Source organism: Lutra lutra, chromosome 3, assembly GCF_902655055.1.
Source record: "Lutra lutra chromosome 3, mLutLut1.2, whole genome shotgun sequence".
Classification (NCBI taxonomy): domain Eukaryota; kingdom Metazoa; phylum Chordata; class Mammalia; order Carnivora; family Mustelidae; genus Lutra; species Lutra lutra.
Window position 1 is genome coordinate 144,679,472 of NC_062280.1, and position 144,179 is coordinate 144,823,650.

Below are 144,179 nucleotides of genomic sequence, written 5' to 3' on the forward strand. Positions count from 1 at the left end.
CCATGGCACCCAAACCCAGCCCGAATTCTGTACGACGACGAACTGGTTTCCTGTCGGAGCAGTAATGCTTCCTTGAGACCAGACTCCAAGACGGGAGGGTCGGGCAGTCCTCTGCGGTGGGTGGTGGTGGGTCACGGCTCAAGTCTCCTAACTAGAGGAGGGGATCCAGCAACTCTAAATAAAAAGGGGAAAGGGGGAGGCATCTGGTCAGATCCCGGAGAAAAACAGTGGGAGGTGAGTCCATGGATAATGGGGGTGGGAATAGGAGGGAGAAGCAAAGCGTGAAGGTGTTGGCAGGGGTGGGGGTGAGGGGGGGGTGTGGGGTGGTGGTGGGAGGTGTAAGAGTGGAATGTCAGGGAATGGGGTGCGGGGAGCGGGTGACTGGGGAGTGGGGGAAGAGAATGAGAGGTAGGACAGCTGAATCCTTTCAAGAGGAGAGGAAAATGGTCTTAATTTGCCACAGGCAAAAACAAAAAGGAAGATTACACAACATCTTTAATGACAGTGTTTCTGTCACTCACCCTGATAGCAGTAATTATGTCTATTATGCAGATATGATGGTGAAGGTGTTGTCCTACTAGCCGGGGCTAGCGAGGGGATTCATGGAGGAGGTTTTGCCTGGTAGTCTGGATATTCCCATTTATCATTCTGCAAATACGTAGTTTCTTATGAAATAAGCTCTTCAAACGAACTAAAACAGGTAGACATTTTCTCCTCCAAGCTGTGTCCTTACTACGTCCTGTGTTTACTTTCCTGCTGTTGGAGGTGGGTGGACACTTGCTTGGCATGATCTTTAGCCAAAAGAAATGATTTGCACACATGTTTTTAGATGAGAAATAAGGGAATATATTGCTTGTCTAGAAAACAACTCAGAAACTCATCTCAAATTTAGGTGACAAATGAGAGGGGGTGTGGGGGGGTGTTGGGTAGGAGCTCACATTCCCCAGGGCAGCCAGAGCGCAAACATGGCCTGCTGTTGGCATTGGAAAATTTTACCTCATTTAGATATATTTATCCAGCACCTTTCATGGGTCAGGCACTGGAATAAGGCTTTGGATACAGAAATGGTTTTTAGGAAGGGGTCTAGCGTCTAGTAGAAAGATTGATGATTAAATTCATTCATTCATTCATTCAATTCTTGACTCCCTTGCATGTGCCAGAGACTGTTCTAGCTCTTGGGGTAGGGGTAGGCTGAGCAGATGAAGGCCTGAAATCGAGGAGGTATGTGTTGAGTGGATGGAGGAGGCCCCCATCGGGCCTGCGGGGGTGGTCAGGGAAGCTATCCCAGCACATCTGTCAAAGCCTGGAAGGTGCTGAGGACTGACTTCTGGCTGTCCTTTTAACTGAGACTTTAACATTGTTTCATGATAGCATCACATTTGCACTTCCTAATCACTGCAAAGTGACCTGGCAGAGCCAACCAGCGTCTTCAACAAAGGAAGGACCTTAAGATGTAGTTGTTTGGTAATCTATCTGCTCATTCCTTCTGTCCAGACTCGTCCACCCTGCAAGTGTTCTCTCCTGTGGCTGATGGCCCCAAAGGCGTGATCCCCGAACTCCAGGTTTTCTGTCCACCTGCTGGCTGCTTGTGGCCACCTCCCAACCTCAGTGACTGGTGTCTTCCAGGCATCTTGCTAGCTTGGGGCCACCCGGCCTTCCTCTCCTCACTGTCCTCATGCTGACTTGTTCTCTGAACTGCCTCCTCCGTACCACTGCTTGGGACGGACTCTCCCTGTGCCTATGACCAGAGCTGGTGTATTTGGCCAGGGTGGGAGAAGCGAGGGAGGACCTGGTTGTCTCCCCAACGCCTCGGGGACTTCCCTTTACAGGCAGGGCATGAAGTCCACTGGCAGGGAGAGGAAGAGGCTCCTTTTCCCGATCACTCCCCGGAGGGTTTCTTGAGCTCTCCTACTAGGCTTGCTATGAAAAGCAGGTGGGTTCCCTCCAGCTCTGGTGGATTTCAAGTTCTTGGGCTGTGAGGATCCACTAGACACTCCCTCCAAGGACTCAGGACAGAAGAAGAAACATTTCGACAGCAGCTGTGCTAGGTCTGAGTGTGCCAGGGAGAGTGGGAGAGGGGGCCGCCCTCCTCCCTTCAGAGGTAATGGGTTCTGGCAGGGGTGGGGGTGTCAGGCTACTCTGTCATCTTGGTAGAGTTCGCACTCCTGCCGCGGGACCCCCGCTTTTGACCCTCATGTTGGTATTTTCTCTGTAGCCAGCAGAAGAGAGACAGAAGGTGGCGGGGTTGGCCTGTGTGTGTTCTGTTGGTGTGGGAGGCTCAGCGTTTACCCCACGATTCCTGCTAAATGAATCACATTAACCTAATACTTGGAGGCAGCCTCCTCCTGCGTGCACCATGGCTATACCCAAAAGCAGGCAAGGAGGACCTTCTGAGCCAGCCTCTCTCTTCCTCGGCAGGGCCCCACTCCAGGTCCCACCTCCTGCCTTCTGTCCGGACGCTGTCACCCCTGAAACGGAGACATCCGAGGGCCATCACTAATTCACTAGGTGTCTTCCTTCAGCCTGGACATGCATTTTTAATTAACTTTTATATCAAGACTCAGGTGACACAGCCCTACCCTCTTCTTTGTCCTTATGGAACATAGCTGAAGTCAGCTGTGAGCTGTTTTTCCACACAGAGGAGCTCTCTCCACTCTCGTCCCTTCCAAGGAACATCTGCTACTTATTTGAAGCCTATTTGAAATAGTTCATGGGATTGATTTCAGATTTAGTGCCTTCCATCTGCTTGTTAGAAGTGTACCGGTGGATTAGTTAAGTCTGGGCCTTTAATCTTATAGTTGAAAAAAAAAAGGAGACTCAGAGATGTTAAGTCATTTTCCCAAGGTCACACAGCAAGACTGTGGTAGGGCCCAGATTAAAACCTGGGTTGTCTGAGTGCCAAGCATAAGCGCCATCATCACACTGTGAGGTGTCTAAGATGATACATCTAAATCCAGGCGAGGGCCCAAACCCTCTCAACCCCCAATTCCAAATGAAATCATGAAACCTCTCAAGGGACCGAATCTCTAAGAGAAACACTGGAGTGCGGCCATCCGTGGAGAGAGTAATAGTCTTTATTATTATTTGGTTCTTTGTTGTTTTAGATCTGTAGTGATAAAAGGATTAAACTTTCAAAGCAGAAACCGAAGGCACAGGGAGAAAAAGAGAACATAGCAAATAAAACCTCAAGGAAAATAGAACCTGGCATGTAAGTCCTAAGTTACTGTCGTTTGCACGGAGAACGCTGTCAGTGGAATACAGAGAGGCCTCAGGGCCCATCGGGAAAGGCCAGGACTCCGGAGTCCCACAGACACCACTGCGCATCTCAGTTTTAACATTTACTCAGCGTGACTCTGGGGCAGTTCATTTCCCAGAGTTTTGGTTTCCTCCTCTGTATTGGAGTATGGATGTGGCAACTGAGTGAAAAAAGTCCCCATAGGCACCCAGTGGTGTCTTGTATGCAACAGGTGCTCAGTAAGTGCTGAGAGGTGTGACATTTCACTTTACTTGCAGGGCAGACCCTGGCACACTGAGGCTGGCCCCACCCCTGAGCAAAAGTTCTGGAGCTGGACCAGAAGATTTCTGGCTCCATCTCTGGGGTCTCATAGCTCAGTTTTGCTCGGTCCCCAGGACTGTGGAGGGGCCCAGACTGGACCAGGTGACACAGGTTTGTCCTTCCTGGTGAGGCTTTAGAGCCCCTTCCTCTCCGTCCACCTGCTTTCTAATCAGGTGGTTGGTATGTGCCTTAGCACATGCGCAGTTTTGCCCCCAGGGGACATTTGGCAATTTCTTTCTTCCTCTCTTTCTTTCTTTCTTTCCTCCTTCCCTTCCTTCCTTCCTTCCTTTCTCCCTTCCTCCCTCCTTTCCTTCTTTCTTTCCTTTTTTAAAAAAGATTTTATTTATTTATTTGAGAGAGCGAGAGAGAGCAAACAAGCAGGCAGAGAGGGAGAAGCAGGCTCCCCGCTGAGCAGAGAGCCCGACATGGGGCTTGATCCCAGGACCCTGGGATTCTGACCTAAGCCGAAGGCAGATGCTCGACCTACTGAGCCACCCAGGTGCCCCCATTTGGCAATTTCTGGAGACATTTTTCGTTCCATAACTGGGGGTATGGTGGAGACCAGGATTCTACCAAGCGTTCCACAATGTCCGGAGCGGACCTCCCATAACAAAGAATGACCCAGCCCCAAATGTCAACAGTGTCGAGGTTGAGAAACCCTGTTTTACTACACAGCTGGTGTTTATCCCGTTAGGCAAATATTCAGGTCTGTCTTGGGGATGCAAAACGAAGCTTCACAAAAAATGGGAGAAAGAGCTCTGACTTAGCGGACAGCTTCTTTATTGAGTTTGGAGTGTATGGTGATTTTTTTCCAACCTCCTCTGTAACCTACAGGTGTCCTAGGCCAGGACGTCAATTTGACCCTTCAAGCGACACCTCTTGTTGCCTCTCCCCCTCCTTCTGGGAGCAGGATCCTGATTTTCCTTGCGAAACCGCCCTCTTGTACTCACTGTCCCTGTGGTTTGGGTGGAGCTGACTGCAGGTGTGGGGATGTGACCATTGTACCGTCTGCCCGCCATGGCTGGTTCAGCAAAGGACATGGGCCAGTTAATGACAGAGCTTCCAGGAACTGTGGGGGAGGGTTTCCTCTGGGTGGGCTGAGAAGAGAGGATACATGCTTCACGATGCCGAAGGTACCGTACTCACATACAAGGAGGTCTGTAGTAATGGACAGCATTCCAGGGAGGACAGAACAGAGAAGTAGTGAGCCCCAGTGAGACCATTCAGGCCACCCACCCAAATACGTCTGTACTCTTTAGTTATTTGAGCCAATAACTCTCCTCCTTGTTAAAAAGCATAAAATAGCTTTAATTGTGTTTCTGTCCTTTGTAACAGTTACAAACCAGGAGGTTGGATACAGAAGCTGGGAGGAAGCAGGAGCCCTCTGAGAGCACTTCCCAAACCTCAGAGTTTCCATAGAACCATATTGCTCTAGAAGCATTTTTCTTTAGGGAGGATGCTTTGCAGCTTTTATTTATTATTATTATTATTATTATTATTATCATTTTTGCCTGTCCAACATCTGAACCTCTTTCCTATAGGAGTCGTAGTGGAACTAGAGTTGATGGAACAGCCAGATCTGTCCCCCCTTCCCAAGAAGGCCAGGCTTGGGTACTTAATTGAGGTGTGGCCAATCAGGGTCTCTGGCTTGGACTTGGACTCTGGATGAGAAAGGCAAGGAAGGGGGGATGGTGGGGGAGTTTTTTCCGGTAGCAGCAGCCATGGATTCCAGAGTGGTTGCAGCCATGGTCACCCCATTGGTGTTGTCTTCCCGGTGCCAGCTTTGGTGTCCAGTCAGTGACCAGCAGTGACCACAGGAATGTGTCCCTGGGTGGTGCTGGGGTGTAATTTGGGCCCTGGGTTCAGTTGCCCAACTTCCCTTTATTATCCTGAGGCTGCCTCTCTAGCCTTCTCTCGATTCTGTCAGCGACTCACTCTTCTCTAGATAGATTATTTCCTGCTTAACCTGGTCTGCCACTTCCTGTTGCCAGAACCACAGAGAGGCCTCCTGAGAGACGTTCCCCATGCTTCTCGAGTCAGCAGAGATTGCTGTGTGACAGTATCGCTCAGTGGCTTGAAACAATGGGTATTTATTATTGCTCAATAATTTGGTGGCTGGAAGAGGATAGAATTTCATTTTTCTCTCAGATGATGGTATGAGGTAAATGTCCCAGATTGGCATGTGGGTCTGCTCCACACAGTCATTCAAGGATTTACACTTCTTATGTTTCACTTGTCTGCCACGCCCTAGGGTGTGGCCCTCATCTGGGCCTGGTTGTGTCCGTGCCAACGTCCAGCCAGCAAGAAAGGAAAAGTGTGCAAGGGAGACACACCTGCGGTCTTGGGGCTCAGGACAGAATGGTATGTGCCCATTTCTCACATTGCACTGCTGACTGCAGGGAGGGGTGGCTAGGTAGTGTGGAGGGGAAGGTGGACCCTGGTGGACAATTAACGGCCCCTTCATAATATCATTTTGAAGGGATGAATCAGATAGTGGAAATTTGAAACAGAGGAATAGGTAGGTGGAAAATCTTTTTTGTTTTTTAAAAGACTTTATTTCTTTGAGAGAGAGAGAATGAAAGAGAAAGAGATCACGAGCAGTGTGGGAAGGGGTAGAGGGAGAAGTAGGCTCCCCACTGAGCAGGGAGTCAGATGTGGGACTCGGTCCCACGACCTTGGGATCATGATCTGAGCCGAAGGCAGATGCTTAACTGACTGAGCCACCCAGGCACAATCCCTCCACCCCCGCACTTTTTTTGGATTATAGAGGTGATTCAGAGTCTTTCAAAAAATTTGTTTTGGTACATACTTTGATCTAGACAAAGGGAACAAGCCAGCAGTGGCGAGACTTGACTTTGCATTCAGGCTCTGGTATGTTCTAACTTTCCATTTCTCTTGGCCTGAGTTTCTTTTTGTAAGATGGGGATTGTAATAGTTGTCCTCTAAGATTACTGCGAGGATTCAATGAGATAAATGATATGCCCAGAACTGTCCTTGGCACCTATTGGGTGCTTGGTAATAATTGAGGTTCCCACGGTCAGTGTGCGAGAGCATGAGTAAGAGACGAGGAGTTTAATCTTCTGCTACTCGCTGGCTCTGGGAATTTGGGAAAGAGTCCCTTAACTTCTCCAGATCTTGTGAGCTTTGTCTGTAAAAGGGCTGATAACTTGAGAGAGAGAGCACAGCAGGAAGGGCAGGGAGAGGGAGAGAAAATCTCAGTCTCTATCCTGAGCACGGAATGTAAAGTCCAACCCGGGGCTGCATCTCAGGATCCTGAGACCATGACCTGAGCTGAAACCAAACATCAGATGCTTAGCTCACTGTGCCACCCAGGTGCCGCAAGGGATGATATGTTTCTATTGGACATCTGTGGTTTCTTTAAGAACCCATAAGGCGGGGCACCTGGGTGGCTCAGTGGGTTAAGCCGCTGCCTTCGGCTCAGGTCATGATCTCAGAGTCCTGGGATTGAGCCCCGCATCGGGCTCTCTGCTCAGCAGGGAGCCTGCTTCCTCCTCTCTCTCTCTGCCTGCCTCTCTGCCTGCTTGTGATCTCTCTCTGTCAAATAAATAAATAAAATCTTAAAAAAAAAACCCATAAGGCTATGGAATTTGTCCATATAGTATTTCATATTTTGAATATCGCATTTAATCCTTCCACTGTCTTGTAGGAAGTGTGGACCTTGCCGTGCACCGTCTGTAACAACACTGGGCAATTTATTTAACCTTTTTAGCTCGGCTTTTCCATTGTGGGGAATTATGAATCATTTCTGTTTTGAAAGATTGTTACAAACATTAATTGGGGGTCATGTATGGGAAAAAGCATTCACCAAGAGACCCAAGAGTTATTAGGCATTATTGTTTTGCTTCAGTGTGAGGATCAAGTGAATGCCGTCTTTTGTATCTTGAAGAACAAATTGCCAGAAACACTGACATGGAAACAGGATCTTTCCTCTCCGCTGCATATTCCTCAAATACTTATAATCCTTTGTGACGCCACAATTAGCTGTCACTGGAGAGGATTCTGATGTCGCAGAGAGAAGATTAGGGCTTCAAGCAGAATGTAAATGGGAGCGGGTGACCATTTTCAAGAAGTTTGGGTTTTTGGATTTGTTACTGATATTTTCCTTTACCCTGCCGTTCTAGTGACAGCCAGTTAAAGAGAGATGACAGTCTGAATGTCTTGCAAAAAGAGTCTGGAGAAACTTCTAATCTCTGGGCTTCACAAATGTTATGCCGTAGTGACTGTTGCATAGAAACACTAGTATGTATGTTATGGAAGTACGAGGTGGGATGCCTTGTGGTGCTATGATGAGTCTTCACGTGTGCTTCTGTTTGGGTTCACCCCAAGAACAGGCTACCAGCTGTCCCTCTGCAGCCCTGTTCAAATCCTATGTGATAGGGAGGATAGCTTAGGGCAAAGCCATCTAGGTTTGCAGGTAAAACTCAGTCTAAGAGAATACCTTGCCTATGGTGCGAGAATCAAAGACTTGGGAGTCTAGGAACTTGGGTCTAATCCCAGCTCTGCCATTAATTAGCTGTGTCCTTGGACAAGTTTTGGAAATTCTCAAAGACTCGCACCATTGCTAGATGATCTTTTAGGTTCCCCTGGTCCTAAATTCTGTGTTGCTAGGGCTGCCTTTTCAGATCCCAGCAGACCTGGTTTGTTTGAGGCTAAGTGCCCTGCTTACTACCTTGGAAACCTTTAGTCCAACACTGGAATAAAAACAGCCCTGTGAGAACACATTGTGCAAAGGAACAACAGGGATCAGAGGGAAGAAAACAAATTATTTCCCTACACACAGTACATGTATGCTCAGAGATCAGACATGAATTCTTAGCTGCTGCAACAGGGGAGAAAATTCCATTCAATGTGTATTGATCGAGTGACTGAACGTGGGAGAGACTGAACGGAGATCTGATGACCAAGGACACAAGGCCCTGTCCAGCCCCTTCCTCGAGCGACGGGCCCGGGTTAGGGAGAGCAGGAGCGGCCACACGTGTGTGCATGTGCATGGAAGCACACACACACTCACACACTCATGATAATTAATAGACACGATACTTCCCAAAGCACTAACTGAGTTTAACGCAGGATGTTAGCCTGGCCCCTCAGGGCTACCACGGTGAAGAGCGTCCCTGCCCTCAAGAAACTTCGGGAAGGCAAGTACCTGAACGAGGATCATAGAAAAGGCAGAGAGAGAGAGGAGAGCCAAATGGTAATAATAAAACGTATTTACACTGGGCTTTATTTACTAAGTCCTTTTGTACACAGTGCACATCCTCTCTCCTAGGTGGCATCTAGAACATTCCTTCTGGTTTGGCTTCCACTTCCCAAGCCGTCTTCCTCAGTCTCCTCTGTGCAAACTTTTCCTTAACTTGCCCCAGACAGTGATCCCTCTGGTGACTTACTGACCTCAGCCATCACGTACCTGCTGCTGATGCATGCTGGGACGTCAGCTCCATGCTTGCTGGAAATGTCAGCTCCATGAGGACACAAATCTGGCCTATTGTGCTTCTCCATAGTTATTTCCAGTAATTCGCACAGTGCCTTGCTCATTATAAATCTTTAAAAAAAGAGGTATAGTTAATTAAATCTGTATCTCTAGTTCAGAGTTCTTCCCCATTTGTTGTCCTAGAAAACCAACTGCCCCTTTGCAACCCCGTTTTGCATGCTCATGACATCTTATACTCAAAGTGTCCAGAAAGAATGGCTTACCTCCAAGTAATCCTCCCCCAAACTCATTTTTCCATTGGGATAGCCCTATCTCAGTGAGTCCTACTTCTGTCTGCCCCAGTCACCTAAGCAGAAACATAAGAACTTTCTCAGACTTCTACTGTGCCCTACTCTTTCCTTTACTCTTCACATTCAGTCAGTCAACAAATCCGAATGGATCCATCTGCTCGTATCCTTTCCCACCTCACCTGGATTATTTCCACAATTTCTTAGCTGCTCTCCTCTCCTTCTCTTAAGTGTTCATGATATTCCAGCATGAATTGTGAGTTCCAGCCTCATCCTTATTTTAACTCAACATTTTTTGTTATTGTTGTTTTCTCTTGGGCTTAATTTCCTCAGTTTTTAAAAAACCACTTTTATCTTGCTGCATAGTACGGGTGTATTTTTATAAGCAGCCTAAAATACCACCGAACAAAGTGGTAAATAATATATACACACTATGTTATTTTGAAATCTTTTGATTCCAAGTGAAAGAAAACTCAAACCAGCTTAAATAAAAAAGGAGGACACTTTTGGCTCATGCAGTTAGCACAAGAATGATTTCGCCTTCAAACGTGGCCAAATAGAGAGTACAGACACAGTCATCATGGCTCTCTCTGGTTCCTCACCTGCTGGCTCTGATTTCCTCTGTCAAATCAGAGATCTTACCTTGATCAGTAATCTTTACTAGTGACTTAAAAAAAATATAATCAAACAGCATAAGCAGATTGCATTTTTCCAAGAAGACCACCTATCTTATACACTGCTCTTGTGATATGACTTTGTCACTTTTCCCCTTTAAGGGGTGGAGTCTAAATTCCCTCTTACTGCATCTGCATAGGTTTGTGAATGTTTGTGAATGTTAAGTGATGCTATATGACTTTTTTTAAAAACAGATTTTATTTATTTGAGTGAGAGAGAGCACATGCTAGGGAGACAGAGAGAGAGGGTGAGCACACAAGTGGCGGGGGGGAGGGACAGAGGCAGAGGGAGAAGCAGGCTCCCCCCTGAGCAGGGCTCGATCCCAGGACTCTGGGATCATGACCCGACCCAAAGGAAGGTGCTTAACGGACTGAGCCACCCAGGTGCCCCATGCTATATGACTTTTGAGTTTTGGTCATAAACGGTGATAAGGCTTCTATCTATTCTTTTTGGAGCCCAGCCATCAAGCCATGAAGAAACCCAGCAAGCTATGGAGGGGAAACCCACCTCGGTGATGGCTGACTCCCCAGGCAGCACAGATCTTCAGGTAGGTGAGTGAATGAGACTCCAGGTGATTTCAGGACCAGCCACTAAAGTCCCCTCCAGTCTTTGAGTCCTCCCAGCAGTGCTGCTCACCCTGCATCCCGTAAAACATTACGAGGCAAAGACATGTTGACCCTTTTTCCGCCTGCCCAACTTCCTGGCCCACAGAGACCATCAGAGATAATAAGATGATATTTTAAACCACTACATTTTGAGGGAATTTGTTGCACAGTAATAGATAAATGAATACACAGAAAAGCATCCCATGTGGACATCCCATGTGGCCCCCAGGTTTCTTTCTTCCTTCTTAAGACATGCTTTTAACGAAATGAGGTCTATAAGTAATATTTATACTCATCTTACACAGCAGGGAGCGTTCCTGTTATGAATACTTCATTTTACAACAAGATCCTTACTGAGCTTGGGTGACCTTTTCCAAGGAGCCGTGCCTCAGATATCCATAGATTCTAGAATCGCTTACCACAAGCAAGCCAAATCAGGGACTTCCTGCTAAGACACTTCCATCGATAAGGTCTTTCCTTCCTGTAATGTTAAATGTTATCACATTTACAGAGAGACTAGGTCTTTTCTTCCCTAAGGGTCCCCCTAGTCGTCGGGAGAGAAATGGATCACAGACTTAACTCTTTCTTCCTCAACCATTCCACTGAGCAATTTCTCTTCTGATAGAGGCAAGATGTCTGTCTTGAGCCCTAGTCCCTGTTTACCCTGTCAGTAAACCAACAGAAAAAGAGAATGCCTTTCTCTTGCTCTTTGAGAAAGAGTCTCATTATAGCACTGGCTGGCTCTGATTGTCCAAACCAACATTTAGGACGATGGTGACTCAGTTCTTACTTAAACTACAGGGATCCAGGAAAATTAGGGTGGTGGTGTAAGAAGAAGGGGGAAATGCTGGGCCTGTAAAGATGAAAATAATAGCTGATACATATACATTGTAATTATAAAAATATATTATCATGCACTTAAAAATACGTATAAAATTATATACAAGATTTCTTTCTAAATTGATCTCACTTCGGTCTCTTCTACCTCCTATTGCTGGAAAGAGATTTCTAAAATGCCAGTCCAAACATTCTGGTATATTAGCTTCTTGGGGATAGAGCCTATATATTGTTCACTGTAAGAGAGTAACGTCACCTGCTATAACCATCTCCCACATCTCAGTGGCTTAACACAGCAGAAATTCATCTCTCACAATCACATAATGGATACTCCTGGTTGATGGGGGGTTTCCCGCTGTGTGGCAATGCAGGGACTCTGACTCCTTCCTTTCTGTGGATCTCCCATGGCTTAAGATTTGGGAATCCTGTATGCAGCCAGAGGATAAGGGAAGAGAGGGTGAGGAACCCATACTTCTTAGCGTTGTGGCTCGGAAATGACATGCATGACTTCTGCTCACTTTCCGTTGTTGAGTCCTGTGTAAAAACAGGGGACACTGGGAGACGTTGTTCCTGGTTGGGAAGCCAGTTCTCTGTGACAACTTTATGAAGGGGCTCGGGGGCGGGGGACACACAAAATCTGGCGGTCAGCTAGCTATCCCGGACATACTGACTTTTGTATTCCTAGCTCCTAACCTGGTGTCTGACACCAAAGTTGATGTTTAGGAATGCCTGTGGGGTCAATTATTTTGTCTAAGCCTCAGATGGCCATCGGGTGCCAGGACAAGTGGGATGCTATGGCATATGAAAAAGTAGACGACAAATAGCAAATGTGGCCCTTGGAGCGGGCACAAGAAGCTGGGCGAGGTGGGATTTGGGCTGATCATGAAGCTCCCTGTCCTTGGCCCTGTGCTGGGAAGAAGCCTCCTTCTTGGTGAGCCCTCTGGGGGAAAGTGCAGTTTAATGATCATTCTTTGAAACCCTTTTGGGAGGGGTCCTTGGTGGGGAAAAGGTCATTTCTGCACTCTCAGTAGTTTTCAGTCATGCAAAAGGTAGGGTCTTGACTACAGTTTTGATAGAAACTATTGTCTTTTAGGGAAGCCCAGCTGAACCAGCTCTTACATTGAGAAGCTACAGCTGGAGCAGGTGATGGCTGCTCTGTGTAACGATCCAAAGGCTGTCCAGGAGGCAGGCAGAGATGTCTCTCTGCCGCCGATGTTGCTTTTGGGAAATGACTTCTGTTCTGCGGTGGATCTGGACTGTGCAGTGCCCTCAGACTGTTGTTCTGGGGACCGTTGGGTTTGGCTCTGATGCTCACAGGGCATGACAGGGGAAGAGAACGCTGGCAGTCCCTCGGCTCCCTGCTAGAGAAGAGGCCACAGCAAAGATGTGGACTGGGTTTGGTGAATCTCAACTCGAGGTCTTGGAACATTCTAGATTTTAAGACATATCAAAACCGAACACATAGCTGATGACCTAGGTCATTGTCATGGGAGGGAGGTGTTCCTTGGAGATATGCAATTTTCTATATGTATCAATAAAGACTTTCTAATATTAGAAAAGGAGCTGACCATTTGGGGGTAATTCTTGGTAATTTATTTATTTTTAGAAAGATTTTATTTATTTATTTGACAGAGAGAGACACAGCGAGAGAGGGAACACAAGCAGGGCAAGTGAGTTAGAGAGAAGCAGTCTTTCTGTGGAGCAGGGAGCCTAACGAGGAACTAGATCTCAGGATCCTGGAATCATGACCTGAACCGAAGGCAGATGCTTAACGACAGCCACCCAGGCACCCTAATTCTTGGTAATTTAGGGAGGTAGATATATATCCCTCGTCTCAGCCACTGCATGGGTATTAATTAGTCTGAGAAAGGCTTGATAGGGAGGAGGGGTCTCCACTGAAGGGAGTAGACTTTTCCACTGTCATCACCTGGGAAGAAGCAGTCTGGAAATGGGAATTTGCTAGGTGAGCTTTCTATGGAGTGAGAGGAACCTTCTCCCTCTCTTAGGCCCTGAGCTCTGAGACATTTTGGTAATCCAGGCTGGTGGCTTTTAGCTAGACAGGAAAGTCTCTTGTAGAGGAATGTTTATCAACCCCTTAAAAAATAGTCTTTGCCTTATTTGATAAACATAGAAATCTCATCCAAGAGAGAAGAATGCTCTGAACAGATACCCAGAGCCTGAAAGGTTGAGATGTGCTGAGGAATTGGGTGTTGAGTGTCTTAGCTGTAGGGCAGTCCAGGGTGGGCTCCTGGAGTAGATTTCTAGAAAGGGCACTGGTCACGTTCCACCACACGCACTGCCCATCTCCGTGCATTGCAGTCCTCTGTCGTTCGTCAGTTTCTTCCTGTAGCTCACAAGCTCCCTGAGGGCAGGCATGGAGGCTGTGACTCTTACCACGGTGCTTGGGCTTGGTAAGGGATGTGTTCCCCTAGAGATCCACCTCTGTATCCCCAAGGGCCTGGCACAAATTCAGGGCTCTGCAGATGTCCGGGGGGAGGCTCACCAAGGGATGAACTCATCACTGATGAAATAGAGACTCCTCTTCTGTCACTGAAAGCAAGAAAAAAGCCATAAGAGCCTTAAGCAGTCAAAGACCAACGCAGAGTGGGACCATGGAGTGTCAAGAAGTAGGTACATCTGCTTATGACAAGTTATAAAACAAGGGGCCATGTCATAAACCTACATAGTCATTCACCAGTGTCCTCCTTGAGGCTGAAACACGGAGTCTGAAAGAAAAGGATCAATGGGGTAAAGAATAAGAGATTCTCTTTCAGGATGAATTCATTTCTCTTCTGCCAGTACTGACTCACTCCTGGGGCTGGGGGGAGGGGATTGGCGAGCCCTGGGGGCCCTGGAGTGAAGATGGAAACATGTGATGCTAATTTTACTACTTGATTATATTTTTGTTTTAGGTGATTTTGCCAAGTTTTTTATTTGCTCACAGCGGTGTTAAAATAGAAGCAGTTGATAATATTTAAGGATTTAGAGCCCTCTCGGAGTGTCATACCATCCTAATTTTTCCCAGAGAAACATGATACTCCTGGAGGCACAGAGTTTGGTGGCATAATAACCACAGAAGCTACTATTTTGGGAAAATTTATTGTGTACCAGACAATGGGCTGACCCTTCCACTGAGTGACCTCATTGGATATATTGACTTCCCCTTTTATTTAATTAATTAATTTTTTTTCAATTTCCCCTTCTACAGATACAGAAACCGAGACTGAGGTCGTTTGGGAAGGTCACAGAAGCTTGCAGAAGGTCACAAAGCCAGTAGGTGGCAGGCCTGGGGTTGGAACACAGGCTGTGGGCAAACTGGTGAGGTTTCTCTGTTGACAGCCTCCTCAGGAGGAGTGAAATGTGATTTTGCCGGGTCCCAAAATGGTAGAGGACATGGACTATGAATCAGAGCATAGCACCTTTAGAGAAGCCCTGGACGCCTGTGAAATGCCATTCACTCCCCAGACTTAGAATGTGCTTATTGTCCTTTCCATCTTTCTCAGAGTTCTGGTTCTTTCATGTGGGGCTGGTGTGGCCGAGACACTTAGCTCGAGATGCCCCAGTGTGGAGCTGCAGATTGCTGCTCCCATCCCATCCTCCACACTATTCCCGTGGCTAGTGTTACCCATCCTCTTGGCCTTGCCGGTCTCTTGTCCCAGTAGACAAGCGCCCAGCTCCTTGGGCTCCAGCTGACTTCCCGTGGGCCCAGCAGGGCCTTGTCTATGTGCATGCCGGTCATCTCTCATCTCCCTGCTCAGGGCACTTCGGTGGATGCCCATCGTTGTGCAAGCTGGAAGTGGGTGGGGGCAGGGGGAGTCCTGTGGGGGTGAGGCTTTGGCCAATGGGAGGTAAGAGCTGGTGGGTTAATTACTCCCTCCCCAACTCCCACCATGGGGTGAGGACAGGGACTGAACTCTAGATTTTTGTGTAATGCCTGGGGTTTAATGACTATTAAAGAAATATATTTTGAATGAATGCCACCTGTGTAACCAGCATTTGTACTTAGTAGAGGAAGGTAGCTCAGTGACTAGCTTCCTTGGATTGGTTCTCCTTCCTTCTCTGCTTCCCTCCCCTTCTTCCTCACTCCTGCTCCTTGTAATACTTGGGGGATTATATTCCCTAACAACGTTTTGAATCTTATGAGCCCTCTGCCTCAGATTCTCCATTCTTGGAAATCCAGGTTAAGACCGGTGACTTCAGTCCTGGGTCTGCAGACTGGGGCAAGAGACCCTAAGCAGTCACTCTCGAAGTTGCACTGGGGGCCACGTGGTGTCGCTGTTGGAGACGAGTCTCACGGGGTTTGCTTCTCACCCTGCACGGGCTTCAGGGGAGACTGGAAAGATGGCAGCCCCCTTCCTTGTTTGGTGCTGTGCTCAGCCAAGGTATTCTATACGGGCTGCTTGTGTTCATCAATGCACATGTCTGTGCTCACCCAGACGCCCCAGGCAGGGCTACTGTGTAGGGTGGCTGGGTCCTGGGAGGGTTAGTGCTGTTGTCAACCCCTGTTGACACCAGGGGTGCCATGAGCCTGACTGAACACCTTTCTGCCCTTGGGCTGAGCCCACATCCTCACCCACTTCCCTGGCTTTCCCACTGAGCACCATTTTGAAGCATGCTTTTGCATTTTCCATTTGGCTTGTTGTTGTGAAACCCGAAAGTTGGCTCATTGTGTCCCTAGAGAAGTGCTGGTCATATCGTTTGGTATTTGTTGTTCAGAGCCCTGTGTCTGACTGACCACAGATGGTACCACTGTCCCCTTCCCTCTGGGCAGCAGATGCTTTCTGTCTCTATAGAATTTGTGTGTAACTTACATAACCAAGAATAGACCCCAGATAGGATTCTCAGTGTTGGTGGCAAGGGTGGGGGAATGATGATTCTCCATGAGGTGACCAGGAGCTCTCTGCAGGCATGGGATGGCTGCCATAATTTATACCAAGGCAGGTATCTATTTAATCTCTGCCTCAATGGGAACTATGCTGCTTTAAGAAGAACCACATCCAGCAGAAAAGTAGATATCAGGGGCGCCTGGGTGGCTAAGTGGGTTAAAGCTTCTGTCTTCAGCTCAGGTCATGATCCTGGGGTCCTGGGATTGAGCCCCACATCGGGCTCTCTGCTCAGCAGGGAGCCTGCTTCCCCATCACTTTCTGCCTGCCTCTCTGCCTACTTGTGATCTCTGTCAAATAAATAAATAAAATCTTAAAAAAGAAAAGTAGACATCAAACTCATGCTGAAATTACATGAGTTGGTAAACAAAATCCCTGTTTCTTATCATCCGTATCAAACATTTAAAACCATTCTGATAAAAGTTAACAAAGTGCCTGTTCACATGTTTCTCTATTGTTTGTGTTTACAAAGAGCCCCTGGCTAGTCTAGTCTAGTTGTAAGGAGTAAGCTCACGGGCCTGGAATTCTTTTTTTTTTTTTTTTTTTTAAGATTTTATTTATTTATTTGACAGGGAGAAACACAGCAAGAGAGGGAACACAAGCAGAGGCAGTGGGAGAGGGAGAAACAGGCCTTCTGCTGAGCAGGGAGCCCTATGTGGGGCTTGATCTGAGGACCTTGGGATCATGACCTGAGCCAGAGGCAGAGGCTTAACGACTGAGCCACCCAGGCACCCCTATCTCAGGCCTGGAATTCTTGAAAACTTGCAGAAGAGAAGGAATTGTTGCCCCAAGGGGTAAGGGAAGTCTGAGGTCTCATTTTGTCCTAATTTGTCTTACTTGGCTATTCTGCCTCAAGGCATTTTTTTGGTAGCGCTCACTTGCGCGGTGACAAGGGAGAGTTTAGTTGGAAGTCGATAACTTTCTTGTGGACCAAGGCTGTGCTGAAGACCCACAGAACTGATGCTCTCTGAGGAGGCCCATTCTGGTCCTCATTAGAGAGGCTTGGCAAGTTCACATGTATTCTTGAGGCCACAACTGTCCAGCTATAAACCGAGAGACTCCTGTCTCTCCACCTTCCTTTCAAGGCCGGCAATGATAAGACTTTGAACTAAACTCTCTGTACAAAGGGCATAAACTCCCCTCCCAGCCCCCTCTGCTCTACAGCGTCAGAGGAATTCCCCCAAGGAAGCAGGAGAAAACCCGAGGACCAGTTTTGAATTGGTTATGAGTTAGATGGGTATTTCAGGGTTGGCTTCTGTAAAAAAATTCTGAAACTCTGAAAGTTCTGAAAAAACTTCCACCCAGCTGGGTTCCACATGTAGAAAAGGAGGGCCTTTCATAAAATACCCGATACAGGATGTTGACCTTTTGAAATCCTTTGGGAAGACCATTTCAAAGGGTGGGTATTGTCAAAGGTCATCTAAAAGTAGAAAATGGTAAATAGAGTTTAATCAAAAAGGGCTGGAAGGACGCCCTCTAACCAAACGGAGGTGATAGACAAGGCCAGGACTATGTCAAATCTCCAGCTTTCACCTCTGACTCACACCCCGAGAAGCAACTGTTCATCTGAGCCCTAGGGGGTCAGGGGTACCTTACATTCACACATTCTGCCCAAGCTCTAACACTTTGAGCACTAGCCCAGGCCTTGTCAGCTGCCCCACCTGATCCATGAACCGCACACCAATGGTATTTGGGTTTTTTCTGAGGTCAAATTGCCCGAAGGCTGCCCTTCAGTGTGTATTTCTGGGACTGCTTTGCCGGCTCCTCCCTGAGTACATGTTCACCCTCAGAAGCAAGCAGATGACTAAGAGCTACAGGATACTTTGCAATTTCCTTTCCATTCAATTCAACAATTATTGACCAAACACCTACTATGCATCAGAGACCAGGTTCCAGGAATAGAGACAGTCCTCCGGCCGGGATGCCAAGACAAAGTTTCGTCTCAGAGCAGTGTTGGAAACATAGGATATAAAATAAATCGCCACAACAAAAGCCACATTCCGGCCACCAAGGATGTAGTTTCAAGCAAATGCATATATATGTGACTCTCAGACATCTGTAAGTGGGATTTAGGTCCTTATCTCTGAACACCCTCCTCTCTCTCCTCCACACCCCACAGTTGTCCCATGCCTCTTTCTAATTCCCCAGAAACCTGCTCCTTGGGACTCACCTTCAGGCTGCTTCTGCTTGTCCCTGTCCCTGCTCTCAGGTCTGGGCCAAGGCAGAGCACCAACATGTAGAACCAGAGTTCTCTTCAGAGCTCTCCTCTGCTCTTCTTCAGATGGGACAGGCATGAGCTGAGGCAGGACATTCTGCATCTTGGTCCTTCCCCCACACAAATGACAGAGATCTAGCTCTTATCCCAGAGAAGGCCATCGCGACTGGAGACAGCACCAGACAGGCAACCACAATTCAGCGTGAGAGGTGAGGGGCTGTAGGATTCTGAAGAGATCCAAGATGGAACAGGGAGGAAGCTCTAGCTAAGGCTGGAACTATGAATCAGGGTTCAAACCCAGTCTGTGTGGATTTTGAATAAGTTACTTAGCTACTCTGCATCAGTGTCCTCATTGGTAGCCTGGCGATTATGCCTTATACGGTTGTTGTAAGACTGTAATGATTTAATAAACGTGAATTCTTGCAATAGTGTTCAGTAGTGCTCAGCAAACATATATCAATACATTGAATCACACATTATTGGGGTGTAGTCACAAAACAGCTTTATTTTCTCCCTCACTGACCCATGCACCTGGAGGAAACATCTCCAGACTTTCCTGGGGGCTCTGAGGAAAGCCATGGAGTCATTTTCACATCTAAATCACGATGTGTGCTCTCATATACGGGTGGATGTTCCAATCTTTCTGTCTCTGCTCCAGAGGGGGCTGACCGCCTGGGCAGGGCTGGGAGACAGTCCCTTCTTTCTCCTTCTTGCTCACCTCCTCCCATACTCACCAGTGGTGGTTTTCTATCCTCCCTGGGATGGGCTGCAGGGAGAGGCCATGAGGGGAGTGGGGACATTCTCTTGCCTCTGGCACCGGCTCTCCTAAACCTAAAGTGACAGTCCTCTGTGCTAATCCTCCCTCCCAGGACCCCTATGCCCCCCACGGGTATGGGGAGTTTGACTGTCTGAAGCTCGCAGCCACTCTTCCTTTCCCAGGGCTCCAGGATGGTCCCCCTCACAGCACAATTCCATGTCTTATCTATTCCTTCAGTGTCGCAGCTGCAACCTTCATTCTAACTTCCTCCACAACTCTTAGTCACCAACATCACCACTGGGCGCTACGAGGGGGTGGGTGGCTGGCAGGAGCACCTGTCGGGAAGGTGGCAGATGAGATGGCAAAGGTGGGCGGGGACTCCTTCATCCTGGTGGTTTATGACTGTGACTCTTGTCTTCCAGATCCTGCCATGATGGGAACAAGGGTGCAGAAGGTTAGGTCCCGTCTCCCTTTGGGAAAGACAAGCCTGTGTTTCCAGCTATACAATACAAGGTGTCTTTCCTATACATGTTCTCAATGAAAACTCACAACCAAATCCAATCTTTATTATATTCTTTCCATTTCTAGGGATAAGGACACAGGTTTAGGAAGCTAAGTACCACCCAAGGTCACATAGCTAGGAGGTCGCAGATTCCAATGTAGTGATTTGATTTCTGTTTCGTTCCTTCCATCACATCATAAAACGTGGAGTGGGGGAAGTGGGTCGGGGAGTGCTGTTCTGAAAGGCTGGTCTTGGGCAAGGTGTTGTCCTTGGGGAGGAGGCAGCTATGGGAGCCACCTGTGCCGGAACTGGCCTGCCCTGCTCCCAGCCACAGTGGGCACCTTGCTCCACACCCACCTGCCAGACAGAACTGGCCAGCTGGGCAAACACAGGCAGTGACTTCAGTCTCCCTGCTTTACACCTGACACTGGAAAGACCCAACAAGTCCAGCCCAGGGTCTTGGCCTCCCCATCCTGTGGACAGATCTCCTGGGTCATGCAGACCTTGGTTAAGAACCTCTCTGTCCAACAAAGATCCCCGGATGAACACCTTCTAAAGCCACAGAGAGAAGAGCAGGTTCTTAGCAAAATGGCGACCCACTCCATCCAAGACCCCTCAGTCCTGCTGACTCCACAGTCTCACCGTTCCTTTGGTTACCAATGTCCTTGGAGGTTCACCCAAGAATTCCCATCCTTTCTCTCCTTTTCTGCATAGTTTCGTTTCAGTGCATTAGAAGACAGGATAATATGCCAAGGAGCAGAAGGTGGGGACATTTAAACTTTGGTCTCCATAGCAAGAGGTTTACCTGACATTTTGTTTTAATGAATCTTTTTTTTAGGATAATGAAAGCAATATATGTTGATTGTAGAAAAATTAGAAAATTTTAAAAAAGGTGATGAAAAGTTCACTCATAAGCTTTACCCCCCAAGATTTGTATGTATTTCCTTCCAACATGATACTCACATGTAAAAAGCATATCCATAGACATGCTTGTCATAACAAAATAAGCATTGGAGTATAGACTATATTGTAAGCTGTTGTTTTTTTTTTTTTTTTTTCCTCTAAGCAGTATGTCGTGGGCATGTCTCCATAGCTTAAGCTCAGCAGACTTTTAACAATTCTGCGTGATGGATTCCACATTGTACTAGAAAGCCAACAGAGGAGACAAACTGGTGAGGGAATAAATTGTGAAAACTCCCTAGGAAATTCTCCCCGAGAAGACCCCACTCAGTGGCATCTTAGCAATGCAGCCTGAAGAAACGGAACCCACAGGAAGTGGAAGGCTCAGAAATCTCTTTTCCTCCTTAGCAATAGAATTATACTGAGTGCTCCCCAAGTTCTCCTGCACCCTATGTCTGGGGGTGTGCCCCACCGCAAAGGGTTCCTCTAAAACCTGTGTATACAACCTCTAGTCTTTCTCTTCCATCTGCATTCCATACAACCTCTAGTCTTTCTCTTCCATTCTCAGGGCTCCAGACTTTCCCTTTAGGGGAGGCCATAGTACTACACTCCTCCCTCAGCTCTCCTGCCATGAAAATGTGTGCAACTCTGTTGAAAGCCCTTTTGCATAAAAAGTTGGTTTGGCATCATTCAGGGCAGACTTCCTGAATGATGGGACTTTGAATTGGATTTTTAATAATAGACCAAACCCTGTTACCTCCCTCACAATGTCTCAAAGGAAAGTGTTCTTGCTTTTATTTTTAAAAATTTTTTAAATTAAAAAAATTTTGTATATTAACATATAATATATTATTTGCCCCAGGGGTATAGGTCTGTGAATCATCAGGTTTAAACATTTCACAGCACTCACCATAGCACATACCCCCTCCAGTGTCCATAACCCTATCACCCTATCCCTACCCCCACCCCCACCTCCCAGCAACCGTCAGTTTGTTTTGTGAGATTAAGAATCTCTTATGGATGGTCTCCCTCCTGATCCTATCTTGTTTCATTTTTTCCCTCCCTTACCCCCCACAACCCCCCATCCCGCCTTTCAAATTCCTCATATCAGAGAGATCATATGATAATTGTCTTTCTTGGATTGACTTATTTCGCTTAGCATAATGCCCTCTAGTTCCATCCATGTCATCGCAAATGGCAAGGTTTTGTGGTTTTCTGATGGCTGCGTGGTATTCCATTGTATATATATATACCGCATCTTCTTTATCCATTTATCTGTTGATGGACATCCAGGTTCTTTCCATAGTTTGGCTATTGTAGACATTGCTGCTATAAATATTAGGGTGCCCTTTCGGATCACTACATTTGTATCTTTAGGGTAAATACCCAGTATGCGATTGCTTGGTCATAGAGTAGCTCTATTTTCAAGGTTTTGAGGAGCCTCCATGCTATTTTCCAAAGTGCACCAGCTTGCATTCCCACCAACAGTTTAGGAAGTTTCCCATTTCTCCACATCCTCACCAACATCTGTTGTTTCCTGACTTGTTAATTTTAGCCATTCTGACTGGTGTGAGTTGGTATCTCATTGAGGTTTTGATTTGCATTTCCCTGATGCTGAGTGATGTTGAGCACTTTTTCATGTGTCTGTTGGCCATTTGGATGTCTTCTTTGAAGAAATGTCTGTTCATGTCCTCTGCCCATTTCTTGCTGGATTATTTGTTCTTTGGGTGTTGAGTTTGAGAAGTTCTTTGTAGATTTTGGATACTAGCCCTTTGTCTGATATGTCATTTGTAGATATCTTCTCCCATTCTGTCAGTTGTCTTTTGGTTTTGTTGACTGTTTCTTTTGCTGTGCAAAAGCTTTTGATCTTGATGAAGTCCCAATAGTTCTTTTTTGCCTTTGCTTCCTTTTACCTGTAAGGAGACTGTTACTGTATATTGTCTCTGTTCCTTTCTGGTCTGTTACTTTTAGGCTCTCTCTTTGCTTAGATGACCCCTTTCAATATTTCCTGTAGGGCTGGTTTGGTGTTTGAAAATTCTTTTCGTTTTTGTTTGTCCTGGAAGCTTTTATGTCTCCTCCTATTTTCAAGGACAGCCTAGCTGGATATAGTATTCTTGGCTGTGTATTTTTCTCGTTTAGTGCTCTGAATATATGATGCCAGTCCTTTCTGGCCTGCCAGGTCTCTGCGGATAGGTCTGCTGCCAGTCTAATATTTCTACCATTGTATGTTATAGACTTCTTGTCCCGAGCTGCTTTCAAGATTTTCTCTTTTTCACTGAGATTTTTAAGTTTTACTATTAGATGGTGGAGTGTGGACCTATTTTTATTGATTTTGAGGGGGGTTCTCTGTGCTTCCTGGATTTTGATGATTGTTCCCTTCACCAAATTTTGGAAATTCTCTGCACAATTTGGTCCAATATACCTTCTGTTCCTCTCTCTCTTTTCTTCTTCTTCTGGAATCCCAATTATTCCAATATTGATTCATATTATAGTATCACTTATCTCTGGAATTCTCACCTCATGGTCCAGTTGTTGTTTGTCTCTTTCTCTGTTTCTTTATTCCCCATCATTTGGTCTTCTCAACTAGTTCTTTCTTCTGTCTCATTTATCCTAGCAGTAAGAGCCTCCATTTTTGATTACACCTCATTAATAACTTTTTAAATTTCAACTTGGTTAGATTTTAGTTCTTTTACTTCTCCAGAAAGGGATTTTATTTCTCTAGAAAGGGATTCTCTAATATCTTCCATGCTTTTTTTTGCACCCAGCTAGCACCTTGAGAATCATCATTCTAAACTCTTAGTTCTGACATCTTACTAATGTCCATATTGATTAGGTTCCCAACCTTCAATACTGCCTCTTGTTTTTTTTGTGGTGAGGTTTTCCACCTTGTCATTTTATCCAGATAAGAATAGATGAATAAGAGAACAAAATACTAAAAGGGTAGCAACAACCAAGAAAAATATGCACTGACCAAATCAGAAGAGACCCAAAACTCGGGGGAGAGGAAGCGGGGGAGAAAAAAAAAAAAAAAAATATATATATATATATATATATTAGACTGGTGATTAGAACAGAGCCACACATTTGAATTTGGGTGTATTTTGGTTCGTTAGAGGAAACTACTTCCCAAAATTTTAAAGAAAGAAAAACTTATATATATACAAAAATAAGGGTAAACATGATGAAGGGATGGTATATGATGGTAAAGATAAAAATTTAAAAAAGATTCTAAAAAAAGAATTGATAAGAAGTTAGTTGAAAAAAAGAAAAAAAAAAGAGGACATAATGTGATCAGGCTGGAGACTAGAACAAAGCCATGTGCTAGATTTAGGGTATATTTTGATCTATTAGAAGAAATTATAGGTTTCTTAAAAAAACCCTATGTGTATACAAAAAATAAGGTTAAATACAATGAAGGGATAAACTATGACTATAACAATAAAAATTTAAAAAGTTTTTGAAAAGGTATTAATAAGATAAAATAGTTTAAAAACGTTAAAATAAGAAAGAGGAAAATTTTAAAAAATAGAATAAGAAAAAATAAAATTAAAAAAATTTAACTTTGAAAGACTAAAGGATCATAGGGAAAAAGCCATGAATTCTATGCATTACTTTCCTCTATCTCTGGAGTTCCACTGTTCTCCTTGATCGGTGAGCTTGGTATTGGCTGGATGTTCTTGGTGATCTTCTGTGGGAGGAGCCTGTTGCAGTGATTCTCAAATGTCTTTGCCTGAAGTGGAATTGCGCCGCTCTTGCCAGGGGCCGGGCTAAGTAATCTGCTCAGGTTTGCTCTCAGGAGCTTTTGTTCCCTGAACGCTTTCCGTAGAGCTCTGGAGGACGGGTATGAAGATGGCGACCTCCCAATCTCTGGCCGGAGGAGCCGAGGGCTCGGCCGCACTCTTCAGTGCGCCCTAAGAGAAAAGCGCTCAATCACTCCCATCTCCCTGGTCTCCGGCTGCACTCCATGCACACCTGGCCTGTGAATGAGCCTTTCTATCACAGGCACATGGCCCTGTTTGGAGTCTCCAAACCCAGCAGATTCCTGCCTCTAGAGGAGGAAGCTGAGTCTTCCTGGATCTGTTGCTTGTGGGGTCCCTCCTCGAAGTTCAGTGGCCTGACTGTGCCTCGGATCACGATTTAAGGTAACCCTGAGCTGAGAGCTCACTCCTCGGCTCCATCTCTGTAGCCGGCTTCCTCAGCTCTGATACCTGGGAGCTCTGCTGCACTCAGCCCTGGTCTTTCTGTGACCCCGCGGGTCCTGGGACTACACTGTCCCTGCAAGGGCTCCACCCTGCTTAGCCTCTGGAGCAATGTCCTTCAGAGGAGCAGACTTGTAAAAGTTCCGATTTTGTGCTCATCTGCTCCGCTGCTTGCCAGGAGCCGGCCCCTCCCCCAAAGTTTATCTTCCCGTTGCTTTGGATTCACTTCTCCACACATCCTACCTTCCAGAAAGTGGTAGATTTTCTGTTCCTAGAATTGCTGCTCTTCTTCTCTTCAATCTCTTGTTGGGTTTGCAGGTGTTCAGAATGGTTTGATAACTCTCTAGCTGAACTCCTGAGACTTAATGATATTTAGGGTGATATTTAGGACCTGATGATATTTTGCTCCTCTTCCCGCTCTTGCTTTTAAATTCGAGTACACAGTACATTCAGCCAAATGAATTTAGAAACTTCATGACTTGGCCAAGGGTTGTGTTGGAGGTTTTGGAGCATTTGTGAGTGTCAACAAGAGGCCTAAGATTTCTAGTACTCTCTCCTGCACTGTTCTCAGTGTATAACTAAGCACCCCATGCCTGTAGCCTGGTAGGAAAACCATGTGGTGTTCCATTGGTGGAAAAGTTTCTCTTTTCTCTTCAGGACTTTGCTAGAAACTACTTTCACCACTTTTCTGATTGGATTCTAGCTTAATCCCCCTACTCCTACCTCTCCATGTCATGAGAAGACTTGGAGCACTTTCTAAAAACATTTTCAGATGTGTTTCTACAGCCTGTAAATCTTGTTCTTCTGGGGTCTTGACACCTAGTGAAGCAGTGGGCTTGGGGAGCTTTAGGAGGAGGTCAGAGAGCTGGCAGAACCCCAAAATCTTTGGTCAGTTTTCATGATTAAAATGGTTTTGACTGGGTCCCCCATCAGATCCTGGTCTTGGGGGAATGAGGAAGGGAGGGAGTGTGAAGTGAAGAATGTTCACACTAATTTAGCAGGGAAGAACTATGGATCTCTTCAGAAGATCATGGAGAAGTTTTTTCCCCTTTGTCTGTGATGGATTAAGCCTGAGACTGTCTGTCACCAGCCCTGAGGGGGTAGGGGGTGTGGGGAAGAGAGCAGTCTGGAGCCTTCTGTTGAGGTTGTGAGAGTTACAAGTTAGGTAGGGGAGACTGAGGTCACAGGAGGTCAGTTGGATTCTTGTTTTTTCTCTTGCTTCAGTCTAAGTCTGGGGTTTAGAATGGAAGAGCCCTTTAGGAACACCAGATAATTAAAGAGCCTGAGGAATCAGGGCCAGCCACCCACTCTCTGAGAGGTAATGAAGTGGAGGCTGAGGTCTCTAGGAGTGGCCCAGCTCAGCACATTGACCAGAGTGTCGTTGTGGAGGTAGTGGAAGAGGCTAGGGGAGACATAGCACCCTTGGTCCTGCCACCTCAACATGGTAGGCTGGGATCCAGATCTTTTTTGGTGTCTTCAAGAGGGGATTTGGAAGTAGGGGATTTGGCAGAATCATAGCTTCCCAAAGGTGTCCATATTCTTATCTCTGGCACCTGTGAGTGTGTTTAATTTTGTGGTGAGGGAGAAGCCTGCTAATCAGCTTGTTAAGATAGGGAGATCATCCTGAATTATCTGGATAGACCCAATGTAAATGCAGAGGCCCTTAAAAGTGGAACAAGGAGTGGAGAGGGGAGCAAGAGAGATGGCAGCATGGGAAAGACCCAGCCTACCATGGCTGGCTTTGAAGGTGGAGGAAGGAAGACATCAGCGGAGGGAGGCAGGAAGCCTTTAGAATCTGGAAAAGACAAGAGAATGGATTCTTCCCTGGAGCCTCCAGAAGGAACATGGCTTTTCTGACACTCTGATGTAGCCCCAAGAGACCCATTTTAGACCTTTCACCTCCAGAGCTGTAGGATAATAATTGTTATGCCACCATTGCAGTAATTTATTACAGCAGAGGTAAGACATCCCTTTTATCTCTTGTTACCAGATGGTTTTAGCGCTTTGCTGTCTTGCCATATGATTTCTTGAGGAGTCATAAAAGGCAACTGGGCATTTGCTATTAATTTGCCATAATAATAGTGATCATGTCTGCTTAGTTTATCACTAAACTGTGAGGGCCTGGCATATAGTAGATACTCAATGCATATTTGGTACAAGAATAAGTAACAAAATTCTTTTTTTTTTTTTTAAAGATTTTGTTTATTTATTTGAGAGAGAGTGTGTGAGAGAGAGAATGAGCATGAGAAGTGGGAGGGTCAGAGGGAGAAGCAGACTCCCTGCTGAGCAGGGAGCCCGATATGGGCCTCGATCCCGGGACTCCAGGATCATGACCTGAGCTGAAGGCAGTCGCTTAACCAACTGAGCCACCCAGGTGTCCCAGTAACAAAATTCTTTAAAATGTACTAAAACTTTATAGTCGATGCACTATTATTTTTTTTCTACGTTGCCCAGATGATATGATAAGCTGGAAAACCGATGAGTAGAACTTAGTTGACACCTCAGAAGAAAGAAATTCACCTGAATTGGCCTCATCTCACTCATGATTCACCCTGAGAAAATGACTCCAGAAATGTGGAACCATTGCTCTGTTACCTGTAGACAGATCCAGAAAAAGGTGGTGCCCAGATATTGAATAAAGAACTTGCCACTGAGTGGAGGGTTGAAAGAATGGGGTAGTCATGGGGGCAAGGGATGAAAACATGGTCAGCCTGAATCAACTATGAGAAGAGGTCAGTGTCATCAGGTCAGTGTCATTCTTCATGCTGAAGAATCAGAAGGACGCTGGGGCCCCTCTGGAGGCACTGGGCACCTGGAGAGTCAGGCGTGATTGCTCCAGATTGGAGTTGGAGCTGTTGGGGTGGGAGCACCTGAGGGGTCTTGGGAGAGGAGAGGAGGAAAGGAGGGTAGAGCCCAAAGAGAACCCTGGCTGCTCCCTGCTTGTAAGTCTGAGTGGATGAGGGCAGCTTGATGGGCAAGAAACCCATTTTGTCTGGTCTTCAAGGTTCCACATGTACATAGCTGGGTCAGTGCCTTGGAAGTCCATCACCTCCTGGGGACGGACTGGGTTAGGACCTAAGCCTGTTCTTGGGGCCAGAGATACTCTGATTAGTGATGAGGATTCGGTGCAAGGTTGGGTGAAGTCTCCTCTGCCGCTTCAAGGTTAGGCTTGAGGCTAAGACGATTCAGGCTATAAAGTAAACCTGGGGTAGGAATTCTGATCTGGGCTGTCTCAGGTTGTGGTCTCTGAAGGGGAGGGGCATAACAGTGTTGGGGATGGCCAGGCTAAGGACCCCTATAGGACTGCGACTCTTAGAGGGGGACAACCATGGGATGGCCCAGCAGACGCTCTTTTCTTTTTCCTCATTCCTTCCTCTCCCTGCCTCTACCTCTAAGAGTATGTGTTGCTGCTGGGGACATGGGAGAAGACTGAACTGCAGTTCCTGGCATGGGAGCCAGGGGCAGTGGGTGCATATAGGCAGCGAGCCATCTCTGAGCCACCTCCACACCAGTCCTCTGGGTATGTCTCTTTCCCCTTCAAATTGTAAAATTTGCTTTGTTTGGTAGCAGAGAGCTCCAGATCATTTACCTTCCCTCCTCACCCTTCTCGGATTTTCATTTTTAGCAGGTTGTGGTACTCTGAAAATCTTCTTCACCTCTTCTTATTAAAAGAAAAAAAAAAGCAAACTGCTTATTGTAGAGGAAGACACGTGACAAAAGCAGGGTCAATAAGAATCCTTCTGAGAGATTGATTTATTTATGCACTCTTAGTATTCTCTTCCTGCTAGAATTTCTAAGCCAGGAGCACGTGATCTAGAATAGCCAATAGCCATTTTCTCATAACTGTTAAAGAACACTGCTGCACTGGGAGAGAATAAAAAAAATTTTTTTTTTTTTAATTCAGAGGAAAGGAGTGTCTATGTGGGTCAGTTGGTTGAGTGTCTGACTCTTGAATTTGGCTCAGGTCATGATCTTGGGAGTGGGAGATGGAGCCTTGTGTTGGGCTCCAAGCTTGGTGAGGAGTCCATTTGAGGTTCTCTGTCTCCCTCTCCTTCTAACCCTTCCTCCATTTTCTCTCTCTCTCAGATAAATAAATAAGTCCTTAAAAAAATAAAAAAATAAAATGAAATTCAGAGGAAAGTCAAGCTGAAAAATGAAGATCCTGAGTCTAAGAGTCCTGACAACCTTGTTTTGACACCTGGATCCAGCTCTTCCTGAAGCTCTGCTCCATTCATTCACAAATATCCCAGATTCGTAAGGCAATACACACCCATTTTGCTTAAATAGTCTGAGTTTCTGTCATTTGTATCTTGACTTAAGGCAGTCACTTAAACTTGCACTACAGAAACTCAGAACTATTCTTCATCTGGTAATAAAGGTTACTTTTAATCACATCTCTTCCACTGCCATAATTCTCTGAATATGAGGATTCATTTAGTCATGTAACTTTTTTTGGTAAGACGTCTATTGTCTTAGAAATTCTGGGAACCACTACTAAATATAAAATCAATTGGAAACCAGGCAGCTATAAGGAAAAATATTCAAGGGAGGAAACTTGACAGGAAATTCCAATTCGGTGGAACATTTTGGATTTAAAAGTGAGGTTCCATTCACAATTGCTGCCTTGGATCTTCTTGTAATTTCAATTTTTTCGAAATGAAATTTTTAAGAGCCCCAAATACATTTTTAAGAAATAACAAAAAGACAGGAAACAAAGAAGGAAGGTCTGAGCAGGATCCTGCCCCCGTCATATTGGAATCATTACAGATCCAGGTCAAGTGATCACCTGAGCAGATATTCCTTCCTATTCAGACATCAGGTATGTTGGATAAACAGAATCTTAGACAGGAACCACTGGACTGGAGCAGTGACGAATGGGATATGTTGTAGGAGGATTTCAGCTGGAGTCCGGATATCTGTAAGAAAGGCTTAATTAGGATAAAAGGCAGGGAATATGTAGAGTGCAAGCACACACTTCAGAGCTGCGCATGGAGGGCTTGCAGGGCAAGGGCAATGGGATATAAGAAAAAATCACATAAATTCCACCTTGGTGGGTTTTTTTTAATTTTTTTTATTTGACAGACAGAGATCACAAGTAGGCAGTAGGGGGCGGGGGAGCAGGCTCCCTGCTGAGCAGACAGCCCAATGTGGGGCTCCATCCCAGGATCCTGGGATCAGGACGTGAGCTGAAGGCAGAGGCTTTAACCCACTGAGCCACCCAGGCACCCCTAAATTCCACCTTGTTAAGAGCAAGCAAGCAAGGGAGGCTGATACCCTTTTCTTGGGAGCCCAAGGGGACAGTGAAAGCTTGTGGGAGGGATTGTAAACTTAGGTTTCTAACCCCAGGACTCCTTGGGAATCCTCAGAATGACGTCCCTAGAGCCCCAGGGCTCCTGTTCTGTGGTAAAAGTTCAAGGACTGTACTTGAGTGCCAGGCTCAGCCTCACTACCCTCCCTTACCTTGCCCGGTCAAGAGTTTTTCCATGAAGCAATGAGACTGATTCATATTTTGATGAGGATATTTGATAAGGATCTGCCTAAATCTTTTATACTAATTCCTTTGTCATGGAAACAGGACTTGTCTCTCCAGGTACTGATCTCTGGACAAGGCTCCAGATAACCTGGAAATGGGTATAATTGCCACTGTATCCCTTCCCCTGCACCCTGCTGGGATGGTGTGCTCTCAGTGGGGCTGCCATCAGCCGCTCTTCAGACTTGAAGACCAGGGTCTTTTCCCCTCTGAGGCTCTTGTTTTTCTCGCTTTCTCTTTCTCTCTTCCTCCCCCATTCCCTCCCCACTCCCCTATCACTTCCTCCCTTCCTTCCTTCCTTCTCATCTGACTTTTTTTTTATGGAGTGCTTGTATTTCTTTAGAAGTCAAGTGTTTGATTTAACGAACAAGGAATACCTGTGAGTGAGGGAGGGAGGGGAGACTAGTGAATCTGTCAGAATTCCACGCTGAGAGCACTGCTTGAGAAGGAAGAAAATCTCATTGTGCTCGCTGTGCAGTGTGGTCCTAACACACCTTGGGGGGTCACATGAGTTGATTCTAACACTAAAAGGGATTTTATTATTTTTTAATTTTTAAAAGATTTTATTTATTTATTTGTCAGGGGGAGAGAGAGAGAGAGCCCAAGCATGGGGAGCTGCAGGCAGAGGGAGAAGCAAGCTCCCTGCTGAGTGGGGAGTCCAATGCAGGGCTCAATCCCAGGACTCTGGGATCATGACCTGAGCTGAAGGCAGACAATTAACCGACTGAGCCATCCAGGTGTTCTTATAAGGAATTTTAAAGAGTTAAATCCTAAGAACTAATTTTCTGTGTGATATATACACATGTACTTGAAGGTTTGCGTATAAAATTAGGTGAAAAACAAAACTTAGGTGGCCAGAGGACCCTGAATACTTCCGGGAGGAGGAAACACTTGCTGGCTATCTTAATGGGCAAGGCTCTATGTTTGCACAACAGAAAATGCTAAGGGGATTAAAACATATACTCAATTAATCTAATGGGAAGAATAAGATCATTTATTAATTTTCTCTGTTTTCCATTTATCCATAAAGTATTCATTCAGAATCCAGTGTGTATGGGCTCCACGCTGGGTCCTGGGGATAGGGCAGTCAGTGGGAAAGGTGTGGTTCTGCCCTGTGGGGTCTGTGATCTAGCAGAGGAAACCTTCCCAAAGGAAGCCAAGTGGGCTGAGTGCCTCTGGGGAGGCCCATGGGCTATGGCTGCTCTGTCCAGCACCATCCCTTAGCCACATGTGTTTATAGGATCCTGGCAATGCTACCAGTGTGACTGAAGAGTTGAGAATTTAATATTATTTCATTTTAATTAATTTAAGTTCAAATTTAAGAAGACTGGGCACAGGTACCGGTGGACTTTTTAGCATGTTTGGAACAATCTGGGTGCACGAATCTTTTGTAATTTAGATTTTATGAGATCTAAACACAGATCTTGTGTTTTCTATGAAAATTTAGGATCCTAAACAAGAGGTTCTGTAAGTATAAAATGCACCCTGGATTTAGAAGATGGGGTGCGAAAAAAAAAAAAAAAACCAAAACAAAATAAAACCAGTCCAGTAAAATATTTCATTGATAATTTTATATTTGTTACATATTAAGGTAACAATATTTTGGATGTACTGGGTAAAATGAAATAGGTTATTGAAATTTGTTTCATCTGTTTTTTTAAGTATGACTCCTGAAAAACTTTAAATTACATATGTGACTTGTATTTATTCCTCTTGGACAATGTTGGTCAAGGGGGTTTTGAAGGAGAGAGAAAACCTATCGTGAAAGCTGTGGTTTTTCGACATCAACTTTACAGAACTGGATCTGTCAGGTGGAGAGGGCAGAGGTGTCCCTGGGAGGGGAGAGACCGGGCTCTGGTATGACTGTGAGAATGCCTGGGCTGCTGGGTGTGTGGGGGAGCCCTGGGCATCGTGTTTGGGGAACAGCCGCGGTACAGGCTGGTCAGGATGATGGAGGCCGTGGTGTGGGTTGCTTTGACGTGACACATTTGAGTGTGTTGTGCTCAGTCTATGTGGCCTAGAGGGAGCTAGGAGGCTTTTCAGCAGGAGCAGAGTGTTAAGAACAGCTTTTGTAATATTTATCTGGCTGCAGGGTATAAACTGAGAGGAGGTGGGGAGAGCCGGAAACAGAGAGAGATGTTTTGAAGCCCCCAGCAGTAATTCTGGAAGTACCCTGTAGGGTAGAAGTGCTTCCTGTTAGCCAAGAATTCAAAAACAAAGAAACAAATATATAAACACACGATAAAACTTCACACAGTTCTTATACAAATAAATGTAGGCCTTATTCACACTCCATTTCCTGCAAGTTATCCTGTGTGGTAATTTCTCCCCCTTTAAGTTTAAAAAAATTTTTTTTAAACTCCTGTGCAGCAATAATGTAACTTGGACATTGTCTGGAGTCCGAGTGGGAGCTCTGTTAGTCACTTGTAAGTGGACCTGTACTTTGCTTATCACAAATCTTCCCCAAATGTGATTCCCTTGGAGCCAAGAATCACGAGAGATAAAGGTTTAGGGAAATGAATACTGATGACTATAGAGGATCCATAAGGTTTATGGATCCTAGAATTGTCGGACAGAAAGGGCTTCTGGGTCTCATCCAATTCCAACTCTCACTTCACTGAAGAATCCGCCCAGAGAGGTGCCAGGGCACGGCCACCACCACACAGCTGGTTAGCGGCAGAACAGCAACTAGAATCCGAGCTCCAGGTTTTCAGGCACCTTCCACCATTCCACACATTGGAATGCTGTCCGATAGGAACGTTAAGCCTCTAATGAATCCAGAAAGAGGAGGTGAAACCACGAGGAAGTGGGGAACGTAACAGTTGGGGCTACGGTAGGGAGAGAGGTTATATGAGTACTCACAGCCCCGTGAATAAAAGGCACAGGGCGCCTCTCCTAGGTGCTGCAGCCCTCGGAATCTCATTGGTTGATCCCCCATTAATGGCTCAGGGACAGCTGCCCAGTGTTGGGACACCAGGGAGGAACACTTAATCCCACCTAAGGAGGGGTTGTAGGGTGGAGGGCCGGGCCAGGCCTACCCGCCCCCCACAACCCAACCCCGGGGAAGGTTTTCAGTGCCCCGGCCTCTTCCTTTTCTCGTCTGCAGGGAAAAGAGAAGCACTGGAGGACTAAAGAGGGGGAGACACTGAGAAAAGGTAGGAGAGAGAGACCGTCCAGGGGTCAGCTGAAGGCCTGGCTCGCAGGTCCACGTGCGCAACCTTACAGAGGATCTCGAAATAGTGCTGTCACAGGTGAAGGTGGGGACAGAGGACAGCCTTTCCTTGCTGCAGGGAGCTAAGTAGATAAGCACAGACATCAAATGTCCAGAGCGGGGTGGAGGCTGGGTTGGACTAAGAGCTCCACAGAAAGCACCAGAACGTTTATGGTTTTAATCACCAAGCCCTATTCTATTAGATGGCACCTGTGGAGTTGCTCACATTTCAGGAAATGTTTTCTGCTTGGGGATCTTTCAGAGGAAAACCTAAAAACCCGACCTCAACTCTGGCCCAGTCCAGCATCTGAGCCACAGTTACAACTTACGAATGAATAGTTTGGACTTTCTTAAGGATTTCTCAGGCCGTTCAGTGATTTGCTTATAGGCCTGTGTTTTATACATGTCCTTGAAAATGAAAACCCAACAATAATCATTAAATAATGGAAGTATTCATCCTATGAAAACCAACCCATGACCCCTGGTAAAGAGCCACACAAACCGGCCTCCTCCCAAGCCGGCTGTGTTCTTCTGTCTGCACGTTGCCCAAGGGGGCTTAGACAAGAGCAAAAACAACAGCAAACATTTGGCTTTTGGTTAGACATTAAAGCTCAGATAGTCACTGAACTTCTTGAACTCTGTGGCTTCAGTCCAGGTTGGAAAGCAAGTCAAGCAAGTAGAACTGAGGGTAGAGTGTGTGTTCTTTTGTTTTTGTGGGCTTTGAAGATTGTCTCAGGGTTAATGTTTGACTTTGGGTCCCAACTATTTTATGCTTGGGTTTGCTCACATGCAAACAAAACACAAATCTTGCGATGAAGGAAGACCTCACTTTTTCATTAATGCGAAGAGTATAAACTCTCTCTTCTCTCTCTCTCTCTCTCTCTCTTTTTTTGGAGGGTAAATCAGAATAGTAAAACATTCAGGGTTCAGAGCAGTGCGGTCCAATAAAGGTATAATGTAAGCCACACGTGCAGGCCACACACGAGATGCTAACTTTTCTAGAAGCCACATTAACAAAAAGTAGAGCAAACAGGTAAAACAAACTTTAATAACACTTCGTTTCATCTGATATATTCAAAATAATATTTCAACACATAATCAATATTTTTAAAACTATTAATGAGATATTTTATATTCTTAATGCTAAGTCATCAAAATATAGTGTTTATTTTATACTTAACTGCACACCTCAATTCCAGCTAGACACATTTCAAGTACTCAGTAGCTATATGTGGCTAGTCGCTACAAGATTGGGCAGGACAACTCAAGAGCCAGATTGTATGGATTTAGAAACTGACTGACTTTAAGCAAGCAACTTAGGCATCCTGTGCCTCAGTTTCCCCACCTGTAAAATGAGAATAATAATTGAATCTGCCTTATTGGGTTTGTGGTGCAGATAACCTGAGTAAATACACTTAAAGCCCTTTGTGTAGTGCCTGGTCTATATATCAATCTGTGTCAACTATCATTATTAGTTTTGACAAAGTATACAAAGGGAAAGTGTTTGTTGTTTCTCCAAAATATAGGACTTACAAACCAAGTGAAATGGAGTTAAATTTAAACCTTAGATCTTTTGGGGGGCAGTAGGTTGTGGTGGCGGGGGGATTATTTATCAGCCCAAACCAGGAAAACATACTCATAGTACTTTCGTTTTTGATTTTATCAAACCAGTGAAATGTAGAGTGGCCTTCCATCCACACCTATGGCAAGAGAAAGCAAGAATAGTTCAACTAGTTATCTACAGGTGTTTCCCCACCTTGTCAGTAGTATTTAAGGCATCTGAATAGTTCCGTGTGTTTGTGAGAGCGTGTGTATTTAGGTTTTGAGGGGCAGTATTTAGATATTGGAGCTTTTAAAGAACTAGAACATTCTGGGTTAAGCCGGAATTCCTAGCCTTGGTTTCTAAAGCAGGTTTGCGTTGGAGTGACAGTCACATCCTGGGTGACTTGTGCATTGTCCCTGATCTTGGGGTTTCATTTTGGTACTCAGAGGCACACCAGAGGAGTAGAACATGTGCTCTGTAGCCACAGGAGCCAGTGTTACACGAATTTTTTTCTTAATCTTTTTCTTTGGCACCTGTGAATGAGCATAAGAGAGACATAAGATTGGATGGGGCCAAGTGCTAAGGGCTTATGTGCACATGGCCAAGACTGAGGAGTGTGACTGTCACTGGCTACACATAGTAAGAAGACCCACAGGGAGTCAGGAAACTGACATTCAGGGCCCATTTGCCTTCACCCTTAGTTTTGGTGATGGCACCAAACATCTCTGTGACATTTGCTCAAAGCACATTTGTATCTTTTGTAGGAGGTTTGAGGGGTTTAGGGCTGATCATGGAAAAAGATACGACCATGGCAGGCAGTAACCCAAAGGCTTTATTGGGCCATGCTTGGGAAGTGTTGTATGAAGGGGAGAATCTTTCATAGTATGAGACTGTCCAGAGGCTCCGGGAGGCCAGTGTCCAGAAGGGGAGGGGAGCTCCTACCTGCAGAAGAGGGGTGCATGAGGCCTGGAGCTCAGCATCCGGTGGGTGGTGTCTGGGTCAGAGAGCTCTGAAGGGTCTTGTAATTAGGAGTCTCTATCTTACCAATGGCAAACGGGCACTGCGTGAGGTTTCAAGGGGTGTACAAAACTCTAGAGGTGGGCTCTAGATCACTAAAAATCTGCTTGTTTGGCCATTTAAAAAATAACCTGATGGGTGTCTGGGTGGCTCAGTCGGTTAAGCGTCCCACTCTTGGTTTTGGCTCAGGTCATGATCTCAGGGTTACGAGATGGAGCTCCAAGTCAGACTCCATGCTCAGCAGGGAGTCTGCTTAGGATCCTTTCTCTCCCTTTCCTCCTGTCCCCCACCCACCATCCCCCACCTCATTCACATGTGCATTCTCTCTCTCTCTCTCTCTCTCAAATAAAATAAAATAACCCAATGTTTTAAATATTTATGCTTGATGCCAGTGGGCTTTTGAACAAATGAGTCTCAGCTTACAGTGGAAAAACACAGCCTAGAAGCCAAAACACAGAAGCCATCTCTGAGCGATTTAGATCACAGTCCTACACTCCGCGTGGGAACAGTGTAGTCCAGCAGAAAGAGCACAGATGGCAAACTTTGGGTTCAGGTGGTGGCTGGGCCCCTCGCTAGCTGTACCTTCAGTGGTCGCTCAGTCTGTCGGACCTCACTTCCCTCATCCATAAAATGATGGGTGGGACAGATGGACTCTGAGTTTCCAGCTCTAAGATATTTGTTACTCTCAGGTTCTTGAAACCTCCTCATGACGGTAGATAGGATCTGTTCTATTATTTCCATTTGTTGCATGAGGGACCCAAGGCACAGTGTTATTGGTCAATGCTGAGCGTTTTATCAAATCTCACCCAGTTTCCAGCAGAGAACTGGATTAGAATTCCTGTTTGGGGTTCCATGGTTTCTTTGTGAGCAAAATAAAATGAAATTAAAATTCTGCCACTAGGCATGGCGGTAGCCCCAGCAAAAGATGACCAGATTTAAGATTTATAGGCATGCCATCGTACGATCGTTCTATTTTCTTTACATCTTTACATCTATTAACATTTAGAAGCACAGCACTGCTTCCTTTGTTGCTGTCTATAAAATTGCAGAGTGGATGAGGGGTGACGCCTGAAGACCCCACATCTGACGACAATGTGCGCAGGTGTCCGCATTTCCCCCAAACCCAACTGGCTCTTACCATCCCGCGTTGATTTCTCACTTCTAACACCGATCTTCTCTGTCAAGATAATTACTGTGAAGATTGGTTACTATTTTTAATAAAGCATATCAGTTGCATACCTGAATCAGTCTCAGAAGCTGGGCTTGAGAAATTTGCTCTGTTTTACTCACCATTGTTGTTTCTATACAGAGTTTGACTTCTTACAGTCAACAGCAAGGGAGCACCCCCTTCTGTAAGGAGGGTGGTTTCCCAAAAAATAAATGAATTTTCAAATCCTTTTCCTGAGACTTGTCTAAATTAAAAAAAAAATAAATCACCTAGGAATTTTGGTGAATTTTTTGGCCCCCAAAGTTTCTATATTTGACTGTCCTGGAATGTTGTGTTCTCTGTGATATGTCCATTGGTTTCTGATTCCAGCATTTCAGAAGACTCTGTCACCCTGTTTTCCAGTCCTGAGTTTAATTGGAGAGTTAATTATCTGAGCAAGAACATGTAAGCCAAGTCGGGTTTGGGGGTGAAGGCTGAGATCTCTGTTCCACCTAGGCGGACAAGAAAGTCTTTGTGAACACTTGTTGATTATATTTTTACATAAGCAGATGTTCCATATAGCAGAGGCAAGAAACCAGGGAGAGGAGCCTGTAACCAGATAGTGTTTAGCTAAGATGAAGACAAAAGCCTCCTTTATCTCTTTGCAATAACTTAGCCTAGGAAGACCTGAGGCCTGAGCTGGGAGGTCCTCATTTCGGTTCCAAGCAGGAGTTTGAGCTAAACAGGAAGGAATGAATAGTCATTTGCATGACCTCAGCCTTCAGTCATGATTTCATTAGCCATGTGCTTTTCAGATGAAATTCATAAGCACCTCGAATAGCTTATCCTTCCTCTCATTCCAGGAATTTTTTAGTTTGGTATTTTCTTTCTTTCTTTTTTTTTTTTTTTTAAAGATTTTATTTATTTATTTGACAGACAGAGATCGTAAGTAGGCAGAGAGGAAGGCAGAGAGAGAGGGAGGGAAGCACGTTCCCTGCTGAGCAGAGAGCCTGATGGGGGGCTCGATCCCAGGACCCCGGGATCATGACCCAAGTGGAAGGCAGAGGCTTTAACCCACTGAGCGACCCAGGCGCCCCTAGTTTGGTATTTTCAGAAGTTACTTTCTTTTAAATTCACTTGACTCAGGCTACTAGACCACCTTCCCTAGTTCATGGTTTCCTTGACAACCAACTGAAGGATCCATTCAAGTCTGTCCACAGTGGTTAATGAAAATGATGTAATAATACTTAAAATAGGTGTCCCGTCTCTGCAGCACAGTTGGATTCCTCAAGCTTCTGATGTCTGTCTCTGCAAGAATTCTTCCCTCTGATTCGCAAGTGCTGCACGTTTCATTTCCCCCCAGATTCCTCTATCTCAGTAACTTATTGTCTTACTAGAAGGGAACCGCGAGTGCAAACCTCAGTCTCCTCATCAGGAAAATGGGAATAATAGTAACAGTCCTATATCTCTCATAGGACTGGTTCAAGAAAAGGTGGTGATAAAAAGGTGATGTGAAGGTGTTTGCAACTTTGTAAAGTAGCCCATGGTGTGGGTTACACAGGCTTGCTGAGACCAGGCAGGTAATGTGAATGAGTGCCGGAGACCAGGGCTAAGAAAAGTCACAATCCTATCCCAATGAGAAATGGCAACTGACACCAGGAGACATTATCCAGCTTGTGGACTGTGGAAATGGAAGGGCCAGGCCCACTGACGGAAGCAGCTGCCAGTTGTGTTTTGGGAAGAGGAGCCAGTGTTACCGATTCTGATTTCATTTGTGAAGAACAACCAGGAATCTGAACCCTCAAAAAATCTCTTAATTTTTTAATTGTGGCAATGAATTCATAGGAAACAGACACGTATGCACAGATACGCACGCATTAAGTGGAATTCATTCCATGGATCTGTTTTCTGGATGCAACCCACAGGCCACCAGTTTGAGACCTGTGCTGGAGGACATTCTTAGAGCCATATGTAAATTTGGAATGGGCTAGGTATTGACCTCTGCTTATATATCTTGCCACAGAAAACAGGTTACACTCAGATTTACAGATTTTTTTTTTTTTTGAAAGAGAGAGAGAGAGAGAGAGAGAGAGCACATGCATGTGAGTGGGGGTAAGGGCAGAGGGAGAGAGAATCCTGAAGTAGACTCCCTGCTGAGTGTAGAGCCTGATGTCGGGTTAGATTTCAGGACCTTGAGATCCTGGCTTGAGCCAAAACCAAGAGTTGGTCGCTTAACTGACTGAGCCACTCAGGCCGCAAAGATTTACAGATGTGTTAAGAATTTTCTAAGAACCGCTGGAGAGTGAAAAGAGATGAAATGTACAAGGAAGTATTGTCAGCTCTTTTTTGAGAATCAGAGGTGCTGTAAATAGTATGGAGATGTACCAACCAAATGCAATACATGAACCTTGAGAGGATCCCAGATTTGGGGAGAAAAAGAAGGAAGGAAAAAAAAGATTATTTTCAGGGTGATTGGAGAAATTTAAATAAAGACTGTATGTTAGGTGGCATGACCTGATTCATGCTAATGTCTTAGATGTGTGTGATAATTACTAGCACTGTGATTCTAGAGGAGAATGTCTTTTTTCCTAGGAGATGCATGTGGAAGGTCTTAGGGTGAAGTGTCTGGAGGTATACAACTTCTTTTCAAAGGTTTAGCTGAGGGTAGGGGTGGGAGAAGGTTTCAAGAGGGAAATAAAGCGGGAGAAAAGGCAGATGTCACAGCAAAAGTGGTTAATCAAGGTGAGGTGTATTTATTGTACTCTTCTTTCAACTTTTCTGTAGATTTTATTTTTTTTAACTAAGTCAAAAATAAGATAGGCTTTCACATGAGGTGCATTGTGAGCTTCCTGTTCTGGGAACCGTTCATGTCGCTTTGGTTTGGAGAATTGCTGCAATGGTTGGGTACCTGGATCTTGCTAGAGGATCCTCAAGTCTCTTATTAGGGATCTATTAAGGGCAGGACACAAAGTTGCAAATCTAGGATGATTGATTGATTGAGGAGAGAAAGAGAGAGAACAGGGCAGGGAGGGGCAGAGGGAGAAAGAGAGAGATACTCTCAAGAAGTCTCCATGCCTTGTGTGGAACCTGACCCAGAGCTTGACCTCATGACCCTGAGATCATGACCTGAGCCCAAATCAAGAATCAGATTCTTGAGGAACTGAGCAACCCAGGTACCCCTAGACTGCTTTTAATTGCTCAATTCTTCAAGCCATCTGTTGTTGTCTCCTTACTTAAATGAGGTAACTTATATAAGTCAACAAGCCCAGTTCTGGACACACAGTAGGTGTGTAGCATCAAATAATCATGTCTCTTTTAGTTTTTTAAATATACCTATGGCTATACTTTGAAATATACCTATGGCTATACTTTGAAGTATTGCATCTCAAAGTATCAATTCCCTCACTAAAAATCATACTAGGAGTCAATTCCAGGGTGGGGGAGGTATTTTCTTTTCTTTTCTTTTCTTTTTTTTTTAAGATTTTATTTATTTATTTGACAGAGAGAGATCACAAGCAGGCAGAGAGGCAGGCAGAGAGACAGGAGGAAGCAGGCTCCCTGCTGAGCAGAGAGCCCGATGCGGGACTCAATCCCAGGACTCCGAGATCATGACCTGAGCCGAAGGCAGTGGCTTAACCCACTGAGCCACCCAGGCGCCCGGGGGAGGTATTTTCAACTCCTAGCCTTGTATAACCTATCCAGGTGAGTTTTCATATTTAAACAGGAAATAATTTCATGCTGACACTTGAAGAAATGACATGAGGTTCTCACTTCAGGGATGCTTTTGACCTCAGCTCCTGCTTAAGAACAAATAAAAAATATTTTACCTTGAAAGTTTCAGAATGATCTGCTCTCCAGAGGTACACAGACATGGGCCCCACTTTAGAGTCAGGCCTGCTGTAACACTGTGGGGATTGGGCAAGAGTCCAAATGGAGGCCATATACCACATGTCTAAGTGTTTAATCATTATAAATCAAGTTTATGAGCTGTTAGATAAACTATGTTCTGTCCTCCTACTTTGGCAAATATATCTCCTGTCAGTGCCATCTAGGCAGAGTCCCCCAGGAACATACCTGTGGTGGGGCAAAGTTGAGTGGATTGACTCACAGCAATGAGGGAGACGCCACACCCTGTGGGGGAACCAAGGGACAGCTCTATCAGTGTCAGCTAGAGCCTAATAGAGATCTGGGCTTATGATGGGTGATTGGGGGAGAATTCAAGAAGGCATGGCTTTGCTCTGGATTAAATGGATGCTCTAAAGAAGTGGGGGTAATCCTGAGATTGGATAGCTTAACAAAGTGGGTGAAAGCTGTGACTGGTTAAAAAAAAAAAACAAAAACAACAACAACAAAAAAAAACCCCTGTCTCATTAGCTATGGTTGGGAGATAGTGGTCATGCTGTGGTTTGAATAAGGTCTTTGATTTTTTTTTTTTTAAGATTTATTTTTTTATTTTTAGAGACACAGAGAGAATCTCAACCAGACTCCCCGCTGAGAGTGGAGCCCGACTTGGGGCTCAGTCTCATGACCCTGAGACTATGGCCTGAGCCAAAGTAAAGAGTTGGATGCTTAACAGACTGAGCCACCCAGATGCCCCAGTAACATGCTTGATTTGGTCTGTGCTCACACATGAGTACAAGGAGGTCTTGGTTTTCTCTTGCTCTATCATGGTCACAGTGTAGACTGTCTGTTGCTTGTATTCTGTGAGATTTTTTTTTTTTAAGATTTTATTTTATCTATTTGACAGAGAAGAGAGAGAGCAAGCAGGGGGAGCAGGAGGCAGAGGGAGAAGCAGGCCCCTAACCAAGCAGGGAGTCCGATGCGGGGCTTGATCCTAGGACCCTGGGATCATGACCTGAATCGAAGTCAGAAGCTTAACCAACTGCACCACCTAGCCGCCTCTGTGAGATTGTTTATGCTCTGTTGGAAGAAACCCCCACTGCCAAGGCCAGGTCCTGGTGATACCAAGCCTAACTGATGGGGCTCTGCTGCTTTTACTCTTTCTCTTCTCATTTCTCCCTTGACAAGGAGGACCAGGTTTGAATGTAGACATCCTGGACTCCTCAGTGTTCTGTGCCAGAGCATGGCTGGTGGCAGGGGCAGTGGCAGGGGATGGGTGTGAAGCTGTCTCCACTCCCTTTCTCCTCCCATTCCTGGCTTTTCCCCAGCCTTGTACCTATCTTCTGCTGTGAAAGGTCTGACACTCAAAACCATGCATATCCCATCCCATACATCCACATTGTTCCATGACCACCACTTGGGCCTCTCCGTCTGCATGTTGGCAGCAAGGTGCATCCTCAGAGGTGAACTCAGAGAATAGACACCCCCCCCCAGGCTTGGGAAACAGGCTCCAGGAAATTTCAGGGTCCTGGTTACCTGGATATAATTGAGTCATTGGCTCAAGAGGGTTCATTCCCTCAGTCCTGAAGACTTCTCACCTCGTGGGGAAGGGCCAGGTCAGAAGAGGGTCAGAAGGGTTTGCCTCTAATTGCGGACTCTCCACTTTGACCCATTCATTACAGTGACCTCCCTTGTCCAGCAGGACTTCCGCTTCCGGTCTCTTCTAGCTGGCCCGCTTCCGTCTCACTTGTGGGGTTGTGTGAGACAGTCACTCAGCACACAGTTGAACTGATGGGAAAGGGGAAAACCACTCAATGCTCAAAGCTATTTCTAGTCCCTCCACTTTTTCATAGAAAGATAGAAATATATACAAAGTTGCTTAAAATTAATATTTGTGTAAATACCTTAACTCTGTAGGAGTGAAAATATGTCTCTAGAGTGCCAGGATTCACAAAAAGCAGTGATTGGAGGGTCACATTTCCCTAGAAGCTAAACTAACTAGCTTACTAATTCTGTCCTCCTTTAAATGTTTTGGATGTTTAGATTAGAAAGAGAGTTAACATTTCCAGAGCTAGTTTTTATAGTGTATTTTGGTTCTCATCAAGAATATTTGGGGTTCCTTTCTCAATTCCTCAAAGAGGAAGGTCTTTCCTTATTATTCTAGTAAGTAAGAAATATGACCTTTGGTTTCTGTGTTCAGAGAGTTCTCCTCCAAGCAATAAGGACCTCAGGTGGTGAGACTTTAGGACATTGAAATTAAAGGTTTGTAAACACAGGTGCTAAGGGGTTACAGGTATAGATGTTGGTCTACAGCTGACTCCTTGAGAAACAACATCCTGTTTTACCCTTCAAGTATCTTCTGGCATGGAAACCCTATGTCTTCAAACATAAAAATTATAAAATTACAGTCCTTATCTGTTTGGGCCCATTTTATAAGAGATTTTTTTTATCACCTGGAATTATATATTTTTATATTTCTTAGGTTTATGCAAAATAATATTTGTGCCTTCTTTCAAGTACTAGAATTTAAAACAACTTCACCTTGCCATTAACCACTGCTTAGTGAAGCTTCTGAGTGCCGTATGTGTATATTTCCTTCCCTGATTTTTTTCCATCTACTCCTCCCTTCCTTCCATGAGTGTGATCAATGGAGAGGGTAGGTTTGGAGTCGGACTTTCCATGGAATTCGAACCCTATCGTTTGCTAACGGGGTGATCATGTACTTCAGTTGAACCTTCCCTCCGCCTTAAAATAGGGGAAATAACATTAATTACTTTATAAGGTTGTGAGGACTGTATGAATGGTACTCAGGCTGGCACACAATAAGCATTCAATATGTTAAAAAGTTGATTTTTTTCACAGTATTTAATAAGTGCCCACTATTGCTAAAGCACTGTGTTAAATGGTGAGGACAGGGTGATGAAGCAGATGTATTCCTTATTCTCTGGGAGCTTACAGTACAGAGGTGGGAGACAGGCATGTAAATAAGTGGGCAGCATAGAATGGGAATTGAGCTTGCCATAGGGGTGGCCCAGTGGAACCCTTATCCAGTTTTGAGAAGTCAGGGAAGGCTTTCCAGGGCTGATGTCTGATGTCTGATGTCTCCGCCGAGACCAAAAGGGTGAATAGGAACCAACAAGGTGATGTGGGATCCGATGAGGCCTTCCAAGCAGTGGGAACAGCATATGCAAAGTGTCAGAGGCAAAGAAGACCAGGACAGCGGCACTGTTGCCATCCAACCTCCTCAAATTATTGATGCAATAAGGAAGACTGAAAAAAAATGAACCAACTTTATTTTTCTGCATCTTTATTCTTTTGAGTTCTTCTCTGCTTCTCAGAGGTCCCAAGTGAAGCCCAGGATTATTGCATTTGTGTAAAGTGGTTAACACGAGCTAACTTCAGATGGTGCTTGGCTCACCTCTTCCTTTACCTGCCCTCCACCATCGCCTACCGACGGGGTCCCTTTCAGCATTCTCCCTCTTTGGATTTATCCCTTCTGGGGAATATGTGTTTTAGCTTCTTTGACCTTTTTAGACTTCATCTGTTGTTTTAGGTTTACTTTCTCCCCGTTTTATGATGTCTTAGATTTCCCCTCCCATTTTTCCTGTAGTTCTTTGTGCCTTCAACTGATGGCCACTGAAGTCTCATCAGTTCATTTTATTTTTCTGTTCTGTCAGTCGCAGAAACATTAACACTTGTTTAATCTCCAAGATTGTCTTTGGTCTTGTGTTTCACACTAATCATCCCCCTTCCTATACGATGTTTTTGCTCGGATTTAGCTAATTTTTAAGTTGTTCTTGGCCGAGATATCAAAGTTGACATTATAATAAAAAACGACACATGCTTTTGAAGACCATGCTTTGCTGAGCTTAAATAATTTCTATTGGGTATTTCAATAGGGCACAAGATACTCAGATATTCGAAATGAACTTAGACTGGTTCAAAATTGCATATGTCAGATATATTATAAAAAATCACTTTTAATCCCAATTTTTATATTTCTACCCACCATACTTCCCAACAGTGATAACAGAAGTTAACAGATTTTGTTATGAGCATACTTTCAATATGCTCATGCTTTACTGAATGAATGCTAGCACCATTTCATTTAGTTCTTATTAAAAACCTACAAAGTAGAGGTGCCTGGGTGGCTCAGTGGGTTAAGCCGCTGCCTTCAGCTCAGGTCATGATCTCAGGGTCCTGGGATCGAGCCCCACATCAGGCTCTCTGCTCAGCGCTCTCATGCTCCCTCTGTGTTCTCCCTCTCTCTCTTGCTCTCAAATAAATAACTAAAACCTTAAAAAACAAACAAACCCTACAAGGTGGATACTCTTATTTCAAGGGTTTTGGCACTCTGCCCAGTATCACACACCAATAAGTGACATAGGGGGAATCGAGCCCTCTCCAGGGGTCTGTGCTCCCTCACTGTTCTCTGTGGCCACGTGGCCTTCAAGTCATAAAGGAGTAAGTGAAGGGGGAATTGGAGATTTTTAGTCAGGCTGGCTGTGTGAATTCTCTCTCTCTCTTTTTTTTAAAGATTTATTTATTTATTTATTAGAGAGCCAGAGAGCGAGAGAGCTACTAAGTGAGTTGGGGGGGGGCAGCCGGAGCAGCAGAGAGAATTTCAAGTAGAGTCCCCAGGGAGAGTGGAGCCCAATGCAGGGCTTGATCCCACGACTCTGAGACCATGACCTGAACCAAAACCAAGAGTCAGACGCTTAAGCCCCTGAACCACCGGGGTGCCCCAGCAGTGGGATTTGTTATTTTTCTGGGAATTTTTATTACGATGCCCTGTCATTCATATTAGCTGGGACAAAATACAGCTCATTCCTTTCTGTTGACATGCAGCATCTCCCAGCCAATTAATTTTTTTTCAAGTGATACTAGTATTGTGTTTAAGATTTGAAAAATGTGTCCTTCACTTTGAAGACATGCATGTTGAAATGATGTAATGTCTGGGATTTGCTTCAAAATTATTCCTTCTGGTGGGACCTATTTTAAAAAACAATATTGGCCATGATGGTTGTAATGGGACATCTATCAAAATAGATGGTGTTCACCTTACTGTACTCCATATTTTTGTGTGTATTGGAAACTTATCCTGATAAAATGTTAAAAACATTTCTGAGTTCCTTCATTCCCCTCCTGTAAGGATATCACTGCTCCCCACTTTCCCTGGTGATTTATATTCTGTTTTCTTTATTAGAAGCTCATATGAAGGTCACCAGTCATTTAAGAGAGGAATTTATTTAGGCATCTTCCTTGCGGACCTTCCTTTCACTTTTCTGTGATAGGACTTTTAAAGAGCTTGGTTATTACAATGTATATTTTCCTTAATATCCTCCACCCTTCCATTTTCTTGTTAAAGCAGAATTTGACTGCTGACACAATTTTCCCCCCATGGCCCTCTTCTCTTTAATTCTCTACCACACTTTTTTCTTTTCAAGTAGATTTTGTTTGTGCAGTTAATTATGACATGATGTTGGTACATTTTCTTCGGCAGGAATCCTTTCTGAGAAAGACTGTAGTGCTTCAAGTTTTAGATGAATGTTAATTTCTTTCCCACTGGTATGAGACCCAAGTGATATGATGTGTCTTCTCTATGACACAGACTTATATTAAATAAGTTTTATTTAAACAGAGCTCAGTTTGAATGACAGTTTTGCCTGTTTGTGTTTCACTCGCTAGCTTATCAATAAAAAAATTAAGTTCCTACACATCTTGAGTATTATAAAGAACCGTTTACTGCCTTAAATACAAGTGTTTTTTGTAGGGATTTTATAAAACATTATTTTTTTTAAAAGATTTTATTTATTTATTTGACAGACAGAGATCACAAGTAGGCAGAGAGGCAGACAGAAAGAGGAGGAAGCAGGCTCCCTGCTGAGCAGAGAGCCTGATGTGGGGCTCGATCCCAGGACCCTGAGATCATGACCCGAGCCAAAGGCAGAGGCTTTAACCCACTGAGCCACCCAGGCACCCCAAAAACATTATTTTTTAAAAATCGTGTCATACTAAACCTGAATTTGGTCCATAGCCAACATGGACTGAATTATATTCTTTAGGGATTATGAAGTTCTCATTTATTTTTATATAATATGCACTAAAAAGTATGATTAGGAGGAAAGGATTTATTTGTTCATTCATTCACTCAACAAATACTTATTGAGGGTCTAGCATGGGCAAATATTCTTCCAAGTCTAGGGATACTTTGCCAAATAGCTGAATTTCCCTGACCTCTTGTAGCTTATATTCTAACAGAGGAGACAGATAACAAAGAAAACCAAGTTTACACAAAGTGTATCAGACAGAAACAATCGGGCAGAACGGAAGTAGGGAAGGGAAGAGGATAGGTGGGTTGCAGTGTTAGAGCTGGTGGAAAAGGCTTCTCTGGAAGGTGGCTTTTGAGTGAGAACTGACACCAGGGGGTGATTTGGGGCCAAAGCAGGATGTGGGAGATGCCTGGCTGGGGTTGCAACAGCAATCCATCTTTCTTTTTCTTTTTCTTTTTTTTTTTTTTAAATAAGTACACCAAAAAGCCTTGAGTGAAGTGAAAAGTATGGAGCAATTAAAAAAAAAAAAAAAAACAGTCAAAACAAAATATTTTCCCTTGGAAGCATGTGAACATGAATACGAGGTTCTGGCTCGTTGCTGCTATTACTTTAGGTACTACTTGCATACATACATACCCCATGTATCTGTAATCACGTGGATTGGAATGAAAGTTCACAGGGGCCATGTGGCTGGGGCGGAGCCATGCCAGGGAGGGGGGTGGGGGTGGGGCACAGGGTGCTGGGACGGGGGCCAGGTGAGGATTTGGCTCTACTCTAAGATGAGAAACAAAACTTACACTTCAACAGAATCACACCGGCTGCTGTGTTAAGATTACAGGAGAGCCGGGCAAAGTTGACCCTTTACGTTTCCAAAATGGGAATTAAGGTGAGAGGAGGATGGTGAGAATTAACGTGAGAGAAGTGATTGGACTCTGGATGCTTTTTGGGAGGAGGGTTGACATTATTTGCTGATGGGTGGGATGCGGGGACGCCACTAGAGCATTTAGCCAGGGCAGGAAGGCCTGGAGAGGAGTAGCTTTGAGAATGATCAGGAGAGTGGTTGGGATGTTTTAAATTGGAGAGATTTATCAGACATCCAAGTGGAGATGTCAGTCAGATCTATGGTTTAAATTTCAGGGGGGAAACTGGATTGGATAAAAATTTGGGAGTCTCTTTTGCCACCAGTGGCTTCTAGAATGTTTGTAAGTTAAGTGAGGGGCCCCATGTAAAAATCCCAGAAACATCTTTCATAGCCTCTGTTAATTGCCAAAAATCCTGTTGCTGTTTTTTTTTTTCTTTTTCTAAGATCTACTTTTTTTATTTGACAGAGAGAGCAGTGGGGAGGAGCAGAGAAAGAGAGAGAGTGAGAGAGAGAAAGAAGTAGACTACCTACTGAGATGGGAGCCCAGTGTGAGGTTCGACATGGGACTCCATCCCAGCACCTTGATTGAGATCATGACCTGAGCCGAAGGCAGACACTTAACCAACAGAACAACCCAGGTGTCCCTCTATTGCTGTTCAGAATCAGAAAGGGATGGAAAAGGAAAAAGAGAGAGAGAGAGAAAGAGAGAGAGAGAAAAGAAAAAGCCTTTGACATCAGACAGACCTGTTGGAATCCTGCTCTACCGCATAATATGGCTGGGTGACTGTGGACAAGTTACTCAACATCTCTGGGTATCTCTTTTAGAAAAACGGCAATTAGGCTGTACATCTCCAGAGTTGTGTGAAACTAAAATCTGATAATGGATAAACTTGTACGGTGCTGAACAACATTAGCTTTTCCGCTTGATACTGACACTTACATGGTATTTATAGCAAAGGGGCTCACCAGGGATGAGGAGGTTATCCCTGGGGAGGGGGCAATGCACTCTGGTATTACAGGGGTATGCCGGGAGAGCGCGGAGGGGAGAGCTGGCCCTCCATTTCCCACACTCTACACAGTTTGTTGCCACGACCCACCATGGGTGTGTTAAGTTGAATTCTTTCCCATTTTGTGCAACTTGGCTATTTAAATGTAGGGACTGTTTTTGGCATTCTGGATATTTAAAATTATACATGGTTTCTAGGGAAATCCCAAAGGCATTAAAGGTTTTGCCTACAGAGATGCGACCTGAATACTGATGAGCATTTCCTTCTGAAATTATGATACTGTAGACTCCAGCCAGCGGTGGTAAAGGATTACAGTCAGGATCCTGGAACCAGAGTTTTCCAACACATTAATTTAATAAGGACATCTCTTTGCGGGCCACCAGTGAAATCTCATATTAATGTAAAAACACTGCAGTTGCTTTCCTTATGTGAACTTGATGTTTAGCAGTCTTGAGTCTTTAAGTGGCGTGATTGCTGACTGAGGGGGTCCGCACAGTGGAAGCAGACGGTGAGGGGGTGGGATGTGTTTACCCCAACCTCCAGAGTAGTTCTCTCTCTGACGGCATCCCTTTTTTGGCAAAATCACATGGGTCCTGTCACTCTGCCTGCTTCTCAGCCTCTTTCTCGAGTTCTAGGAACACTGTGTGCTCTGAACCTGGAAGAGCCCCCCTCTGTCCTGTGCCCTCTGAATGGGTTTTCCCAGCTGCTGGAGTTCTGACTATGTTCATTTATTTTTTTTTAATTTTATTTTATTTAAATTCAATTAAGTAACATAAAGTGTATTATTAGTTTCAGAGGTAGAGTTCACTGATTCATCAGTTGCATGGAACACCCAGTGCTCATTACATCATGTGATGTCCATCGCCCTGTTACCCCATCCCTCCACCCACCACTCCTCCAGCAGCCCTCAGTTTGTTTCCTAGCATTAGGGGTCTCTCATGGTTTACCTCTCTCTGTGATTTTGTCTTATTTTATTTTCCCTTCCCCTATGATCCTCTGTTTTGTTTCTTAAATTCCACATATGAGTGAAACCATATGGACATTGCCTTTCTCTGACTTATTTTGCTTAGCATAGTGCCCTCTGGTTCCATTCATGTCATTGTAAATGGTAAGATTTCATGTTTTTGATGGCTGACTAGTATTCCATTACACACACACACACACACGCACACACCCACACACACACACACCCCACATCTTTATCCATTCATCTGTCGATGGACATCTGGGCTCTTTCCATAGTTTGGCTATTGTGGACACTGCTGCCGTAAACATTGGGGTACAGGTCCCCTTTGAATCACTATGTTTGTATCCTTTGGCTAAATACCTAATAGTGGAATTGCTGGGTTGTAGGGTAGCTTTATTTTAAACTTTTTTTTAAAGATTTTATTTACTTATTTGACAGACAGAGATCACAAGTAGGCAGAAAGGCAGGCAGAGAGAGAGGTGGAGGCAGGCTCCCTGCCAAGCAGAGAGCCTGATGTGGGGCTCAATCCCAGGACCCTGGGATCATGACCTGAGCCGAAGGCAGAGGCTTTAACCCACTGAGTCATGCAGGCGCCCCTATTTGTAACTTTTTGAGGAACCTCTATATTGTTTTCCAGAGTGGCTGCACCAGCTTGCATTCCCACCAACAGTGCAAGAGGGTTCCACTTTCTCCACATCCTCACCAATACCTGTTATTTCCTGACTAGTTTATTTTAGCCATTCTGACTGGTGTGAGGTGGTATCTCACTGTGGTTTTGATTTGTATTTCCCTGATGCCAGGTGATATGGAGCATTTTTTCATGTGTCTGTTGGCCATTTGTGTGTCTTCGTTGGAGAAATGTCTATTCATGTCTTCTGCCCAGTTCTTGACTAGATTTTTTGTTTTTTTGGTGTTGAGTTTGAGAAGTTCTTTATAGATCTTGGATACTAGCCCTTTATCTAATGAGACATTTACAAATATCTTCTCCCATTCTGTCAGTTGTCTTTTGGTTTCATTGACTGTTTGCTGTATAAAAGCTTATTATCTTGATGAAGTCTCAATAGTTTATTTTTGCTTCTGTTTCCCTTGCCTTTGTTTAACAACACCCTGCTCCCAGACCCCCCCACCCCACCCCACCCCCAGCCCTCAAGTGACCTGAGGAAAGGATGGGTTTATAATGGATCTTTTTCCTGTCCTCAGGGAGGGTACATACCCTAAAGCCATGGCCTACACAGACAGTGCTGTGTGCCCAGAGAACTCTGCCTTGTTCCGTTGGATCCTGAGATCCCAACATTTTCAGGTGTTTGCAAGTGACTGACTGTGGGACACAATCTCTGGAGACTCAGTGGGCTCTTTTCCTGGGGCTCTAGCATTATACGAGGGAAGCACATTCACGATTTTATTTTTTTTTAATTTATTTTTTTTTAAAGATTATTTATTTATTTGACAGACAGAGATCACAAGTAGGCAGAGAAGCAGGCAGAGAGAGAGGAGGAAGCAGGCTCCCTGCTGAGCGGAGAGCCCGATGCAGGCCTTGATCCCAGGACCCTGGGATCATGACCCGAGCTGAAGGCAGAGGCTTTAACCCACTGAGCCACCTAGGTGCCCCACATTCACGATTTTAAAAAGACATTTTTAAAAATCATAGTTACCTTTTTCTGACTCTGAAAGTAATGTTTGTGCATCTAGGCAGCTCCGGGTTTTCTGGGTCCTAAAGTGTACTAATTTAGGGGTACATCTTTAAGGAAAAGAATTAAAAAAAAACCACAGAATTACTAATGACTTGATTTTGAAGGGGCCCACGTAATGGAGAAGCTTGAAGTTCACACTTAACATTGCATTGAATCTGCCCATGAGGGTCCCTCCAGAAAATTGAGAAGACAAACCACCTTCAACCCACTTCCCCTGAGGGTCTGTTAACACTTTTTTGTTTCTAAATAACAGCTTTATTGAGCTATAGCTCACATACCCTACAGTTCACGTCAAGTATACAATTTAGTGGTTTTTTTCATGTCAAGTATACAATTTAGTGGTTTTTGTGTATTCACAGTTTTGCAACCATCACTACAGTCCATTTTAGAACATTTTTATCACCCCAAAGAGAAGCCTTGTATCCATTAGCAGTCACTAGCCACTTCCTCCAACAAAGCTAGCCTGAGGCATCCACAAATTTACTTTCCCTTTTGCCTGTTCTGGGTATTTTCTAGAAATGGAACACACAGTATGTGGTCTTTTGCGACTGGCTTCTCTCACTTACCATAATGTTTTTCCACATTCATCCACATTGTAACTTGTATCTCAACTGCACTTTGCAGCATTCAATAATATTCCACTGTATGGACATACCGTATTTTTTTATCCATTCATCAGTTGATGGGTTAATTCTTTCAATCCCCTGGAGACATAGCTGATACAGTCCTTAAAGAACAGGGAAAATCCAGCCTTTTAAATGCCCTCCTTAGCCTTCCCTCTCCAGTTTCTTCACTCTCTTCCCCCCTTTCCAGGTTCTAGAGATTAAGAAATGGTAGAGCTGGTGAGCTAGGAGGCTTTATTACCACTGTGACAAATGGTAGCTGAAGATATAGCTCATGGGCCCAAGACAGGTCCTGTCTGGGGGGTATGGACTGGGAAGCAGTCACCGATCCCCTGCTGCAGGTGGGATTTACTCAAGGTCATGGGGCAGCCCCAGGCCATTCCTGGTGGCCACAGTCTCTTTTTGCATAAATTCTAATTCTGGGGAAATGGAGGAGACCCCACGGACGGAGGAATGCTCCACAGGCAGGTGGCTTGCAGTTGGGTTCCCTCTTTGTCTCCACCACTGAACCTCAAATTGATGCCCCTGGCTTGGGGGCTGGAGTGGGGAGCTCAGGTCTCCCTGGAGAGTTCTGGCACGATTATTACAAGGCCCGTAGGCCAGAGGTAGAATTGTAGACTGCCTCCCCAGCCTGTTTTTAAAAACAGTGGGCCACTTCTGAGCAGCTGACTTCTTGCTGTTTAGCAGAGAAAAGTTCTTCTTCTACTCTCTTAGTACTACGGATCTCTCTGTCCTAGTGGCTAACTCAGGAAATGTTGCCTCAGCCAACAGCTCTGTCCCGGAGAATCCGGAGGGGGCTGGACAAATCTTGAGCACAGCCCCTGGCTGGTTGCTGAACAAACTCAAATAAACTTGTCACAAGAGAAGCTGGTAACTCGAGAGATGGTGGTTTGGAAAAGAGAAAAAGGAGACATTTATCTGGGCAGCCTGGGGAGGTAACAATTTAAGCCTTAACAACAGACCTCTCAGCCTGCAAGATGGACACTGGAGCTTTATAGGGAGAGGTCCAGGGGTACGTGCGAGGGAGCAGAAGGGGGACATGGGATCATGGGTAAGGGTAGGGATGTGTTCAGCAAGTGATCATGGGCAGGGAAGGGGACATCTGGGGTATTTGGTCTTCTAGGTAATTCTGCCTCTATCAGGGCCTTTCTGGCCCAGTCACTATAAATTATCTTTATCAATGCTTCGAGAAAACACAATAAGTAATAAGCATAATGGGTTTCTGTTGGAACATGAGTTAAGCGGGGTTGTCTCTTCCTGCTTTTAACTGTTGGGGCCTATCGTTGAGCAACAGGGCTCACTGACTTTAAGTTTGGGCTAGGCCTGAGAAAGAAATGAACCAAAGACAGATTAACAGGAGAAAAACATCCAGATTTCATTGGATGTTAATGTTTTACATGGCAGGGGAGCCTTCAGAGGAAAGACATGAAGACCCAAAGAAGCAGAGAGCTTATGTAGCAATTCAACAAAGAATGATAAATTGTGGAGCTATGCCAAGATGGAGTTGGGGTTAGGGGCATTAAATTGTGGGAAAATGACTGGAAATATGTGGGGGGAGCTAAGGGAAGATAAGGATTATTTTAGTAAGTTTGTTTGTACAGATTTATTTCAGAGTCAACTGCCATCTCTGGTGGTAAGAACATTCTCTTCCTGGGCCATGGAGGGCTCTTTTCTCATGGGAAATTGTGTCCTGAGGTAGAATTTGAGGTAGAAAAGGATCGGGTCAGAGAGACCCTCCTACACGTGTTGTTTCTCAAGTGTCTTCTGCTCACAATAATCTATATGCCTAAGGGGGCATATTTTGGGGTAGTATCTCTTGGTTCCCCACATTACCAAGGAAGTTTGGGGGCACGTGGAGAACTGAGCACCTACTAGGGGTCAGGTACAATTCTAAGCCCTGGGAAAGAGCAGGGTGATGGTCAAGGACAGTTCTGTAGTCACAGAAGGGGGGTGGGCATGCTGGGGGACATCAGGGAGCCCTCTTTGGGGGGTTTTAGGTCTATCAGGGAAACAGGAGCACCAGGCAAGAGGAAGGGGTTGAAGAGGAGAGAGAACAGCGTGAGAGACAGGACCTGGGGAGCATGGTTAGATGGAGTCATATGGAGGACCCACTGGACCATAGCTATCATCCCAGTGTGTGCTCTTCTCCAGCCTGATGGCAGTTTTCAAATAGTTAGAGAGTTGAGGTTTACCAAGAGTGGAGACTTGTCAACTAAGATTAGTTAAAAGAGAGAGAAGGTAGTTGATGGAGTATGGGAGGGAGTGATCTTGACTGACCATAGATTTTAATGATTGGCCATGGGATTTCATAAAGGTAAAGGAATACGTGGATGTGAGGGGGTGAAGGCAATGAAAAAATGGTAAGATCAATGAATTTTATTTATTTATATTTTTTAAAAGATTTTACTTATTTATTTGACACAGAGAGAGAGACAAAGAGAGAGCACAAGCAGGGGAAGTGGCAGGCAGAGGGAGAAGGAGAAGCAGAGTCCCTGCTGAGCAAGGAGCAGGATTCAGGACTTGATCTCAGGATGCTGGGATCATGACCTGAGCAGAAGGCAGACACTTAACTGACTGAGCCACCCAGGCACCCCAAGATCAATGGATTTTAAACTTAAATGCAGATACTAAAATGTAGTAGTGTTCTTCTGTTTGTTTTGGGCTCTTCAAGCAATCAGCATAGTTGAAAAAGTGTGGACTTTGGAGCCACGCAAATATGAGTTCAGCTTTTTAGCTCAATGACTTAAGGGAGTCTGATCAAGGCTCATGTCTTCATCTGTAAAACAAGGTCCTTGTTCTTCCCTAACCAGGGTTATGTGAGGCGCCATTTAGAAGATGTCCGGGAAGGGCTGAGGCGCCATTTAGAAGACATCCGGGAAGGGCTGCAGTGCATGGCACTTGCCCACGTGGGTCCTAGTGTCTCTTCTAGGTTGGATGCTCCCCATTCCTTCTGAAACAAGCTTTCAAGTCCTCACCAGCCAGCAGTGAGAATATGCAAAGGATTATTTAAATCATTTAATGAATCAAATTATTATTCACACGAATAATTATTCATTATTAATTAATTAGTCATATAAAGCACATTCTGAAGAGGGTGATTGATGAGAAGCTAATTTTAAACTAATAAAATGGGGGCTCCTGGGTGGCTCAGTCGATTGGGCATCTGCCTTCTGTTCCAGTCGTGATCCCAGCATCCCGAGTCGGAGTCCCATATCAGGCTCCCTGCTCAGTGGGAGTCTGCTTCTCCTTCTCCATCTGCCCCTCCCCCTGCTCTCTTTCTCTCTCTCACTCACTCTCTCTCTCCCATAAATAAATAAATAAATAAATAAACAAATAAATAAAATTTTTAAGATAATAAAAAGAAGTGTAAGGAGAAGATAAAAGGTCGGGAGAAGACCAGGGAAAAAAAAAAGTTCAAAGGAGATAAAAGTTAATAAAGAGGAAGGGGAGAGGTGTTGAGAAAATCAGATGTAGCTTCAGCCAAGGAAGCATGCTAGATAAGTCCCGTCATTAATTTCTGCAACTCCATGCTCCCTCTCCTGGACCTTTGGGATCTCCCCCCTTTTAGTGTGAACAGATAAGAGGCAGGAAGGAGGCAACAGCGTTATTCAACAGGTGTTGGACTTCATTCCGATGAGGGGACTTGTGGAGGGGGATCACTTGAAGGTAAGGTCATTCTTAAATAAAGAAGGGGAATGCTGACCCAGCAGGGAGCTGTTTGCTATGGAGGCATTAGGGGTTGGAATGTTGTCTGTAGGTAGAAAGGTGTAGGTTAGGTTCACACCTGGGGACCACTGTCTGCAGTGGGGATGTAGGGATGGCCCAGTTAGCAGGTGCAGAGGGCTGGGCTAGTGGGCTCTAACTGGCAGGAGGAGGGGGATTTCTTATCCTCTGATGTATTTAGAGTCTATTAGTTTGGTTCTGTCATTCGGTTCCTTTTTCCTTCTTCCCCCTTCATTCCTGGTTTCCCTCAGGGCCTGAGTGTCCTGTGCCTCTTGGAGCCCCGAGCAAATCTCCACAGAAGAGGGATCATGGGAAGGCATGTGGGAAGGCGTGTGGGAAGTCATGTGGGTGGGATGCTGGTGGTGTTCCAAGGAAGGAGAGGCAGCCATGTTGCATGATAGCAGCAACAGGGGCACACGTCACCCCCTCCTCAACCTGCCTGCCAAGCCCTCCCCGGCCCCTTGTCACCTTCCACACCCAGCTGGAGTGAGGTGCCTGGGTCCCCGAAGCCTGATGTTCTTACCTCGGGCAGAGTAGCACTTAGCTTACTTACAGTTCTTAGAGTCCTGTTCTGCAGTCATTGGCTGACATCCCCCACCCCCACAGGGCCTGCTCTGGTCTTAACTTGGTGTCTCTGGAACTTAGCACACTGCTTGGGTCAAGTCAGTTTCAGATTTGCCTTGAACCGGAAGGGCTCTCTAGTCTGTGCCGGGTTCATGAAATATCCCCATCTACGGTAATCCGTATCTTTAAAAAATGGGCTCTCAGTTCAAAGACAACCAGAATGTTTCCCAGGGAGGATGTCGCAGTGTAAGGCTGTGTCCCTGGGGTAGATGTACCAGTGCCCTGCTTACATTCTTCCGTCTCAGGCCAGAGGTCACCCACAGCTTTAGTGCGAGATTCTCATCCACTCTCAAGATGGCCACCCTCCACAATGGCTCCCCGGGGATCTCCTCTTGGTATTCTTGCCTAGTGTGACTCCTTCCCCTTAAGTGTGGGATGGATTTAGTGACTTATTTCCAAGGCACAGAGTCCAACAAAGGGGATGGGATGTCCCTTCTGAGGTGATATTAAAAATACTGTGAGGCCTGGCAGGCTTGCCCTCTCTTGCTCACCGAGGGAGGCCTGCTGCAATGCTGTGAGCAGCCCCATGGAGAGCCCACGTGGCAGGAGCTCTCTGAGCAACAGCCAACAAGGACCTGAGGCCCTCAGCCCTTCAAGCTGTGAGGAACTGAATCCCACCAGCAACCACTGAGTGAGCCTGGAAGCCAATCCCCAGACTGAACCTTCAGGTACCCGAGACTCGAGCTGAAACCTTACTCGCTCTTACAAGAGACCTGAGCAGAGTCCGCCCTCTCAGCTGCGCCTGGATTCCCAGCCCACAGAGACTGGGGTATAACAAATGTGTGTTGTTTTAAGCCACTGAATTTGGGGGAAATCTGTTGTGTTGCCATAGATAACAAATGCTCCAACACCAACCTTCTCCCTGACAGAGGGCATTCTCTGGCCATGAGAATATGCTCAGCCACAGAAGCGGCAGCCCGAGAAGAGCCCTGGAGTTCATGTCTCTGGGAGGTGTCAACCCAGCAGTTATGGAAGTCGATGGACAGATGTCCCAGCTGCCTCATCCTTGGGGCACCGTTCTAAGATGTGTTCTATGTAGTCTCTTAGAGGACCCCGGGGGAGCTGAGCTATTGTCCTCCCGGAGGTAACCCCTTCACAGCAAGTCTTTACTGGCTTTCTTCCCTTCCCTGTCTTATTTCCCCTACTGCTCACCAGGCTCCATGAGATCACCACACAAACAAACTACTAACATCCAAATCCTTTTTCAGGATCTATAATTGGAGGAACCCAAACTCAGATAAAACCTCTACATGGTGTGTTCCAAAAGTTCTGCCAAGGAAGTTAGATAGCTAACAACCTCCAAAAGTTTGTGCTTCATGCCACTATTTAAGGCAATGACAGATCTCCTCTAGCCCAGGGTGAACGGAGAAGGATTCGCCTTCTGCAACACTTTATATTTCTTCTCATCTTGTAAATCTGCATGGTGCTTGGAGTCCTGGGACTTGGGACAATGACAACCACCCACAATGCATGTTTTGGCGCAATCAAATAGTGAGGCTGTGTGATTGGTCCCAAAGGATCCCGCGGGTGCTGATGCCAAAATGAGAGGGCGGCTGGTGGGCTCTCCTCACTGCGGAGGCCGCCCCACGCTGCCCCACGCGCTGTCTCGGGGCTGGCCACAGACCTCTCACCCCGCTGTCCTGCCTACCAAAATTGGACTTTTTTTCTCTCCTCAAGTCATTTCTGGGCTTCTTTCTTGAGGGTTATTTAAAAATAAACTTACTGGCAGGATCATGTAACATAAGCAAAGGTTGAAAATGCTTTCTGGAATGAGCTGATGGGGAATGTGTGGAGGAAACATCAGGAATCCATTGCTTCTTTTAAAGGAGTGACCGGATATAACACTAGCCCAGTGGATCTTGGTTGGGAGTGACTTTGTCCCCCTCCCCGATATCTGGTAATACCTGGAGACATTTTTGATAGTCACAACTTGGGGAGGGAACAGGTCATAGGTAGAGGCCAGGGAATCAGGTACACATCTTTTTTTTTTTTTTTTTAAGATTTTATTTATTTGTCAGAGAGAGAGGAGAGCGAGCGAGCACAGGCAGACAGAATGGCAGGCAGAGGGAGAAGCAGGCTCCCCGCCAAACAAGGAGCCCGATGTGGGACTCGATCCCAGGACGCTGGGATCATGACCTGAGCCGAAGGCAGCTGCTTAACCAACTGAGCCACCCAGGCGTCCCTCAGGTACACATCTTATAATATGTCAGACAGAGCCACTTTCCAGCCCCAGGTGCCAGCAGGACTCAGGCTGACAAACCTGGACCACTACAGCAACTCTGAAAATGGGAGTGGGAGGATATGGGTTTATACATAATGTGGTTGACAAACGAAATCAGTTTAGACATTAAAAAGCCAAGTTTTTTAAAAGGGCAGAAGCTAGGGGGCATGTTGTCTTTTGGGGAGGCCACAGAACGTGTGGTTCACGGCCAAGCTGTAAAGTCAAATGGGTAGGAGCTGGACTTCAGGGTTTGGGCTTTCCTGCTCTGTGACCTTGAGCAAATGACTTGACCTCTCTAAGCATCAGTGTCCTCATTTGTAAAATGGGCCAGCCTCATTGCTTTGTGAGAATTAAATGAGGGGAGCATGAAGAGCATCTGGCATAAAGCATAGCGTTCACTAAGCCCCCAGACCATGTCTACCTGGGAGCTACCGGGGATTTGGTTCCAACCACCACAATAGCAAGTAACGCAATGGCAGGAGTCAAATGAATGTTTTGGTTTCCCGGTGCTCATGAAAGTTATGTTGATACCACACCATGGTCTCTTAAGTGTGCAAGAGTATTAGATCTAAAAAAAATGGTGTGCATACCTTAATTTAAAAAGTGAGCAAATGCTTTGGGCAAATGGTCTGGATGGATGCGCTCCCTGTGCAAACAGTGCGATATCTGCGAGTGTCATAAAATGAGGTTTGTCTGTCACCGGAAGCAAGCTAGAGGGGCTTCAGGAAAAAGCAGGGGCCCGGAATCCAAGCCCAGAGCAGTGAGCAAGGGCAGTGGCATTCCATTCCCCAGATGATTCAGTCCTAGCATGGAATCCTTCCTGAAATCCTGCATGGGAAATCATCACAGAATCTTCCCCACCACCCAGAATTTTGCTGTCTAAATTCCGGCTGGTTTTGGTTTTGGTTTTCCCAGATTTATTTCTTGAATGTCAACAAACAGTCCACGGCCTGGAGCCTGTGGAGGCCTTCACACAGATGCCAACCTTCTCACTGGGAGTGGTAGCTCAGACAAGAAGGCCGCAGAGCTTGCCTCCCGGCCCACCTCCCCCCTGCTCCTTAAGAGGACACCTCGGGTTACCTCAGGAAAACAGCCTGAGCAAATAAAGCAGCCCAAGACAAATAAACACGGGCCCTTCTTGGTCTAATATGGAAGGCATGAGGCCTCAGGAGGAGAACAAGGCCTCACAGGCAGGGAGGTCTCCTGGACACATCTGGTCGCTGGCTTCTGAGAGGTACACACACACACACACACACACGTACCTACAGGGGAATGGGGTAGTGGGGGTGAGGAGAAGGGGAGGAGGTCAGGAGGGGGAGAGAATGTACATGCCAGAGGGAAATTGTAGGTCTTTTACCCTGTCATCTTGGAGGTGACATCCCCTCATGTTTGCCAAGTTCTATCTGTTGCAAGCAAATCACAGAGCCTGGCCCACACTCCAGGGCAGGGGATTTCACCAGGGCATGAAGGCCAGGAGCCATTTTGAGAACAGTGTACCGCCAGTGTAGAATGTGGGACAGAGGCCTGGTGCAGGCCCCGGCAGTCAGAGCAGAGGAAAACAGACCACTCAGTGCCCGCAGAACCTTGCATCCCCACATGGTTGGGAGCTTGTGGGGTAATCTACCTTTTCAGAAGATGTACACTGGAGAGAAAGAGTGGTTCTGGTCTGGAGGGCTGGACACGATACCCAGGAATATGGAGTCTTTATATGTGGAGTCTTCATGGAGTCTTTATAATTCATCTGGCCCATTGTATCTCAAAGCTACTGTACCTAGTTTCCTATGGCTACTGTAGTCAATAACCACAAACTCAGTGACTTAAAACAACACACATTGAGTCTCTCCTGGTTCTGGTGGCCGAAAGTCTGAAATCAGTTTCAAATAGGCTACAGTCGGGTTATTGGCAAGGCTGGTCGCTTCTGGAAGCTCTTGAGAAGAGTCTGTTTCCTTGCCTTTACATCTTCTAGAAGCTCTCTGTATTCCTTGGCTTGTGGCCCCTCCACCTCTTATCAGGACCCCATGAGTCCTTAGCCCAGGATTAGTCCCCATATGAAGAGCCATGATGCAATCACAGCTGCAAAGTCTTTTTGCTATTGAAAGTTATATTCACACATCCCAAGGAGCAGGTTTAGGTGTCTTCCAGGGGCCATTCTGTAGCCTGCCACACTTACATAACTGAAATAGCCAACTAACAGGTCTTACTGTCACCATCCAGTGCTATGACCCTTACATTTGACCTCAGAAACCCCAGCGATGGCCCCTCGTGGCTGATTGAATACAGCCCATTTGTATAATCTGATTGAGCTGTTACTCGCCTGATGGATTGCTCCCTGATCCATTCTTGCCCTTTCCCTGTAAATTGTCTTTCCAGGCTCCCTTGCGTGGACTAGGTTTGGCTGGTGCACTGGTGAGAGTGGAGGGCAGGAGGAAGAAGCCGAGGTGTCTCTAACTCAAGCAGGTTAGATGGACCCAACTCAGGCAGTGTCTCTGCAGTGACTGTGCTCTCCCTGTGTTATAGGTCCCATGAGACAGATTCTCCCACTGTGGGTCCCACTCTTACTGGGCAGCTCTGCTGGGGATCTAGCTCTCCTTGGGGGCAGTTCTGCTCTTAAGCTTCAGTCCTTTAAAGGGTGGTAGCAGCTTCCTGTTGGTACTGATTCCAAGGTGACTTCACCAACCCCTAGAAAACTCTTCAGGTTTCCCAACATCTTTGTAGTTAATTCCTCTTTATTAAATTCTTTCTAATGGCCTGCCAATGCTGTGCCATAGGTTCTGAAAGTGAGCCCTGAGTGGTACACTGGCTTTCAGGGATTTTCGTATCACCCCAAACTATCTGTTCAACTTGATCTCCCAGATTTCTTTATTCTAGCTAACCTAAGCCACATGTTTTCCTTCAAATATGCGTTCCTACTTCAGGAAGTGTATGCTCAAGCTGTTCCTTCTATATGAAATGCGCTCCCCCCCCCCATTTTTGGTTTTGCTTGTCAAAATATTTTGAGTGTTCTTGAATATCATTTCAAAATCCTCCCTCTTCCCACATGCCAGTGGTGATCGGGCCTGGAATCATCTCTTTTTGCTCTGGGGGCACTGTAGGTGCAGGTGACCCAGGGTCACACAACTGCCTTGTGGTAGAAATGCTTGTTTAGGTCACAAGCCACCACAGTTTTAGAGTTTACATAGCCTACCTCATCAGTACTCATCAAATGGGTTATTTAATTGAATAAATAGTGGAGTTCTAATCATGAGCATGACCTACTATCATTTTCTGTTAGGTAAGAGAAAGTAATCAGTTTTTGTATTACGCTTACTAGTAATTTTTCCCTAAGCTAGAAAAACAAGTCTTATGCTTTTAAAATTATGAAACTTCTCTCCATTCTCTTATTTTAGTTAATGTGAATAATCTGAGTTTCAATTTCCCAATCAAACAATTAATCTCATAGTTTAAAAAGCATGATGAAAATGTAAGCTATTTCTGTCATTACCATGGGTGAAGAGGTTGGCATAGACTACTTTCTTTGTCTATTGGCAACTAATCTGATACATTTGTAGTCAGCTTAACAAAGTCATGTGCCCATCACCTTGTATGATAAGCTATAGCAATGACCAAATGGGCAGGTGTCTCATCAATTTTTTCCATTTCTGTGAGTGGGGGAAATGACTCACATCAAAGAAACCTGAGCCTGTCACAGATGTAAGATAGTCTGGATTGACCAGGCTACCTAAACCAGACCAGTACAGTGCTGGCAGGCACATAATGACCCGGGTGGGTACCCTTACCTATCAGGTGTCCATGAGCAGATCACGCACCTTGACAGAGCTTGAGGTCCATTCTTCTCTTCATGCTTGGGTTCCCAGGTGCAATTCCAGGTACCCTCAGGGACAATTAGCCACATTCATCAAGAGACAAACAGACCTGTCCCTCTCTTGCTAGCATCATTGGCCGAGCAGCATTATTCATGATTCCATGGTCAGTGCTTGTCAGTGTGTAATGGTGGAACTACCAGTTCCAAGGGGCCTCGTAGAGATCTTTGAAAATCTGTGGTGTTGTTCCAAGCAGCCTTTTTAAATAAAAGGCAACAACTTTGTCCCAGAAAAGTTGGGGGCAGCCTCTGAGAACATGCTTTTTACAACTTTCTTCAAAACGAGAGCTTTCTGAAGAGGTGACTCGTTTGTCGTGTACCCCGAGACTGCCCTCCTGAGAGACATCACATCCTGAGATGCAGAACCTTGGGATTGCCAGGTTACTTTTGCTTGTGGATCTACTTTTGAGGAACAGCTTTCCCAAGTCAGGAATTCATCTTTAGGGCTGTTGGCAATCCTCTGGGGGTGGTAGGTGATGAACATGCTTGCCTCTACCCCCTTGAAATGGCAACAGCTCGGCCATTTCTGGTTCTAGCTTCCTGTGGCTACAGGATGGCAATGTTTAGGAATGTTCCTGTTACCGTCCAGTGGCTGTTTAAGTCCTAAATTGGAGCCCCAGTAAGGCATGAGGGATGCCTTATGAGGGATGGTGAGATATATGGCACCAAGAGCTTCTGCTCCAGAAGTAAGAGGAAAGAAGGAAGGTTCATTATGAAACAAAAAAATCTAAATAAAAGCATTTTGAACGGTATGTTGAAGTATACTTAGGTAAAAGTGGAGTATGGCTGAGTCCGCCATGAAGGTATGCTGGCCTGTGCACCCACCGCCATCCCTGATGATGTATTTTATTTCTATTTCTGACTGGTATAGAGAATTTTTCTCCCACTACCAGGAAGCACTTCCACAATTTTGTCCGTACAGCCATTTAGCATCTCCGAGCTGTAATATCACCAGTCGGTTTCCCATTAGATTGGAAACCCCCTGAATGCAGGAGCCATGCTTGCTTCACCTGTTTTCTCAGCCCTGAGGAAGGAGTGTAAACAATCTAGCCTCATTGCATGTTAATAAATGACTCGCTGATGGTAATATTGTCAGAATTTAGGATGAAAATTCCTATTTGTGGACAAAAATTTCGAGTAGTCAGAGAATAAGCCCCAAAGGTGAGTCTGGCCTGAATTTTGAAGAGGAATCCAAGCACATGGGGCCAGGGAAGGAGTCGTGCAGATAGACTCCTCCCCGCTTGGCCCACCCACCCCAGCAAGGAGACTGCTGGAAGGGAGCGGGAGCTGGCAATCGCTAGACCGCGAGCTCTGGAGGTGGTAACAGGTTTCCTGACCAACTCTGGCTTTGGAGGACCCCCGTGATAGCTCCGAGTGATAGATCCCGGGTAGCTACCCCTGCTTCTCTGTCTCTATGACTCAGAGGCTGCTTCTAGTTCCATTGTTCTTTTCCCTCCCTACCCCCTTCCACCCCCATCATGGCCTCTGGGATGCTAGAGGAGACTGAATACTTTTATGACTTCAGAAGGTGGAAGGCAGAGGAAGGAGAGTTAGGGGTTGGGAAGGAAGGTTGGTTAGGAAGGAGAGTTAGGCAGCAGGGGTTGGCTAGACAGGCAGGTCCCCTGGTGAGCTTGCTGGATGAATGGATGGATGAATCCAGAAGCCAACATCCCCCTGGGAAAGGTGTTGGGTATGGGTCATACCTCTCATACACAGATTCAAAAAAAAAGCTCTTACTTTGGTTTGCAGCATAGACATCTCTTGGTGCACTGCAAGTTCAGCAAATTACTGGGAATGTAGATGCCTCTTTTATTCCAGTTAATCTGATTATATTGACTGATTAAATAGGATTTGTTAATAGCGTTCACTTATGAGCAGTGGAGAGCTTTATTAATAAGTCATTATGTTGGGGACTTTAAATACCTAGCATTCAAAAGCAATACCAAAGTCTTTTGTATTGCAGATTTCTGGACTGTCTAAGAAAATAGCTTATGCCCAGTGTGTTGCATTCCTACAGTGCTCAAAGACAAGGTTGAAAAAAACCCAGAAATGCGTCCCAAGCCTTTGCAAAGTCAGCTATTGCTTTGCTCTGAAAGGTATGCTTTTCCAGTTTTGCTTAGTGTTTTATCCTAACCTTTCTTTAGAAGAGATGCAGTCCTAACTGGTTCTTGGTGAAGAATTGCATAATAAATAAAAGAGGCTTCTCTGGGTGGTAGATGGATAATGTGGTCTGTTCTCCCCATTTTATTTTATTTTTAAAGATTTATTTATTTATTAGAGAGAGAGAGAGAGAGTGAGAGTGTGCAGGGAAAGGGGCCAATGGAGAGGGAGACTCCCTGCTGAGCCTGGAGTCTGACATGAGGCTCAATCTCATGACCCTGAGATCATGACCTGAGCTGAAACCAAGAGCTGAACACTCAACTGACTGAGCCACCCATTTTAGAGACAGAATACCTGAGGCCCACAAGAAACTGTTTGCCTAATATGCCCCTTCATATGCAGAGGAAATGAGTCAAGGAGCTGAGTGAACTGAGTGAGTAGATTGGAATCCAGAGGCCTCGCCTCCTGGTCTTCCCCATGATCTTTCCAATTTAATCAACTCCATCGATGTCCATGGCCGATGGCGGCAACTGACTTGGGGTGCGATGATTGGTCACAAGCTGTGGAGTCAGAAGGGGTTGGAGTCCTGAGTTTTCTATGGAGTGAATTTGGCCTAAATTTGTGACTCAGAGTCCCCACCTGATTGTGTTTTAGGATTAAGTGAGTTATTACATGTAAATGAGTTATTACATGTTTAGGACAGAGCCTGGTGCATATTAGGAACTCAATAAATGGCAGTTAACATAACACACATGGTTCCTGTTACAGCTGAGAGAAGAAGAGCGGCTGGGAGGTACCCAAATCGAGGGCTCCTGCCTTCAACAACTTCACTGTGTGGTGGTGGGTGAAGAACAGGAACATATGAAACAAACTGACAAGAGCACACAAGGTATAGGGGGCAAGGGTCATATACTCAAATGCATTCAAAGCCAGGTAGGCTACTGAAGCAAGAGAAGTGGAGGGTGTAATGAGGCAAGGGGTGGGGCAGAGACACTGAGAAACGCAGGTATGTCTAAAGACATTCAAATTCACTTTTATTTTTATTGTATTTTATTTTTCAAAAAAGTTTTATTTATTTATTTGACAGACAGAGAGAGCGCATAAGCAGGGGGAGCAGCAGAGGGAAGGGAGAGGGAGAAGCAGGCTCCCCACTGAGCAGGAAGCCTGATTTGGGACTCCCAGGACCCTAAGATCATGACCTGAGCCGATGGCAGACCCTTACCTGACTGAGCCACCCAGGCACCCTTCAAATTTACTTTTAAAAATGCTCTGTGGGCTATACCAATCACAGTTAAAGGCTATATTGTGCCCAGAAGCTGATGTAATTTGTAGAGTTTTGAAGCAAACAGGCAAATAGGATGGGACAAATTGAGGGGAGAAGAACTGAAGAAACCGTATTATGGCCAAAAAGAAAGGGGAAGCCTCTAGCCTTTTGGACCTGGGATGGTCTGCCCAGACCCCATCCGGAAACCCGGATGAGGAGCCAGAATTGATACGAGGCACCTTTCCCCTTCACCAGATTAGCCACCCTTACCCAGGGCCATCCCTTATTTTATTTATTTTGTTTCCTTTTCCTTCCTCCATTTCTTCTTGACCTCCTTTCTTTTATCATTCCTTATTTGTCTTCTCCTTTCTGCCCACCCTAGGTCTGGTATGGCGCCCCGTGGTACATAGAGTCACTGCAAAGATTCAGTGGTGACATTCTGAATTTGGAACAGGGGCAGCACTAGTTCATTGGCCTTATACTAGACCATATCCACTGCAGAATGTTAATACCTTACAGTGCTATTTCCTTTTTTTGAAGATTTGTTTATTTATTTGAGAGAGAGAGAGCGAGCGAGCGAGCACAAGCTGGGGGAGGGCAGAAGGAGAGGGAGAGAGACTATGAAGCCGACTCCCTGCTGGGTGCGGAGGCTTAATCCCACGATCTCGAGATCATGACTTGAGCTGAAATCAAGAGTCAGAATGAACCATCCAGGTGCCCTGAGATCTTAAATTGTTAATTCTGGGAAGAGATGTTAGCATAGCAAAGAGAAGAACTGAGTAGCAAAATACAGAACCTCAAGGTGTAAAACCAGAATATAAAACCAGAGTGCCAATGCACTTAATTCCTGGTTCATCCCAGCAGGGACCAGAAACTAATTACTCAAAGAGACAAAAACTCATTTTTTGTGTTATAGATAACACACACAAGAAATCATTTCTTGTCCTTAGCTATTAATCCATTTGGTAAAGATAAGGCCAAGTTTCTTTTTTTCTAATCTGGTAAATTTCTCAAAGTATGCCATAAAATATTATTTGCTTGAGTTATATTGTCCACAAACATTGGTATGAACCACACCTTGATCATCTGTCAGGGACACAGATCTTGACTAATTGAAGAACCGGAAGTTGAAGAAACAAATCAGCGTGGTGATAAGGAAAAGAAAGCAAATAGTCCAACAAGAAAAATAAGAAATCCAAAGCACATGTTTGTGGATGTTAGTATGAGGGACAGGGAGTGCAGACCTGTGGGGAAAATATGGATGGCTGGTCAATTTAAAGTATAATCTTAGAAATATAGCCTCTGTGTGTTATATTATGAATATGGCCCAGGGACAAATATTTAGTGTCAGAATGACTCCAGGGCAAATCTTGAATCTAGCACTTATCTCTATAATCTTAAATATGCTAATTTAACTTCTTTGTCTCAGTTTCCTCATTTGAAAAATGAGCATGATAACATCATGAAGGTCAAATGAGTTAATGTAGGTGAATTATCTACACCAACACTTAGAGAGACGCAGTCTGGAAATGGTAGCTATTTTTATTGGGAAGGGCAGATAAAATCACACAATATACTCAACTTTTCTCCAAATATGGTTTGCTACTGTGAAGTGTTCTCTTTTCCTCTGCCATACAGTTGCATTGTACTTCACTTTTTAGGAGAAAGAGCTGAGTTTGGGACAGGATGTGATCTTGTCCCCTTACCCTCCCCTTTGTGTAATGCCCTTTGAATGTTTGTCGTAGTCGTCGTTGTTCCTATTGGGATTTCTCTTCCTTAAAAGTGTTACCTGCTTCTAGGAATACATGCAGCTATGTTTCTTTTTTTTGAAATCTCAATAAAATAATAGTATTTTTACATGACATAACCTTGATAGGAATGAAAAGATAAGAGCAACAAATTTTGGAACCTGTTATGCAGATGGATGAATGTTGACCAACTGGGTTAACCTGAGGGGCCGGAATCCTAGTAGAAAGAGCCCTGTTTTTTTTATATAGAATCCCTAAAGACTCAGGAATCCAGGATATGGTTATCTGTGGAATTGGATTTGAAGGTGAAACTAGAAACCTGAATATTGACTAGAGTTTCATTTAAGAGATAATTAGATTTCCAGATATCTTCTCCTACGCTGTGTAGCCCAGGGACTGCTCCTCACTTGTTCCAGCAGAAGATAATATTATTTTCTAGAGAGGCTAAAAGAGGGGGCCTATGGCCTAAGGAATACCAGTCACAGTTGGCAGTGAGCATATTATAAAAAAAGGAGACTGACTCCTAGCTCTCTTCTATAACCTTCTGGAATATTCACAATCCTATAATCTCCACACAAGAGAGTAGATGACCCTTCTCTGGAAAATTTGACCAGCTCAAGAGAAAAGACCTAAAGATACTAACATCAGAGTTTCCCTATTGGAATGGCCCAGCCAGATTATCTCACACCAAAGCAGACATCAAATAAGCTTCACTCATGAGCTTCCAAGAGAGGTTTAATGCTTTGTTCTTAGATCTGATTAGACAACCAAGGGTCACTAGACAATTGAGGTAAGCCTTCAAAAATAAAAATGGGGACCAAAACAAGCAAAAAACAAATAAAAAGCCCCAACAACTTGAAGAAACAAACCATATGAGAAAACACTTACAAATATAATTAATATTTCCAGAGAAAGCATTCATGAAAGAAGAACAGGATGCTATAAAAAAGGAAAAACCAAGGGAATAAAAGATAATTTTGGGGAAGTTAAAAGCACCATAGCTGAAGTGGTAAACTCACTAAGGGTTGGAAGAGAACGTTGTAGAGAAATCTCAGAAAGTAGAACAAAAAGGCAGAAGTGATGGAAAAAAGAGAAAAGATAAAACTAGAAAAATAGAGTGGATGAAATAATCACTAAATCAAGAAAATTTCACAGCATGGAGCCCAGCATAGTGGGTGAAAATAAACCCATGTTAAGGTACATCATCATGAGTCTTCAGACCATTTAAAACAAAAGAAGTTTCTATAGGCTTTCAGAGGAGAAAAACAGGCCATATACGAAGGATTGGAAATCTGAACGGCTTTTTGTTTCTCAACAATTCTGAAATCTAGACAGTAATGAATCACTACCATCAAAATTCTGAGATAAAATTATTTCTACACTGGAACTCCATATCTAGTCAAATATCGATCCAATGAGAGGGTAGTATGAAAACAATTTCTGGCTCACAAAATGTTTAATTCTTAAGCACTTGTTGAAAATCTCCTGAGGTAATTGACAAGAAAAAGGAAGATGTGAGTTTTAGGGAACAGAAAATGTAACCCAAAGGGACTCCTCTGGTTGAGGGGGAGGAATCTGTGTGAGAAATGAGGATGGCCAAATCAGACTAGAACAGTCAGGATCTCCAGGAAAAGGGGCTTCAGGATGAAAATGGTGGAAAGGTTGATGCAGTCAATGTCCTCTTCAGACAACTGAGAGTCTTGACTCAACTGGTGGAAAGTTGAGGTTGAGAATTAATAGTAAGCACATACAAAGCTAAGCAAAGGGAATAATGATTAGTTCCAGGGAAAACAAATTGTGCAGAAAAGTAGTCAAAGAGTATTAGTAAAATAATATGATCACTGATTATTGATCTAACCAAAATTACACACACACACACACACACACACAGACTGAGAGATAATTTGTCGAGAGCCTGCATGAATCTGTGGATGGGAGCTAGGAGGGTGAAAATCTTATCTTCCAGAGTGGAATGTGAAAGTATTGACAATCTTGGGCACCTGGGTGGCTCAGTAGATTAAGCATCTGCCTTGGGCTCAGGTCATGATCCTGGGGTCCTGGGATTGAATCCCACATCGGGAGCCTGCTTCCCCCTCTCCCCCTCCCCCTACTTGTGTTCCCTCTCTCTCTCTGTATCTCTCTCTGTCAAGTAACTAAATAAAATCTTTAAGAAAAAAAAGTGTGATGATCTTATCTGGAAAAATGAAGAAGGAATCTCAATCATCTCATTTAATAAAACACTAGAAAAATATTAGGTGACAAAAGTATATAAAGTAGCTATTAGGAATATGGAGGTAAATGACAAGAGAAATCAGCTAAGCAGGTAAGGAAGCCATTGCCTCTGGCAAGGAGAAAATGAGAGACAATGCTCCAGCCCACTGCTGTTTTCCATAATCAGCCTCGTAAAAAATGATTTCACTCCTTAAATGTATGCGTGCATAACATGGATGAAAGGAAACAAATGGAACCAGATGTGATTCTCCCATCACCGGCTTTTATCTTCGACAATTTAATCTACACCTATTGCAATTTCACCCATTACTCCCTGTAAACAATGCATTGTTTTTGCACAGGGATCTGTGTCTTTTCTAACTGCATTACCTGCCTCAACAGCATTTGCCTTTGGCTGTGTTGGAAATTCGATTCGCAACTGCATTTTAGCAACTTCTCTTGAGTCTCTCCATTGACATGAGCAGAGAGCTCAGTTCCCTACTTGGCTGTTCAGGAAAGAGCTCATCTCTGGTCTGGGCTTCCAGGGTTCCTTAACAAACAGCTTCCATGTTTGATAGGTTTCTGAGTCTACAGGATACATATGTGTGCTTTTGGGTTTATATCTCCATTTGTGTTATTGTTTGGTGGTAAACTTAGTCTTAAATAAATAGAATCAAAGGAAGAATTTGAAGAGGGTCCAAGACGCCAAGTATGTGTATATGTTAATGACAGGAGGTAAACTTGCAGGAAGTGATCCAAAGCACAGTCAGAGATGAAGCTGAAACTTTTCACATAGAGACGTCCGTGCAAACCTTATTCGTGAAGGAAAGGATTGTAATAACCCTAATGTCTAACTGGATGCAATTAACATACATTCAAATGATGAAACTGTATAGAGCCATTAGGTGGCATATTAAGGGGAAAAAATCTATTGGTAAAATACCTGTTTTTATTTTTAGCTAGCTAAGTGAAATAAATAGATCAGTAAACCAAACGACATTATGAATCAGTATATCACTTCTGCGACAATAATTATCTATCCTCGTAAATATAAAAGAAAGACATACTTTAAAATGCTTAAAGCTGTCATTGCTTGTAGGTGGGATTATTAGTAACCTTTACCTTGTTAGGTTGTTTCCTGAGGTTTCCCCATGAAGCATAAACACATTTTGTAATTAGGGAGAAAGTGTTATCTCAAAAACAACATTGAACCAGATGTATAGCCTGACTTTTTTTTTTTTCTTGCCACCAAGAATCAGTTTGCTGGAATTGAGATGGCTGGAAGAAACAGTAGAAATCTTTTTGGTCAATACTTTCTTTTCCATAGTTCTGGGTTTGGAACGCTTAACATATTTCGGGGAGTTGTGTTATTTGTTCTGGCTGTGTGCATGGACTCGTTTCTTATCTTACTCTGGATTCCTCAGATTACTGCGATTTTGAAGCAGTTTGTAACAGTATGGCTGCTCAAGCCATTCTAAGGTGTCAGATTTAATAGATTTGCTATTTGACTTAAATCAAAGGTTCTCTAATGGGAGAGCTAGGTAACCTGCCAGTTCCTAGGCAATTAGAAGATTAGACCCCCTATATGTTTTTCCCCTGCATGCTTAGACAAGAGGCTTTTTGTTACCATATAAATCTTTAATGTTACACTTGAAGCAGTGATTACAAGGATACTGGAATTTAGTAAAACGCTCACACCAGGCCACAGAGGGAAGGGTGCAGAGGTGTTATCTTTAACAGCACTGAAGCTGTGCCCGAGGAGGCAGGCTGCAATTGACAGCTCACACTTATGGAATTGCTTGTAAGGTGCCCATGTCCTGGACTGGCAGGAGAATGGCCCAGGGGGCAGGCAGGCAGACAAGGCAGGAGTCGGGATGGTTCCCTGCATTGTTGCCTTTGATCCCCAATTTTAGACAGAGAACTCTATGAGTGAGATGATGGTAGCTGGATCTTAGGGCTAAGCCATTTGAGCCTTTAAAAACATTCCCCTTTGAGAAATTGGAAGGGGAGGTGAACCATGAGAGACTATGGACTCTGAAAAACGATCTGAGAATTTTGAAGGGGTGGGGGGTGGGAGGTTGGGGGCACCAGGTGGTGGGTATTGTAGAGGGCACGGATTGCATGGAGCACTGGGTGTGGTGCAAAAATAATGAATACTGTTATGCTGAAAAAATAAAAAATTTAAAAAAAAATTCCCTTTGAAACCCAAGGCTGTGTCTGTCTGCACCATGCCAAGCAGCCATAGAAACACACATAAGGGGTGACTTTATCTCTGTAGAGAACTGAGTCCACCTGATGGGACAGTGGTGTGTCTGAAAGTTTAGCACAATAGCCAGAGCAATTTTTTACTCCCAAGCTTATCAAAAGGACTGTGTCTGTGGGGCTCTGGGATAGGCACTCAGCCCTAGACAGACTCTTCAGAGAGCCTATGACATGAGAAAGGGGCACAAAAGTTGTATGGGAGAGTGAATCAACCCAGCCACAAGATGAATACCACTCAGTATCTACATTGTGGAGCTACCAAGAGGATAAGTGCTTTCCAAGAGTGGTGAGTGAAAGGGAATTCTTAAGACGGATGAACCACTCATAGGAGAATGAAGAGGAATTGCTGAGCTCTTGGGAAATGTCAGAATATCCGTGCTGGCGTGTTCCTGGTTGGATCTGCCTGACTCTTTTGGCTCTCTGTGCTAGTGTCTCTTCAGCCCTGTATGGAACTGGGGCCATTCATTCACTCTGCGCAGAACACGATCTGTGTTACCTACACCATCTAGTCCCAGATTCCTGATCTTAAGCCTCAGGTCCGTGGATGGACATCACAAGATTCAAGAATTTCCTGAAAATCCAACATCAAATGGAGTCTTTGGGTATGTGATCCTCAAAGGGGTCCCTGACTCAAAAAAATTTGAAGAGAGCCACTGGTCTGTGTGGGTGCTACCCTGTTGAGGGGAGGGATCTAATTTTTAATTTGCTGTGTATTAATATTTCACATCCGTTGGTTGAAAACCTACGCAGCACCATGCTTGGAGCTTTGCCACATACTCTTTCATTTAATGTCCATTCAGCTTAGTGTGGGTTCATAACATCCAGAGGTAGCCCAGAGGTACTGTAGTGATGAAGTGACTGGCTCAGGATCTCACCACCAATCAATGTCAGTGCCGTGGGGGTGGTGGGCCTCCCTCTCCCCTGGGATGCAAGGCTTGGTCCTCCCCAGAACTCAGTACAGAGGGCCAGGCATGACCCAAGGATGTCTTTGTGGTTAGCGATCAAGGGTCATGGATGGCCTGACTGCAACCCATGATGGTGGATATCAACTGTGGGTGAGGAGAATATATCTGTAAAAAGATTAATCTCTGTAGGCCTTATGAAAACTTCAGACCCTGAAGGATCTCCCCCACCCAACCTTGCTCTCCCTCGTACTCAGAGGCTCCCTCATAAAACTGCAGTTACAGAAGATAACTTGTCGTATTATTCAGCCTTGAAAAGGAAGGAAGTTCTGACATGTGCTACAGCTGGATGAATCTTGAGAACTTGAGGCCAAGAGAAATAAGCCAGCCACAGAAAGACAAATACTGTAAGAGTCCACATAGCTGAGGTACCTAGAGTAGTCAGACTCATAGAATCAGAATGTACAACAGTAGTTGGAGGCTGTGGGTCGGGAGAGTGGGGACTTGCTGTTTATTGAGTACAGAGTTCCAATTTTGCAAGATGAGAAGAGTTCTTGAGACTGGCTGTGCAATACTGTGGACATACTAAGCACTCCTGATACACTCAAAAATGGTTAAGATGGGAGTCACCGGGGTGGCTTAGTCGGTGAAGCATCTACTCAGTTTTTGCTCAGGTCATGATCTCAGCGTTGTGAGATCGAGCCCCGTGTCCGGCTCTATGCTCAGCACAGATTGTCCCCTTTCCCTCTGCTCCTCCACATGCTCCCTCTCTCTCTTTCAAATAAATAAGCAAAATCTTTTAAAAAATGGCTAGGATGTTAAATTTTGTTGTGTGTGTTTTACCACAATTAAAGTAAAAATAGAGAAAAAAAAAAGCTTGCGAGTTCACTAGCAGTAAATTCTATAGAGTCGTGGCTGTACTTCTGTTGATCATTCACCCCACTCCAAGTAGGAGAGTAGAAATGGTATGTGCCCGAGAGAGCCGGGGGTGGGGGAATGAGTGTGAGGCTCCGGTGGATCCCTGGCCTACCCCGTCCACACCCCAGTTTCAGGGATGCCTCATGCTCTGCGGGAGAGGGAAGCTTCCAGCTCATCTTATGTCAGCGTTTGCAGAGTGAGGAACTGATTATCATGAGTTCCTTTATCAAATGCTGTTCAAGTCTCCCATTTTTTCTCTCTTTAACAACTTAGGGAGCAAACGCAGCAGCTTTCTGTCAACTACCCTGTCCAACGCACTGTCTCCAAGAAGGAATTCTGCCAGGTATCTGCACTTCCAACACCAATAATGCTTGCTTCCCGGGCCCAGAAGTCTTTCCAGAAGTCATCTGACCCGTTGGTGGGCTAGGGCCCCCGGGGAAGACTCACCGGGAGAGGAGCGAGGTCATCAAAATGAACCGATGATGCTCAGAAGTAAAGCCCGAGGTGCCAGGAGCCCTGCCGCCTGGGGCCACTCTGAATGAACTCGAGGCCACGCTCAGGCTGCCTGGGCTCTTGGACGTGTCGCGGCCGTGAACTGGTGGGACTCCAACCCAAACAGATTTGTAACAGTGGCCCGGGTGGCCAGGACTGCCAGAGCGGCATTTGTGGCCGACAAAGGGACCTCTATGGAGACAAAGGGGGCTCTTAGGACTCATTCTGCTTTGGCTGCTCTATTCCCAGCAAGAGCCAGCGGACTTCTTTTGTCGGCATCAGGAAACAAAAGTGATTCATGTCATCACGGGCCTCGCCGGGGTCTTTGTGGTCAATCAATGCACGAGCCTTTGCAGCTAGCAACCCTTACAGATACAACTTACTGCGGGCCTACTAAGGGCCAGGGATTATTCTAGATACCAGGCCCATGCTGCCTAATTTAATCCTCCCAAACAATGTCTGATGTAGGGAACATCCCCACTATGGTCAGGTGAAAAACGGAGACGTGAAGAGGGGAAGGTCCCCCCGCTCGTTTCCCGCAGCAGGGCAAGCATGCGTAGTCAGGCTTGGCCCACTCCCAGCTGACTGCTGTCCCCAACTGATAACTGCTATGAATGTCTGACAGACCAAAGGGAGTCCCCTCCTCTAACCTGTCACCTCCAGGAATGTTGATCCGGAAGGCCCAGAATGTCCCTGACATTCGACAAATACTTAACAGCAAATGGAGCAAAGCCCAAAAGACATGAGGGGATTGAAAGTCAGAGTTTCTTCTAAAATCCTCAGAAGATGTTCCAGCTCAATGCAAGGATGTTTACAGAGGTTTTTGTTAAAAAAAAAAAAAAAAAAAAAAAAAAAAATTAGGATAAAAAGAAATGGAGGTCAAAGTCCCTGTTGATAATTGAGCCATCAGTGCCTTATTTCTCAAATACTCAAATATTGATCCTATAAAGGACAGAAGTTCCAACTGAACACCTTCTTCCTGGATCCTGATTAGTTCCAGTCTCTTATGATAAACTTCATATGGACCAGTGTTCAGGCAGCCTTCCCCATCCAGATGTACCAACTCAGCCTTTGTGGCCTTCCCTAAAAAGGGGCCTGGGGCAACACTTGCTGTTTCTTGTCTTTTTGATTCAAGCCTTTCTGACAGGTGTGAGATGATACCTCATTGTCGTTTTGATTTGCATTTACCTGATGATGAGTGATGTTGAGCATCTTTTCATGTGTCTGTTGGCCATCTGGATGTCTTTTTTGGGGAAATGTCTATTCAGGTCCTCAACTAGGCTTCAATAAAAAATAAATTAAAAAAAAATTTTAAAAGAGGAAAAAAAAGAAAGAAAGGGGAAAAAAAATGTAAGGGCCCTGGGCAGCTGACCTCTCTTTCCTTTATCATTTCATTATGGGCCCTGAAAATTAGATGGCCTTTCAGCACAGCTTGTCAGCATGTTAAAATGCCAAATGAGAAAGTCTCTGGCACAGTGTGTATGGGCCCAGAATTCCCCTCCACAAGCCCAGTTTATACTCTGTCGTGGCCCATTTGTGCCAGATGGAAGTACCGCTAATTTATCAGTTCACTGACTTCCATACACAGACAACATCCTCTCTCACCAACCACTTGTGTCACATTTTCCACTGACATTTTAGGCAGCATCCAAATCCTGGCTTAGGCAATCAGGTATTTCGGATGCCCCAAGTTTCAGACTCAAGTTCTTTTCGGGGTTAGTGATGAGTCACTGTGACTCATTTCACTGTTCCTAGAGACATCTGGGGAGCCAGGTCACAAACCAACAGCTGAAGAGGCAAACATTTAAGAAAAGAATGGAGGGAAGGGTGACTGAGAAGAGAGGGAAGGAAGAGTAGAATTACTTCAGATCTGAAGCAACATCTATTCCTTATCCACCAATCCTTTTTTTTCCCCAACAGATTTTTTAATTGAGTGCCTACTATTTGCTAAAGTGTTAAATCCTGAAGACCTGGTAGTGTTTCAGTCAGGGTCCCAGCAGAAAGAAGGTAGCACACTTGGAGGTTAATGAAGGAGCTACTTGCAAAAGGGTAGGTAGAGCTAAAGGAAGGAGCAGAAGATGAGGATGCCCCCAGGATCGCAGTAAGAGGAAGCTGTTACCACTGCTAAGCCTGGGAAGGAAAGGGGAGGCAATCTGGTAAAGGAATCATGCCAGGAATGGGGTTTCTGGACAGCAGTGCTGGTCTTTGATAGATGAAAACAGTTGCTGCTGGATTTGGTTCCAGCCCTGAGGAATCTGGGGTATTAAATGCCCTGAATATCGGCAAACCCAGATGGAAGTGAGAAGGTAAGAGTCCGAAGATGTAGTTCTTAAGAGTTCTAAGAATAGGGATAGGGCAGGGTGGAAAATGGATCTGGTTGGGAGTGGGGCAGGGCAAGCAGAGACCAGCCAGCCTAAAGTGGTGAACAAGACCAAGATGCTGCAATAGGAACAAGGTCATAGGTCATATAGGTCAAGAGCTACATACAGGAACCTGGGTCCAAGCCTACCAACAGGTGAAGTCAAGGACTTTTTGGTTGTAACAAGAAAGTCTCTATTTGCTGAAGTGCTCATTGCAGTAAGGCCTGCAACTTAACTTCTGAGGATCCAAGGATGCTAGGTCAGCTGACCTGTTCTGGGTTGTGGGTCCTCCCTGGGCGGAGCCTGCCAGCATCTGCCTCTGCCCTTTGATGTTGGCTCTGACTGATGGATTAAGCATCAATGGCCTTCCCTGAACAAGTTCTCTTAACCACCACCCCCTCAACAGACAAACAAGACAATAGAGGGAATTCTTTTCATGAGTAAGAAAGCAACTGCTTTCAAGCCTGCATGGGGAATTACTATAGACAATGGAAAGCTAATTTCCAAACATACTCATTTATTCATTAAAGCAGATTCCCCCAAGGATTCTTTCCCAAAGCAGTACTTTGTTGGCATATTTCGTATTCTACGTACACATGAAAGTCCTAAAATCACAACTTTAAAGTCAGCCTGTAAATCCTAGTTTTCTTCCATTTCTTCCTGATATTCCCTACAATCAGTCTGATGCGCTGAGATCTCCATGAATATCTCTACGAGAGAAACAAGCATGTGGAGTCTAGATACTAAAGGAGAGAGGTTGAGACTTATGAAGTGTTAGTTTCTTCTTGTAATCATGAGGGTCTCCTTTGGGAAATGTAGATGGTGAGAAAAGTCAGAGGACAGGAGGTTTGGAAGGTTGAATCTTTTCCTGCTTAATGCAAAGGAAAGCAGGATGACAGAGCATTGGCTTTGGAGATAGACATGGGTTTGATTCTTACCTCCATCACTCACCCCAGCCAAGTATCGAACTATCCTTTGTCTCTATTTGCTTATTTCTAAAATGGGGATAGTACTGAACCCCTCCTAGGGATTAAATATGATGAGGAATGTACCTAATACAAAGTCTGGTGCCCCAAACTGTTTCCTTTTCAAAAGGCTGGGGTATAGGATCTTGGCAGAGCACTAGAAATATGGAGGGGTTCTGGGTTGGGAAAGATGACTGAGGGCAGGGGGTGTTCATGTCCTGAGGGTTCTGTAGCAAAATATCACGAACTGGGTGAATTAACCAACATAAATTTATTGTCTCATGATTCCAGAGGCTAGAAGTCTGAAATCAAGGTGTGTGTAGGGTTGGTTCTTTCTGAGAGCTACGGTGGAGCGTCCGGTTCCTGTGTTGTGGGAGCTGGTAGAGAGACACATGCAAGGCCGTTGCCTGTCATGGTGTTGGGCTTGAAATCTCCATTGGTCAGAGGCTGGCAGGTGGGAAAAAGAGCTGGTGAGGAAGCAGAAAAAGGCAAGAGGAAATAGAAACCTTTGAAGAAAAACTGAAACCCTCAAGAACAAACTGACCCCACTGTCTTTCACCACCTCCAGCGTCCATGACATAGGTGGCCTGCAAAGGAATGGGTGCCTTTGTCCCAGAGCTACACATAGGCTAGCCCTGTGCTTGGAGGAGCTGAAAGATGGGAGCTGGTGGGAGCTGGGGGAACTGTAGGCCAACAGCCAGACAACCCCCAGTGACATGTGTTGAGCTGCCATCATCTGGGCCTACTCTGACCTTTCGAGCATAGAAAATGGCTTCTCCTCGGTCCCTGCCTTCCAAAGATTATGCAGACTTCCTTTGTGGGCAACCCCCACCTTGAATCCCTTGGGGGAAGGGAATCAAGGAAATATCGTTCCAGATTAGCTATGTTAATTCAGCACAAACCCATCACAGCGTTGTGTAGGTAATGGCAACATAGAGGAGTCTGATGGAGGCATTTATTCGACAAAATGGGTATTTTGAGGAAGATCAGCTTTATATTGTAGATGATGGACTGGAGGAAGAAGAAACTAGAGATAGTGTAGCTAAAAGTTGATTATAGTAGTCTGGACATGGGGTTACAGAGGCCAGAGAAAGAGCTGCGGGGGGGAAAAAGTGTAAATTAGGTGCGAGATTTAGAAATATTCTAAAGGAAGAATTGAGTGAGCTTGCTGAGCAGGTGAATTGAAGAGGGAGGGCATGAATTCTTTTGAGGTATTGAGCCTGGGTGGTGAGGAGGATTGTGGTCTTTGAAAGGAAATGATTCTTTCAAAAGCTGCTCTATTCTAATAGACTGGTTCTTCTACTCTTTTGGAATGCATTATCTTATTCAGAGAATTTTAAAAGTTTTGGACATTTGAACAGTTTAAAACTGCAGGATGGCAAAGAAATGAATGATTCCCTTAGAGTGCTGATAAAGTTGGGGGGGGGCAGGAAATTCTACTGAGTTGTTAGTAAATCTGGCTGCCAAGGACTCTTGTCTGGTGGAAGGAGGTTGAGCCCAGAGGTCCTCTGCAGAGGACCTTCCTCCCCATTTTACACTCGACCCCAAGGTAGAGGAAGGAAGAAATACTTATGGCAGGTGGTTTTTTTCCTTTCTTAACCTTAGAATACAAGTTCTTAATCTGGGTTTCTTGAACTCCTTTGCGTTTCAGGGAACTTGTAAAATTTTTGAAGTTTTTTACGAAAGTTTTGGTGTTTTGTGAAGACATGGATTTTTCTGGGGGAAGGGTTACAGCTTTCATCAGATTTTCAGTGAGATTTGGTTTCCAAACAGGTGAAGAATCTTTTGCACAGAGAGAGATCACTGAGCATAGTTATTGGCTCAATTCACACTCAGCTTCATTATTTTATTTTATTTTACTTTAGTTTTTACTTTACTTTTATTTTATTTTAGAGAGAGAGTATGTGTGAGTGAGAGAGTATGAGCTGGGGTGAGGGGTGAGGGGCAGAGGGAGAAGCAGACTCCCTGCTCATCAGGGAGCCAGATGTGGGACTTGATCCCAGAACCTGATATCATGACCTGAACTGAAAGCAGATGCTTAACCGACTGCTTCCCAGGCACCCCCACACTTAGCTTCGTTCTATGTCCCGTGTTGCTCCCAGGCCTGGGAACTGTGGGCACATGGAGAGAGGAGCCAGGAAATTACAAGAAGTAGGGAGAAACAGATTCCAGACAGAGCAAGGAGCCAGCTTATGACAGTTTCCTCCCTTTCCTCTCCTGCTAAGTGAAAACAGTATGCAAGGGATTGAGACGGAGGCCTCTTGTTTTCACAATGGTTGTTCTTTGCACACCAGGTGCATAACCAATGTGCACTAAGTATTTTTCAGTAAGCTAATTGATTAAGGGACTGTTTCCAAAATTTCTGCTTGGGACTCAAACATTAAGGCCATCAACAAGCTAGCAAACTGCCCTTTCTCAGATGTTGCTTCCTGTTTCTGATTGTAATTCCCCATGCCAAGCTTGCTAATTGGCTCATTTGCCTTGGGTCCACTGTATCCTAAGCTTTGTCCACTCACGTAAATAGCAGATTAGTTCCAATAGGACTATGGTGCACAATGCCTACTTTTTGGCTTCCCAGCATCTGAATCCACATCCTACTTGTGGGGAGGCCCCCAGTGTGGCAGCAGAGATGGAAAGCAGGCTCCCACTTCCCACAAAGGAAGCCAGAATAGAAAGCTAGTGTTTTCTATCCCATCCCTCTGGAATCAGAATGAAGGCATAGAGTTTCCTTGAACCTGTGGGATCTTCCCACCAGGGACTTCAACCTTGAATGAGTGACAGAGAGACAGATGAGTGATGAGATCCAGTTCATAGCCATGGCAGTGGTCATTTAGCAAAGGCAGTTATGTGGTGTCCTGTGGTGGGGACTGTGTATGATTTGGTGGTGGCAAGCTTGTTTCTACTGTCTGGATGCCTCTACCAGCCCTCCCATCCATGTGGACAATGACCTGACATCACTCCAATAGATAACATTTTGCTTGAGTTAACCAGATTTGATTTCTGTTGGTTGTGATTAGGAACTTTGAGTGATAACAGGAAAAGAAGAAAGACAGTCTCTCCAGCCCTTTAAATCACCTTTACCGTGCAGCATGAGTTGAAATAAAGGCTCCAGCCCTTGAATGACTCCTGTGATGGTTAATTTTATGTGTTAACTTAATTGCTAGCAGTACCATTCTAGGGCAAGATAGTAAATAATTATTTTTTGGTCAGATGATTAAACCTTATGGCAAGTTACATTCTCAAAACAGAAAGTCTCTCTATTACTATTTGGGCTTGTAAAATGATCGAGATAGAAACTACACTGTCAGAAAGAAAGCATAAGGGATCAGGAATTGGGAAAGCAGGATTCCAGCACTAGTCTGCTTTTCAATCATTTATTTTGTGCCGGTAGCCAATTTCCATTTTTGGTAACTTCCCACTTCTAGAATGAGAGTACCCATTCTAGATGTCACCATGTTACTTTTATCAGAGGTAATGATGATATATGGAAATTTGGAAGTGATTTTACTTATGATCGTGCTTGAAAAGTAAAAATTTTAAACCAAATAGTACTATTGGCCAGCAACATTTTCAGACAGTTATGAAAACCTAGCTCTTATCCAGCACGCGACCGGGATTTCAAAATTGTTTTCTGCAAAGGTTCTGGTCTGTTTTTGGATCCTCTACAGAAAACAGTCAAGTCCTCAGAGAGGCCGCATATTCACTTGAACTTTAGCTATGAGAGGTTCATTGTGTCTCTATGTTCCCTTCTCTGGGAGAATATGAAAGGAAGGAATTTGGCCTACTATATAATTTTTTTTTTTAAATTAGCATGGACTTGGAGTCAGAGAATCCTGGGGTCAAAATCCAATTCCCACCATCTAATTGGTTGTATGATGTTGAGTGGGTTATTATTTAATTTCTGAGTCCCCATCTCTTCATATATAATAGAAAAAAAAAATACCTTCCTTAGAGACAGGAGGGAGGATCGGCTGAAGTCACGTTTATAGACATCTGATGGGTTACCTTGCATATCCTGGTGCACAGTGTCTTTTGGTTCCCTTTTCCTTCCCTGTATGAAGAATTTTTAGGGACGCTTGGGTGGCTCAGTTGGTTGTGCATCTGCCTTCAGCTCAGGACATGATCCCGGGGTCCTGGGATGGAGCCCCAGGTCAGGCTTCCTGCTCAGTGGGGAGTTTGCATCTCCTTCTCCCTCTGCCCTACCCTCTGCTCATGTGCTCTTGTGCTCTCTCAAATAAATCTTAAAAAAAAAAAAAGAATTTTTAAACAATGCCCAAGACTCAATCAAGGATAAGAGAATTATGGGTCAATGAGTAGAATTAGGTGCAATATATGAATCTGTATCTTGAGAAAAATGTGATCTCAAGTAAAGGTCTAATCATAGTAACATTAGCTCGTATCGACCAAGAAAGAATAAAAGTTGGATCACATCCTATATTTCCAGAAATTCCAGAAGTTTCCAAAAATGAAAGGGGAGAAAGCTAACTGTTGATTACCGAGACCTAAAAGTTGGGAGCTACATATTTTTTTCAGTTTGTCCACTCTAGGTCTCACTGAGTAACCAGACAAATGCTTCATTTTTCTGAAGTTAGCTTCCCAAATCGGGGAATGAGGGATTTATTTTATTTTGCTGGGCAGTCAATGCCATGTGCTCGGAGAGTCTTGGATGAGAGATGGAGTCCATCTGAAATATTGTTGTTGACAAAAGTAAATCAAACATCAAAACCTCCAGGGCTCTATTCATCACTTCTCCTCAGAAAAGCTGTGTAGGGCATTTCTGGTGAAATATAACACGTAACCCAATGCAAATTTCTTGCAAATTATTTTCATAGGATAAAATATTATTTCACTGGGACTGTCACTCTTACTTTAACATTTTACTTGGAAGACAGCCCTCAAACCTGCTGACCAAAAAATTTCTATTGCTCTTTTGGGGTAGTTAAAAACTAGAGACAGAAATAAAGGCAAAAGAAAAAAAACCCCAAAACGAAAAACCAAAACAAAACAAACAAGCAAACAAATGAACAAAAAATGAAATGAAGCCCAAAAAAATGACTCAGGGAGAAAAAAACCACTGACAGCCCTCCCAAATCTTACTTGAACTGCAAAGATTACCAGGAATGTTTGGGTTTGATGGCATTTGTGGGATGTCAGCTAAAACAACATGGTTCTCTTTTCTGGAAATAGTGACTTCAAACATATCACTTCAGACTCTTCTCAGCAAAAAGCACAGAAAACGAAAAAGGAAGCTAGAGCTTCTCTCTCTGTACCAGTCTCTGTCTCCCACCCTACCCCAGCAGAGTGAAGGTCTTGAAAGCCAAGAAGGGCCACACTGAAAGTGTCCACACCCACACTCCCTAGAGGCTGCCGCACCTCCCAAAACCCCAGGCATTTCAGGGCCATGGAATGCTTGGCAGAGTGCCCCTCAGAGAAATGTTGGCTCACCAAGTCAGCGTCACGCTTCCCCAATCGCGGAGTCCACCATGAGGCAGGTGGGAGATGAACCCGTGCTGGCACTAACCATGGAGACAAGCAGGAGGACAAGCATGAAGAAGCTGATGGCGAGGCAACGGAGAGACGCTGTTAGAGCAGCCCTGACTCATACTGGGTCTCGTCAATAAAGGTAATATCAACACAGCCCGCTGATCTTAAATTTAATACATTTTTCCCACTGGGAAGTGGGGGAGATAATGTTGGCGTAGACTGATACACTAAAATAAAGCTTAGTGTGCTTAGGGGTCCCCTGGGGTGGCTCCATCAGTTCAATATCTGCCTCTGGACTTTGGCTCAGGTCATGATCTCAGGGTCCTGAGATTGAGCCCTAGGTCAGGTTCCTCGCTCAGCTGGGGGCCGGGGGAGTCTACTTCAGATTCTCTCTCTCCCTCAGCCCTTCCCCCGGCTTGCGTGTGCTCTCTTTCTTTCTCTCTCTCAAATAAATAAACAAATCTTAAAAAGAAAAGAAAATCTTAGCGTGCTTAACAGACCTGAAATTTCCCATTGTAGGCCAAAGCGGGTGGCCAGGAATTTCAGGAGGAAACTGGCTCCAGGCTCTTTGAGACATTCACTGTTGCTTAGTTAACTGTAACCAGATTGTAACTTTCCAAGTCAGTGTCCTTTGTCCAGAGCTGATTGAGTGATAAGATGACTAAAGAGTCACTGGAAAAAGAGTAAATGTGATCTGGGTCCAGAGGTGGAAAGGGAAGAGTGCCTGAAACTTTTGGGCCCAGCACTGCTCGTGATAAAAAGCTCTCAGAATCACGTGACCTGCCTTTCCCTGGTGGATTTCACTCCCGGCAGAGATAGGCGGCGGCGCTGGGGAGAACTGACATCCTTCACTTCCCTCTATCATCCTTCTTTCCTTCAGGGCTCACACTTCAAAGCTACCTTATTAAATTCTAGGCCCTGCGAGGTATGCATTATACGCATTACCTCACTGAATGCATTGCCACAGCTGCCTTGTGAGGTAGGTGTTATAATTAATTTCATTTTTAAAACAAGGAAACAAGGCCTCGAGGGAAGAGGGCCCTCACCTAAAGTGGCCCAGGTAAAGGGACAGAACAGGGACACCATGCCAAATCTGCTTTGATCCGAAGCCTATGCTTTCAATCTCCACGCTGTATGGTGTATGTATGCTTCTTAATTCTGAACTGAAAAGAAATCGGATCCAAAGGAAGTGAAAATAGAAGGAAACAGCTGTGAACGTGAAGGTGAAGTGTAGTGTCGTTAGTGGGCTTACGGGAGCAAGGGACGAGGCAGGAGGTCTGTGAAAGATAATGCCTCAGTGATTTTCCATCATGATCTAAGAGGAATCACTGTTAGGATCTTTCTAACACTCAGCATCAGAGAGCTGCTGGCAACTGCAGAGTGAACTGTGAAAATCAGGGTTAGGAACTCAGATGCCGGGTCCCTCCCCCCACCCCCCCAACCCCCCGCCGCAACCGCTCCCCCTTTTCTCCCTGAGACCTATCTACCTTTCCACCTTCTTCTCCAGTTTGAGGTTAGCCATTTGGGCTGGTCCTCTTCTTTGACAGATATCGCCCAGACTCTCAATGACTGATGGAGGCATCTTGTAGGCAGATGGCCTGGGTTGCTCAGATCAACCTTTGAGCCCCAACAATGCCATTTAACTAGTTGTGTTTCCTGGGGGTGGTGTCTAAATTTCACTGAATTGATCTCACTACCTATAAATGGTACCAGTAAACACCTGCTTTGCTTGGGCTGTCATAAGGATCAAGTAATATAATGAATGTAATGTATTTAGCACAGTGCCAGGCACAGAATGTACTCTGAAATGATAACCATTCTTATTATAGAGAGGCTTTTTCCTTTTAGTAACTGTTGGAATATGTTTTTTTTTTTTCCCCACTGTAGAATTCCCTTATCAAGAGTGGATTATTTGCCATTTGATGAAAGAGCACAATATCATCTATGGGTTAGTTTTTAGGACTGCTGTTACAAAGAACTATAGATTAAGTGGTCTATAAATAGCAGAAATTTATTTTCCCACAGTCCTGAATGCCAGAAATCCAAAGTTAAAGTATTGGTGGGGTAGTAGTTTCTTCTGAGGCCTTCTCCCTTGGCTTGTGGAGAGCCCTCTTCTCCCTGTGTCTTCACATTACCTGTCCTCTTTTATCAAGTCTGAGTCCAAATTTCGTCTTATAAAGACATGAGTTATATTAGATTAGGGTCCAACCTAATGACCTCATTTTAACTCAGTTTACCTCTTTGGAGACCCTGTCACCAAATATAATCACATTCTGAGATATTGGGGCTTAGGACTTTAACATACGAATTTATGTTAATTTAGAACATAAATTAATTGGGGAACGGATGGTACAATTCAGCCCACAAAAATCACACATGAGGTCAAGAAAATACAGGACACAGAGAAGCATGTTTAAAGTACCATGGGGAAGCTATTAGCAAAATCTAAGGAGTAAAAACTGTATAGGACACATAACCTGGTTTCTTCAACAAATAATTGTAATAGCAAGGAAAAGGAAAGGGAGGTGGACCCTAAAGGCCAAAAGAAATTTTGTGCTCAAAACCACTCATCATCAGGGAAATAAATACAGATCAAAACCACAATGAGATACCACCTCACACCTGTCAGAAGGGCGAAAATTTACGACACCAGAAACAACAGATGTTGGTGAAGATGTGGAGAAACGGGACCCCTCCTACACTGTTGGTGGGAATGCAAACTGGCGCAGCCACTCTGGAAAACAGTATGGAGAGTCCTCAAAAAGTTGAAAATAGAGCTACCCCACGACCCAGCAATTACACTACTGGGTATTTATCCCAAAGGATACAAAAATGCTAATTTGGAGGGGTACATGCACCTCAGTATTTATAGCAGCATTATCAACAATATGAAATTATGGAAAAAGGCCAAATGTCCATCAACTGATGAATGGATAAAGAAGATGTGGTGTGTACACACACACACACACACACACACACACACACACACACACACAGGAATATTACTCAGCCATAAAAAAGAAGGAGATCTTGCCATTTGTGACAATATGGATGGAGTTAGAAAGTATTATGCTAAGTGAAATAAGTCAGCCAGAGAAAGACAAACATCATATGATTTCACTTATAGTGGAATTTAAGAAACAAATGAGCAAAGGAAAACAAAAGAGAGAAAGAGAGAGAGAGAGAGACAAACCAAGAAACAGACTCTAAACTGTAGAGAACAAACTGAGGGTTGCTGGAGGGGAGGTGGGTGGAGGATGGGCTAGATGGATTATGAGTATTAAGGAGGGCACTTTGTGATGATGAGCACTGGGTGTTGTATGTAAGTAATGAATCACTAAATTCTACTTCTGAAACCAATATTACACTATATGTTAATGAACAAGAATATAAATAAAAGCTTAAAAAAAAACAACTTGGAGGACTTATAACCAAATGCAAGTTATAGACTGTTTGGATCTTAATTGGAACAAACCAACTTCAAAAAAAAAAAAAGCAAAAAGCATTATGAGACAAAGAGATTTAAATATTGTCTAAATCATTAATGGTATTAGGGCATTATTGTCCATTTTTTTGGTGTATTAATAGTGTTCTGGTTTTTTCTTTTATAAGATCCTTATCTTTTAGAGAAATCTGCTGAAATATTTACAAGCACGGTGATGAGAGCTCTGGGATTTCAGTGTCTCATTTGGAGGGAGGGAAGTAGCATGATTATAGTTGAAATAAGGTTGGTCATGAGTAGATAACTGTTGAAGCTGGATCATGGGCCCATTATGATAATAGACTCACTAATTTGTGGATGCTTGAAACCTCCTATTATAAAAAGGTTAAAATATATAGAAAACATTTTTCCATGCCATTAAATATTTTTCTACAACATAAAGTTTCAATGTAGCATTCCATTGTATGGATGTATCATAATTCATTGGTACAATTTCCATTGTCAAACTGTGAAGTGATTTCTCTTTTTTGGCCATAAAAGATATGTAAATTACTATACACAACCTCATCCATCCATTCATTCATTCATTCGTTTGTTGTTTTATGCACAATTCTGTTTCTTTAAAATAGACTCCTATAAATGAAACTGGTGGGCCAGAAGGTAGGCTTGTATTGGAGGGGTTCATTCCAGGATGCCAAAATATCCTCCATCAGTAACAACTCTTTGCTTTCTCCTTTTGCAGCATAGTCCCCACACGCCTCTCCCATTTCCTCAGTTAGATACGCAGGACATACATGCCAGGCTCTAGAATTTTTCCAGCTGGAGGGCAGTTGCAACGCACCTCCTGAGGGTCTCCTGAAATTGTTTCACATTTGCTTGGCTTTTCTTTTCCTAAAATATGTTCTGAATGTTATTGATCATGCTTTGGCTTTCATCTAGAAACTTCATCATGAGAATGGCAAATCAAACAACCAACTAAATGACAAGACTCTCTTGTTTGATGCATTAAAAGGATAGGGAAGAATACAGACACGAAAATGACCATCCTTACATTCAATACAAAGGGATAAGGTGACTAGACAAGAAACCATTAAACAAGATTAACAGGCATACACACTGGTATCAGCCTAAAGAGCAATAGGGATCACAAAACCTAGCTAAAGGTGGGGAGCAGGGGGTAGTGAGAAGCAAAATATCAAAATAATCTCTTCCCCAAGTCAGATGATGACTCAGCCACATGACCCTGCTGGTTCGCTCTGCTGGCTAGAAGTGCCTTAAAGAGACAGATATGAAGCCTTCTTTATACACACTGCTTCCCTTGATGTTTGCTGGTAGTGCAAAGGACCAGAAGGATGCATCGCTAATAACAGTGTGGTGAGCTGGAACAACCATGGACCTCAGCGTCTTGTAGATCTGAGGTTAAATCTCTGCTCCGCCACCTGTTATTAGCTGTGTGACCTCGGCCAAGCCACGTCCCAACTTCAGACCTCATTTTACTTATTGGTAAATAAGGACAGTGAAATCTGCTTCATAAAGTAGTTGTGATTGTTGAACAAATATTTGTAAATTGCTGAGCACAGTTCCGGGCACTTAGTGGAAATTCTAGAAATGCTGACTATATATGGGGAACATTTTTTTTTAAGATTTTATTTATTTATTAGAGAGAGAGAAAGAGAGAGCACAAGCAGGGGGAGAGGCAGAGGGAGAGGGAGCTGAGCAGGGAGCCTGATGTGGGGCTCCATTCTAGGACCTGGAGATCACGACCTGAGCTGAAGGCAGATGCTTAAACATCTGAGCCAGCTGGGCGCCCCTGTGGTGAATCATTTTAAAATGAGTTTGCCTTCTATGTTTCCATAGCATTTTTCCAAATGGTATTAAAGCTGTTGTACCTTGTTTTATAATTATTTGTTTCCATGACATTATCTCATTCATTTATCCTTGGGGCCACAAGCTTAGCAAAACTTTCTGCTGACTGAATAAAACTCAAATTCCAACGTCCACAATAGTAAATATCTAGCTATTGCCAAGTGACCTAGATATTACAAGTGAGCTTAAAAAGTTCATTCATGTCCCTCTATTCAGCATCTAATTAACCAAGAAATGTTGGTTGGTTTATCTGTTTGGGAGGCAATATCCAAAAGTGGTGAAATGTATGGTCTTTGGGACCAGACAGACTACGGTTTCAGTCTTGGCTTTGCCCTTTCCCAGCTGTGTTATTTGGGGCAAGTTTCATAACCTTTGTAAGTTTCAGCTTTTTTCTCATCTAACAAGTAGGGCTAAGAATAGTGCCTGCCACATTTGGTTATTGAAAAGATTGAACAGGATAAATGCAGCAAAGCATTTATGATATAGGATACTGGCATAAAGTAAGTGCTCCGTGAATGCATCGTAGTGTTATTTTGAAAATACGTTTATCAAAATGTTACTATGGGAAGGAAATTAGGTAGGTGTGAGAAATTAAAAAAAAAAAATAACGATTGGGATGCCTGGGTAGCTTAGTCCATTAAGCTTCTGCCTTCGGCTCAGGTCATGATCTCAGGTTCCTGGGATTGAGCCCTACATCTGGCTCCTGGCTCAGTGGGGAGCCTGCTTCTCCCTCTTCCTCCACCCCTCTCTCCTGCTTGTGCTCTCGCTCTCTCACTCTCTCTCTCAAATAAATAAAATCTTAAATATATATATATATATAACTTGATTCTCGTCCTCAAGAAGATTGTAGGCTTCTTTGGAAAATAAAACAAACATGGGCAAATAGATAATAATACAAGTCAGTCTACGGTTAAGTGCTTATTAAGTGGAACAGACAGAAATTCTTAAGTCCTGGGACGTGGATCAGTGAAGTGAATTTTTACCCTCTTCTGCCCACTCTCTCCTCTGTCCCCCTTCTTGATGACAGCCATTGACGGTTGACTAGTCTTTCCTCCTGTTCCTTTGAATGTTTAGGATACGAAAGCAAACATTTAGATCAGTAGTCACAAACTAAAATGCCTTCATGGACCAAGTAACGGTCGATGTAATGCAGATATGGAAAGCAACAAGAAATCATGATAGGAGATGACAGCTGAATGAAGAGTAAATGCCAAGCCTAAATGTAGAAATCACATTCATACATTCAAAAACACTGTGTCAGCTAAACACAATGCGACCTACAGGTCACTGCTTGCTATCCTTGGTACAGAGAGTTTCCAGTTTATCACATACTTTAAATAGGCTGAAAAGCAGTGGCCTAATATACCACCAGTACTAAGTGACTACCACGTATGAATGCTCACTGTGCACCAGATGTTGTGCTAAGTACTTTAAACTCTCGAAACAAGTAAGGGACTACTGTTATTTATTATTACAGAAAAGGAAACAGGTTCAGAAATGTCACATAACTCATTCAAGGTCACAGATTTTCAATTGGTAGAGGCCAGACTTGACTCAGACATGTATTTTTGATGGCAAATTCCACATTCTTGACTACTGTTCCGCAAGAATCAGATTTTGGCCAGAGAAGCTTCTAAGATGATAGTAGGACTTGAGCCGTTAGAAGGAGGATAGGCAGAAAGGCAGATAGACTTTCTGTGCCACATTATTCTTATCTATTTACAGGGGTTTTTTTTTCCTCCTTGGTTAGAGTAAATCATCGCAATATCCCTTAAAATTACAATCAATTGATGATGAATCACAGACCTGTACCCTTGAAACAAATAATACATTATAGGTTATTAAAAAAAATAAGATTACAATCAATTGAATACACAACATTCTGGTGAAATTAAAACATGTCACCCAATAATAATGTCGTGAAAAGGAACAAAAGTAAGAGGAATGTGGTCTTGGTTGAAGCCTTCCATAGGCATCCCAGGAAGATTCCAGGATAACTAACAGGCAGCGGGCATTTTCTGAGCCTTTGCTTCATTAATATGCTCGCCTCCTTTGCCAGAAGTCATGAAGGAAACAGCACCTCTCAGGATGGAATTTGGAACTAAGAGTGTAAATATCTAGCGACTCTCCTCCCACCTGCCTCCATAAAATTAACCACTGTTGCATCTAGGTGCTTTTCTAATGTTTCCAAGAATGTTTTGCTAAGCCTTCGTACACTGAGAGCAGTATAAGACAGTCTGTGGTTTGTTCTGAATTTTCCAGGCAGGCAGCTTGGCTCATTCTGATTTCACTCACTGAAAGGCAGAACCAAACTATGTAACTCAAGCAAAAAGCCACAAATAGCTAGTTGATACTTGGGGTCAATATTAGGAGTTTCAGTTAAAAACAATAATAATCCTTCAGATGGTATTTGCTTCCCAAGAACTATGCTATGCCCCCAGCGCAGGCAACTGCCATCATTGGTTCACTCATTGCTAACCTTGCATTAAAAAAGAAAATGCAACTTTGAGTTGAGATACAAAGACAGGTATTTAACATTAATACTTAATTACCTTTGCTTCCTCTAACTGGCTCTCCAGGAGACCTGCCTAGTTAACCTGATTCTCGCTGTGGAGTCAAAAGTCTTTGGACAAAAACATGCATCTTTGTCTCTAGCACTTTGGAACGCTAAAGCAATTAAAGCTTTTTTTTTTTTTCTCCATACCAGGTTAAAAACTATGGCTCATCATTTGTAACTTGTTGGAGAAAACAAATTGACCTTCTGAACATGCCGAATTACTTTTGGGGGGTTGATACTTGCTTCTCCATTAGCTTCTTATAGGAAAAACCTCTTATGGCTCCATCTGACTTGTCTTAGCTGGAAAGACACCACCTGGTTGTCTGCTTCTCCGACTCTCGTGACAGTGGTCATTTCTAATTGGGTGTCTGTGATGATAACTTCTTCTTTTTAGAATTTAAATTTTTAAATTTAAATTCAATTAGCCAACTTACAGTACTCTGGTGATAAGTCTTAACAATTTTCTTCTCCAATGTATATACATTTATTTGGCTGGAGACTACTAATTTAGGGCTTAGTAATCCATTGAAGCTTCCAAATATTTTCGGAGAGATCTCAGATGGGGTAAACCTTTAATCATCTGAAGAATTTGAAGTCCATTTAAATAAACAGTTTCTGAAAAAAACTCTCCAAGTGGTTTTCTGGTCACCTTCCTAACGTGCGTGTGTGCATAGGTATTTGTGTGTAAAACTAACCATAGATAGAGGGACTCGGTATGGCATAGTCTGATGTAGTCAGACAGAAAGTAAACAGAATGAGGAGCCTAGAGAAACTCCCCTGATTTGGAAAAACCTTGACCTTTCCAGACTCTTTGCTCTTGGTTTTTCCATTGACAGTGGTTAGAATTAAGATGGCATTCATAGCTGCCTGCACTGAATTTCTTCCTTTTTTTTTTTTTTTTTCTTTTTCATGCTCTGCATTCAGTGTTTATCCAACTGATCTACTTGGTATTGGGAGAAAAGTTCAGTTTTTATATTCTGATGACAAACTACTTCAGGAACCCTTGGGACCACTGACCCAGGACGTGAACTTCAGCTTGTTATGTCAGGATCTCTCTCTAAGTTTACAAATGAGGCGCTGACCCCAAAGTATTGTAAGAGTTTCTGAAATCTCTGCACAAGCTCCTAAAATCAGAATGGAGAACAGCTCCTTCTGCAATTTCTGCCAATTAACCCACCCCCACACCACAAACCAAAGATTCCACCGTAAGTTAAAGAGCAGCGCTAGTGACTCAGATGGAATGATTTGACCCATAGGGCCCCACTGAGGTGGTGTTTCACTTGCTGGCTGGAATTTCCCTTTGTAGGAAGAGTGGCATGTCCTGGGAGGGCGGGGAACCAGGAGGACATTACTTGCCCAGCAGCTCCTGCAGTCAGAGTCCTTCACCTCAGCAGTGGAGCAAACCAGACCTCCAGGGACTGGAACCCGTGAACTCATGCTTTTCCCTGTCAAAAACTTTCACGGGCTGCCCACACAGACGGAGCAGGTCCCCCAATACAGCAGGAGAGTCCGGAACTTCCCCGATCTACCCTAGTTTGCCTTTAAGCCTTCCCTAGCACTCCTTTACCCCAAACCAAACTGAATTACTCTAGTTCCCCCACCGATGTCACATCCATTTTTTCCCCCTCCATCTCTGACTTAACGCTATTGTTCCTGCCTGGAATGTCTTTCTCCTTTGTCAGCCCCAGAAAACCAAATCATATTCGTTTTTTAAGACCTAGGAAACTTTTTCAGATACCGTCTGTTATTTTCCAAAGATACGTACTTCCCTTAAAGCCTTGACCCCTTTCTGCCTTATAACCAGACTGTTTACATTTGCTGTAAGTTCCGTGAGAGAGACATCTGCTGCTTGGCATAACTTTTGCAGGGACTCAGTGACTACTTACTGGCTTGCATCTCAAACCCAACATTTTGACCTCCGCAGCTCCTTTCTCGGCACCCATTCCAACCTCCTCTGGAATTTCTTGTCCTGGTGATGGGGACACTGTCCACTCCAGGGCCAGTTCCAGAGCATTTAGCATTGCTAAATTAGCTAATTAGCCAAATTAGCATTGCTTTTTCCCTCTGTTCCTTAATCCCTCCACCTCCATCTAACCAATGACACTGTCCTGTTAACTCTGCCTTCTTTAACAACCTTAGACTTGCACCCCTGTTCTTTCCTTCCATGTTGCTGTAACGTTAGAACTGGTTACCACCACCCTTCACCTGAAATAAATACATCACAGCAGCTCCTAACCGATCAGGATCTCTCCCTTCTTGCCCTCCCTGTCACTCCCACCCAAATCCATTATTTCCTTTTTTTTTTTAATTATTAAAAGCCTTTTAAAGGTTTATTCATTTTTGTAAGAAAGAGAGCATGAGCTGGAGGAGAGGCAGAGGGAGAAGCTGGCTTCCTACTGAGCAGGGAGCCTAACATGAGCCTCGATCCCAGGACCGTGGTGGGATCATGACTTGAATCAAAGGCAGACGCTTAACAGACTGAGCCACCCCAGTGCCCTAAATCCATTATTTTCCATAGCATATCCAGTATGATTGCTCTAAAATGCAGATCTTATGTCATTCTCTTGCCTGCGATTCTCAGGATCTAGTTTAAGCTCTTTAAATCATGTATAAGGTTCTTTAGAATCTTGGCCCCTTGTTTTCTTTACCATTCATATACCTCTCCTCCTCATTTTCCACCACCCAAACCCCAAACTTGACCCATACTGGATATGTAGATTTCTTGGAAGACTCTTCGGGATTTCTACAGATGTTTTATACAAACTTATGTTTTAAACATATTTTAATTATTTAAGAAACTATAATAAAATACATTCATTTAAATGTATTGTATATCACAGTCTTGTATACTGAGGACCATCGATATATTAATTTGGACAATAAGTTAGTTCTTCAGGATGGAACTTCGACTTTTTTTTCTGAGATTTATTAATTTATTTTAGTGAGAGAGAGAGTGCTAGTGTGAGTTGGGGAGAGGGCTAGAGGAAGAGAATCTTTAAGCAGACACCTTGTTGAGCCAGAAACCATACACGGGGCTTGATCCCAAGACCCTGAGATCCATGACCTGAGCTGAAATGAAGAGTCGGATGCTTTATTGATTGAACCACCCAGATACCCTCAGAATTTCTACCTCTTTTGAGTATGTACTTGAAATTCTGCCAAATGCATCATCATTGATTCAAAAAGTTGGTGATTTTTCATGGGCTTTTTTTTTTTTTTTTTTAAATAAGGCCAAGTTTTTAAAAAAAAAAAAAAAAAACACAACAAAACTCTGCTCAGGTGAAAATTGTGTATCATTACTATATAGCTCAATTAAATACCAAACACTGAGGCTCTTCATCTTGGTACATGTCAAAGTATATTTTACTAGAGACATTTTATCACTTACTGAGGGTTGGGGTGTTTGTGGCTGACTTGTATATCATGATGAGAAATGCAAGCCATTGTTAAATAATGTTGTGGTTAAACTTTGAAAATAAAATCGCTTTGGCTCCTTGTCTAAGTTTTTAGATTAGTTCATTTGAAGGGTATACTATGATAGAAAGGAAACTATTAAAAAAAACTCACACTTTCCCTTTGCATCTATTTCTCTGTGCAAAGTAGGTTTTCTAGTTACTCTGAAATACATAAACATTTTTTTTAAAATGGTCAAAACTTAACCAAACACAATTAAAATAACTTGGATGCAGAAATCAATATGAAGCAAAGTGTTAACACCCAATTTCAGGTTTATGTTCATTAGACTTTCTGCTGTTCTCATTGATGGATAAGTAAACACTAAAAATATAAAAGTTTAAAATGAATTTGTATTAGTAAAATATCATATTTATCTGTTTTATGTAATTGAGCTCCAAGAAAAATTTCAGTTAAAAAGATACGTTCTCATGCTTTAAAAAAAAGTGAGAACCATGAAAGTCTCAACAAGACTGTTCCTCTCTTGATCTTTTTTTTTTTTAAGATTTTATTTATTTATAGGCAGAGAGAGGGGGGGAGGCAAGCTACCCACTGAGCAGAGAGCCCGATGCAGGGCTCAATCCCAGGACTCGATCCCAGGACTCTGGGATCATGACCTGAGCCGATGGCAGAGGCTTTAACCCACTGAGCCACCCAGGCACCCCTCTTCTCTTGATCTTACTAAGAATCTTGATGCCTTAGAGAAAAGAACCGCCAGATGTCCACAGGCACATTTTCTGTTCCAGCCAGGATCAGCTCTGTTCCAAACAGAGAATTGTCTTGTTGGCCTATATGTTCTCAGGGCAACATACTAAGGTATGGCTGACTTCCTACAAGGATGCCCCCATCCCCGACCCAATTTCCCCCACTTCTCTTGGGGTTATATCTTTGAGAAGCCTCTTGGTGTTGAGCGCATGACCATGCATATTCTTTCCTTTTGCTTTGTTTCCTCTGTCTCCACATCTCCTATCACACACAAACATTGTACTATTTCCAAGCACCCCAAAGAACAGAATTTGCTCTGCAGAACTAATAAATTGCGACAGTGTCATTTAATACCTTGCCACGTGGTTTTGTTTTGTTTGTTTGTTTGTTTGTTTGTTTTTTAGGTAGAAGTCACCATACCTCAATGTGGGATTAAATAATTTTTTGGAATTTTAGATTCTTCCTCAGCCAAGAAAATGTGTTCATATTTATTGTTGCAGAATTTTCCCTCCCTCCAGAATGCTACATGAAGGCGTGTTTGGTGTTTGTGATCAGCAGGTTATGCACACGCTGGACTGGTCACATGCTGAACCTATAAAGACATGGAGGCTGGCGGTGCTAATTCCACTGGGTTAAATTCCACAAGGAGGACAGGTGCTTACAACTGCCCAGAATGGCATTGAGAAATATGAGTTTGTCCTTGTCCTTTTGAACACCATACTGGTTGGATTCCTGAGAGCTTTAATGGTCACCCTCTGAACGGAGCTGGTCTTTGGCTTGGTGTTTATCAGCTCCCGGGCTGAGGAAATTGGGCTTTATCTCTTTCAGATGAGATCACTACAAGCCTCATTGGGTAAAGCTAGTGGGAGGAGGGATTGGGGGGGTAAAGCCCTTACTCCCTTTACTTAAAATGCTTCTGCAAAACCCATACCTTTTACAGAGCAAAGCCCAGGACTCCCGCCCTCCTTCCCCAGCCTAGCGCAAGATAACTAACTGGGGATTTACTTATTTACTTCTTTCAAGGGCTTTTTAATTAGTAAACCTTCCCCCTAAGCAAAACGCTGATCTCTCTCTCAAGATAAAGCACTTTGGGCCTCAGGTTTCTACTTCTCTCTTTTCCATTTCCTTCAGGTTTTATTAAAGCTGGAGCCAGGCGGAGGGAGGCAGCTGTGGGCTGGGGCATTGGGCCCGAGGCGGAAATTTGTACCTTCCTTCCCCTGCCTGCCACAGGATTCCATCCCATCCTCTGGAAGAAAGAGAGAGACAGAGACAGAGAGAAAGGAAGAAGGAAGAAAGGAAAAGAGAAAAAAACCTCCTAAACTCTGCAGTTATTCTATATGATCTTGATTTTTGTTGTTGTTTTTTGTTTTTGGGGAGCCCAACATGGGGATTGAACTCACAACTTTGAGATCAAGACCTGAGCTGACATCAAGAGTCAGCTGTTTAACCAACAGAGCCACCCAGGCACCCCTATTTGATCTTGACCTTAAAGGGAAACCTTTCCTCTGGCTTGGGGTCTGGCTGGGTGTTGACAGGCTACATGGCACCTTGGGGATGCTGTCACAGGGGCAGGAAAAGCATTTTGCAAAGGTGACAGGCCTGTGGCCCCCTGACCCTCAACTTAGAGTCTCTTCGTGGCACAGCCCCTTTGGAAAGGCTTGGGCACCACTCACCATTTACTGTCCTTCCTCTGACGCCCTGTTCTTTGACCTCCACTAACAAATGACTTCCTGATTACCTAAGCTGGGCCGCACCTGCCTCTGCGGACCAAGCTGTCACCCAAGAACTGTGCAGGGCTTCATTGAAATTCACGGATCCACTGTGAAGTTACCTCCCTGGGCGTATTTATCTGGAAGGGCGAGCTGGCTGCTTTGGAGTGTCTGGTGATTAACTGTTTCTTCTTTGCCTTTTTTTTTTTTTTTTTTTAAACCCATGCAAGGGCTGAGAAAGGAAAATTCAATCCTTGCTACTTGTGGAGTGTTGGGTCGGCAGTGTGGGCAACTTTGACATGGGGACAAGTGCGGGTCCCCAGTGTGAAGTAGGGTGAGGGGAGAAAAGATCACAGAATTTCTGAAGCTCGAGTCAGTGGCATTCATGAGCAAATCATCCGTCTCCTGGTTCTTGACCTCCTTTGGGCATTGGGAGGGCTGATGAGCTCATGCTTATGAAGAGTGTAAGCCTTTAATTGAAGTATAATTAATAATCATCTGATAAGTGAATAACAATAATAATGATGATGTAATCCCCTTCCCCCACAGCCCCACTCCTGTTTCCTTGGGTAGTAACATCATGACATGATGTCCCAGTGTACTCAATTAGATGAATGACTGGAGGTGCAGACAGAGCACAGCTAAGCGCCTGCTGGCACAGTCCAGGGTTGGCCTGCCACCGAGAAACCCGAGGGCACAGAACAATGGAGCAATGTTCTCTAAGTGTTGTGCTGTTTGGATAATGGACAAGTTCAAGCTGTTTCATGACTCAGGTACTAGGACAACCTACTTGCTTCTTTCCAAAATGGTGGCTCCCCCTGGGGCTGGGGGGTGGGGAAGAGCTGAGCCTGGAACCCTTACTGAGAGTGACGGTTATTTCCCCTGATCCTCCACCTCGTGCTTTCCACAGGCCCTTGTACTCAGTCAGATGAATGAGTGAGTCTTCCAAGGGGGGGGTCGTGATATGCGTGGATTTCTACCTGTGTCTACACCAATGATTATCAGAGGGACATCTGGATTAGTTGACCTGACCAAGATTTTTTTTTAAGATTTTATTTCTTTATTTGACAGAGAGAAAGAGATCACAAGTAGGCCAAGAGGCAGGCAGAGGGAGAAGCAGGCTCCTTGCTGAGCAGAGAGCCCAATGCAGGGCTTGATCCCAGGACCCTGGGATCATGACCTGAGTTGAAGGCAAAGGCTTAACCCACTGAGCCACCCAGGCACCGCGACATGGCCAAGATTTATCTTGAGTACCTAATGAGATGGATAAGAAGCAGTGAGTTCTAGAAAAAAAATAATCTCTTTAGTTCTTAGGCTTCTCACAGTTTAATCTAAAAAACAAAGTCCTCAAAGCGGACCCAAGCTTAAGAGAAGTGCTTAGACTGGGAACAGGGGAATAAAAAAATTATGAAGGAGGCAATTCTACACCCACTTTTGTCCTAAAGTCTTCTCTGGCCAGAAGGCTGAGAGAGGCAGAATGGAATCCCTTGCTAGAAAAGATAATAACACCTTTCATTTGCAAACAATTTACAGTTTACAAAGCACTTTCGTATAGCATGACCTCATCCGAGTCTCATTATATCTAAGTTCATAATCACCAGTTTATAGATGAGGAGATTGAGGTCCAAAGTGGCTAAGTGACTCACTCGCCCAGAAAGAAAGGGGCAGAGTCAGAGCCAAACCCGTGTTTCTAACAAGACATTAGGCCTTCTTCCACCATGGGCAGATTCCACGATCTTCTCTCCTGGGAAGATCAATATTTGAATGATTGAACAAATAGTAATGAATAATCACTGGATGTTGGGCACTGTACTGCGTGCTGGGGAGACAGCAGTGAATGCGACATATGAGGTTTGTGTCATAACATTTCACCACTGTAATAGTCTTGTGCTGCTGGTACCTCTAGGCCATGCTCTCCCTTCACACAGATCTTTAGAAATTTCCTTTCACTGCAACAGTGACCATGTGTTCTGTCTAGCTGAGGTACAAAAGGGAAATCTTTATAATAAAGATTATGGGTGTCTCATAGAATCTAATCAAGTGTTGGTCCATCCCAAGCTTTAGAATGACCACGAACCTTTCCAAGATTCCCAAAGTTTGGGAAGGTCAGCTTCTGGGCTTTCAGCAGCGGAACTGAGGAGACCTTTTCTCTCAGTCTAGATCATGTTTTTCTGTTTCCAAGTTCATATCCCCAGCAGAGAGAGAATCTAAGTGGCCCCACCTTGGCCTAAAGTCTCTACCCTTGAAACAACCCAGGCTCTCTGCACAGGTGTCACCACTGGAGGTCCATCCATGAATGAAAGAGTTGTTCCCAGGACCAGGAAACCAGTGGGTACTAAGGAGGCTGCCGAAAAAAAACGTTCAGCCCAATGTGCCCACCCCAGACTTTGGACGACTCCCCAGAGGAAAGCAGGGAGGCAGGAAAGAGTTTCCAAAACTCAGTCATCACCTCCCCGAGGCCCTTCTCTCCCAGTTTTTCTGTTTAAATTCTCAGTATTCCATAGAGAAATTTCTGTAAAAAACACAAAATAATCTTTTATAAATATATTCTGGAATATTTATGGCTGATATGCCTGGGATTTTCCTCTAACATGTTTCAGGGATGCCTGAGTGGTTTAGTTCGTTATGCATCCAATTCTTGATTTTAACTCAGGTCAATGATCTCAGGGTTGTGAGACTGGCCAGGGTTGGGCTTTGCACTGAGCCTGGTGCCTGGAGCCCGCTTAGGATTCCCTCTCTCCCTCTTCCTCTGCCCCTCCCCTCCCCACCCCAGCACACACGTGCGTACTCGATCTCTCTCTAAAAAACCACCACCACAACAAGCAAACAAACAAAACCCAAAAATCGAGTTACAAGAATGCAAAGGGATCATTCTGTCATCAGGTTCCTTCCTTGAGCCTGTTTTAAATAAGCCTGTATTTTTCTGTATAGATTTTGGGGGGGTTTCCTACTTGCCTTGTCATCTCCATTATTTGATGTTTCTTGCAGGACAGAATTATTCAATCAATTTCACAAGCAGGTGTGGAGGGCTCCTTTGGGTTCGGTGGTCTCTCTTGCTTCTGGGTGAGCTAAGAGCCCCAGCAGTTTTGGGGTATTTGCTTGTGTATTTCCTTCACCATCAACCCTTTGCACAGGTTCCACAAAATGTGCCAGGGACTCTCATTGCTCTGGTGGCTCTGCTGTGACCCTTCTGTGCTGACCCTGCTGTGATGGGACAACAGCAGCCTGAGGAAAGATCCCCGTTGGAGCAGGGAAGCCCCGGGGGGCATTTGCAACTGCAAGGGGCATTTCTTCCCTGGCATCTGATGCCCAGCCCAGCTTCAGACATCGGCCTGTTGCTCTGGGGTCAGGCCAGTTTCTAAAACACATTCAGGAACAACCTTTATTTTGACCCAACGAGGGGAAAAGAAAGGAGAGAGACAGCTCGCTTGGCCCCAGCTCAGGTAGGGTGGGCCAGGTCAGGCGGCTCACAGCAGGTGCCCAGCTGTATCTGTTTCCAGCAGTTCCATTAACACTTGGCAAGTTTCACTCACCTTCAGCATTTGTAACATGCAATTGTTGACACAACTAATATTACTTCATGCTCTCGGGTCTTTATGTGTTCCCTTGCCATTGTCATCAGAACACAGGATCTATGGGGTTCATTTTCTATAGATGCTGTGTTTGTTGATGGCAGGGAGACAGTGTATGCCCCCCTTCCCCAACCTTCCCCCCCAAAACACAGTGCCCTCATTTTTTCTTTCTGGATTGACGTTAAGCACTTAATGTAATTGCCTTGCAGAAAAAAATAGCGAGAGATGTACAGTCAGCCACACCGTGGCCTCATATTTCAAAAATAAGCCAGGCTTCTTTTTAAATGCTCCTTTACAGGGTGTGAAATCAATCATGTCACGCGGGGTCCCCCATGGTGCAGGGGAGGCAGACGCTTGTCTTACTCTAGAAACACAGCCAATGAGTTGAGTCCTTCTCCTTCCCTGCCCACACCCCACCTACCCTCGGTGGTTCATCCTACCACTTCCTACTTGGCTTCTCTTCAGTGGGCTTCCTCTTTTATGTTGGCAGCTCGCTCTGTGATTCTCATCTGCTCGGTACACAGAAACCATGACCGTTAATAGTCCAATCTCCTCCCTGATGTCCGCCTGTTCATTGGCCTTGGCCTCTGTTAGAGCACTACAGTTCATTCTAGTGACTTTCTCAGTGTGACTCAGTTCCTGAATCCTGGCCGTTCTCCATACCCTCCCCTTTACCTTATCTCCCTGGAAATGCCTTTTTTTAATGCAGACCCAGGCCTGCCTTCCCTCAAGCAACGCTCTCCTTTGCCTCTTGTGGAGCCAGCCCTCAAGTAGAAGCAGAGAAAAGAGAAAGCTTTTGACAATTTGTTCTTGCTGATCTATTGTATTCGGGGATGGGACCAAGAGTAAAGCAAAAACAGCTTAGAGAAGTGAATCCTGTATATAACTAAAGGTTATAGTTTTCTTCTACTCGCTGCTTACCTGCTGATGGAGAATGATCAAGGCTGACCTTAAGAAAATAGCAGCTAAAGAGGGGACTAGGACAAAGGGGTTGGAAAATCTACAAGCCAGGCACACAGCCCTTAGCTGTGCTGTGTTTTACTCACCTCCTGGCCCTGCTGAATAGTTTTGCTGGGGCTCTGGGTGAGCCAGACCACCTTCCAAAAAACCATTCCTTGCCTCTGCCTGCTTGGCGCTGGATTTCCTCTTCTTATGACTGGTGTGTGTGCTCTGACACCCAAGGAGGTGAGGCTCTGGTCATTACTGTTTCCTAGCCACCTGCCTTGGAGAGAATAGTCAGAACACACCCATTTTGCCCCTCGACCTGACCTGTTCAGCCTGGCTGCAGGGGGCCCGGAGCCCTTCTCTGTATGTGCACATGCACACTTACACAGGATGTGCTGGCTAGCCATCTTGGCGTGTTTTCTAGTTAATAACTCAAAATCTGAATGTGATAGCTCTTTTCTCCATATGTCATGAAATCTGAGTTTTTGAGGGGTTGTCTTGTCAAGATGCTTGTAGCTGGTTCAGAATAATGACTACAAATAGGATTATACCAAGGAAATCAAAATACCAGGCTGCACAAGGGAGACTGCCATCTCCCCTTGGGGGTTTCTTCTTTTCTTCTGTTTCCCCAGAATAGTAAGCTTAGGTCTTTTTTTGATAATTAATTAATTAATTAATTATTGAGAAAGAGAGAGAGGCACATAAGCGGGGGCGGGGGGGGGGGGTGGGCAGCAGGCAGAGAGATAGGAAGAAGCAGACTCCCTGCTCAGCAGGGAGTGTGATGTGGGACTTGATCCCTGGAGCCTAGGATCATGACCTGAGCCAAAGGCAGACCTTTTACCAACTGAGCCACCCAGGGGCCCGTATGCTTGGATCTTAACTTAGGATGGTGACTGTCTGTTTCTTCAAAGACTTCCTTGTAGATCAGCTTTGATCTTTGTCTACAGTGAAAATGCTGGGAAGGTCAAACTATGCGGAGTGGAAGTATGAGAAGAGATACATGACACACACGTCCACAGAGGACAGAGGTCCACGATGTGGGTGCCCTACCAACTCCATTCATAGGCCCAGGGGAGTGGAGACCTCTAGCACCCCCATGGCCACCCGCTTCCTAGGCTAGCTACGGAGTGGGGAGAGGTTAGAGGGAAGCAAGGCAGATACTGTCCCTGTCCTCATGGACAGCAGTCTGGTGGGGAGACAGATAATGTAAGACTATCATTATAGGAGAGATAAATACTAGAAAATTTGAAAAAAAAGATAAGGTGCTATGCCAGATTACAACATAGCCCAGACTGGAGCATTAGGGAGGATGACGCTTCTGTGTAGATGTCAAGGATCAGGGGAGATGGTGGGAATAGCGGGGTGGGGGGTGGTGGCAGAAGGAGAGAGCACAGCTTTTTGTTGCCAAATCTCATAGTAGCAGTTGGGGTTGTATTTCACGGCAGTTAGAATCTCCCAGGCAGAAATGTAGCACTCTTCAGATCCCCTGGGAGTTAGTCATAAGTCAATTTGACTAAGTATGGGTCTAATTAATAATGATAGTAATACAACAGTAACACTTATTAAATGCTTGTGTGGCTGTAGGCATTATGCTGAGTGTCAAAGGTCACCTCAGTGAGGCTGTCCCTGAATAGCAAACCCCTACCTCCTGTGTCCTTTACTCTGTTTTTCTTTTCTCTTCTGTTACCACTGTCCAACATTGCTTCTTGTCCATTTCTTGAGCTGGAATGTAACCTCCATGGGGGCAGCTAGTTTTGACTGTTTTGTTCATTGCTGTTTGCCCCAGAGCTTAAAACACTGCCTGGCACATACTCGGGACTCAAAACGTACATATTTGTATTTGTATAGGATTTGTATGAATCATATTTGTAATGAATGAATGGATAGCATTCATTTAATCTTCACAACATGTCTATGAAGTAGCCACTATTTGCTTTACTCTACCGATGAACAAATGGGCACAGAGGGGTTAAGTAATTTACCAAAGGTCACACAGCTGCTGGAGGGTAGAATCAGCACGTAAGCCCAAGAGGTCTGACTCCAGAAGCTCGCACTGTAGGCATGTGTGCAAAATGGCAAGAGTTGTGAAAAGAACATGCCAGTTTGATTTACAGCTTTTCTCTGGTTAAATGGCATTCTGTTTAAAGACTTTGGAAATATGATCCAATGTGGTACTGCAGTTTGAGATACTACTGATTTCATAACACAGGAATCATGGAACTGGTGGAATATAAGGACAATCATTGGTTAAGGAAATCGTGTGCCAACCCAGGGAACTTGCAATCCAGATAAGATAAGGAAGTACTGAGTCACACTTTCAGATCCTGAAGCCCGTGTTCCTGGAATATTCCTTCCTTACCACTGACGTCTTAGTGACTTCACGCGGTGTGGTTACTGGGGATATGACATATGGAACCATGATTTACTCTTTGACTCGTTTGGTTGAATTAAAACCTTAAAAGTTGTGGTGGTGGTGGTGTGTCTGCGTGTCTATGTTTAAAAACCCAAGAGTTTTAATAAAGAAAAAAGGATCGCTTGCCCTGCATATCCATACAGTAGACCAGAAATTCAGTCTTAATGTGCTGTTTTTCACATCTCTTTATCACTTTGGGCAGAAATTATTTCAGCCTCTGGAATATAAGACTTGTCCCTGAGGCCATTTTGACAGTTCTGGCCTCTGACCAATTATTTTTCAGGAATCTAGCTGCCAAGAGTTTGCTTTTTCCTTGATAAGAACGGTTTTATCTTTGTGCGTTTGTGTATGGAGTTGTCAAAGAAAGGGACTTGGCTTTTGATCTCAGAAACTTCATCTTTTCCTTTCTGTCCACGTCTGCCTGAATCACTCAGCAGTCCCTAACCTCTTTTTCCAAGAAAGCTATTTAGGAGTTTCGGCATTTATGTTGTTACATCTTTGGCCCCTCACTGTGTCAGCATTGGTGAGTAGTTCTGGTCCTTTTCACCCATCTGTCTTTATGTTGTCTTTCTGGGTCTATCTCTTTGTGTCTGTCTCTGCTCCTTTCTGTCTTGAATGTACCATATGCTCCCTGGCACAAATACGCGACTTTAGAGTTACAAGAAGTTATGTGTTTACAAAAGAGGGTGTGGAATTGCCACAATTCATTGAGCTGCACACTGAAAATCTGTACGTTTTGTTCTGTAAAAGGTATACCTCAATAAGAAAAAGAAATTTTGTAAGAAATTACAAATCTGCAGCAAATGTAATGAGGGTTTGAGCATCTGTCAAGTGGATTTAAGTAGGGGTCAGTGTTCCCAACAATATCTCCATTGGTATTATTGTTGTGCAAAGACAATGCCTGTGGCTAGGAAAACTGCCATAAGCAACCGTTTTTCATAGCTTATGAATGCTCAAGTTTTAACTTGGAATTTCTGCATACACAGTTAGAGCCACTGGAAACCCATTACCACCAGGAACTTGAAAACACAGGAGCAGTTTCATTGCAGTGAGGACCCATCTAGTAAGGAATCCATGAGGGGGCATCTGGGGAGCTCAGCTGGTTAAGCATCTGACTCTTGATTTCAGCGCAGGTCATGATCTCAGGGTCACGGGATCGAGCCCGGCATCAGGCTCCACAGTCTGCACTGGGTCTGCCTGTTCATCTCCCTCTGCTTCTTCCCTTGCTCCCTCTCTCCCCCCTCTCTCTCAAATAAATACATAAAATCTTAAAAAAAATATAATGCATGAAGATTAAACCAAACGCCTTCTCGTGGATGCCTAAGGCAAGTAATTTTTTCTCTCATCCTCAGATTCCTCATCTGCAAAAGAGGATAACATTTGCCCCTGCTTTATTCTTAAGGTTGTTATGAGGAGAATTACCTTTAAGCCAATGAAGCATATATTTAGTGTTACACAATGGTATCAAAGTCTGTAAGCACGAAAGAAGGAAAAGGCATGCTTTCTGCATTCACAGAACTTGGGAACAAGCATAGGAAGGATGACCCACTGATCTATGTTTACAATAGAAAGTATCACATCATCTAGGTGACAGGGAGCAGAGTGGTCCCAATTCAAGCAAAAGAAACTTTAATTCTGACTGGTGCCCTTGAGGAAGGCACAGACATTGGAATGAGACCTTAATGGGTCTCCAGGACAATCCAATGAGTCTGTTAGCTGTAAGGCGCGATTCAGTGATAAAATACTACTTGGTACCTCTACTGGGGCCACTATTCACCTTCCGCAGCAGCCATGGCCCCTCTAGGTAATAAAATAGCATGGTGATTCTAAGAAAAGACCAGCTTCCCAGCTTCCTGAACTTCGGGGTAGGCATGACTGACTATGGTATCTTTCAGTCTCAAAGGAGGGGATGATACATCTCAGGTCCAGCCAGATAGAATAAACACCAACCAAAGGTTAACAGTTAAATTCTCTTTCCATCTTCTAACATTTCCCCCAAGTTCCTCTCAGGTGGGCCCCTTTCGCCCGAGCCCTCTCCTGACTGCCCCCGTCTATCATCACATCAACTCTTCTCCCTTACAAGGATCAGAGCAGGCTCTGAGTTGGCCAGCCCACATTCAAACCCCGACGATATAAATTTCTAGCTTGTTATAGGGAGCACCTTCCTTTAATCTATAGAGAAATTTTATATCTGTAAAATGGATATGAAAATGATAGTACCCACTTCATAATGTTGCTGGGAAGGTTAAGTAAAATAATGTATCTGGTGTATAACACTTAAAATAGTATGTCTTATATTATCATCTGGAGTGCATGTTGCCAGATTATGGCTGTGGGCCAAACCCAGATATGTCCATTTGTTTGTGGAACGTCCAAGTGTCCTGTCACAACAGCTGGGTGGAACAGTGACAGAGATGTTATGTCCCACAGAGCTAAGATACTGTCCGGCCCTTTGCAGAAAAAGCTTGCTGACCTCTGACCTGGGATGATGAGAGGAGAAAACTGGCTTATGTGACATTGACAACCAGTTAGATTTTGTCCTTGGTGGGCTCGCCAGTGCCTTTCCCTCCTTATTGTTGGTTCTTAGTGTCTAATGATATATGGTATGAACCCCTTATAGTGGAGATATCCTTATAGGGAGCTCCACAACTCAGTACCATGGACATTCCTGGGATCTATTTATTTCCTCCCGCAGTCCAGTATTAGTAGACTCAAATTAGACCAGATTAGTAATCCCAAATGGAAACTGCAGAATACTGTAAGGTAAAAGGGGAGTTGGTATTATCAGGTGATAACCTAGTCACCAAGCGGAGGGAAACAACGACATGGAAAAAGAAGCAAACCATGGTGGGTGGTTTGAAATTTCCTCTGACCTCTTCCTCTGCGCCTTAAATTAAGAGCCCTGTAAAGTCCACTCTGATTCCATTTAAATATTTTTTAAAGCACATGCAACATTATTGCTATTCTTTGTTTTTTCTTTTAAAGATTTTATTTATCTATTTGACAGAGAGAGAGCGAGAGAGGGAATACAAGCAGGGAGAGTGGCAGAGGGAGAAGCAGGATTCCCGCCAAACAGGGAGCCTGATGCGGAGCTGGATCCCAGGACCCTGGGATCGTGACCTGAGCCGAAGTCAGATGCTTAATGACTGAGCCATCCAGGCATCCCAACACTATTGCTATTCTAAGATGTACAGAAACCTGGGTAGATGGGGATTGTGTAGTGGAGCAGTATTTCTAGGGTTTCACTATTTGCATGTTGGGAAGAGCACCCAACTGGATCCAGAAAACATTGCCACGATCTGGACGGGACGACAGGGGCATGGTGTCCCCTCTCTTAGCCTCAGGTTCCCAGTAGAGACAATCTCTTTGTTAACTAATAGAAGATAATAAATGGAAACACTCAAAGAGCAGTGTGTGGCTGTGTATGACTGTGTGGTGGGGTGTTCCATAAGGAAGTGATTGTAAGCTTCCTTTTGAATGGTAGATGCAGCAAGAAGATATTCTGAAATGAGCTTCATTCACAGCTGTTTTCACCTACTGCCCCTAGGCCATCTGCATCCATTCCCCTTATTCATCCAAGGGAAGGTTGCTTTGGACCATAGCTCTCATCAAGGCGGAGAATGAACCTACTGTTCACTTGTGCACACATGTCATCCAGAGATGTACAGTCCTTAAAATCACTGGTTTTGGGGAGTTGTCTCTTGTCAGTGCAGAGGCTTTTCTTAGTTGAATAAAAAACAGATGCTCACTAATTTTAAAGATTCATTTAAAAACCAACATTTGGTGTTGAAAAGAGAACTACCCTATGACCCAGCAATTGCACTACTGGGTATTTATCCTAAAGATACAAACGTAGTGATCTGAAGGGGCACGTGCACCCGAATGTTTATAGCAGCAATGTCTACAATAGCCAAACTATGGAAAGAACCTAGATGTCCATCAACAGATAAAGAAGATGTGGTATATATACACAATGGAATACTATGCAGCCATCAAAAGAAATGAAATCTTGCCATTTGCGACGACGTGGATGGAACTAGAGGGTATCATGCTTAGCGAAATAAGTCAATCAGAGAAAGACAACTATCATATGATCTCCCTGATATGAGGGAAAGGAGATGCAACATGGGGGGTTAAGGGGGTAGGAGAAGAGTAAATGAAACAAGATGGGATTGGGAGGGAGACAAACCATAAGTGACTCTTAATCTCACAAAACAAACTGAGGGTCGATGTGGGGAGGGGGGTTGGGAAAGGGGGGGTGGGGTTATGGACATTGGGGAGGATATGTGCTATGGTGAGTGCTGTGAAGTGTGTAAACCTGGCGATTCACAGACCTGTACCCCTGGGGATAAAAATATATTATATGTTTATAAAAAATAAAATTAAAAAAAAAAAAAAACCAACATTTGGGGCACCTGGGTGGCTCAGTTGGTTAAGTGTCTGCCTTTGGCTCAGGTCATGATCCCAGGGTCCTGGGATCAATCCCTGAGTGGGCTTCCTTGCTCAACAAGGAGCCTGCTTCTCCCTCTCCCTCTGCCTGCCACTCGCCCTGCTTATGCTCTCTCTCTCTCTCTCTTTCTCTGTCAAATAAATAAATAAAACCTTAAAAAAAAAGAAACAAACAAACAAACAAACAACAACAAAAAACCTCACCAACATTCATTGAGCTCTCACTATATCCCCAGCACTGTAGTCAGCAGCTGGGACCGCAAGAGTGGACAGTCATGGTCCCTTAATGACCTCAAATCCAGCCTTGAAACACTCTCTAACAGTCTCGTTCTGAAAGCACGCTCCTTTACTTTGTTACAGTCAGCCACAACTGTGAGGCTTTCTGAGCCCTGCTGTCCACGACGCCCTCACTGTCCTTCCCCCTACTCTTGATGCCCCTCCTTTCAGTTTCTGCTTACTTTTGGAGTTTCTTGCCCACTAAAGTGCAAATGACTGTCGACAGTTCAGGAGAGTTTTCTTCCTGGGGAACTTGCTTTAGAGATCCATGTCCTCCCCACGGCACTTTCCCTGCTGAACCTGGATTTGGCCTCAGGACCCATCCGTCATTACCAGTCACCTTTGGCAGTCAGGTCTTCAACTATTCATCATGCTTTAAGCCAAGACTGAAAATTCAGGAATCAGATAGCAAACACTAGGTTCAGTTTTTGTGGGGAAGAGGGGAAGGATGGGAATGGGGGTTTTATGGTGGTTTTTTGGCAGGGGTGGGGAGCCCTGCAGAATGAAATGACAGAGATACAGCCTGTCCCTGTTATATATAAGGTCCCAACTTAGCAAAAGGCATTGCCCAAGGGTGGCAATTATCCTGCAGAAATGTTCTCTACCAAGAAGAAAGTTGGAGATGATCTTCACTGGGCTGAAAACCTTGTCACAGAGAAAGTGAGGAGTATGGAATTTATATCCCTATAAAGGCACAGCTACTCAAAATACCCAGCATAAATGGAGAATTCAGAGCAGAAGCACCATGCGTAGAAAAGGCCCCCGAGGTGCTTTAAGGTACCTAAGTGAACAGTTGGCCTCAAGAAGAATCTAATTTGAATGTTGCAGAGCAATCATACCAGGAGCTCTCTTATAGAAAGTTCTACCATCTCATGCACTGTGTTTGACAGAGGATAAAGTCTGAAGAAGCACAATGAACACATTCATTAATGAGGACACAACTTGCTGTTGTACTGTCAAAAGACTCCACCAATTTAAACAATATTCTAAGCTTTCACAGTATTTATTTTTTAAAAAGTTGATTTATTTATTTGAGAGAGAGTGTGTGGGGGGCAAGTGGCAGAGGGAAGGGAGAGGGAGAGAGAATTCCATGCCGTCTCCACCCCCCAAGAACGCAGCCTCACACAGGGCTCAATCCTAGGACCCTGAGGTCAAGATCTGAGCCGAAACCAAGAGTTGGATGCTTAACCGACTGAGCCACCCAGGCACCCCCAGCTTTCACAGTATTTAAATGTGAAAGAATGCATTAAACTTGGGAACCTGCTGGGATATGGTAGATTGTAAACATCTCCATATGGTTATAGAATTTCAAATGCAACATTATGCCCTCACGAAAATGATAATATATAAATGCAGGAGAGCTTAGTTCAAGTAAATGCATTATTGGAGTTGACAACGAAAGCGTGGACACCTTTAGGTGTCCTAGGCGGGCTCACTGCCGATCTCTGTGGACCAAGGAACCAACTTGGCATCATCTGGGCTCTCTGAAGAAGCTCTCTTTACCATGTATCGGACTGCGAGTCTCTGAAGCTCCTGTCCAGCTGTCAAAGTATTAGAGTCACTTGTCTACAGGTATGTGACATGTCACGGCTACCTTAATAAGCTGCAGAAATATGCATGAAGTTATATTTCTGCCTGACATACCATTACCAATATGAAAATAGCATCGACTGTTTTGGTCATTTGTATTGATAATTAATTAGGAAGCTTTAAAATTCCCATTTCCCTCAAAGCTATGTTTTTATAAGTGCTTGATTTTTTTTCCTCTCAATAATTTTGGGAGGGAGTTTTCAGTGTTTTTACCAAGTAAGTATCTTTTTTGTAACTTATAAATGCGCACAGACATAAAAAGTATTAACAATTAAGAGCTCATAAGATACCCCTATTATTATTATTATTATATTACTACTACTGACCCTTATGATTTGTTTTAGTTGGATTTTAAACACAGACTTAACATCATATGTATACAGACCCTATGGTTATCTTGACCAGCAAGATTAACCTTGAACTGTTCCTTTGAGGGTATTGTCTCATTAGATGACCCTCCCTATCACTTCACAGAGAAAGAGTCAAGCCTTCTGCAGTATTTGGAATCATATTTCCCCCTAAATGCAGCTGTAGTGGAATAAAATAAAGAGCAGATTTAGAGCTGGGGTTTATGCCCCGACTCTGTCAACAAACTAGATTACTTGTTATTAAGGGGCCTTTTGTTTAAGATTTCAGAGCCTCAATTTTGCCATCCCTGAAATGGGAAACCATAGTATTTTTTTTTATTAAATAGCTCATTTAATTTAAAAAAATTTAATACCATAATCTTTGAGAAAAGCCCTGGGTAAAAACTCTAACATTAAATAAGTACAAGACCTGAGGACATGCTGGGATAATTACTACACCATGACTTTATCAGTCCCTGTAGTTCTAACAATAATGGTTTGGTCACTGGTAGTAGACATCTTTTTATTTTTTTTTTAACCTGTCCAAAAAAACTTTACATCTTCTGATGATAGTGAAATTATTTTCCATGGAGACATCTTTTTCCTACTCCTTATTCCACGTGATGGGAGAAGGCCTGCCCAACGTGATGTAAATGTGGCCAAAGTACCAAAACCCTCTGGACACAGTGACTGGTTCGGGAATGATTCTTTCAAGATGAAACCAGGTAAATAAAAACTGAACTCTGGAATTTACTGGGCAGGGACTCTTTCAACGAGAAGAAGTAAGGACATTAGGAAGTAAGTCTAGAGGTGCTAATGGTCATCTTACCAGCAGATAGACTGATTTATTGAAGCTAACTATAAACGAACTATTGAAACTAACAGAGAGAACAGCAGGACATGGAGAAGAACAGATCCTGAATTGCGTCATTGGAATCCCTGGCCTCATCACCCCTGAGGTTTCACTTGTGCGCCTTTTAGTTCTCCAGCCCATGGATTTCTTTTCCACTTCAGACTTTGGAGTTGAGTTTCTGTCACTTGCCATGAAAAGAGCCTTGACTGATTCACTTACTTCTCACTATGAAGGAGATGCTCTATAAAGAGTCCACGGCCAAGCTATGTATGACTCATGGTTGCGTCAAGAGATCCAGGGTGCTAAATGCCAGTGATATGGTTGTGTGATGGCCTTCACCCCATCTTCTGTTAGACTGCCTAATAGACCTTGAGTCTGGATCTTCAGAGTCTAGGCTCTCAGTCAACACTGCAGCCTGCCTAACTGCAGCTGACAGGTGAGTCTGCTCTTTTGTTCAGGTTGATGCCAGCTTTTAACCCTTGAGCTAGGATACGCTTCTAATAAATCCTTGTAGAACCCTTTCTGATGACTCAACTCCTCCCGATTCATTCGAGATTTCTTACTGTCTGCAGAAACTTAAATATTACCTGAATCGCACCCTCCCCTAAACCACCATTGGCTCTCTTGGACTTTGGTGCCTGCACTGGATTGGAGCTTGCTCTGAATTACTCCTGACTATAACACCAAATTTGAACTCCTGACCACCATCCTCCTCTACCAGAATAGGACCAAACTTCCTTTCTCAGTTTTTCCTGGCTCCTGGACAATTCTTACTTACCCTTCTACCGTTCTTTAGGAGTGATGAAAGCAATTTCATTTATAGATCTTTACGCTTAGATATAGCGAGGCTATATCAGGATCTTGAATGTGCTTTTTAAAAACTAAATGCAAGTTTCAATTTTTCATGTACCAAGTGCCTATCCCCCACCCACAACCCCGAAATCAGAATCATGCAGGAGTTCTCTGGCCAGACTCTACTTGGGAAACCAGCCAAAGGAAATCTCTGCAACAGACTGGTCCAGCCCAATTAGAGGAGCTGGAGTACGTGTTACTCCAACAAAAAGAAGGCCTGCCCAGAGTCATCCAGCCTGTCCTCATGCTGGCCCAGCCAAGGCAGGAAGTGGAGAATGGCCACTAAAGACAGAAGTGACTTCATGCTCTGTGTCTGGAATTGCCTCTGAGCTTGTCCTAGGAATGGACATTGGGTGCTGACCAAGAGGACTTTGATGATTGTTGGTAACTTTGGGCAAATGGGTCCTTTGCTGGGACTACTCTTCTCATTTCCTGGTTGGTGCCTCAGTCTCCATGTCATCTGAAGCAATGAGTCCTGGGTTTCCTGCCTGGATGTGAGAAGCTGAAGACAGAGCTCCAAGACCTAGTCTACTTTAAACTGAGGAGCCAGGGAAGACTGTCTAGCCCAGACCACTGAGGTAGCCATGATTTCCTTCTTTTCAGATAACCCAGGATCATGACCAGCCCTTGGACTCTTGAACCTCTCAGGGCCAATGGAGAGGACATGGGTCCAAGAGAGGAGTTCAAAATGCCTCCAAGACAACTTAAACCAGGAAAGGAGAGTAGGGTCCCATGCCAGAATTCAAAGGGGGGCCCAAACTCAAAGGGGGCCAATTCTTTCCTTAAGAGCTGACCAAAGGGCTGAGCACCCAGGAAGTTGAGGTCAGAGGAAACAGAAGACTGCCAAGAGGCTGTGTAGTGATCCCGCCCCTCCCACTGCAGTCCTTGGGTTTTTGTTCATGGCTGGGGGGAGGGAAGGGGTGGTGAGTCCCAGTCCTGAGCTGTAAACTGAACCGTGGGTAACAATTTCCATTTAAACAATAAATGCTGGCTACACCCTAGGCTGGCTCAGCAAAGTCTATTAAACACATTATATAGGAACAAAGATTTATGCCTACAAGAAATTTGTTCTGAGTTAAAAAAGAAACAAAACAAAAACCTACCAATGAACTTAGACACACCTTCTGAGTAAAGCTGGAGACAGTCTGTCCTGTACCTGGGTAAATGCAGAGTAGTTCTGAACATATGGTAAGTGCTCGATGACCACTTTATGTTTTATAGATTAGTTATTCTATAAAAGTTTTTCATGTTCTTTTCATTTGTTTCCTTTTTTTTGTAACTCATTTTCAATTAACGTCCATATATGCCATGCAGAATCCTAATAACAGACACGATCCATGTCAGTGTGCCTTAATTCTTCCTTTTCCTGGAATATATTTGTTGAGATATATATCACATATATAATAGGTATTATATACAAAAATCTGTATAAATTTAAAAGCAAAAATTTGTTTCTTTTGAGAGTTAATGGAAGACTTTTACCAATCACGTAATAAAACATAGCTTTTCCTTAAAGATAAATTCTCCATTTCAAAAAGTTGGTGACAAGGACAGCAGGGATAAAGAATTTCAATGGTTTAAAATTTAAGGTCCTGGGTAAAGTCCAACTGGAGAATATGTTGTGATTATGAGAAGTTGGCTTTTTTTATCTGATTATTTTTTACAGAGTCAGAAACACCCAGAGGGTAGTCAGGGGCACTGAGCAGTGACACAGTGGAGAGGGCCGGAACATTGTCCCAAGGCTGTAGGACACCACGTGCTCTGCCCAGCTCCCTGTGGAGGTTGTTCAGCTCTCGCGAGTCACACAGATAGTTATTCAGGCCCAGTTCTTGAATTTCAGCATATTTCAGCTTGTGAAAAGACAAAAGCCAATTATTGATAGCTATGCTGACCTCAGATCTGTGGTCTGTCTTAGTGAAATGATCTTCCAACCATATCATTGCCAGTTAGAACATGTTGATACAAGTTTAGTGAAAAAAAAACAAAAAAAAAACCCAACCCAAGAAATAGATATTCTCCTTGAATTTTGTGTTTTCAGTCACCAAAGTGGTTTTAATCCTGCTAGCTCTCTTTGCTGGCCAATCTCTCTCTTTTGTAAGATCATTCCAACCTCCTGGGAATGACTGTGGGATCATATTATCCTCAGACTGTGGATAGCTGTGACCTGCGTCTCTGTCTCCCCCAGAGAATGTGTCTCCTAAAGGGTTTGAGCCGGATCTGGCTCAAATCTCTAGCCTGTGTTGGGCCAACAAGTGTTTTGAATATGGCAGGTGCCCAGTAGCTATACTCTGGAATTTTGAAGTTGAGCTGAACAAGACCTTGCCATCATCGATTGATAATTAAAACAAGATTTAGATTAGGACTTTTTCCTTCCCAACCTCAGCACCCACAGCCTCCTGTGGAAATCCCAGGAGCCCAGGTGCTCTGCATCTTCATAAGCCAGCCCCATTCCCACCTAAGGTCTTTTCCCAGACTAACAGCAGCAGCTACCCCACACCTTCCCTCCGGCCTCTGCTTGTCTTGCATGCTCAACCTCTATGCCCTGGGCTCAGGGCTGCGTTTGAGAAGGGTCAGAAGCATTGAAGTCAGGGCTTCTGATATTTCATGATATCTGTAAATCATAGCCATACAGCTACCTTTTTCTGAAGCTCTGTTATATCCTTGCTGGACATGTTTAAAACCTGTTATTTATGAACTTTGCCTCAACCGGAAGGGTGATTCCCTTTGCTAATTCATTTGTTTGGACAGTGAGGATCCCTGATTTAATGAAGCTCCTGTTCCTATGGAAAAAGAGAGACAACAAACAAGTAAACAAGTTAATTTCGGATAGTGACTACACGATGAAGGAATTACTGCTGGGTTCTGATGTAGTTAGCGCTGCTTTAAATACCAACATCAGGGAAAATCTCTCCAAGAGGGTGACATTAGTGTTGAACCCCAAATGAGACAAAGGAGACTGGCAAGGTAAAGACCATTCATTCACAAGGACCAGCATGGGCAAAGCTCTGAGGAGGGTAAGGGCTTGTCACTTTATTAAGTTATCTATGCATCTGTTTGCTTTCTCTGCTAGAATCTGAGCAAATATTCTAGTCACCTACACACTTTGAAAGGACTTTTCTTGCTAGTAACTGGGCTTTCCATCCCCAGCATCCCTCCAGCACAGCTGGGACACCCTATTACATTTATAAGCATATTCTTTATCCTTCAAGATACAATCGAAACCCCACCTTGCTTTCCCATCTTGATGTTCAGTGAATTAATCTTGTATTTGTTTTCTCTTGGTTTATCTTGCCATATGAAACATGGGTCATCACTCCAGCGAAGCTTGCTTTCAACAGATTTCCTAAGCATCAACCTTGTGCTGGGCAGGGGATTAAGGCTTGAGACCTAAAGACAAGGTCTTTAGGGTGCTAACTGCTCTGTGACACATATGTGTTTTGATAATTAGACGTGCAATATAGATCGCTTTTTCCAGCAATGGTGTGGACAATTGATTGAAAAGCAACCAGACTGTATATAGGGAAAACAGCAAGTACGTGTACCTATATGCACGTGAATGTGTGTGTGTGTGTGTGTGTGTGTGTGTGTGTACACGTGGTGTTGTAGATAGCTGCTGTTTTTGTAGCACTAACACCCATCCCCCTTTTTTCCCTGGAAAGAACACCCTGTTTTCATTGATTACCACCCCCCTCCTTGCCACTACTACTGTTCCATGAGGTTGGGTGAGATTGATTCCAGCTTTAGATTCCAGAAAGACCATGTCATAGGTCTTGGCTAATCAACACCAGGTAGTCTTGAACTTTTTGCTAGGAAAAAAAAAAAATGAGGAAAGCTTTCTTTCCTTTGGGGTGGTTGAAAGTCTAGGATGCATGACTGGGGCTCTGGAAGATATCTTACCAACATGGGGGAGGAGCCTGTGGAGAGCAGAGCCCCATACAGAGAAAATCTGCCATAAAATATAGGGAGGAAGTACCATGATGAGCTCCTAGATCTAGCTGGACCCCCATAGCTCAGTTAAATGAACCAAAAAATTCCCTTTCCTATTTGATTTGAGTTGGGTTTTCTGCTACTTGCAACCCAACTATTCCTAAATGATATAGATGAGGAGGAGCCTAAGGGACACTGACATTAGTTGCCCAAGATCCCACAGCTAGGAAGTAGCTGTATTTACTTTATTTCTTAAAAATTTTTTTAAAGTGTTTCTAAGACTTTATTTATTTATTTATTTGACAGACAGAGATCACAAGTAGGCAGAGAGGCAGACAGAGAGAGAGGAGGAAGCAGGCTCCCTGCCGAGCAGAGAGCCCTATGCAGGGCTGGATGCCAGGACGCCGGGACCATGACCCGAGCCGAAGGCAGAGGCTTTAACCAACTGAGCCACCCAGGCACCTCAGCTGTGTTTACTTTAAACCCAGGAAATTGATCTCTGGACACTTTGCTCTAGATTACCTCTTAGGTCAGGGTGGGGAGGGAGAGGAGCTGATGGATTTGGGAGATGTAGAATGTGCGGACAGGCTGAACATGGTGAATCAGGGCATCATGACTTACATGTCAGGGAGATGATGGTATCACTCATGGAGAAAAAAGAATTACCATACAGAGGACATATTTGGGCGTGGAGAGGAGTTGGAGGAGATGAGTTGTGTTCTGGATGTTTTGAGTATGGGGTGTCTATGGGGCATGCAAATAGAAATGCCTGAACCACAAGTGAGCAAAAAGCTCTAGGCTAGATTCACTCAGTCTTTTAACAAGTCCTTATTAAAGGTTAGCTCTTGGGAGCCCCTGGACTAGATTAATGGGTATATATGGGAGAACTCCGTAGTCACGGACTTTTTCAGACTTACAGAGCTTATATTTAAGTCTGAGTTATCAGTGTATCAGTGATCTTTGAGGTGATATGGGTAAGTGAGTATACCCAGGGATTGTATATAGAGCAAGAATAAAACGAAATAGAACTTCTGTATCTCAGTTTCCTCATCTATAACTACCCCATGGGATTGTTACAAAGGTTAGGCTTTTAGAACGACACTTTGCATATTGAACCAACTGTATATCTTAACCGTGATGAGTGAGGGCTGCTGCTGATGTTGTTAATAAAGCGGGGCGGGAAGTGTCAGAAGTTAGGGTTAATGCATAACCTGGAGGTACAATTGTGCTTATCACAAATGATTCTAGTCAGACAGAATGAAATCAGAAAGGATACAAAATCGAACTTCAGCTCTTCCTGTTGCGGTGCTTGCCACTATATACTCAAGTGTTGAGAAAAACAAACTTAATCGGCTTTCCAGTACCCCAGCCCCTATTAAATTAAATTTAAATGAATGTGCCACTTAGCTAGATGCCAGAAATACAAATCCAAACACAAATGGAATATTGCCTTTTTCCTCAATGATGTTTATGTCCTTGTGGCCCTCATTAGTGTCAACTTCTTGCCTCTGATGAGCACTTGGAGCCCTTTCTTCATTGATGGACAGACAGGTCTTAGCCTCAATACAGAACTCAGCCATTACTCTCGGTTGTATACACACTCACACACAACATTAAGTCAAAGCCTTTGCACGGTGACTTGACTGAAAGCTTAGGGAAGCACATGGCATGGACTTAAGGCATCCTTTCTCTGCTCACTCAGAACACCTGCAAATGTATACCCTTTTTCTTATGCAAAACAATACTATTCTCTGGAGCCTGTACCCTAGAGCTGCTTGCTGGCCTCTGTTTGCACACCCAGGGACTCAGCAGGTGCTTTGAAGTTTCACTTTAAAGAGTATGATTAAATTCTTAGACAAAGGTCATCTTCTTCCTGAGTTTTTACCTGGGGAGAGAGTGGTGGTTTACTTAGAGATAGACTACGGGTATCTATGAAATATTTATACACAAACTTAAATACACATGCATTGTTAGTTGAAAAAAAAAAGGCATTATGCTCTATATGCATTTTTGTTGTCTGTTCTTTTTCAATTATAAATATCGTTAAAACATTTTTGGTGTCAGTATCTCTGATCTAGAACATGATTTTTTTTTATTTTTTCAGCATAACAGTATTCATTATTTTTGCACCACACCCAGTGCTCCATGCAATCTGTGCCCTCTACAATACCCACCACCTGGTGCCCCCAACCTCCCACCCCCCACCCCTTCAAAATTCTCAGATCGTTTTTCAGAGTCCATAGTCTCTCATGGTTCACCTCCCCTTCCAATTTCCCTCAACTCCCTTCTCCTCTCCATCTCCCCTTGTCCTCCATGCTATTTCTTATGCTCCACAAATAAGTGAAACCATATAGAACATGATTTTTAATGGCTACGTATTACTCTATCTGTGGCGATCATGTAATTTCTGTATGTAGTTTTGACATTAAAGCTGTTTTCAATGTTTCACTTTCATAAGTAATTCATTGGAGAATTTCCTTGGGTCTAAATCCTGTGGGATCTCTGGCACCTAGAGCAGAGCCTGGCACTTAGTAAATGCACACTAAAATATTTGCAGAGTGAATGAGCGAATATATCAACTCGATTTCCATCCCAGAGGCTAGAATTTCTTTTCATACTGTGTTTTATTTAAGTTCAAAGTTTTCTCTTTAATAATAGCTGCAGTTATCACAGAACTGTGTAAATCAAGGTCCCAGTTCCAATGGGCAGTTTCGGTTACCATGATACTACACGAAGTAAGAAGTGAAGACTGTATTACTTTGTTTCCTTAATTCAAAAGTAATGTATGCTAACTTTAGACAATTTAGAAAATGCTTATAAAGAGAAGGAAGAAAGGTGAAATCACCTGCAATTACAGCACTCTTAATTAAATTAAGAGTTAATCACTATGACATTTTGATATATATATTCTTGTTAATCTTTTTTGTGCAAATACATGGCTTTCTTTTTTTTTTTTTTACAAAAAAGGAGGGGTAAATCATGCATACTATTTAGTAACTGCATATATATGTGTGTGTGTGTGTGTGTGTGTGTGTGTGTATGGTAAAGAACTGCTTATGCCATTAAATATTTTTCTTTTACATGGTTGTTATTGGATTCCCAGGGTTACATTTTATGGATGAACTGCAGTATTTTTAACTAATCTTTCATTGTAGGTGAAATACATAGTATTTTGTATAAACCACAGAAAAAATTCTAAAATCTAATTAATTTTTATGGCTTTGTAGTTTTCAAATGTTGCACTATAAAGATATACTAATTTTTTAAAAAACAGAAATACATACTATTCCATATGCCGTAGTGGTGTAGTTTTGGAAAATAGATCGAGGGAAAAAATAGTGGCACTTTTTCATGTCCTAGTTGATATACTTCTGTACTGTTTGAAAATTTTGCCAATAATATGTCTTAATTTTATAATTAAAAACAGACAATGAAAAATGTTTTTAAATTTTAATTTACACCTAGCACCCAGACCTTGGTTTCTAATACCATTCTCCAGTAAAAGGAACCTGGGCTTCTTGGGAAAAAAAAGATTAACTCTTGGGCTGGGGTAGGGCAAATTCAAGATGATCCTGGAGCATCTTACTACACCAGAGTAAGAAAAAGCTCAAAAAAGACACACACACAAAAAAAGTGACATGTCTAAAGGACTTGGGCACCAACGTGAAGGAGTTTCCAGAGGCCAAGTCTGGAATAGTATGAGTTGCACAGTAAATGGTATTGAATTATAACCCAAAGTATAAAATAAATATCCATGAGTTCAGAACATGATGCAAATAATAGTAATAAATAATATAAATATAATATAAATAACTGAAGAAATAAATAAATGGGGGGTTGGGGGAGGAGACAACTCTTCCTTATAGAAGAACTCCAAAGAATTTAGAGATCCTACCCAACCTGCAGGAAGTGGAGCTTAATCATCTCTTGCCCCTGTACCCCCCCCCACCCCCTGCTGTGAAAATAAAAGAAAAACCCACCCACTTTGAACCGGTGAGCTGTGTTCACCGAGCACAGCCTGCAAAGGGCAGAACAGTAACTTAATGGAGGAAAGCGCCCCCTGGGCAAGGTGATTCCCACCAACGCCACAGAGCGCAGTCATATAAACAGCATATACCCCTGATATGATGAGATGATAGTGGGCGCTTGGTGTCTGTGGTCTTCCTCCCTAAAAAACCCAGCACCCAGTCTCCACTTGAGAAAATGTCAGCTAGGTCCTTTTTTTTTTTTTTTAAGATTTTATTTATTTGTTTGACAGAGAGAGAGAGAGAGAAAGTGCAAGAGCGAGCACAGGTAGGCAGAGGGATAATCGGGCTCTGCATGAGCAGACAGCCCGATGTGGGGTTCGATCCTAGAACCCTGGGATCATGACCTGAGCCAAAGGCAGTCACTTAACTGACTGAGCCACCCAGGTGCCCCAGCAGCAGACAGATCTTAACCAAACACCTGACCAGCACTCCAGCACTCGGTCATCAAAGACAAGGCTGAGCTGAGAAACGGTCACAACCCAGAGGTGGCTAAGGAGATAGAAGGATGAAAGCAACCTGGGATCCTGAATTAGATCCCAAACAGAAAAAGGGCCTTAGTGGGAAAACCAGAGAAACCCGAACAGGATCTGGAGCTGAGTGAACAGTGTTGGACCAATGCTGGGGTCTTCCTTTTGGTGACTGTAGCACAGTTCTGTAGGAATGAGAACATTAGGGGAGAGTCTCTGGGATACACTGGAACCCTCGGCACTATCTTTTGTAACTTTTCTGTAACTGTAAAACTATAATAAAATTAGGAGTTATTTCAAAAAATTAAAAATACTTCCATCAACAAACACGCCTATCGGGAAGTATTTTTGCAGATTAGGAAACTGAACTACTTCTAACCCTTCAAATTATACCTAATCATTTTACTATAAACACTATGAGTTAGAATCACATTTTTAGGCCCACCACACCCAAAGCTTGCATTTTTAATACTGTCTTTGTCCTTTTTACAATAGGGCGACTTTAGGCATGCTTGGGATATCACAGCTCTTCCTCTAATGCCCCACCCCTGACTCAAGCTTCTCTATAGTGGGGTGGGGGGGGGGCATCCTCTGTGCTGGGTGTTAGTTGCCTGGGGCTCATTGAGCCCAGGGGGGATTTTCTGCGCAGGCACTGATGCTTTGGATCTTTTACCTTTCAAACTATGTTCCCTCACGCAAGCAGTCTTGGTAAGGGAAAGAGCTACTTTTTGTTAAGGATTTTAGACTGTATTCTAAGGGCAAGAGGAAGCTTTTGAAGATTTTAAGCAAGCAAGGTACATAATCTGCGAAATATGAACTAAGAGGGAGGGCTGGAAGAGTGAGTTTCAGAGTGATGATTAGGGAAGCCCCCAGGGGGGATGCAGTAGGCCTAGAGCAGGGGGCTGACACTGGGGTGGGGGGAGGACTTCTGATACCCTGATGGTGAGTAACGATAATCATAAACATTGATACACTCCTATAGAGTTTACATGGCAAATACTTTTGCATTCTTTGTCAGTTAATGTTTACAACCCTGGGTAGAATTTCCATTTTGCCAATGAGAAATTATGGAGACGTAGGAAATTAAGTGAATGGCTCCGGGCTAAGTAACAGAATTTTAACCCAAGCATTTTGATTCCAAATCCAATGTGCTTTTCCAGGGCCGGACTGCAAGATTAAGGGGGAGATACATGTTAATGATTTGGTCTCTTACCCTTTGGGTTAATGGTTTTCAAAATTGCTATACTTACAGGCTAACAAATACAGATTCCTGGGCCCCCACCGTAGGAGTTTCTGAGTCCATTTCTGGAGGAGGCGCCCAGATCATCCTGGGGGGATGTAAGGAAAGGGGCTTGCTTGTTTTCCCAATTCCCATGCACAGGCAGCACTGAATGGGGGTGATTGTTCTCCAAGTACGGGTTACGATGATTCGAAAATGGATATAGATTTTTTTTTTTACCAATTTTTAAAAAGGTTTATTTATTTATTTTAAGGATAGAGGGGACGGGGAGGACTAGAGGGAGAATCTCAAGCAGACTCCCTGCTAAGTGGGGAGCCCAACTTGGGGCTCAGTCTCATGACCCTGAGATCATGACCTGAGCCGAAATCAAGAGTCAGAGGCTTAACCGACTGAGCCACCCAGGTGCCCAGGTTTTTTTTTTTCTTAAGATTTTTAAAATTTATTTATTTGAGAGAGAGAGAGAGAGAGAGCAAAAGAGGTTACGAGCAGGGGGAGGAACAGAGGATGAGGGATAAACAGACTCCCCCCCTGAGCAAGGGGTCCGACACGGAACTCTATCCCAGGACTCTAGGATGAGGACCCGAAGGCAGACGCTCAACCAGCTGAGCCACCGGGTGCCCGCCAGATTTTTTTAAACTATTGTTTTTGCAGTCATCTTTCTGAATCTGACCAGTATTAGCAAACTTGGCTTTGAAACTATTTTTGCTGTTGAATGACTACCTTGTCCTTTTTGCGCCTGTCCGGCGCCCTGCCTCTTCGGTGATCAAGGTCCTCGGGTCGCAGGCCTCCAGCCACAGCACTGCGGCCACCAATCGCCCCCCTACCCCACCCCGGGGCAGAAGCCTCAGCCCACAACAGCGGGCCGGGGAGGCCTTCACACCCTCCACGTGGGTTGCCCTCGAGGAATGGTGAGACCTCCATTGGCTTTCATAACCCTTTTAGACAGCGGATCCATGGGGAGAAGGGAGGCACCAGGACTGGTCTGAGCTGGTTTCTCAGGAGGACAGCCTAGAATCTACATCATGACTACCAAAGGTTTGGTGAACTTGGGTCTAAATTTCCATGATGTTAAATCAGAAAGCTAGAGGTGTGGGATAGTTAGAACCTCTGGGCAGAGAATCATCCACAAGAAGTAAGTGTCCTCGTGGCGGAGGGATCCGTATGGGGTGTCATGGCGGAAGCAGGACCCCTCACAGCAGCTGGGGGAGGGGAACGATGACAAGTTCCAGCCCCCCCGGAGAGCAAGGAGTGTTCTGGCAAGGCGTTGGTCTATTGTCAGGCCCCAAGCCAGGCAGCTGTGGTTTGGGGCCAGGTTCCAGGGCCAGCAGGGAACTGAAATGCCAAATGGGAACTGAGCAGGTGCCCAGTCATATGCCAGACTTGGCCCACAGGGTGAGTTTGGACAGAAGTGCTCTGGTTTCAGGGCACCTGGGTTCCCAAGAGCTTTCCTCATATACCTGGATCCCGGGCTTGGCATGACCAGACTGATCCATTCCCTGTCTCCCCACTAGGGGCCAAAAGCCCCAAATTATGAAGCAATAAGTTTGTGTAGGATCAGATCAGCCACCTAGCTGAATAGAGTAAGTGGTCAGATGTCCCAGGATCTAGGATTACCTTTTGTCCCGTCTTCCCCACCAGATTCTTCCCTTGAGAGGCAACCATTCCTATAAATTGAAACAGATGAGTTCTTGCTAAATGCCTGATAGATTTTTTAAATCTTTTAAATTCACACACAAAAAGACTATAGATGATAGATATATACATCTATACATACCCACAGGCACATTTACACATACAGATAGGTCCTACATACATAGTAGATGAATCCCTAAAAAAATCATATTTCAGTTCAGTTTTTATGAATAATTCCTGCTTAAAATTATCAAGGCAACATCTCCTGATAGATCTGTCTGCTCTCTTTCATTAAATAACAGGACATATGCAGCCTAACTTTCTTTTTCCCCTTTCTAGTTTTTTTTTGCCAGGAAACTCAGAGCTGAGCTGCATATTTAATTTCATTACTTCCTTAGTCTTAATCTTCGGGTAGAATTGTTTTCTTCTTTGAACCCATTTTGTTACCTGACTTCTGTGTAGAGGTCCTTGATGTAATAACTCTATGGGTAATTGTCAAATGGAATTTGCAATGATTTTAGGAGTGAATATTGAATTAGTCATAAATAAATGAGTCGAATGTTCTAGAATCTTAAAAATACGTACTAGGGAAGTTTGCCAGTTGATGGATTACTAAGTTCAGGAAAAGCAGAATTCTGTTATAATGAACAATATCCTATTTTGGAACCTCCCTGTCTGGAGTTTGGAGTGTGGAATTCACCCTCTGTAGCTGAGCGTGGAAGTGGGTACCTCTGCGTTGGAAGGCATTAACCAGAAGGTTCCCCAGGAGGGAACTGCTGGTCTGCACATATGGGTGTGCTTTGCCAGCATCACTCATTTTGCACCTACTCTCTCAGCCATATTTGCAAACACACCTAGGAATGTTGGCTACATCCTCCCTGCGCGATTCGGACAATGCTTTCGCAGTCCTTTATCTGACCTATTTGGTCAACACGGCGCCTTGACTCAAAGATACAGGGGAAGAAAAAGGCCTGCAGTGTCCCCAAGCCCATTCCTCAGGGTGGGGCAAGAGTGAGAAGCAACCTGATCTTCCCCTTCCATCCCTAGGGAGGACAAGTGGTGAAATCTCCTCTTTCTACCCAGAGCAAGCCATCGGCACTGGCCATCTTAGGAGTAACCAATTTAGTTTCTCATTCTGGCATCTCTCCTTTATTTATCTTCATCCTTACTGTGCTCTTGGAGAGAATTTGCTGAAGCAGGAATGTGTGTTCAGAAAATCTTCCACAAATGTTTGTGTCTTGGGGCCAGTAACTGATGTGCTCCCCAGCTCTGTTCACCGTGGTCTGGAGGTGTGGGCTGCAGCTCTGGTCTTCTCATGGAGGGGCACCTGGAGGTTCTGCTGGTCCTCTGTGCTGTGGGGTGAGTGTGGTGGGCTGTACTGCCTCCAGGAGACTGAGAAGATGAGCCACTCTCTTGGCCAGTTTTCCAGGTAGGGGGCCACTGGTATGGAGTGAATGGTGTTAGGATACCCAGTGTGCTCGAGGCAGGGAATGGAGAGATGGAAGAAGGTATCTCCCTTCTGAAGCAGCTCCTTGAGCACAGCATGTCATTCTTAGGTCTGATTTCATAGGTCAGAAAGGGAAAGTCCTAGGGCAACCTAGAACTGGTCCTAAAATGAGTAGAGGACTGACATGAGGGAACTAGGCCCTATGGACAAACGTTGTGGAATGTTGGAGGGGTGGAACTAGGACCTATGAACACAAGTTAGAAGGAGACCAAGCTGGGTTCCAAATGAGGAAGATTTTCTCTCTCCTAGGGTTTTTCAAAAGTGGATTGGGCCTATCCATGGATAAATGGATAAAGAACATGTGGCGTATACACACAGTGGAATATCATTTGTCCTCAAAATGGAAGGAAATTCTTGCTGCCCTGAACTGTATACCTGAACATAGTTAAGAAGGTAAATATTACGTAATGCATATTTTATCACAGTAAGAAAATAAAGCAAACATCGTTGAAGATTAAAGGACCTTGAGATAGTGGAAGAAAAGTGGCTATTGGCCAGCTTATCACATTAGCCCGAGTGTCCTGCTGGTTTTGCGTTGGTCTAACAGTCACAGAAACCACAATCTAATAGGGAGAGATGAGGCTAATTTCTCGGGATTTTATAGCCAGCAAAGAAAACAGGGGAAGGAAGGCAAGTTTCCTTAGGAAAGGGGGCTCCTTGGTCTTCTGCTTGTATGCGCATGTGAGTGGCAGGGGTGGGGTACTCATTAGTTATTAGGGGGTAGCATGGTTCAACAAGAGGTATGGTGATGTTGAAGAAAGATTCTTTCTACCATTCTAGGTTCTTGTTTTGTAGTTATTTACCCTCTTGGAGCCTCACTTTCTTTATCTGTAAAATGGGTATAACATCTTCTTTGCGGAAAGGGGGGAGGGGTCTCTGAAAGTACCCACCACATAGTGATTACCCATGAAAATATTCATTATTGTTGGTCTCCCCACTATATTCTTTCTCTTTTAAGTTTTACTTTTAAGATCTGTTTTACCATGATTTGTCTGTCAGTGATGTGGTTCCTGCCAAATTCATCTTAGCAACCAGGGAACGGAGTTGATACTGCAAAACATATTATGCTTATTCAAGGCAATATAACTCTGAGCTATTTGGAACATCCTGGGGTATTTTACAAAAAAAGGGTGATTATTTGTTTTGGTTTCATTGAGACCTTCCTAGGGGTCCATCAGTGGCAGAGCTGAGACCTGGCCTCTTGACCCAGGAGCCCCTTGGCTCCACTGCACAGCCCACTCAAGTGTCCCCCAGTTCTCACCTAAGTGCCTTGATCAGGTCCAAGAAGTACCTCATCAGCATTCTGCACCTCTGCCAAAGGACAGCTGGGAGAGGGAGGGCCAAAGCCAACCAGGGGAAATGAAGGCAGCAATGCTTTCTCTAACTAATCCATCAGCATTGAAGCTGTGGAGTCCTCTTCTCTCCTAGCCACCCTGTTCCTGCTTGTCTGTAGTTACCAGGGCTTGACTGGATAGACTGGTAGAACAGAGGGAAACTTCCACAAGGACTAGAGGAATAGAAACACTGTGAAGTGTGAGACTACCACTCTGTCTTGTCAACAGCACTTTGGCGCACAGAACGTGACATTCTGGTCTATATTCAAGCCCGCATGACATGCCTCTGCCCATGTCCCCACCCCCATGGAGGGACATTTGGCAGCGCCTGAAAATGACAAGACCCTGTAGGTTGCAGTTGTCCAGCCTTGGTCCTCCAGTGTTCCAGGTGGATTCTGGATTTCACCTGATCCTTACCAGCTGAAGCTCAGCTGCTTCAAGTGGGGTAGCAGCTGGTTGTGGAGAGAGGGAGCTGCATGGTAAGACACCAATGGTCTCCTATACTTCAATCCCATTTGGGGGTTTGATGGAAAAGATTACCTAAACCCACTGGTGACAAAAACCCAATTCAAACCAATTTAGGTAAAAATGGAAAATTACTGTTCTTGGGAAATCTAAGTGTGAATCTAAGTAGGTGAATCCAGGAGCCCAGATCATGTCCTCATGACAGTATTTTGTGCTCTCTTTTTTCTCCACATTTTCTGTGTGGCCTTCATTCTCAACTCTGGTAGCAGAGATAGCCACCAAGATCTCCAACTTTTTATTAGCTTCACAGCTTCAGAGCATAGAGAGAGAGAGCACCTCTTTCTATTGTCAGATGATTTTCTAGAGGCTGATGAAATACCAAAAATAAACTTTAGTTCCCGCCTTCAAGCTTCTTACGGCAAGTGGGTTAAGCCTATGGGATCATTGGAGTTTGATCAGTATATAAAAAAGAACTAAACATAATTTTGAAACAGGATGTATTTGTATGCGACATCTCTAGGAGGGATTTTGGAGAATCAGAGAACTAACTGAAAGCCACTGACTGCCTAAAAATCAAGGAGTAGGGCTCCAGAACGTGGAAGGAGAAAAAAGAAGGGCAGACAAGAGAATTCTTGCCTCTCACAGCTTTGATTATATATCAGTTCCAACAACTATAGTTTAGTTTCTGGGCTCCACATAATCATGATTTGTGGTGATCTAAACATGAAAACAGTGGTTACCACATAAAGTGAATTGGTGAGATTCGACTTGGGAAGCCAAGGGTCAACCCCATCTTCTTTTACAGATCTGGCAGATGTCAGAAAGGGAGTAGGAGCCAGTGGCTAATGTAACCTAAGTGAAGTTTCCAGCATGATTAATTAGTATGTAAACACCTTCAAAGGGGCACCTGGGTGGCTCAGTCAGTTAAGCATCTGCCTTAGGCTCAGGGTCCTGGGGTTGAGCCTGGCATTAGGCTCCTTGTTTGGTGGGGAGCCTGCTTCTCCCTCTTCCTCTATCCTTCTCCTCCCACCCCCTGCTTGTGTACTCTCTCTCTCTCTTTCTCAAATAAATAAATAAAATCTTAAAAACAAACAAACAAACAAACAAACAAAAAAAAACCCCTTCAAACTTGGTAAGGAACTTTAGGATCACTAATGATAGTTTTTTTTTGTTTTTTAAAGGCATTTTTCCTACCACAGACATTCACTATAAAGTCTCACAGACTTCTGTTTCATGACCAAGATGGAATAACATGAAAGGAATTTCTCCTCCTGCTTTCAACAACTAGAAAACTGGACAAAATATATGAAACAATAGTTTTCAGATATTGAACAACAAGCAGCATTGAACTATGGCCTTGAGAGGAGGGGCAGAAGGTGGTGAGAGACGTGAGTTCTACAATTGTTCCAGCTTGCTACCTGGAGACAATTTCGATACTGCAGGGCAGGGAGGGGGAAACTGAACTCAGTAGTCTCATTGCAATGAAGAGTTAGAGATCCAGGTGAAAGGAGGTTGAAGGCACCAGAATTTATGGATTGAGGTATGAGAAAGGGGAAGCTCCAGAGATTTATAGAGGGGTCACTTTAAAACCTTAGCTGATCTATCTACAACCCAAGAGGGAAGTATCTGAGAGAGAAAAACCCTAACGCAGAAGGATAAACATTTCCTGGGGCTCACACAAGGCTGGGTATAGTTTACAGCCAGAGTAGAAAAACCTCCCAATAGAGTCCTTGGTGGGAGACTCTTCTTTATTTCTACCTTTGTACTGGGACTAAAGAACTCATGGACTAAAGGTTGCATTGGACCCACCATAACAAAAGTTAAAATCAAGCCTTGAAAGGATCCAGTTGCTCCCAGGTAAGTTAACTCATGCTATAATAAAGTTCAATGCTATTTCAGAGAATACAACAAAACCCAGCAAACAACAATGTAGAATTACAGTGTCAGACATTTAGTAAAAAATTACCAGGCATGCAATGAAGCAGGAAAATAATACTCATAACCCAGAGAAAAACTGATCAATAGAAACAGACCCAGAAATTATAGAAGTGATGAGTTAGCAGATAAGAACATTAAAACAGCTATTTTAAATATACTACCCAGGTAGAAGAAAGTAAAGAAATCATAAACATGATAAGAAGTTAAATTGATGACATAAAAAAGACCTGGATGGGACATACACAGATAAATAACACAGCATCTGAAATGAAAATACTGAATAAGATTAATAGTTGATCAGATACTACAGAAAAAAAGCTAAGTGAGGTAGTAGATGGAGCAGTAGAAATAATCCACAAGGAAGCACAGAAAGAAACAAGACTGAAAAAATTAAGAGGGGTTAGTGACTTGTGGGTTCAACATATATAATCCAAGTGGGCTACATTTATAAATAAAGCACCAAGAAAATGATGTGAGGGGTGAGGAGAAAATATTTGAAGAAATCAGGAATAAAAATATTTTAACTTTGATGAAAACTGTAAATGATAGATTCAAGGAGCTCAACAAACACCCAAGCAGAATAACCATGAAGAAAACCATGCCAGATAAATTATAATCAAATTGTTGAACATCAGCGGTAAAAAGAAAATCTTCAAAAGCGGCCAGAGGAAAAGGGACACATCACATACCTGGAAACAAAAATGACAGTAACAGCAGGTTTCTTGTTACAAACTGTAATCCATAGGACAGTGGAGCAACATCTTTAAGGCAATGAAAGAAAAACTGTCAGTCTTGGATTTAATGCCCAGCAAAAACAATATAAAAATAAAAGTGAAATGAAAACTTTTCAAACAAAGGTGAGAAAATTAATCACTAGAAGTTCTTCGTTGTAAGAAATCTTTTTTTTTTTTTAAGATTTTATTTATTTATTTGACAGAGAGAGATCACAAGCAGGCAGAGAGGCAGGTAGAGAGAGAGGAGGAAGCAGGCTCCCTGCTGAGCAGAGAGCCTGATGCGGGGCTGGATCCCAGGACCCTGAGATCATGACCTGAGCCGAAGGCAGCGGCTTAACCCACTGAGCCACCCAGGCGCCCCTCATTGTAAGAAATCTTAATAGAAGTTTTTTTAGGTAGGATACCACAAGAGAAAAGGATTTACTTAAACGACTAAAGAGGGGCACCTGGGTGGCTCAGTGGGTTAAGTGTCTGCCTTTGACTCAGGTCATGATCCTTGGGTCCTGGGATTGAGCCCCTCATCGGGCTCCCTGCTCAGCATGAAGCCTGCTTCTCAGTTTCCTACTCCCCCTGCTTGTGTTCATTCTTTCACTGTGTCTCTCTCTGTCAAATAAATAAATAAAACCTTTAAATAAGTAAGCAAATGACTGAAAAGTGCCAGAAATGGTAAATATGTGCATAATTTATTTTTTTTAAAGATTTTATTTATTTATTTGACAGAGAGAAATCACAAGTAAGCAGAGAGGCAGGCAGAGAGAGAGGAGGAAGCAGGCTCCCCGCTGAGCAGAAAGCCTGATGTGGGGCTCGAACCCAGGACCTGGGATCATGACCTGAGCCGAAGGCAGCGGCTTAACCCACTGAGCCACCCAGGCGCCCCATAATTTATTTTTTTTTAAGATTTTATTTGTTTATTTGACAGAGAGAGAGAGAGATGACAAGTAGGTAGAGAGGCGGGGGGGGGGGGGGGCGGGTGGGAAGCAGGCTCCCCACTGAGCATAGAGCTCCATGCAAGACTCGATCCCAGGACCCTGAGATGATGACCCAAGCTGAAGGCAGAAGCTCAACCCACTGAGCCATCCAGGATGATTGACTCTTTAGAGCAAAACTGATCACAGCGTATTGTGAGATTCATAACACATGCTGAAGCCAAATATATGAAAATAGCACAAAGCAGGAAGAAATCAAAGCATCCTGTTATAAGATTCTTTTACTATACTTAAAGTGGAATAATATTATTTGAAGTTACACTGTTGTACATTAAAAAGCATAATATGTAACTTATAGGGGACCAAAATATGCTACACGAATCAAGCCCTTGTAAACAAAAACAAAACCAAAACCTCCAAAGAGCTGTTTCAATAATTTTATCATTCTCAAATTTGTATCTTTCATTCTGGTTTTAATTAGTTATAATGACATTTGTAATTTCAAAGCGTAACCTGTCTCTGTGGTTCAACATCTGCTCCTCTTCTATTAAACATTGCCAAGTAACAGCAAAGGAAGTATTTTCAGCATCACGCTGGTCTCGGCAAGCTAAATTTGGTACTGTGGAATTTGTTGGTGAGGATAAACTATGTGAGAATTCCTATGCTTGAAGTAATGCTGGCATTGGGCCATTTCTATTTAAATGATGGGTTTGGAAAAAATTGTGTTTACAAACTGACTCTACCACTTGCAAACTGTACTACCTTCTGTTGGGGAAAATAAGTCCCAGTGACTTGGAGGTCCCATACGTTGCACATAGCACACTTCTCTGGCGTCCTTCCTCATTGAGCGTAGAATGAGCAAGACTTTTGGAAACTGTGATGGAAAACTTGCTTACTTAATAACTAACCATTCTTGTCAGAGGAGTAGAAAATAATACCAACTGACGTCATTGGTTTTTCCACCAATGTGTTTCCCCGTGCAGGACTGCACATGGGTCATATTTGAAACTGTGAGCTTAAATGAGGTCTGTTACTTAGCAGCTGGATAATCTGATAGCGGTACAACATGTTAAGTGGCAGTGGATAGCTTAAAGAAGGAAGGTAGATAGTTAATCAGTACATCTAAGTAGAGACCCAGGCAGCCTGGCTTGGTAATAAAAAACAAGTAGGGGATTCAGGAGATCCAAACAATGTCCCAGTTCTGCCATTTGCTAGACCTAAAGCAAGGCCATGTGTCCTCTCTGGGCCTTAGTTTCTATTTGGACTAGAATAATGCATCTCTAAATGGAATGTGTACCAGTGGTGGTACACCAGATTTTTTTTTCTTTTTAATATATATTAATGTGTTTTAGAAGATGTAACTATTTTAGAGACTATAACTATGTCCAACCATAATTTTATGAATATTATTGATTAAGATGAGTTAAATATAAAAATCAAGCCAATATAAAAACAAAGATTATGTAAACAAGAGTCCAAACAATATCAAGCTGGGGAAAAAAACCAGAAAACATTATCAGTCTCAAAAGCTGAGTTTAGAAATATTTGTTTTAAAGCATTTACAATAGCACATAGTTTGCACATAATCATATAATTAAATAAGAGAAAGATCCTGGCCACAAAACTGTGAAAGTAGCCATCGAATGGACACAGGGTAACTGGTGAGCTGAGTCTTAAGTCAGCAGCATTGGGTGAAGTTGAAGGACAACCTGATTTGCATGCCAGAACCTAGAGAGGCCTAGGAATTTGTAGCTTTCAATATTTCTGAAAGCAAAGGCTGGGAGATAACATTAAAAATGGAACAACCGTGATTGACTGTCTGTTGAGGAAGAAGTAGGACACCCTCCCTCATGCCACACAGCCAGGAGCTGGTGACCTTCTCACTCAGATGGTCAGAAGACTCCACAAGAGAATGCTTCAAGAAGATGGAACTGTTGGAATACCATGGGTACCAATGCTAATGCTGAGAGAAGATTTATGCAGCTCAGGGATGTCTGGAGATACATTAGTAAAAGTGTATCAAAAAATCTTACCAAACCATAGCGCTGTTAGTAACTCTGTAGAGGGTTTCCCAAGGAAAAGGAATAGCTGTTGCACACAAGTAATCCCAGTTTCCTATGTGGCTCAGATGACACTAGTGGTTTCACCATTAAAGTCATGTCAGCTGAATAGTGACTGGGGGAGGGACACCTGGGTGGCTCAGTTGGTTAAGCTCCAACTTCTGCTCAGGTCATGATCTCAAGGTCCTGGTCATGATCTCAAGGTTCTGGGTTTGACCTACCCTGCTTAGAGCTCCTTGTTCAGTGGGGAGTCTGCTTCTCTCTCTCCCTCTGCCCCTCCCTACTGCTTGTGCTCGCCCGGGTGTGGGTGCGTGCACGCTCTCTCAAATAATAAACAAAATCTTTTAAAAAGTATATTGACTAGGGGAATGGGGAAGGTGGGAAGTGGGTATGGGCATCGGGTAAGGAATATTGCAATTAAACTTAATCTGAATCCTCCATAGTAGGAAATCAATAGATAATGCTAAAATTAAAAAAAGAAAAAGCCTAAGTAGAAAAATCAGGGTATGTTTTTATTCCTTTATTTTTTAAGATTTTTATTTATTTGGAGAAAGAGCACAGGAATGGGAGAAGGGGAAAATGGAGGGGAGAACCTCAAGCAGACTCCCCACTGATTGTGGAGCCGGATGTGGGGCTCAATCTCAGGACTCTGAGATCATGACTTGAGCTCAAATCAAGAGTCCCGTGCATAACCGATTGAGCCACCCAGGTGCCCCTGTCAGGGTTTGTTTTTAAAAATAAAGAATTGAAGGTAAATATGAAAACAATAGTTTAGAAGCACTGAAAGTGGTAACTTCAAGAGGTGGAACACAGCTTTATTTTTTGTAACAAATATTATAGAACTAATTGATCCTTAACTCTTTGATCCTAACAAAATAATTTTGGCACAATTTTTAAAATTCCACTTGAAATGTTATGAAGGTGTGGTGCAAATGACAAAGCTTTGGAAAGTACTGGCCTGCAATACTTTAACCTCTGGAGAGTCTGTGAATTGATTGAGAAAGATCTCTATGTCATTTGTTTATTGCCATGACACCCAGGAAGCTCAAGACACATGCATTTATGGCTTAAGTTCTAGTGAATTATCTTGGGGACAGTGGTCCAGAAAATTATAACATGGAGACATTACAGGGTTTTATCACCCATGGCTGGAAGTACTGTGACTCTTGAAAAACTGTAAGTACTCATTTATAAAGACCTATGTTTGCCTAGTAAATACTACTTCCCACTCCCCTCCCCCCTTTTTTAAAGTTACAGATGATTCTGGAATGGCTGGGATCAGGATGCATATACCATGGCTGGAAGGCTTGACGAATTCCATTTCATGACATTTGTTAAACTGGAAATATGAGTTGTGGAGAGGCATCTATGGTTAAAAGAGATAAAGCATATAAAATACCAGGCACTGAACAAACATTTGCTACTGTCACTCTCACCCAACCCCACGGGGAAGGAGATGAACAGGCAGTCACTCAAATTGTGACTGATCATTTCTTGGGTTCCTAGAACCTGGAACCAGAGTGATGGTTGAGATGTGAGGAACCCCCCCCCCTTTTTTTTTTTAATATAAAGCAGAGTCTAGAATTCTATCAAAAGAAAGGAAAAATTAGTGGGAAATGACTTGATTTTTCACCCGATCTTTTGCAACATTCCAGAGCCAGGAGAAGCCTTCCTTGTCACATGTGATTTCGTGATAATTAGGGCCAGCTGTGCCTGGGCAATTCAGGTCATGCCAGATGCCAAACCCAACTCAAACACTTACAGCAAGGTCTTCATCATCAAGAGTCTCCAAACATCCTGTAGAAAATCAAAAGAAGGTAACTTATGTTATCTTTCCCGTTCTGCCAAAATGTTTTTCTCCTGAGTACTGACAGTCTCTATGGTTTTCACTTGTGCCTCATCTCTGAAGATGCTGCTCCTCTTATATTTAGTGCATACGTGGAAGAATCCTTAAGGAGGGGGGCACCATTAACAACTTTTCCATTCTGCTGGGATTTGTTCTTGGATTCTTGCCCTTACCCATAAGCCAGACCAACTCACCCATAAGTCACACAGTTCTAGCCAATAAAGATGGACTGTCTCAGCAGTTCTCTGAACGGGAGAGGAATTGAGTGCTGGGGGATGGTTTGGAAGGAGGGAGACTTTTACCATCCACTCTGTTGTAACTTTTGAACTTAAATGAAAAGAGGGATGAGAATTTCCTATTCTAAGAAGTACTATTAAAAAAAAAAAAAAAGGTTTTCTTTCCAGTGGAGGGATGTATTTGTTTGCTAACTGGCTTACCTCAGCTGAAGTCATTCTAGTTGACACGAACCCCACTTTAAAGGCTGGAAACTTCTTTTCTTCCAGGTCATTTCAATTACGTTCTTTCTGTTGACGCATGGATTTCTTAAAGTATTTTAAACTGCAGGTCCTTTCCTCTCATGTTTTTTTTTTTACTTCTACTTCAGCTATTTTTCTTGCTTTCTTTCTTGCTTTCTTCTTTCTTTTTTGACAGCTACAACTGAGAGAGATCCCCACCAAAGTCATTTAGTATTTTGCTTCATTAGGATGAAACCCCCAGTGTTAGGGTTTGCTGGATCCCAGGGCTCCCTGCTGAACTTCTCTTAGACCCCTGCTTTCACTGGCCCTTTTTTTGCAGTGAGAAAGGAGGTGGAGCAAGAGCCACGACTCTCCTGCTCTTTGTCATGGTGACTGACTTGGGGCTGAATGGAGAATTCACCGCATTCCTGAAGTTGACTCACTTCCACCCAAAACCCTTGGGTTGGGGTTGGAACTCAGCTCGGGCTTTCCAAGGGACTGTTCCTGTGAGCTGGCCTTGGATGATCTTATCTGGGCCAGCCCAGGGTTGTTCTTCATCTTGGGGACCTCAGTCCAGCTTGTTCTGTAGCAAGTTGATTTTTAAACATGACTCAGCTATCTAGAGATGGGAAAGAGAGTTCTGAGAAGAATATTCAGCATGCATCTAGACTCATCTGGGTTCCAGCACCAGTAGAAGCTCCAACAGAGTAACCTCCTCCAGATGTCCTAGATCTGAGCTCTTGTCAAAGTATAGCAGGAACAGGCTGTTTCCAGAAGTGCAGGGAGCTCCCACTTAATTGGATTCTCTGCTTTGGTTGCTGGAGGCCACACTCCTAGAATCTCTCTTGTGCAGCAAGATGAGCACAGAGATGCAACACTATTTTTCTTGAAGGCATTTTAACCTTGTTATTGAATAGTTCAACAATGTGTAATAGAACCCGTACCATTGACCCCTAGGTTTCCCCATTTGGGTGAAACATATACTCATTTTATAGGTCAGTGGTCCCTCAAATGAATTATTTGTACATAGTTGACATGTGCGATAATCTTGTGGGGAACAATAAAAAAATATTTGAACTTAGACTTATTTTTATCTAAAATAAAACAAGCTTTACTGACATTTAATAACTGGGTTGACACTGGTCTCCTCTCTTAGCCCACATGTCAGAAGATCAAGTGTTCTGGATGACAGAGGAGAAAACTTAAAATAATCTTATAATTCAGAGAGATTAATAGCATCACCATAATTTATTTGTTTTTAATGTACTGGGACACATTGCAGTTTATGGGCGACAGGCTGCATGGATTCTTGGGTTTTATAATCTTTATAAACTAGTTTTGATAAAGCTAAACCTTATTAAAGTAGGCTAATGGCATAAAAGCATTTTCCTAATGGAATCAGAGAGTAAATCTATTATCAAAATACAAACAAGTAAACAACAAGAATACAGTAGAGCAGGGATGCCTGGGTGGCTCAGTTGGTTAAGTGTCTGCCTTCACCTTAGGTCATGATCCCAGGGCCCTGGGATCGGGTCCTGCATAGGGCTCCCTGCTCAGTGTGAAATCTGCTTCTCCCTCTGCCTCCTGCTCCCCCTGCTTGTGCTCTCTCTCTGACAAATAAATAAATAAAATCTTAAAAAAAAAATATGGTAGAGCAGACACCTCTCTTATTCATGAGGTAAAAATAAGGATAATCTATGTCATCGCATGTTCCCAACTAAAAATACTAGCGAGAGCAGAAATATGATTATCTTTATCTCATCCTTTTGAAATGTCTATTTTTGCGATTTTTAAAAAACATACATAATATGTTAATGGCATCCTACATGTCTATGATTTTAAAAGTAGACAACCATTTCATGAGTGAGTATGCTCATTTTCTTACCGATGAGATATAAAATCAAAACAGTTTTCAGGCCACTGTTAAAGAGAGGCAAACTAAAGCAAAATAGTATTCAATGATTTCTTTGTATTCAGAAACATGAGTGAGAGACAGAAATAACTTCTTGAATCCAATCACGGCAGACTCCAGCCTCTCCGGGTCTCTGTGATTCTCGAAAATTCCACCTTCTTAAAACATTATTTCTAATATTATGTGTGAATTAAACCCACGAGGCAATGAAACAATGCTGTGGGAAGAATGAAGATTTTGGAGTCAGACAGCCCTGGGACATAGCCCAAGCCCTATAATTTCCTTGCTCTGTAACCCACAGAGTCTCCGTTTCCTTATCTGTCCCGTGGGGGTAAATGAGCTCACAGAGTTGGGAGGATTACTCGGATTAATAAATACAGAGTCTCTGGTACATCACAGTCTTTCCTCCCCCCTGCATTACAGTCTAACTATAATTCATGAAATTTAACTCTAGACTAGAGTGAGGTTGGTTCAAATACTTCCATAAGTATCAGAAATCCTGTGGAAATAAAATCATTCTCCTTATCTCCAAAACACTCACGCAGATCCCACCCTACACTACTTGAGACTCCGGCACTGAAAGGCTCCAACTCTCTCCACTGAGCCCTTCTGGCATCTTCATGCTGCCAAAGAGCATGTTCAGTTTCCAAAACTCTCTTGGAAGTACTAATGAACCATGTCATTAGGAGACTGAACACTGAAACCATATCCCCTAGGGAGTCATATCAGAATCTCAGGGGTGGTGATTGGCAAAGTAGATCAAATGAAAGTAAAATTTTATATTTGTAAAAATGCTTGCATTACACATACTATGAGAAGTAGAACTCAACAAGTCATGTTGACTGGGAGCAACACACAGAGGAATTTGTGATTACACTGTGGGGAGGGGCCGAGCGAGGGAAGCCTCCATAAGGGCATTTCAGAAACAGGACAGAGTGTGAGAGTTTCATGTCCGTCAATGGGGGACATTTTAAAAAATAATGAGCAAAAGGACAAACGGTTTGAATGGGCACTTCACCAAAGATGACATTTAGGTGGCAAAGAAGCACATAGAAGATGCTCAACATCATTAGTCACTGGAGACATATAAATTAAAATCTCAGCGTCTATCACTACATGCTTCGAGAATGATGTAAAAGAGAAGAAGAAAAAAACTGGAAACCCCGAGTGCTGATAAGGATGAACACTTAGACTTTATTGGAGGGAATTCACAGTGGCACAGCCACTTTTTAAGAGTTTGCTAGTCTCTTATAAAGTTAAATATATATTTACTACACAACCAACAACCCACACGTAGATATGTACCCAAGTGGCCTGAAAACTTATGCTTTCACACAACCTATACCTGGAAGTTTACAGCAGCCTTACTCATAAACTGGTATGTCCTTCAACTGATGAATAGATATAACGGTGATATGCCCATATCACAGAATATTACTCAGTAATAACAAGGAACAAGCTGTTGAGCCATACAAGATGGGTAGATCTCAAGTGAAAGAAGTCAGAACCGAAAGGCTACCTGTTGCATCATTCCATTGACATGACAGTCCCAGAAAGGCAAAACTATAAGGACAGTTGCTAGGGGTTGGAATAGGAGAGGGATTGATTACGAAGGGGGAGCACAAAGGAATTTTGAGGGCGATGGAACAATCCTATATGTTACTATGGTAGAGGAGACATGACTCTGCATTTGTCAAAATCCATGGAGTTGTATAGTCCAAGAATGAATTTTATTCTACGCAAGTAAAAGAAGATAATCAGCCGGATTGTCAGAGGCCCCAGATGGAATGTAGACTGTGGCAGATGAACAGAACACTATTATGAGTGAACGCTTTAACCATGCTTAAGGGGGTGGGGAAGAAAGGAGACAACTTAAATAACTTTGGAAATAGTGTTTTGAGTGGATACCGCAAGGCTAACGACAAAAAATGACTTGGATGCAAAATTAGAGTATACTCTATAGTGAGTCATTTTGTCTCCTACAGGGCGTGGGTTAGCAATATTGAAATTACTTTACCTGCATGGCAGAGTTGAACAAAGTAAATGTAGTGGAGAGAATGAGAGCCAGGTTTCTTCTGGTCTCAAATACCACTGCCCACAGAATAGCAGAAAAGTGCTTTACTGTCGCATTCACAGCCTTCGACAATCCGAGTCCAAGCGTCTTGCCAGCCTCATACTAGATCCCTGTGTGGCTTCTGGTCCCCAGACAGAGGGCATCACCCACTGTTCACGGCTCCTTACGTGGTTATCTGCATTCACGCCTGGTTCCTTATTCCTGAACCTGCAACTTTCTACCCCTCACCCTGCCATCCACGTTCTGCTCAAGGCCTTGTTCAAACCCACTTTCCTGTGACTTCTCTTTTGACTGCAAACCTTTCTGGTGCCCTATGCATGCTCTTTGCTCGTTCTTCAGTGGCATACTTAATTCGTTTTGCATGTGATGGCTGGTGTTTGGGGTCTATCTCTTCTACCATGGCCAAGGTTTTGGAGGGCATTGACTGTGCATATTCTTTTTGGTTAAACCTTCATGGCATTGTACAAAGTGGATAATCCATGGAGGTCTGATGAACGCGAGTTCTCTGGGAAGTTCAGCTCAGCCTCTGTGGTTCGTTTAGTATTTATAGAGTCCACAGTGAGACAGGTATGGGACACAGCTTGGCAGCGTCTGCTCTGCTACTCCCATTTCCAATGAGATGTGCAATGAAACTCATCACATAAACTTGCTTTTAATTTTTTTTTTTTAAAGATCTCATTTTTTTTTTTTTTTTATCTAACCTTTAATTACTTGAAATAAGGGCGCCGGGACCAACGATCACCAGCTGCCCAAGTACCAAAAAATTATGCTTCCGAAATCTCTTGATGTCGATTCCGCACGTAGAGCAATGGAGCTGCCCTACGTGTGCCACTCACGACAGAAGCCCTTTTTAAAGATCTCATTTATTTACTCAACAGCACAAGCAGGGAGAGCGTGAGGCAGAGGCAGAAGGAGAAGAAGACTCCCCACCGAGCAGGGAGCCCGAGGAGGAGCTCCATCCATGACTTGAGCCCAAGGTAGATGCTTAACAGACTGAACCACCCAGGTGCCCCAATTTTATCTTTTATGTTAATTTTTTTTAATAAAAATATAGGTGAAATGTAGCAGCTATCTGGGGGGAGAAAATGGGCCAAAACATCAGACCAGCCCACAGATAATGGTGATATTAGTCCTTTACTGTCTTTCAATTTTATGACTTTCTAATGCTCAAATTCACCTTCTCATTTGGCACAGCATTTACTTAACTAGCAAACAATCAAAGTGTCATAGTTGATAATAGGATTGGGATATGGTGATACGTTTACATAACTGAGCTTAGAGCAGTGGGGTGGGAGAGGAGAATTTAAGAAGTTACTTAATGTTTTTTTTTTTTTAAGATTTTGTTTATTTATTTGCGAGAAACAGAGTGAGAGAGAGCATGAGAGAGAAGAAGGTCAGAGACAGAAGCAGACTCCCCATGGAGCTGGGAGCCTGAAGCAAGACTCAATCCCAGGACTCCAGGATCATGACCTGAGCCAAAGGCAGTCGCTTAACCGACTGAGCCACCCAGGCACCCTAGAAATTACCTAATGTTAATTGGAGGTTACTTTTTAAAGAATCGGAAACTACTTAAATGTTTATCAGTTGACTCCTCATTAAATAAACTGGAGTATACACATATCTTGCGACACATGGTACCAGCGTGGGAAAATATGCATAATACATAGGTTAGGAAATAGGGCAAGTTGCAGAACAATACATATGATATGGTACAATTTATGTTGGGCAAAACTTTTTATGTAAGTGCACATAAATGTAAATAAAAACATAAATTGTGTATATACACACACATTTATATATATAATGTATTTTTTTCTGGACGAGTGTACATTAAACTGTTAGCAGCAGTTACCTATAAGAAAAGGAACTGGAAGGGAAGCACAAAGTGGGGGAAAGGGAAGGAGAATGTTCGGTTTTTCTTCTTTTTTTTTTTTTTAAGATTTTATTTATTTATTTGACAGAGAGAGACACAGCGAGAGGGGGAACACAAGCAGAGGGAGAAAGAGGGAGAAGCAGGCTTCCCGCAGTGCACGGAGCCCAACACAGGGCTGGATCCCAGGGCCCTGAGATCATGACCTGAGCTGAAGGCAGCCACTTAACTGACTGAGCCACCCAGGTGACCCTCTTATTCTGTATATTTCTGGGTTATTTGGATTTGTTACAGTAAGTGCATGTTTGTTTGCAATTAACAGCAACAGCAGCAGCGGGGCAACCTTTAAAGAAAGAGGAGAGTCCCTGGGCAGAAGGGTGTTGGAATGGCAGTAAACACACAGAAGACCTCAGAAACCTAGAGAAAGGGGTGCTCAGTGGGTCCCGCGCAAGACAAAGCCACTGTCCTCTTTTGGGATCCGTCCCCACCGCTGCGGGATGTGCGCTGGTCACTTAACAAGCCCACAGTGACACAACCCTAGCAAGAGACCCAAGCATTCACTCACCCGCCTAATCACCATTACTCCTCAATCGGGGTCAAATGGGCTTCTCTCCGGGTGGAAACCTTTTGGGGGGAGGATTCGAGCTCAGGAGCACAGCCTGGAATTCACTCCCCCCATTCTTCCCCACGTCGACGCCCGCCCACACTGACAGTATTTTGTGTGTTCAATTCAATTCGTATTTGAGCCTCCAGAAGGGACCCCCAATCAACACCCTTGTTTTTATAAGCATCCATCAACAGTTGCGAAGGGTGTCCTTAAGTTGCTTTTTTGGTAAAGCTGTTTCAATTCATCTTTTCTCCTAATACATAGTTATGGACTCTCGCAGAGTACCTGCCCAAAGCAAGATTTAGTTGGTTGTTTCTGTGCGAAGTTGGTGTGGGAGACAGAGCCCTGGAAGGCAGGCTTTGCCCCAAACCTTCTATACAACCTCGAAGAGAGCAATTTCCTTCTCTATGCTTCAGTGTCCTCGTCTGTTAAATGAGAGGGTTGTACCAGGTGATGTCCAGGGTCTTTACGAGCACTAACATTTGTATTTTGGTCTATGAACCTTTGCGTTATCATTTACCCTCTCTCCGGGGCTGTGTGGGGCCTGAGGAAGCCCACAGACTGACAGGAAAAAGGACTTGTTGAAAGCTTTTCTTTTTTGACTGCTCCTCTGTCCTCTGTCCCTCGCAAAAAACTAACACCTCCTGGTGCTCTAATCTGATACGGAATCTCACCGAAGGGCAAGCCCAGAAAGCAGCAAAAAGCTACGTAGGGACAGACGCCCATTCCGTCACATTCAGAGACGAAGGCCCACTGCCCAGCACCACGTCTGGCACCGAGAAGGTGCTCGATATGAGTTCTTTGAACAAAACCATTAGTGAATAAGTGATGTCATCAGAGGGGAGAAAGGGCAATCCGATTAGAGAAAGGCTGGAACTTCCTGAGATGGACCTTGAGGGCAGCTGGAAGGTTCTGCTGGAGCCCACCGCACGCCGACAGCCTTGAATTCTCTTTTCTTCCCACGGAGGTCTAAGGGATTGACAGAGAGTTCCCTTGGGGAGTAGCAAGTGAGACTGGCTATTCCCTCCCTACAGAATGTTCTCCAAGGAAGGCTTTTTAATCCCTCACCAAATAGAGCCCTTTATTTCTCAGTTGGGAAATGAACTGGCATCACGGAACAGACACAAATAAAAGTTTTTCTGGGTCTGGTCGAGCAAGTAGACAGTCTTATTTAAAGGCAGGGAAGGGTATTAAATAATGAAAGTTCGGACAATGCTCCAAAGTTATTTTGTTATCTTAAACAGGTTAAATTAATTTGTCTATACTTTTGCTTATCCTTTAATTGGTTTAATAAGTTCTTTCTTCAAAGACAACACAGCGATAGATTTCAGCCAACTTTAATTATCACAAAGGCCTAAATTCAGTCATTCAAATTAATTTCCTGGGAAAATTATTTATTAACTCTCACAGCCGACCCTTCCAGAGGCTGCTGCCTACTTATTTGTGGTGTCCATCCTCCTTGTCTGCTCATATTTTACTGTAATCTCTCTGATTTTGAATTCTTTTCTTTTTTCTGCTTCTTCCTTTGTTCCTGCTCGATTTTCTACTTTTAATTCCTCATAACATCTCACTGCCAAACAGCACCAAGCTTCACTGCTCCTGGTATTTCTGAAATGTTGAGTTTCCCCCCAAATGTGTGTGCTCCCAGCGAATCAACACCATGAAGAAGGATCCAAATGTGGTTTGGTCTCTTTTTAATGCCTCTTTGAGTCCTGGTCGAAGTGAGACAGACAGTGTGGCCTAGGACGTGAAAAAAATCTTGGCTAGTGGTCTGTAGACTAGGCCTGTGATTTAAATGACTTGGGTTCACCTTTCTAGGCCTCAGTTTCTCATTGCAAAAAGAGGCTATTGAAGCTGACTGGCCTCTGTGTTTTCAGTTTTGACTTCTCACTGTGTTGTGAGAGGCAGCATTTGGAAGTAGTTGGTATGATTTATAAGCCATTTTAGGTCAACCAGAAAGGGATAATGTAAATCTTGAAAAATACAACTAACAGGATGCCCATGAGACTCATGTAATCACCTCTCTTCCTGGAAAGATTAGGAAATTGTGGTTTAAACACAAAAGGCCCTAAGTTGCAGTCCTGTACTCATTGATTAAAAAAAAAAAAAAGAGCTAAGTCGGTATTTTCCTTAAGAAAGAAAGAAAGAAAAAAAGAACTACAAACAGTATGTTTTGAGACGAAAGGAAAGTAAACAAGCATGAAAAAATGTTTATTACAATTTTTAAACTTTCAGTCACATGATTGTTCTGGAACACAAAAGCCTCCCCTGTTTTTGTTACTAAGTGGCCTATGATTTAAAGCTCCTGACAACACCAGCCACTCACAATGACACTGTCGCCCTTTCTTCCCCGCACGGTCCTAGCAGACGCTCATTTGTATGTATGGTTTCAGCCTGTCTGCAGTGTCTGGCCGGAGGGACAGATACTAATGGCATATGTTAATTACTATCCAACAACTTCCTTTCATTAGAGTGTTTATTAACATTTTCACTTCTGCCCATTGAACCAGCTGGCACGAGGGTATGCTGGCAGCCCCGAGTTCACGTGTTGTTTTCACTTCGGGCTCCCACGATAGAATAGATTTTTTCCTTTTGGGGAATGAAACCTTTTCTGTCTCTATGTCAGCCGAGAGCTT

At 43.9% G+C, this 144,179-nt stretch overlaps 3 long non-coding RNA genes and 1 other non-coding gene across 4 annotated transcripts; 2 read left to right on the forward strand and 2 right to left on the reverse strand.

Moving 5' to 3' along the window:
• The first annotated feature begins 40,852 nt into the window (after positions 1 to 40,852).
• On the forward strand, positions 40,853 to 75,611 carry LOC125096462 (uncharacterized). Its single transcript, XR_007126197.1, has 2 exons — positions 40,853 to 41,018; positions 74,465 to 75,611. It is a non-coding gene; the product is annotated as an uncharacterized LOC125096462 (long non-coding RNA).
• Positions 75,612 to 78,221: 2,610 nt separating this feature from the next.
• Positions 78,222 to 85,096, reverse strand: LOC125096463 (uncharacterized). The gene is made up of 3 exons (XR_007126198.1): positions 84,980 to 85,096; positions 83,454 to 83,563; positions 78,222 to 78,455 (listed from the first exon to the last, which is right to left on the reverse strand). It is a non-coding gene; the product is annotated as an uncharacterized LOC125096463 (long non-coding RNA).
• Positions 79,954 to 102,442, forward strand: LOC125096461 (uncharacterized). The gene is made up of 4 exons (XR_007126196.1): positions 79,954 to 83,631; positions 96,016 to 96,169; positions 96,647 to 97,997; positions 100,213 to 102,442. It is a non-coding gene; the product is annotated as an uncharacterized LOC125096461 (long non-coding RNA).
• Positions 102,443 to 139,784: 37,342 nt separating this feature from the next.
• Positions 139,785 to 139,918, reverse strand: LOC125096672 (U11 spliceosomal RNA). Its single transcript, XR_007126334.1, has one exon. It is a non-coding gene; the product is annotated as a U11 spliceosomal RNA (small nuclear RNA).
• Positions 139,919 to 144,179: the final 4,261 nt, after the last annotated feature.